Raw genomic sequence first — 140,378 nt, 5'->3', positions numbered from 1 at the left:
AGCAAAACTCAAACAAGGAATAGAAGTCCAAGACTAGTTAGGACAAAATTTGGCCACTCCTTGCTGGCGATATTTACCCTGAAATCCAGGTCCAAGCATCTAACGTCGTTAAATCATGCCCAGAGGATTGAAGGGTACTCTGTTGTCTAGTGTGTTGTGCCACAACCCCCGGATGAATTTATTTCCTTTTGAAGATTCTGTCAAGAGTGTCAAATCCATACATTTGTACCTTTTTTATTAAACAATGAGGGCCATTAAATGAGTTGATTAAAGCAAATGGCTGTACCTCTTCAGCATCATGGTTGATGACTACTTTTCTCCAAAAACCGAAAGCCATTCTGAAGGTAGGCAGTAAAATTAGGATCCTCTGAAACTTGAATAACTCCAGATTTATCACTTCCGTCATCCACCAATTGTATGGACAAACGGGTAGGGAAAGATGTCTACAAGTATGGAAAAAGTTTGCCATCCAGATTAATGGAATAATAAACAGATAGAAAAACCTGATTAGATAAGAGGAAACCTACACATTCAAACCGATATATGTTTTCCTTGTGCAGAAGAACATGAACATTTTCGTAATAAACTGAATCATCACACTTCTCTTGTTTCCTAGACTTTTCATATTCATACAAAAAAAGGAGCTTACAATCCACCTCTTCACTTAAAACTGTTTGTAGCTGCAGAAGAAACACACAACTCAGAAATCTAGTGAAACTGAAGCCAGCCGCAGGGAAGGAACAAAATTAGCAGGACAAATATACCTGTTTGACCAACTTATATATCAACTTATCCAAAGTAAAGAGAACATAAGACTGGTTCCCAATCAGCGATCGACAATCATCTTCAAATTTTGTGTTATCAGAAGATCCACCGAGTAAACTAAATAGAGCATCCATGAAACTACATCATATATGCTTAAGCTAGATCAGTAGGAAATTATATAACTGCAAAAATGTTAAGAAATTAATTACACCTCTAACAAACCTCGCATATGGGTCCAAATTCATGTCATTAGTAGTTCTCGAATTGGATTCACTGCTGAGAGAGTTAACCTTGGCTGAAAACATTCTCTCATATAATGTCTGCAAGCACAAAAAACATCAGTATCATTAAAATGAAGAAATTAAAAACCTATCCTTTGAACCTACCTACAATTTTACCTCATGAAAGTAGATATTGATACGTGGGAAGTTGATTTACGAAACAATCAGGAGCACAGCCAGATTAATGGAATATAAAAAACAAGAATAACTTTACCTGATGTAGCCTAAAAAGCACATAATAGGTGTCATTTCCATAAAAAACTCTTTGATCCTTTGTTTCATCACCTACAAAATGAGCAGCAATATGCTTTGAGAGGGGTTTAAGAGTCAGTAGAAAACGTTCTGACAGGGGCAGAGACGAGCCATCTCCTGCAATATCGTGAGCATCTATTGTATCCTCAGCCTCACCTTCACTAGAGGGTTTACCATCAAGGTTGTGTTTCTCTCCATCTTCCTCTTCCTTCTGCTCTTCCTGTGGACACTCAAGTGCTGCAGACTCACCCCTGAACACATTGTCAGCAGCCTCAAAAGAATTTTCATTGTCCTTGTCCTCAAGATCTGCATCATTCTTACCAGCAGCATCTGAAGAGAGATCATCATGACACCTTGTTTCAATGCTAAAATTATTCTTAGCTTGTGAACCGACATTCTGATAGGATCCAGAATTGTCTTCAAAATCGCCATTAGGCGACAGCTCACCTTCTTTCTCAATCTTACGATGATCAACAGAGTCCTCAGCTTGTCCACCAAATCTGGATCCTTCTGAAAACTTTCCATTGATAGATTGATTCGACCTCAATGTGCTTACGCCCTGCGCACACAAGGAAACATGAAGATTCTAATTTAGGCAAAAATAGACTAGATAAATTAACTGCTACAGAGAGTAACAGCCCCTCCACCAACCTTCTTGCCACACTACAGTCATACTGTCACTGAGAGAGAGCAATGAAAACATAAACGCATACCTCAGGGGAGAGTATATCTTTTGTCCTGGTCTTGGATCCACGGCTTTCTTTGATGGCATCATTGTTTTCTAGCAAAGAATTTACCCCATGCCCTTCAATTTCAAGAAAAAATTTCATAACTATGAAAAAGAAACAACGACAAATGTAAAGAAAAGTTTTCATTGAAAAAGTGCTATCATCAGTCATCCAGAGTAAATAACCTCAAAATGCATGCTAAACCTCACAGATCAACAACAGAACATCATCATAATTCTGGTACATACATACCATCATTAGGGCCCAGTTCTGTATTAAACAGTACAACAGTGTTTGGTAAGCTGCCATTGGAGGCCACAGTTAGTCCATCTTTAGCCACAACATCCGCATACGTGAACCCTTTCCATCTGTGATTCATCTGTTGGGTTGAAGCATTAGAATCACCAATAAAATAAGGTTTTGATTGCTTCAAGTTTGTAGAAGTGGCATTGGCGCTGGGGCTTTCTTCACTTTCTAACATGTTTGTCACTGTTCGATGATTAGAGGTACTATCATCTTCAACAGCCTCTGAACCATCGGGCCGAGAGGTGACACCCAGCATCGGCTCAAGGAAAGTTGTCCAGAAAGTCAAAACTCTGTTAAATTGCTCTTTTGTTGAGCAGACTTCTTTAGAAGAATACTTAATTATCTTATAGATGTCTTCGTGAATTTCAGTATCAGTATTTTCAAATTCAAGTTTTGGAAAGATCACGTGTTTGCTTTCAGCAGCAATACCAAAAGACATATCATCCTCTTTCTGCTTCTTATCCTTGATTTCCGACACTAACGCTGTGTGTGAAAAGATGACAAGATAAAGTGAGAACCAGATGATAACCATAATTCAACAATGATATCTCATATTCAGTTTCAATGGCGAATAGCGCTGACCAGCCATCTAAAACCTGATGCCAATAATTGGAATGCTATATTTTCAGAATAATGTAGATATATAATTAACATGTATACACATATCATGATAAACACGATCCAAAAGAAAGAAGCAGACAAACAATTACTTGGGTGACAAAGCTGGCAGAACCAACTGTCGATGAGGCAGTGGATGATTATCAGATGATGACAGACATCATGCTGCAGAAAATGGTAACTCCCTCGATACCGTTACTATAACAAACGGTAACTTCCAGGATACTACAAAGTTATTCAAAAACCAGCACATTCCAGACACATTCATAGTTAAATCTGTGATATAATGTGGTATTGGTGCTCAGCTTACATTTTGCGCTCAAGGTCTTGGAATCTATTTGCTTGAAATAGAAGCCTTGATGATCAAGAGACTTATATTGGTTCTTAGAACAAATTTCAGCCCAAACTTTGTTAAAATCCAATTGACACCAGGTCCATTCCTCCTGCTTCTGTTTAAGACGGGTCAGGATAACGGGCAATGCAAGAGTTGCATTTTTACGCAAAATATCCATCACGTCAAGGCCATGCTCACCATATAGCCGTTCAATGCATCTTAGATTCAAAACTGTATGAGATAAAAGAAAGAACTCACTTATCCATAAATATCTCTATATCAAATAAAAGAAGAGAAAAATAGCTTCCAACAAATTTATAAAAACAAAGCATCTGAAATGAAGAACCTGTGAGATGGTCCTCAACAATTATGCGACTATCTGAACCAATTGAATTATTGTTAATACTGTTCAGGAGTTCTTCCACTCGCTTGGCAGTTGAACTGACCGATTCCAGCAACATGTCAAGCTCAAATCTAAAATATTAATAAAAAACAGGTTTCCAATTAAGATCGATATAAGCACTTGGAAAAAGCCTGAGAAATTTAGGAATTGAGAAAGCAGCAAATCTAATTACGATAAATAAATAGCAGTTAAAAATATGATAGACACTATGACAAAATAGCTTGCTTTCATCACTCTCTTTATATTATCCAGAAACCTACATTAGTCATGTGACTTTCAATACCATTATGACAACACCAAGGTCTATCCTTTTTAAACACTAAACATGAATTGCCATGCAAACACACTTGAGTGGGAAGAGCAGAAATTGAGAAGGATAGGTACCTGTCATCTTCACATCTAAACAGGGTTTCTTCATACTGGTTCCTTCGCATGTGTTTAAATGAGTAATCCTCACTACCAGATGTCACAGACACCCATCGATTATTTAAAACTCGAGTATCAAGCTCTGATCTCTGACTAGCTGAAGGTAACAGACACTGGATAGAGAAATGAAAAAACATACATCATTCATGTTTGGTGACCACAAATTTTAAGAAAAAGCGCAAACATAAAGCATCTCATCAACTAAAAGTCATCAGATCAATACATAGATGTGACGGACAATATAAGGTTCTTACATCCTTAGGAAGAAGTCGATAGCTAGGAGTGCAACTTTTACAGTTAGATAGGTCAAGCTCCTGAATGGACTTTCTGAAGTATTTTAAATTTTCCCTGTCCTCTTTCCTTCCTTCCAATTCATGCTTTTGTCCATTGCTTTTCTCCTCTATTCTCAAGGCTTTCAAAGAATGTCCTTCAGTCCATAATGCTTCTGCTCTTAGTAAAAAGATCGGTCAAATTAAAATACCCAAAGAGCCGCGAACGAAACTTATGGTCATACAAACTGCAGGATTGAACTAAAATGAAGGGGAATAGCATACTTTTGCCCATCACACCAGCCAGAAATCCATCTGCAAAATATGGCAAACAGTAAGATTTAAGGATTGTAAACAGTTTCATAAAATACATAACTTTACCGAAGGAAGATTATAAACTACCTATTCGCTCACAGCGCTCCAAAAATTCACAGAAACCCTCCATAAGATCGGGATAATTCCCAATTAAATCGGCAACCTGCAAAATCTCGTATAAGAGCCAAATAAACGTACACATATTCATGTTCTTATCAAATTTTATACAAACTCAAACTGAACCATTTATCAGAATAATCTGATTATAAAGGCAAATGAAGAAGGCCAACTTAGAGATGGAACTTCTGTCAATCGATTACGAAACAACAAATCTCAACTTAAATGAAAGAAAATCAAATATGAAACAACCCAGAAATGCACAACAGTAGAGCAATGTGGTTCTCAAAGAAAATACCAATTTGAAAGTTGGGACGATGGTTTCAAAGAAATTGGTAAACAACACTAACATATAGCATGACGTTCATACCAAACCCTGAAGTTCCTTTCTTGTAATAATTTCAGTACTGTAAATGTGAAGGCATTTCAAAAATGCCTGGTAATCTTTTGCACTGTGTAACCTCTCTTTAACCTTTTCACAAAAGGTAAACTCGTGACAGTATATACCTGGCAACATCAAACATAAACAAATGTTAACAAACATGCTGCCTAGTGGAACATGCAAATAAGGAATATAGACAGGTCTACAAAGACAGTTAGAGATGTAGAGGGATCCGGCTCATTATATCTAATTTCTCCATTGGGTGCGGGTGATAAGTTTATATTTTGATCTAACATATAGAAGCCTGCAATTACTTGCTGTAAATTAAAAAAAAAACGTCCAACACCCAAGACTTAATATGAAATGATGGACATTCACATGAAAGTGAACATGACATAGTTTTCCTTATTACCACCAAAAAAGAGAAAGAAAAGAAAACCAACAGACTGTTTGCTCACTTTTCAAAGCATCCTTATCCTCATTGGCGGGTAAATTTGAGTTGCCCCCAGAGTCTTCCGCTTTCTGCGCACATTTACTCTCATCACAAAGCCGATGCATGCTAATGTCTCCATTGTTTTCATTGCCAGGATCTCTAGCATCTTGATCATGGCTTCTCTCGTCCCTGCTTTCACTTTCAGAATGCTGCTTATTCTCAGCGTGCAACTTCAAAACTGTTTTATCATCATCAACATCTGGACGATCAAAACTTGGATCGTGTTCTCCATGGGAACCATTAATCCTATTCTGACGTGGAAGTTGCTGAAAATTTGGAGAACAGACAACTTTCAGCGGGAAACGATTATTATGATAATGATGTATGGTAAACATAAACATGGAGAATTAAACCTTATCAATGCGAGATTGTGTCATTGTAGTATGTGTATGTGGAGCTGATGCTGAGGCAGAAGTATCTGGCAAAAATCTAGAAAACTCGTCGAGAAGATCTGGTTGGTCTTGAAAAAGTGCTGCAACCTGCACTTAAATATAATATAAAATAAATTATCAGAATGAACAAAAAAGTGAATGTCGATAATAATTCCAGGAAGCATCCATACCTCTTGGTGGACCTCAGCTATACCCTTATGTTCCTTCCTATACATATTCAAGATGGCTAGGAACGATTTATAGACATGATCGTCGTTTTGAAAACGTTTCTGCAGGTAACAGAACCCAAGACGTATTATAATAGTAAGTTTACTTGGAAAATAAATTACCTGCTAGTAGTAAAAAATTAACCAGAAACTCCACCTTAATCTTATTTACAAAACTGATGGCATCTTCAAATTCCACTATCCTTTTCGATGGAGCTTCTTTCTCATCAGTTAGAGTAATTTCATAGCCCTTAGGTAAGAATGCGTTAAATCCCAGTATTAGATTAGGATAACCTTTAAATAATTCTTTTACCCTTGTTATGACACCAGCAGTATCAATTCTGCCAAAAACAAACAGCAAAGAATTACAGTGAAATATTCATCCCATTTCCTGAAGGCAAAACCAATCGCACGAAACAGTTTACCTTTCAGCCTTGAAATCTTTCATGGCACCAAGAAACCGATCATACTTTTCTCTTTGATCTAAAAACATGTCCTTGACTATCTTCAAATAAGTCAATGCATCATTAGCTGTGAGTTTTTGTGTACTGGCAGCAGCAGCACTTGTACCAGTTCCACTACCTCCAGTACCACCGGCACTATTCTCTCCTCCGCCTCCAACTGCAACTGGTCCATGTGGTAGCCCATTCCTTTTTTTTTCCAAAGTGGAAATATGAATTCAAGTGATGAATAATGATCAAACTCATTTCAGAACAACTTAAGTTCAGTAAGACAACACAGTGTGCATCTTGCATGAAAAACATCAATAAGAGCTATATGATCTCCTCACATTCTTCAAGACTATTTTATGCAAATTTAACATTTAGACCCCTGCCAAAAAGTTAGTAATTGGCTGTTTATCCCTCTTCAAAATACCCAAAAAACACGAGGAAAGAGATGAAAGCAATTCAAAAGCACGCCGGCACAAAGATCCAAAAGTTCTAGCCATCGCAACCCTGAAGGCACGGGAAAACAAAACTCAAGAGACCCTATTCACATTAACCGTGTATCAATTCCTCTTTCTTCTCCAATTCACCTTTCCCAGATGCTTACAAGGAGGGGCCTATAAAACTATCCAATTCACCTTTATCGAATGAAACACGTCACTAGTAGAAATCAAGATTAGATTAAAAGAGTCCATTTCTCAACGCCAACGGCAACTTTTTTTCGCGAGAAATATAGAACCACGGCCTCAAGACAACAACGTTAATGTTGAAAATCCCAAAAATAAAACAAAATAAACAAAACACTCCTCGATGCGCAGGAACTGCAAAAAACTTACGATTCTCCGCGATCAGAAGAGCCACATGGCCGCTTAACTTGCGGGTTCACGCACACGTCATCCCGCAATCGCTTCATATCTTTCTACAAAACACCAGATTCCCATTAGCAACTAGCAAACTAATCAACGACTAATATATACAAACGCCATTTCAAAACCCAGAAAATCACCAACCAGCGAAGCCGCCTACCTTGGGAAAAAGGGGGAACTGGGAAGCCCTGAACAGATCTAATCTCAACCAACCAAGAAATCGAAAATCGGTGAATCACTTCAAGTATCTGGATTAAACTGAAACTCGAAATCTTCCCACTCTTCTGCCAACCTCGTATCTTCCAAACGTTAAGTAACAAGAAGCGTGAAGTTTGAGAAAACGAACGTAGATGTACCGGAGAAAGAAAGAGAGGAGCGAAAAGTTTCTGTTGCCAAGTTTTGAGAGATGTAATCTTGATTTCTTTTGTAAAGTGTGGGAAGGAGGCAGGCTAAGCCAAATAGCCGATAAATAGTTGGGCATATGGGCTAACCAAATCTGAATTACAATAGAAACCAAATCTGAATAATAATTCAATTATCTAGATATTGTATGCATTTTCAAATTCTAATAAAAAAAAAGTATGAACAAATCAAAAATCTTGGGCAATGTAGTTATTTCTAATTTTTAAATAATTTATTTTTGTTTTTAAAATTTTCATTGTACTAAACTAAATATTAAGTTTTAATAACGGATCTTTACTTCTGAGACGGGTCAACCCTACCGATATTCACAATAAAAAGTAATACTCTTAGCATTAAAAATAATATTTTTTCATTGATAACCCAAATAAGAGGTCCGTCTCACAAAATACGACCCGTGAGACCGTCTCACACAAATTTTTATCTTAACTATTTGGTCTTGAATAGAGTAATACATATACACTGAAGTTATACATATAGACATTTTGTGAAAATATATTTTGGTAGTTTTGTAATCTAAAAAGAAATGATAACTCGATATATATTAACCAGTAACAAAGATTGAATTTTTTTCTTAATGAACATTTACATAGGGCGGTAAACTAGTACAAATTAGTTTCAGATAGTAAAATATTGCAACTGGATTGAATAAACACACACAATTAGCTCCCTATCTGAGTACTATTGGAGGGTGTTCTCTGTAGATTAACAAGAGCATAATAAGCTCCATTTGGCCCTCTACTAAGCAAAGAAGAATGTGTCCCCTTTTCCACCACTTTCCCCTTGTCCAAAACAGCAATGCTGTTGCAATTCTGTATGGTGCTTAGCCTGTGTGCCACCACAACACTAGTCCTCCCCACCATGACTCTCTCTAGTGCATCTTGCACCACCTTCTCTGAATGTGTATCCAGCGCGCTAGTAGCCTCATCCAGCAGCAAGATCACTGGATTTTTCAAGATGGCGCGTGCTATGGCGATCCGTTGCTTCTGGCCTCCGGATAGTTGCAGCCCTCTGTCGCCGCAGCAGGTGTCGTACCCATCTTTCAGCCCCGAGATGAAGTCGTGGGCATTTGCGACCTTCGCTGCCTCGATGACCTCGACCTCGTCGATGTCTTCCGATGCTCCGTACGTGATGTTTTGTCGTATGGTGCCTGAGAATAGTGTTGGTTCTTGGCTGACCAGGGCAATGTGGTTTCTTAGTGATCTTAGGTGGTATGACTTGATGTCTCGTCCATCGATTTTCACGGTACCTTTTGAAGGGTCGTAGAATCTTTCGATCAGGCCTATGATGGTTGATTTTCCAGAGCCACTTTGCCCGACCAACGCTGTTGATTTCCCTGGCTCGATCTCGATCGAGAAACTTTTGAAAATGATCGTGTTAGGCCGGGCAGGGTAGGCGAAATCGACATCTTCTAGCTCAATATGCCCTGTTAGCTTGTCAGCCTTGTAACCATCCGGATCTTCAGGTTCAATCAATGAATATCGGTCCAACACAGCGAAAACTGATCCAACAGCATCTGCGCCTTTCGCGAGATCATTGGTCATCGTTCCAGCATCAGCTATAACACGGCCTGTGCTCACCAAGATCATGAAAGTCTGGAACAATGCTTCTGCTCCAAGGGATCCTTCTGCTATGAGTTTTCCGCCGTACCAAAAATCCAACGCCCAAGTGCAAGTCATGAGGCTTTGGGACATCCCGAGCCCAAGTCCAGCAAACCATGACTGACGTAGACTCTCCTTTTGTGGCCCTTCTTGTGCTTTCTCGAGCATTTGAAGAATCCGAGACTGGGAGGAGAAAGCTGTTACGGTTCGGAGATTGGAGACCGCTTCTGCTGCGAGCTTGCTACTTTCTTCCTGGGATTTCATGGCCTTTACAGACATGTTTCTGAGCAAGACTCTCTTTAAATAGAAGCAAATTATAATCAAGGGTTGCACGGCAATCATTACTAATGCAAGCTTCCATGCGATGGCAAGTCCCATTGTGCAAGCGATGATCACTGCTGAACAGGTTTGGATCAAAAGAGCCATTCTGTCACCCACTAGAGACCTCACCTACAGATCAATGCGAATACAAAATGTTTAAAATTCGGAATAAGTAAAATCAACATAAAAAATTACAGTTATTTATCAACTAACCACATTGGCATCTTTGGCTAGTCGAGAGCAAACAGCACCGGTAGCATTCTCGTCTTTATCGAACCACCCGATTTCGAATGTGAGCATCTTTGACAGCATTCTTTCTCTAATCCTCTTAGTCAGATTCTCCCCCATTGCTGCAAAATTGTAATGCTGGCAAATGTTGATCAAAAGAGAGAAAACAGCGAGCCCCATAAAACTCAAAGCGTATATCTTCGTCTTCTCCTTGATTACACTATGATCCGGTAGAAAATATACGGATATCATTGATCCCATTGCGAATGCATATAATGGCTGAATGGCACCAAACAAGATGGCCCCTGTGCACCCTAATGTCGCTTGCTTCCACTCTGGCAAATTCATGGCTAGCAATCTTCTAAATGAGGGCTTAGAGAAAACTTGTTCAGTGGTAACCAAGCCCAAGTCTTCCCCGTGGTTAAGTGCTCCAGAATTGGCTGAACTAGACCGGCTTACCATAGCCAGCCTTCGGCTACTCATGCTATAAACATCGGTGTTGGTGATCGATGCTGTCCCGACATGACTTTGGTTAGCTTTTGCAAAATCTTCGGCCTTATTGGTTTGTTGGAGACGAATGAGTGTAGTGTATAAGCCACTGGGATCCTGGATGAGCTCATTGTGTGAACCGATTTCCTGGACATGTCCATCCTGCACGACAGCGATGAGATCAACGTTTCGAATGGTGGAGAGGCGGTGCGCGATGATGATGGTGGTGCGGCCAACTGCGGCCTTGTCGAGTGCCTCTTGGACCGCCCTTTCGGATTCGGAATCTAGAGCGCTCGTGGCCTCGTCGAGGAGGAGGATTTTAGGTGCCTTGATGATGGCTCTGGCTATTGCAATTCTCTGTTTCTGCCCTCCGGACATTTGTACTCCTCTTTCGCCAACCTGCAATTCCATGTCACAAGTTTCAGCTCTATTTAAACAAGTAGTAGGTACCAGATTTTGCTACCAAAAAATACTACCAATTAGTACATTGTTTCGTCCTTTTTGATTCATAGACAATTTGTTTAAAATTATCGTCATCAAAATTCAAAATCAAAAGAAGTCAACTGTCTATAATCTAATTAAGGAACACAGATGTGATTTATGTAGAGATATAGGCATTCTAGATTTCCATAAAGAATCAAATTTGAGGCTGAACTTATGTAGAGAAGGTATCTAATTATGAATAATGGTCCTGCTAATTAATAAATCAGGGAGCATTATTAATGTAATAATGTGACATTATTTATTAAACATAATATTCAACCCAAACATTCAAGGAAATAGTCTCCATAATGTGATCCATATATTGTTATTTTTTTTTTAAAGAAACTGGAGGGCTCAATTCTTTGTATTCCTTTTAGGTTAACCAATTAACCATTATTGCTAAAGGGAAAAATGCACGAAAATCAAATACAAGTAGGTCTCAAAATTATTCCTAAAAGACCTACATGTCATTCGCATGAAAAACTTTCCAATAATGGGCGTGTGGGGTGCTTGAAAAAACAAGTAGCACATATAATTTCAATCCTCAATCAACGAATGACCCAAATAATTTTGGATCGTTAGATGCAGTATAAGAACAGTGTCTCTCGACGATTGTAACATCATAAAAAAAACACAAGGGCTACCATAAAAGTTTTGGCACATGACTCTTTAATTTATTTTAGGATAAAAACTACTAATTTTACTACAAAAATTATGATTTTTATATTTAAAAAAAAAGTCAGTCCAAACCTGGGTATCATAACCCTGAGGCAGCTGAGTAATGAAGTTATGAGCATTTGAAGCTTTGGCTGCCTCCACAACCTCCTCCGTCGATGCATTCTCCTTCCCAAAAAGTATGTTTTCTTTAATGGTTGTGGCGAAGAGTGCTGGCTCTTGACTAACCAACCCCATTTGCGACCTTAACCACTTGAGTTGCAACTTGTCGATGGCCACTCCATCGACTAGAATTTCGCCACTGAGTGGGTCGTAAAATCTTTGTAAAAGCGCGATCACCGTTGACTTCCCTGACCCGCTCCCTCCAACCAATGCCATCGCCTTCCCTGCCGGGAATTTCAAGTTGAAGTCTTCGAAAATTATACTATCCGGCCTCGAGGGGTAAGCGAACGAGACATGCTTGAATTCGACCTCTCCAAACACGTTTTGTAGCACTTGACCTTCCATACTGTCCGAGTCTATCTTGGGCACTCGCTTGATGACTGCCCTTACTCGCTCCCCTGCAGCACTTGCCTCAGAAAAATACTTGACGTTGGATAAACCTGAACCTAATGATCTGTCCATTGAAATGAAAGAAAATAGTTTCCGTTTACTTCAAAAATGAGTTGAAATACGAAGAACAAGAACATTCAACTAGTGAAGAGTGGTTCCGATTATATATATTTGCGATGATAATACTCACAGGCCACCGATAGCGATTGCTGCTCCGACTGCGAAAACGGTGCCACCTTCTGCACCATGGTACATAACCAATCTGCTGCCATAATAAGCCATGAAAGACCAAATAGCAAACACCACACCATTACTCCCGATAGCCAAACCTTTAGCCAACCCTTGCCTGAGTCCTAATCTCACAGTCCCTTGTAGAGCAGCCGAATACGCGGCGATTGTCTTGCTCTCCCCCACGAAGGAATAAACCGTTCGCACCGAAGAAACAGCCTGCTCCACTATCACGCCCGCTTTGTTGTACTCGTCCCTGATTTTCCTCGCAATGCTCATGAGAGCCCTTCCATACATCAAGCCTGGTATGACGAGCAATATGATGAACGGGAACCCGACGATTGCTAGCCTCCACAACAGCGCGAAAGCCACCACGTAGGAACCGAGGAATGTGGATAGGTTCATCAAGAAAACCGGAACCTGTTGGTGAAATCGATCAAAAGATCATTAAAATGCCTAAAACAACTACGACGAATCGAGCTTCTAGCGACAAAAACTAATTCCATATATGTGTATGAATCAACCTTTTCGCTAATAGCATCTTGAATTACTAAACTGTCACTGGAGACACTTTGGATAACCTCCGCCGTGCTGGTGACGTGCAAATCGAAGTATCCAACATCTTGCCTCATTACAGCCTTCAAATACCTCGTTCTCAATCTTGAAGCTTGTCTCTCCGCTGTTCTTGTCCAACAATACCCCTCTGAAAAAAAGGGAATTAATCATTCAACTCAGATAATTAATCGAGTTTAGTGGAAATCTTACACGCTGATTCAGATTTCTCCTGTTCTGAAATTGGAAACACGCTTACCGAGAAAACAAGCAACCCATTGCCCGCAAGCCATGTAGCAAAGAACCAATGAATTCTGAAATATACATAAAATCCAGGAAAGAGTCAAGAAATTGTCAGCTTAGCCACATACATACACACTAGTGAAACTAATGTCACTGTGAAGATAAATTATTTTGACGTATATCGGTATATATGTTCCATCTCTCGCTCCCAGCATACAGTAGAGAATCTGTATGAAAAACACATAGGCGACACAAAAATCTTCGTCCACCCCTGTCCCCTTGGTAAAACCTATACATGCACATAATATACACTAAAAACCGAACAAAAAACAGGAGGTAAAATCCACCTTCCCACCAAGATCAAGAACTCCAGCCAAGAACCCAAAACAAAAGGAGGAAATACTTTTCTCCGCAACAAACCGGCGGGGACAGCAGCACAAGCCAGTAAGGTTAATTATCAATTACGGAAGTTACAAAATTTTCGGGCAGCAAAATACTTTCTTATTATCACAGATTCACAGTACGAAAGATTTTTTCGACACTCGACGGGCCAGGGGGTGGCAACCAACCTTGTTGACGGAGTGAGTAAAATCGCCATTGGAGAGCGAATCCGCAGAGTTTCCGAAACTGTTCATAAGTTTACTGGTGACTAAAAGCATGACAGGCATGGAGACTCCATCGCCGAAAGAACCCAACAACCCGAAACTCATCAGAACCATATCCCAAGCATCGGCATGCATGAAAATCGAACGAAAAGAAATGTTATCGTTTCTCTTCTTCATGTTCTTCTGAGACATCGATTTATCGATATTAGACTCGCCCATTTCTCTCTTTTTTCCTTCTATTCACTACAAAAGAATTGCAGCAGAAATCTATATTGCGGCTGTTAGTTTTTTCTTTCTATTTTTGTCGTTTGGGGAACTACCGATTCATCTTCCTCTGGAATGGAGCTGATCAGTTTGTATTATATATAGGGAGAGTGTTCGAGAATGAGATTAAATACGACAACATACTTTAATAAAAAAAAATTAATTAGTAGTAAATAATATTAATAACTAATAATAAATCGAAATAGCGGACTCACCACTCACAGCTAAAATTTAATTTTTTTGTTGAAGGCGAAATTACTTTTTTCATTTGTTGTTAACTTATCACTCGATTAACAATTTTAGTTTAATAATATATATTTTTTTTACTTCTATTCATTTTTTATCACATCACATACATCATTAATGTTCGACGCCACGACATCAATGTACATATCATATCATCATTTTTCGATGTCACTAAATTATTTGTGATATAGCTTCAAAACTCAGATGATAAACAGACTAAATTGAAAAAAAAAAACAATTTAGTACACTAAAATAACAGCATGAATTATTAATTTTATCTTTCTCAATTTTAAGCAATGAGACAAAATTTTCATTTCCACCTAGTTTCTCTATATCATTTAATCACTATAACAAGACTGTGTCTCATGTGAGACCGTCTCACGGATCATAATCTGTGAGACAGGATCAATCCTACTACATATTCACAATAAAGAGTAATACTCTTAGCATAAAAAGTAATAATTTTTCATGGATGATCCAACTAAGAGATATGTCTCACAAATACGACATGTGAGACCGTCTCACACAAGTTTTTGCTCTATAACAAATTAAATTATTTTTTTCTCAAACGAGTACTTATTTTTATCTTAACTTTCAAAATCTTAAACAGATATTTATTTTAATTTTCAGACATAAGAAAATCTCATTTCTAATAAATTAAAGATAGATCTTTTCCTAAGCACTGGTTATTTCCTTTCCAAAATAGTTAATTTCTGAAAATAATAAGATGGTGACCGATCAATATTAGATAGTCAAATGATTATTATACAATATATATATGTATATAATATTATAATTGCTAAGTAATATATTTAAATTCAAAGATTATAAAGTTCAATGTATGTAATCAAGTGAGATGTACAATACCAAGGCTGAATTTACAATTTCTGTCGTCATTGATGACGTTTAGTGAATACCCAAACAGGTCATGGATGATTGGCATTGAATAAATACAACATTTTATCCCCAGTTAAAAGTCCACGTTTTCTCGTAATATTATATATAGTTTGGTTTCATAAGTCAATTATTTTTATTATTTTAGTAATTATATGGTTATATAAAATTGGAAATTCAATTATCGAAAGTCATAATAATCAAAATTGTTTTGACTTGCCAGCGCCATAAATTTTACATTTATATCGCAACGTACTCTTGCTTTTTGTCTCTTACCATATTTTTCTTAATCAAGTTTTAGAAGCCTAGGTACAAAATTACACAACAAAATATTTGTGTAACGAACATGATCGTAGACTGACTCAACTAGAGACTTAGCTCATGCTCATTCATCATTATTTGTCTTGAGTCGTAACTTGATCCAGTATGATACTTTAAGAATTTAGGTACTTAAGCCTGGAGCTCCTGAGTTCAAGTATTGGGAGAGGCGAGAGAATTAAATCACTTTCCAGATGTGAGATATTCTATGAGTGACGGTGCATGGACATGAGTTACGACTCATAATCAATAGTGGTACATGAGCATGAGCTGAATATGATATTTTAAAAACAATCAACTATCAAAATGCACGACACATGAGTTGGACTTTAAGCAGGTCATGAAGTCTCTAAATTACATAGAATCTGAGAGAGGAGATGCCCCTAAGGCAAGAGTTTTGGCCTAATTGCCAATGCTGATGTAATCTCTTGCGTCATGTTGTGAAAGTGGACTTCTGTAAACATATTTTATTACACATCCTAAAACGTTAAGAATAAACAAATTCTTAACCCAAAACATAGTCGGGTATCAAGCTTTTGTCACCATCGTTCGAACGTCATGCAGCCGCAATACCGTCGCGGTTCTTGCTATTTTGTGTGTCATTGTTTTACTTTTTTAATACGGAATCAACTATGAACTTCATATACTTAGCTCAATAATGGTCATTTTACATTCGTAGTAAGAATAATATCTTCACTAAAGCTTAATCACGAGGCCGAAAAATTATATTAATGATATATATTGTTTCGAGAAATTATCAATCCAATATACCTATTTTAGTGACGGGCGAATCGGTCCGATAAGCTTGCCAGTTTTTTGTCAGATTAATTCAAAGATGTGGATCGAAAAATTATCAACACGATCTACTTATTTTATATGAGAGACATGTCTAAAATATATTGTCCTTTTCGGTTGCAAGCACCACAATTTCTCGAGGTAATAAATATGTTAAACTTCATTTAAATCAAATCGTCGTTCAAATTTATAAATTTTCGTAAATATTCAATCGAAAATCTTTAAAAAAGTTGTGTTTGATCAATTAAGTTTTGGTGATTTAATAAACTGAACCGAACTGAACAGAATATAAGCTAAATTGAGAGTATTACAAGACAAAATTTGTTTAAAGCTTAACTAATATCTAAATCACTATGCCAAAAATCACTTTTTACTTCAGATAATATCTGAAGTAATAGGGTACTTAAGTGCCGAAGTATATGGACGTGAAGTAATAGATGTACCTTTTACTTCGCATAATACCCGAAGTTGTAGTATTGAAAATACCGAAGTCTTTTGGTCGGTTTTGGGAGAAAAACCGGTCCAGAATTGGACCCGTGTCGAAGTAATAAATGTGTTTTACTTCATCGATTATAGTGAATAATGAAGTAGTATATCATATAACTTCATCTTAATTATTATTTAGTGACGGAATTCATGTTCAAAACCGTCGCTATTTTGCGACGGAATTCATGTTCAAACCGTCGCTATTTTGCGACAGAAGTAAAGTTAAATACCGTCGCTCGTGTGCGACAGAATTTATAAAAAAACCGTCGCTACTTAGCGACGGGGTTCATATGAGTTCCGTCGCTAATATGTTAGGTAAATTAAAAAAAAATTAATAAATCTGTGTTATGAATTGGTGCGGTAAAATATAAAAAATTTAATAAATCTGTGTTATGAATTGGTGCAATCGTGTAAAAGATAAAAATTTTAAGTATGTTAAAATGGTAAAATTATGTAAGAAATAAAAATTTTAAGTGTTGTGAAATTGTAAAATCGTGTAAGTGATAAAAATTTTAAGTGTTGTGAAGTTGTAAAATTGTGTAAGTGAGAAAAAATTTTAATTGTTGTGAAATGAAGTGGAAGAAATTGGAGAGAATTTGTATGTATTTATAGAGAGTGGTGGAAGAAAATAGAGGGAAAAATAGGCGGGATTGAATTTTTTTGAAAATGGCGACGGTTTTAGTAAAAACCGTCGCAACATTTTAAATCGGCGACGGTTAAAAAGGAGAAAAATATATCCGGGGTGGAATTTTTTTGAAAATGACGACGGTGTTCTTTTAACCGTCGCCAAATTTATAATCGGCGACGGTTGACTTTAACCTGTCGCTACTTTTAGCGACGGTCAAATAACAACCGTCGCTAAATATAGCGACAGTTTTTAAAAAACAGTCGCTAGTTTTAAATATGCGACGGTTTTTATTTGACCGTCGCTAAAATTAGCGACGGTTTAAATTAAACCGTCGCCGATTTAAAATTTGGCGACGGTTTAAAAAATCCGTCGCATGTTTTAATCTTTTTACTTCACTAAGCCGTATTTTCATTATTTTTTACTTCATCAAAATTGATATGCCGAAGTAAAATATATAAAAAAAATACAGTGAAGCCCGTGTTTTTAAACATCCGAAGTAAAATATATTATTTTACTTCGCTTGTGTTATTAATGAAGTTATTGGTAATATATTACTTCGTAATTTATTTTTGCCGAAGTAACGCCTGGCGAAGTAAAATGTCATTTTTCACATAGTGAATCTATCGAACTATAACTGAAGACCAACTAGATTTAAATATAGTTGAGTAAACAAAAAAAATATTCTTCGAAAAATCAATTAGATTATACATTTTTATAAAGTTGAATTATTGGATAAAGTATTTCGTATCAATATTCTATGAATTATCATAAATCCGCGAGCATTACCTACAGTGTACGAATTATCATAAGGAACAACGACATGAAAAAGACGGGTGATTTTACTTGAAGTTATGCATTTATATCTTAGTCCACTAAATTACATTTTTTCTTTCAAATTTAATCATTCTTTTACTGAAATATTGATTTAACAACGAAAAATGATGACGTGTTATTGAATATTGTTGATATGACATCATATATTACTAAAGTATTCGATGTCATATCAACACTAAATTAAAAACAAAAACAAAAAAAATACAATCAATAAATTAACTAATAATAAAAACGTATAAATTAATTTTCCCTGTTACTTTATCCAATATTTTTGTAAAAAAAAAATCCAAAACCAAAATCATTCCTTCCTTCAAAAATGAATGGCAACCGATTTTATTGGAATTTGATATTCACTGAATTAAGAAGAATTAACAACAAATGTAGTCAGAAAAGGATAGAAAAATAAACATATTATACTTTAAATTTAATAGCTTCGTTTCCGAACTTCGGTTTGAATTTTTTTGCTACGAACTCATTCTAATTCAATCACATATTTTTTTTATTGAACCCTCAATTCTGCACGAAATATTCTTCCTCAAAGTTTCTAAACTTTCCAAATATCCCTCAAGTTCTTGCATATCCATCCCCTCAATTTGCTGATCCCACCAGAATTCACGCTCCTTGATTTCACGATTCATTGCAGTACCAATCACTTCTTTCTTCTTTTCTTCTAACATTCTAACAGCCTCCTCGTACTCAGTTCTAGCATCATCTATACGGCTGGTATAATCAGTAATAAAACCATCTCCCATATCGAATCTGTGGCGCATGGATTCCGCAGATGGGCAGTGGAATGCGTAAAACTTCTTTGCCGGAGATTGTACGATAATGGAGAGTTCCGAACCGCACAGAATGCATAATTCACTGGCCTTTTTGAATAGCCCTGTTCGTCTTTTGGTGAACGTGACTTGCAAGCTTGCTTTTTTCTGTATTTTTTTAATTTCAATCTTGCGACGACCCATTGTAAGTTTCTTCCTCCCATGCAGATTCTCCATATGCGACGACATTTAAAATTAGGAGAAGCGTTCACAAAGAGGCTTTATATTTATATGATATCCGAAATATATATATATATATATATATATAATGTAATTAATGCTTATTTAACCGACTTGTACGCAAACAGACTCTAACAAATCTATTTATTACTCAAGAATCTTTCGGTGGATGATTCGAACACATAATTAATAAATCTGATATAATATATTGAGTTCACATCTTACTAATTTATGATATTTTATTACTCTGCTAATTACCATATTAATTTACCAAATTATATATATAAGATCGTAGCGAAAGAAAAATAACCTTTGAGATTTTCGATATTTTTTTAGCTACGAAAATGGTGATTATTTGGTATCAGACTCGAAATCTTGTACAAGACGTGTGGCAGGTTATTTGGACTCAAGTTTAATAATATATAAATATCAAGATTTTCTATCCAAAAACATGCCGTTGTCTAAAACAATTATTTTTTCATATCAATAAAAAATAATGATGATATTTTCTTCCCTAAATACCAGTGCTCATTAATGTGGATATTTTCATTCATATACAAAATAATAATAAATTATATTTAATCGTTGCAGGCAGGTTTTGAGTACATATAATTAAATTTCTATGTAATTATATCAAAATTTTGCTTCATGTTTTAAGTTATAATATAATTAATTTTTAGTTGAAAAATAATTTTCAATACAATTAAATTATTTTTAGTCAAAATTATAAATTTTCAAGTATATCCATCGATAATAATACAATTATGAAACATATATTAGATTTCGATGAAATGAGACTAATTTTGGAATAAAATTTTGATGGATTGAGTTCTTAAGAGGAAAAATAATTATTTATATTTGGAGAGTACTTTTTTTTGTTGGGTCGTAAAAAAATATCCAACCAAAATCATTCCTTCTTTAAAAAATGAATGGCAACCGATTTTATTGGAATTTGATATTCACTGAATTAAGAAGAATTAACAATAAATGTAGTCAGAAAAGGATAGAAAATTACACATAGGGATCTGTTACAACTTCTCGTTGATCGTGAATTTTAAGCGGCTTTGGGAACCAGAATGTAAAATCAGCCCATGTTCCCTTCTTAAATAAAGAAAATATTTACTCTGAAAAAAAAATAAAGAAAATATTTGGTTTAATTATATAAATATCAGTCCTTCATAAATTTTATAGAACGTATTATTTCTTAAATTAAAAAAAAACATAAAATCAATGAGCGGCAGTTAAATTTCTTTGTATTATATTCACCAGTAAAATTTTATTATTGGTATAATTAAATCGAAGTAAACAAGGTGAAATTAGTTTTTTTTTAAAATTATTTATTTATTTAAAAAATAAAACAGAGATAAAAAAAGCTGTATTTTATATATATATATATATATATATATATATATATATATATATATATATATATATAACTCTGCTAATTACCATATTAATTTTCCAAATTATATATATATATATATATATATATATATATATATATATATATCGCCATTACATCATGAAATTCACTGCAATCTCATAAGATCGTAGCGAAAAAGAAATGAGTAGGTCTCATGTTAGACCGTCTAACGGATCATAATCTGTGAGACGGGTCAACCCTACCTATATTCATAATAAAAAGTAATACTCTTAGTATAAAAAGTAATACTTTTTCATGGATTATCCAAATAAAGATCCGTCTCACAAAATATGACCCGTGAGACCGTCTCACACAAGTTTTTGTCAAGAGAAATAACCTTTGAGATTTTTGATATTTTTTTAGCTACGAAAATGGAGATTATTTGGTCTCAGATTCGAAATCTTGTAAAACTCAAGTTTAATAATATATAAAAATCAAAATTTTCTATCCAAAAACATGCCGTTGTCTAAAACAATTATTTAATTATAATATTTTCTTCCCTAAATACCAGTGCTCATTAATGTGGCAATTTTCATTCCAATACAAAATAATAATAAATTATATTTAATCGTTGCAGGCAGGTTTTGAGTACATATAATTAAATTTTTACGTAATTATATTAAAATTTTGCTTCATGTTTTAAGTTATAATATAATTACTTTTTAGTTGAAAATAATTTTCAATAAAATAAAATTATTTTTAGTCAAAAGTAAAAATTTTAAAGTTTATCCATCGATAATAATTATGACAAAATCTATTAGATTTCGATGAAATGAGACTAATTTTGGAATAAAATTTTGATGGATTGAGTTCTTAATAGGAAACAAAATCTTTTAATTGGATTTTTAGAGACAAAGAAAATCTGAAAATTAATTGTAGATAACTTTTCCTTAAAAAAATTAAATATCTCAATATCAAAATAGAAACCCTTATAGTTTAAATTTAATAGCTTCGTTTCCGAACTTTGGTTTGAATTTTTTTATCTACGAACTCATTCTAATTCAATCATATATTTTTTTATTGATTAATCAATGATTAAATTCGATCATACATATGAGCTCAAAAAAAATAATCATATTTTTTTATTATAAGTAATTTAATTTGATGTCATTATGTACTTGATCAGTTGATTTAATCGATTTTTAGCATTGAAACTATACAAGGCATCCCTTCACGTATTGATTTGTCCCCCACCACATATATTTCCATTCACTTTACTCAAATCCCACTTTCAAATGTCATTTACATCACATCAAAAGGTACCTAAAGTCGCCTTTATATATCGTTAGGAGCATGCTCAAATTTGTTTACCAAACAATACCACATGAAAAAAAAAAAAAATAAGGGTTACAAATATGTGAATGAATGAAAAACTTAATTTATAACTTGGAAATTTAGTTGAACTCCTCCCATCTAAATTATCCAATTTTTGTAGAATATTGCTAATTAACCCTATATATATAAGAAAGTTGAAGAGTTGGGAGTGGTGAGGATACTGTTATTTGAGATTAGGGAACTATTCTTTACTCCCCACCACTCCTACCCTTTATATATATTTGATAAGTTGGGGAAATATGAAAGTTTTCAAGGGAAAAAAAATTGTTTCCCTTTGATTTCACCGAGTTTTCACATTGTTGTTGTTGGAAGCAATAGCGATCTCTTCAATCTTCATTATGAAATCGACTGAAATATGATGTTTGGCTTGTTGCATGATTTGAAAATGTCAATCTCACGATTGACGTTATAAACAATATCACGTATTTGATTCTCGTTATAGACAAGCTGTTATAGTTCTTAATATGTTATTATTAAGAGAAAATTAATATAACTTGAAATGATATAGTACTAGCTGTAAAAGAGTTGAGTTGTATTTATTCCACTAATTAATATGAACTTTTGGTAGATTAATGCAAGGGCTCGATTTTATACTTTCTAATCAATGAGTTTGTGACGAAATCATATGCAAGGACTGATTGAATGTTTGATATGTGCCCTTACTTCAAAGTGTTATTACACAATGAATAACATTAAGAAATGAAGAAAATTACAACCCATGCAATCAAATAAATAGGAAAAAGGTACTTTCTATGAATTAATTCCAACAGGCTAAGCCAGCCATTGATAGTTGTTTGTGCAAATGAATGCATGGGTCCATAAAAAGCACTTTAACTGAATCACAAAAGCCTGAGGACAGATTTCTCACCACCACTGGTACTTTACTTTGGTCACATATAGAGCCTCATTTATCCCAATCATAGCATATACACACATGTATGGAAGTGTGTGTGTGTGTGTTTTTTTTTTTTTTTTTAAAATCTTGTATGATTGTGACACTGCGATTTTGATCTTCTATATTATCAGACTTAAGTCTTAAACTGGAAACGAAAGAGAGGGAGATGAAAAAAATTATACATAAAATTTCAAAAATGTATCACACGACGAGAGAAGATCACATCTTACTAGTTTCGTCGTTGCATTATGTAATCGAATCTTTCCCTTGATGTTATTGTTCATATAGCCTTCTTCGATTAATGATCAACAGTAATGGAGATAGGATTGAGACGATTAATTAACAAATTTTTTGCCCATCGACTCAAGTTATTGCTAATTAAGTGCAGATATAGTTGATCGAAAAAGTAAATTAAGAGTGTGAAATCAAAAGGATTTAACACAAAAGTCATCTAAGAATACATAAATAGCAGTTAACCCATTCTAGTACTATCCTACCCTTTTCTCATGACAAATGGCGATATACTATTTTTGATGTAAAGTTTTTAAAAAAAATTGTATTAGGCCACGATAATATATTTTTGAGTCAGATTAAATTCATTAATTAAAATTTTCTTCTATTGTTTTTTTTATTAATTTACAGAACACGAATAGAAGAATTCATTTGAGAGGAATTAATATATATTATGCCACAACTCATATGGTCAAATTATTACTATTATACCCCACTAATTTATGTGAAAAACTTAGGCAATCTTTTTTTTTTGAATATGTAGAAAAAGTAAAAATTAAAAAGAATATAATTTATAATATTGGTAAAATAAATATTTTTTTAAAAAAATATCTAGAAATATATGCGGACAAGTGCCGGTATGGACGGGAATTGAATGTCACTGTCCCATGATTCCCATCTACGAAAACTTTGGTAACCTAGCTAATGTGGATTCGACACAGTAATAAAGTTTGTTTAGTGCCACTGTAGGGTTTTCATGGTAAAAATTGAATGGAATTTATAATCATAGACTCCATGGAATTGCAATAGCAAATAAATGCAAGCTTAAAAGAAGACGAATTTGAATTTTTTTTAGTAATGCGCGCGTGTTCAAATTCTAAATTTTAAAGATCGGTGTGACTCAAATCTTTTAATTTATCTAATATAACAAGTCAAACGTCGTGTATCAGCTCTTTTGGTATAAACAATTAATGTATATATGTTCAACTTTTAAATTTTAAAGATCGAATAGAAATCATGTAATAACTCAAATATTTTAAATCATATAACAACTCAAACGTCATGTGTCAGCTCTTCTAGATAGACAATTGTTGCACATCAGACATTGAAAATTAAAATAATATGAATTGTATATATAAGTTTGAAAAAAAAATCACGCACAAATTGTTTAAATCGTTCTCCCAACTAAATCATTAGCTGTGTTGATCGTAGTGACTATTTGGTGTATAAGGTCAATGATACAGTAGTGAGCCCCATAAAAGGTGAGACATAAGTTTCACAATAGTGTTTTAATTTTTATTGAGTGGATATTGAATATATTTAATTGGTCCCAAAAAATTGTATATACATATTTTAAAATGGTAATAAATAAAATTTATGTTGAGTGTAATAATTATCCCTGCTTGGTAGAGCGATCGAACCGTGGTGCTTGAGTTATTGTGCGGTTTAAGAGATTTGAGTTGTACCATTACCACCAGCTATAGCTTTTGGTAAAACAGCAAGCGCTCGGTCCTACAATTGGTATCAGAGCCAAGGTCACGGATTCGATTCTCATTGATTGCAAGGAGTGCAATTATTGGGAGAGAGATTGTTGGGTGTAATAATTATCCCTGCTTGGTAGAGCGCTCGAACCGTGGTGCTTAAACTGTTGTGCGGTTTATCAGATTTGAGTCGCACCATTACCACCAGCTATAGCTTTTGGTAAAGCGACAAACGTTCGGTCTTATAATTTTTATGTTTGATTTTCTATTAAAAATAAATATCTGCTCGCTTTTCACTGAATTTAGAAAAATAAAAATATTTTTTGTCTACTAGTTTTTATGTTTTGGGTTTTGATATATTATTTTTTCAAAGTTTAGTTTTGATACACTAAATTTGATTTTAATTTTTTTGGTTTCAGTCTTATTTTCCAGGAATACTGACGTGAGATCAAAAAATACTGATATGACATCGAAAATACTAACATGACAAAAATTGCTTACTTTTCTTATTTTACTTCAGCAATTGGACCAAATAACTGAAAATTAAAAGTTAGTATACAAAAATCAAACTTTAAAAAATTAATCTACCAAATCCCAAAATTAGATAAGTGTGTAAGAACGAAAACTTTTATTTTCCCTTTGCAAATTAATTATTATGACTCGAAAATGGGTAAAGATTTTGAGGAGACAAAAAGTGGAGGCGTGTGGCAAAAAATTAAATTCGAAATGTTATTGATTTCTTATGCAACCTAACATTATTAGCAGTCGTGTGTGCTATAATTTTTCAACGTTGAATTTAATGAATTTCTTTTTTCTAACTTTGTATAATGATTTAATGTTAATGTTGTTTAGTCAAAATAATTTCCAATGTTGGTTAGACACCGAATAATTTTCAGTTATTGCATATTTCACAATTTGTTCTTTAATTTCATACAAGCATTAATTGTGTTTATCTAATCACATATGCATTACCATGAAACTTCACCAAAATTTAAGTTATTTGAAAATAATTAATAATACAAAAAAAAGTAAATATGAAAAAGTCGATTCTCGATGGACAGGTTTGGGTTGATATATATTTCGATGTTGCGTCAGCATTTTCATGTGTTACGTAATTATTTTTCGGCGCACACTTAAGCATTCAGGTAAAAAGAACTAAAAATGAGGAAAAAAATACAAGTTAGTGGACTAAACTCGTGAATTGACCAATAATGTGATTGAGAATGAAAAATGTGCAAGTTATAAAACAAAAAAAAATATTTATTCTCCCTATATAAATTTTGCTTAATGATATAATTTGATATGTTTTATTATGCTAGAGTTAAGGATGATAACAAAAAAATTATTGATTGCCCCTCTAATTTATTAGTTATAATCTATGCATTAAAAATATTTCTTCATTGCAGAAGAATTTTTATAGCTGAAATGAGGGTTTGTCGCAATTAAGTCTCGAATACAAGAGTTCGATTAAAATATTTATAATTGATAAACTATCTTCTTTTTTTTTTTTTTTTTATATCCAAATACCCTGGACCATTCTCCTCCACATTTTAAATAAAATGTATTACAGTATCAGATATTATCAGATATCCCTACCAACAACGTAATAATTCTCGGCGTTCATCATTTTCCTTCAAAGTGCTCACTCTCCTTTGTGTTCTAAAGCCACTTACTTATTAATCGCACGTTTTGGAAGACTAGTAGAGTGATTGCGCTTCATTTTCTATGATCGATAATACATGAATACATACAATCACAAATATGCATATACATTTTAATTGTTCGTACTAAATCACCGCCGAGAATACTGATTTTTTTTTATTTTTCCTTACAATACACCATGAGAGTACATATTATGGCACAATTAGCTCTTATGAAAACAAAAATATTCATCTTCGTTTGATAAAAACGATTAACCCAAATTGTTATAGGAGTCCGTTATAACTTTTGGACTTTGTACTTTGGTTTATTGAACATTTTCATTGTTAACGAAAATTGGAAGTACCTCATGAATTTTTTTAGTAGAAGGTAAGTGTAGAACAAATAATGTCCTACGTTGGGGAAAAAAAAATCTTAACATGATTGATCTTATATTGAGTTTTATTTTATGAACATGTATAAATGATTGGTAAAGAGGCTCTTTTCACACGCGTCTGCGGAGAGGGTGCAAATCAAGAGCCCGATATACACTGAAAAAGGCTTGACTTGTGTGCAAGTGTACGAGAACGAACTGAGTGGGTCAAATGTTGGACCAATTGTAAGGCCCGAGAAATTTATCCGGTTAATCTGAGAAGATTTGACGATGATTATTATAATCAAATTGGTGATAATCAATATGATTATAGACGGAACAGATTGGACTGGAAAAGACGAAAGAAAATCAAAAGAGGTGGAAAAAAAAAAAAGTCCCCGCGCACATGCGCGACATGTATGGGCGCACATGCACGAGGAGGACAGAACCATGCGCGCACATGCGCGACAGGTATCGGCGCACATGCGCGGAAAGTACAGAAGCATCGGCGCACATGCGCGAGATAAGGCACGCATATGCGCGACCCGTCCAGAAACTTTGGCGCATATGCGTGAGATGAAGCGCGCATATGCGCGAGACGTGTTATGTGAAGGAATGCGCCACTTGCCTTCATGCATGTAACGTATATTGGGAAATTAGTCTGTAAAGCTTAGGATCGCGATTGAGCAAAATCCGGCCGTCTGATTTTGAATCCGACTTCGATACTGTGTCCCTATCGACGCAGGCTACAACTGGACGTAAGTTTTGTTACGTTTAGACATGATTTGAATATATGATATTGTCAGAATTGAATATGAATCAAATATGATAATTCTGCTACATTTGGTATTGTATAATTGAAGTCAGTTTAAAGAATAGACTGTTTATATAATTGTTATGATTTTCAGAGTTGAATTAATTGAGATTTGATATCAGAGTGTGTTACTACTGATTTTAAGTGTACCGATATTGAGATTATGAATTGTACTGATACTGATTATGAATTCTGATGGTATATCTGTGATGTTGAGATTGACGGGATTATCGACACTGTATCGTTATGCCGCCGAAACATCAGTAGAGTGATAATGATCGGATTCAATATTGATTGAGATTGTATTATTATGTCGTTGACAGTGATCAGATTTTGTATTGATCAGAACAGATTTTGAACTGAGATATATACTGATATTGTAATTGTGTGATTGTCTTTGCCAGACTGGGTATGAATAGATTGGAATACAAGACTTCGTCTTCGTCAGACCGGGAAGACAAAGGTATAAATAAATGTTGAGTCGGAATTGCACAACTCGAGTTAGGTTTGACTTGAGTTTCCCAAAATCACATACTTTATTTTATTGCATTGATATTTGCAAATTATCAGATTGATATGTTTAGCTTATTGAATTATAGCAGAGCAAGAGTTTGAGTCTAGGACAGATCAGCCTAGCTAGGGCAGAACCGCCGAGTCTTTGTCAGAACCGCTGAGACTCTAGACTTACGATGTATCAATGAGCTTAGATGTAGAATGACTTCTATTGTAGACATTCGATACAGCATGCCAAAGTATAAATTAGATCGGAATCCCTAGATTAGAATGAGAGATGAGTCGAGTCTTAGATATTGAGACTAGAATTTGATTTACAGATCCGTATTAATTTATGTTTCGTAGATTACGATTCATGTTTTATTTACAGACTGATAATGATACATGTTGTTTGATTAGGCTACATGTGATAAGATATAATTCATGCTTTTATGTTAATTCAGTTAACTGCATGTATACATTATTTATACTGGGATTTATTCTCACCGGAGTTATCCGGCTGTTGTCTTGTTTTGTAAGTGTGCATGACAACAGGTGGGACAAGATCGGGGTCAAGAGGATGATGAGAGATCGAGATTAGAGTGGTGATTCCGGACTTGGATGTAGACTTGGTTTAATACTGGAAAATTAGTTGTTGAACCTTAGACAAGTTTGAATAATTATTGTACATTATTGAACTCTTATACAGAGATGTATATTAGTTACATTCTATTACGTTCCGCACTTACATTTTAAAAAGAAAAATTTTTAGACCCTGTTTATCTTAATTGATAATTAAATCCCAAAGATGATTAAGATGATGATTAGCGTCCGAGTCCCCACACCAATCAAGACAAAATTTCCCACCAAGTTTCAACTGACATTTGCTATTTCCTGAATTTTTATTTTCGAAAAATTCACTAGAGATCTTTCTGGATGTGAGCTTCCACATGCCTAAATGTTGGTACTCCAGCTGAGCAAAATTTGCCTTTCGGATGGCCAGTCTGTGATTGTTTGCATGGATCCAAGTGCCCATATATAGAAGCAGCCTCGAGTCCTATAAACATATCTCACACTCTACTCCAACTCGTGATAAATTTAAGGTATTTGTTAGTTTGCAATCGCAATACTTTCGTGCTATGTTACTGCTAGTTGTTCTGTTTTCTCTGGAAAAGCTCGTCGAACTTGATCCTCGAAACACAGACCGGATGAGACAAATTTGTTTTAATGACAATCTACTTCGGACATACCTCTGTTTGCTTTACTGTTTTAATTTTACCTATTGTATTTTCTCACCACATTATTCATTGGTTTATATGTTGATATGACATGACATTGATGTGTCATGTGTCATGTGTCATGACACATCAACAATTTCAATGAAAAATAATTAAAATTCAAAAGATACATTATACAACTAAAAATATTTATGAACAAAAGTAGACGCAAAAACTCATTTGATTTATATATTTTTTGGTAAAAAACAAAGGAGAAGTTATTGAAAAATCCTCAATCAAAAAATTTCTTTGGCTTCACTCCCTACTCACAAAATTGTGGTACTATGTCATACAAAATGTGGTACACTTCATGTGGAAATGTGGTACTAAAAAAGTACCTAGGGACTGAACACAAAAAAAATGGCGGCTGGGGACTGAACCCAAATTTCCCGAAAAACAAATATCTTAATAACAATATGTTCGTAATTCAGAATTTTCACGTCTTTTTACAATTTTTTTTTTGTTTAAAAATTTACTCTCCTTTTATGATTCAAACACATCTATTTAATATATTGAAATTAAAGATTTTGGTCATGCATCTATCTTTTTCAGCAACGTTCGATTTTAATATAAAACCGATAATTGTTTATATGTATGTATTAACATTTGTCATTTATATGAATTGAATACTTCAATGAGTGGGTCTCATATGATACCGTCTCATGGATCCTAACATGTGAGACGGACCAACCCTACTCATATTCATAATAAAAAGTAATACTCTTAGCATAAAAGACAATACTTTTTCATGGATGACCCAAATAAGAGATACGTCTCACAAATACGACCCGTGAGACCGTCTCACACAAATTTTGGTCTACTTCAATTTGGTTATATGAAGTCTTGTTTCACAGCGCTTTGCGTAGAGTATTTGAGAGGGTTTAAAAATTAAATCTATTTTAATAATTTAATTCAATCATTTTGGCAAATTCTAGGATTTAAGTGATTTTCAATTTAATAAAAGTTATAATCGACAGTAATGATACAATTCAAATATTTTAATCGTACAACATATCATGTGTCATGATAATTATTACACACATCAACATCTTTTCAATAATTGAACTATTTGCATTTGTGTGTTTGGCTCAAACAACAATAGCAAGATCAACGGTTTTTCGTTAAACACTTAAACGTAAAACTATAATTAAATACGATTCAAATCTTTTATGTTACACATTAGTTCAAACGTCACATATGGTACACTCTCATAATTATTGCTAACCAATATTTATTCTTAAATACAAAATAATTGTCAATTAAAAGTTATTACATAATTTTGGTCGGTCGGCTGCGAGGATCGATGAAAGTCAAAATTTGAGGGATATCAAAATTATATATATATATATATATATGTATTTGTGTGTGTAAAATGAATCTAATGTTACTTGTATGTGTGTAAAGTGTGAGGTCCTCAAGACTGAGAAGTTACGAAGTCTATAGTATGAAAGTGAAGCCCATTCCATTGTATCCATTGGCCCATGGATCAATTTCACATTTTCCACTGTCCGGACCCGTTAACTCAGGCCCAATTTTGGCCTTCTATGTCTGTACTCGACTCATTAAAAATCTCTGTTGCCACATGAAATGAAATAATATGGTCGTCGTTTAAAAAACAAACAAAAAAGGTTAAAGTGAATTTTGGTACTGTATATTTTATTATCAGTGATTTTGATTCGTTAGTTATCAAATATCATCTGTAGTAATTTTTTTTTTACTTTTGGTAATTTTAATCAATTTTTTTTTATCGGAAGTACTGACCTGACATTATACACGTCAATGCTACGTCATTGACATCTATGTCACATCAGAAAATTTACTAAAAATATCCAAAAGTACAAAAATTCCGGATTAAAACTGAAATTAAATAACACAGCGACAGCGGACCAAAAATCACATAGATTCTTCCATCGATATGGTACAAGGAATCAAAATGAATTAACAACTATAATGGTAATGCATTATAAAAACAAAACGTCGATTCCGTCGTGTTCGCACGTTAACAAGCTCGTTACTTAGAGGTATGTGTAGAACACGAGCTGAGTTAATTCAATCGGTCTGATGTCGTTTTGGATGGACACATGAACTCTTAGAATCAGAAACCAAATGCTGCCTGAACATGGCGATAAAATTCTCAACTCTCTCGTTCAGTTCCTCCTTGGTCAACTCGAACTGGGCTTCTTCTTGCAATTTCCCATCTTCTTCACAATTGATCCTTGTCGCGTTTTCTACAAATTGAACGCGAGCAATTACATTAGTCGAAACCTGAGGCTGCCATAGTTGTGTTTTCTTCTTCTTATCAAGTTCCGGATCAGCATCCCCATCTTGTGAATCAGAACTGTGGTCAGGATATGAAGTCTGGGATTTGGAAGTGAAGAGAATGGCCAAGAGCAAGAGGTTCAACACGAGGAACGCCCACACTCGCCAATGTGTGAAAAGGGACACAAAGGTGGCACGTTCAATGCAGGCCATCAGCGCAGCTGTTCCGGCTGCGAACCAGACCGCTTTCATTTGGTCGTCTCGTTTAGCCTCCCCTGCCATTATAAAACGCCTACAAATCTTCTTAATTAGTTGGAAGATAAAAAAAATGGGCTTTCAATAAGTTCAGTTACCATGCTCGGAGTGTAGCAAAATTTTCGCCTTTTATAGTCGAGTTCTTCCGGTTTTGGGCTATTTTCTCGGCGCTTGATTTGTGGGGGGCAAAATGAAAACGGGTTTGCAGGCTTCGTAATGATAAGTTGACATGTCCTTGACGAGGGACAAAAAAACATTCTCGCCATGATGCAGTGCAGCAGAATCAGTGGAATAGGCTAATCATCAAATACTCCAGCTTAGAGTTCTCAAATCCAACAATTCTATTCTAACATAATACATTGGGAAAGGAACTCGGACGTCATTTCCTGATACATGCTCTGTTACAATTGATTGTCTTTGTTTGGGTTTTTACTGGTGTGACAATCTTTTAACTATGTTAGAATCTAAAAAACAGTTATAATTTGATATAAGTTGTTGGGTACAATAATTATCTTGCTTGGTAGAGCGGTCGAACCGTGGTGTTTGGGTTGCTGTACGGTTTAAAAGATTTGAGTTGCACCATTAACACCAACTATATCTTTTGGTAAAGCGACAAACGCTCTATCCTACATAAGTGGCAATTAATGATTAGTGTAACATATAATGTTGTATGAAGGATTTTATTCACGTCTCTATCTCATATATTAAAGATGATGACAAATTTATAGAGTGGGACAAGGCCAAAAAAGGGACCATCGAGTGGGGTTGGGTAGTATTATAGCGCATGCTTTTATTTGAGAAATTGAAATCTGACTCAACAGAAAAATGTTTGGGAGGTGATTTGAATTGGTCGACACCTGAATGCACGCCTATGCTATGCTAGTGTTTAATATTACATTCTGAGCCCACATGGAAGAAAGCATAACATTTGTATATCTTTGACAAGCATATTTTAAATTAAATATTCTTCTAAAAACAATACATTTTAGTTCTCCAAATTCTTACCTATGCGGCTGCATATTTCATGAGAGAGATTTCATTCAGTGGGAAAGAATACCCTTCCTCACATAAACAACAAATATCTCTCACTTAGCAACAACAAATTTTTAAAAGATATTAATATCAATAATTTAAATGGTTTGATTTATTTTGCTCAATATCTCCGGATATTAACCAATTTGGAACTTCTTTTTCTTTCTTTCTTTTTTTTCTTAAATCTCAGCACTTGATTGCTAATGCTTAGGTGGCATTGTCCATTTTTCTTTGTGTACCTTTCTCTTTGATCATGGGGTTAAAATGAAACGCATAGGAGAATAAAAACTGCCCAAATTTCTCTAAGTCGATGATTGCATCTTCACAGGATTTGGTCTCAAATTTTCTGATACTTTTAAGATTTAAGACAGATCGAAAATTTTAATCAAACATGGCAACTCAGCACATTTTGGAGGACGAGATTTACTCTGAAAAGAAGTTCTAAATATATATTTTATTTTGGCAAAATACCATCACCTTTTCTAACTAAGAACTTGAAAGTCACCACAAAAACAAAAAAAGGTGGTTTCATTGCTTGCTAGATACAACTTCAAAAGGTCTCATTGCCCTTTTTTCCACCACCAGCAATCTCAAACAAGTTTTAAGATTACAGTTTATGCTACCACAAATAAGAGCATATATTTTACAACAAAACAAAACATGAAACTTTAAGGCAAAATTGATAATGGCATAGTAATAATAATAAAAAAGTCGCCCAGAAAGATACAAGAATGACCAACTATGAGAAATCATGAATAGGAATATTGGGCACTTTCTTACAGTTCTTCAGGGAATATATAAAACATCAGGCTTCTTCTTCAAGTGGCTCAACCATTGCAAATCTCGACTGAGTAAGTTAATTGCTACCAACTTTTCCACACAAAGAAATAAGCTGTAGAGAAACAAGTTTACACGAGGTGTTGATTACCAAGTAAATGGGCTTTGTGTGCACCAAATTGTTGATCTTATGTCAATTTCCAACACAAACATAAATAGAGCATTCGTCTGCTCAGAAAACACTTGCGGTGCACCAAAGCAGCTACTAAGAGTGTTTTTGGTTGAGACTAAACATTTTTTGAACAAATAATTGTATATTAAATGCACGTGAATTCTAACAATATACACCACTTTTCTCATCATAAGGGCTCGAGATATAGTTTCAAAATACAACTCCCTCGTTATATATCATTAGTCACAGTGAAACGTTCCACCAAACAAGTAACGTGATTCAATACAGAGTAAAGGATTACAACCTGATGAGCAATTTGCGCCAGTCCTCTGCAGTCCACGGATGATTTAATCAACAGCGTTGAGCATTGAAAGTCTGAAATACCATTTTGTTTCACTCCGGAACTCTTTCTCAAAGGGCTATCTGCAGGAGAAGAATTGTTATCAGGGTAAATCATAGAGTCCTTCCATTTCCTACTGAATGTATATTTGAAGACCCTTTCGCGGTCATCACAGCTAAGATTAGATGCTTCAGTTGCAATGACACAATTCACATCACAATCAATCTCTGATGCATTATCCAACCGAAACATGGCATCATGCTCATCATGTTTTACCAGAACATCTATCAATTCTATGTCTGTATCTGGTGGATTTTCATTATGCCTGAGTTCATCATTTGGGTTTTCTTCTAACAATCGAGACTTTTTCCAATTTCAGTTTTGTCACCTGTGTTCAACTTATCACCAGATTCCACACGGTGTCTGACTTTCTTACTCTTGCAGCACGATAGAGATGAAACGGCCAGACGAGCTTTCTTGAACTGATGAGAGCAAGCACTTATAACTTCATCCCAATGCTTGAGTTTTCTTTTTCTTATGCTTCTACGGACAACAAAGACATCTTCACTTTTCCCATGTGGAACGATATTTCCAACAGACACAGAAGCACTCCCAACAATATGCATACATTCAACATTGGTTGAATCCTCAAAACGATCTAACTTCTCTCCAAGAGGTAAATCCTCACTGACTATGTTCATCTCAGTCATGCGAACTGCCAGAGTACATCCATTCCTTAACATATATGGCTCTTCTATGGGGGTCATATTCTGTTGGCTGTCGACTGAATAAACATAACATTCAGAATTCACCTCTTGGCTTCGCTTATCTAAACGAAAGTGCTTGCCATCACCAGTGAGAAGTTCTGGCCCAGACAATAGCGGTTCTTTTAACTGCTCATAACCACTTATATTATACTTGGCAGCCGTATAACTCACTTTCCCATTTTCACTTTTTCTCAAAGAAAAGCACAGGCCTGTGCTTTGCCTGATCGAGTTGCTCCCGAGCTTCGTTCAGTTCGGCCCTAAGCTCTAATATGATCCCTTCTGCTTCATCTAGCTGACATCCCAGCTCATCAACTTTTCTTTGTTGATTGATGAACGAAACCTCTTCTTCTTTTCTCTGTAATCAGTCATTTGATAATCATTTCAATACCAAATACTTGTTCATAATCTTCAACTAAACTATCAAAGCCAAACACGAAAGTTTCAGATCATACCCAACAATAACAATCCATTCTTGATCCTCATCATATTATCTCATATCAGAACTCAATGATAACATTGGACGCAAAGGAAAAACAAACAAGAAGAAAGAAAACCATTATTCAATCAAACTAATTCACGAAAATAAACAAGAAAAAGTTAATCTATGAAAACAATAAGCCATTGCTCATTCTCAACAAACAAATCCAGTTCAAGTAGCGAAAAGTCGATAACTAAAGCAATCGCGGGAAAAGTTTCATCTTTTCCAACAGACCTTTCTATCGATCATCTGTTTTAAACGAAGCAGCATTCGAGCAGCTTCCTCTTTCGTGGAAATCAAGTCCTGTTCCAATCTCCGAGCCTTCAGCTCCGACACCATTACGCGCGACGCCGCCTCTTTCGCTGTTTTCAGAATCATCTCCGCGTATGCCCTCTTCCATGCGTCCATTTTCTCCACCAAACCATAAAATATCAAAACTGATGATAACCTCAACACAGTGCATCAGCTCTGAAATCCATCGCCAAGAGATTACCTCCGCATCCGCCACCGCCATGCCTCGAAATCGGCGATTTCCGACGGGAAGAGGAGCTGGAATTTTTTGATACTGAAAGAAAGATTTCATTTGACGCCTGAATTGTGTCAAAATCAAATACGACGCCGCATTGGGGAATGCGGCGTCGCTGCAAGGTTGATTAAGCGCGAAGAATTTAGTTGGAACTTGGGAAAGCGCGTCCCACTGTAATTTAGGATTTAAGGGTGTATTCAATCTAAACTTTTAATGATTTTTAATGATTTTTTTTAAAAGGTGGACTTTTGTGAAGTTGGTGGATTTTGATTGATTTTTATAGAATCTCATGGAATTGTAAAACAAATTTCATAGACTTTTATAGAATTTTTTTTCAAGATTTTTGTAGACTTTTGTAAACTTTTATAAACTTTTATAATTATGATTTATTTTTTTATTAATTTCTTTTAAATAATTATTGGACATGTATAACCTATTAAATTTTAAATTTTTTTATTTATGAAAATGCAAATAAATTTTACTTATTTAAAGGTTAAATAAATTTAATTTGTGAAAAACGACAAATGAACTATCCAATTTATTGAAATCAAAATTTCAATTCTTTATGTCAATTCAACATATTAATGAACAATTATAAGTTCATAATAAAATTTTATTAAAATGAACAATTTATGAAATACAATAATCATAATGATACAAGAAAAAAACAACAATTTATCTATTTTTACACATAAATATTGGCAATATAATAAATTCAAGATTGACCAATCATACCTTTGAATAGAAGAAATTTTGAGAGAGAGAAGAACCCTAGAGATGGCTTGAGATAGAAGAGAGATAACGTATTTTTTTAAAAAAAAAAGTCCATCAAAATCTTTGGTATAGGTGGAAGAATATTTTAGATTTTCTGCAATTGTACATAAGGCTTCAAGGTTTGTACATGAATAATAAAATAAGAATCCTTGAAAATCTATGGATTTTTTGGATACCTCTTGACTTTTATAGAGTTTTAAAAAGTCAAGTTTGAATACCACATGACTTTTTAAAACTCTACCAAAATCCATATTGAATACCACTAAACATATATAGAGTCATTAAAAGTTTAGATTGAATACCTCTAGATTTTAAAATTCCATAAAAGTCATTAAAAGTTTAGATTGAATACACCCCCTTAGATTTTGAATTCTTTTTCGATTTGTAGCTGGGCTTCACTAGTCCTGGCCCATCTACCAAACAGGCCCAGGTTAGTTGCTGTATCATGTATACAGATTCATCATCTTGGCCCACGCAACCAAAAACTGTTGTTTGACTTTATATATTATGATTCGTCTCACCCCTATTTTTGGCATTTCGCTAATCAACACCACTGTTTCGTACGTTGTAGTATGAACAATAAAATATGGATAGATAATTATAATTTGTGTTATATGATTAATTATATCATATTCGATATATAATTTGAGCAGGAATTGAACAATAAATGATCATCAATGGTTTCTCCATGAGATAAGAGATATGTCATTGACTGAGTTCAAAACACAACCATCATCCGAACCGTCAGCTATCAAGTTTTTCATACATATCTAACATTGCGTTAAATTCACCCGAAACCATCTATTAACCTCGTATGTCTTATGATAGTAATTGAAGTTTTTCTCAAAGAAGTCGTCTCTCCTGAATGGAGGACTACAAGTTGATCCATACAAAATGCACGTCTCTCATATTGGTTTAACCACAAGTACTCATTGATGGGAAACTCTCGTGAACGACGAGTGGAGCAGGCAGAAATACCACTAAAGAGTGTTGAACTAAAGCATAAAAATATATTCAAATGAAAAATTGATTTATATTTGTTTTTGAACCAAACAAATAAATAAATAGAAAGTCTTAATATTAAATGCTCTAAATTAATAAATATCATCTCGTATCCTAAAATTTAATTGAGAGACGTGGTAAAATTATGTTTTTTACTTTGGGGCTGACGGAACTATTTTTATACACTAATTTACATCTATTTTTTTTTTTTTTACCTAAGCTGAATGATGATACTTGTCGGCCAACTGCTAAATAGGTAACCCACTCGTAAATGCATGCGATATTTCATGATTTTAATAATAATAAGAACAACAACAACATCGGATTATAGAATTATATTATTATATCATTTGACGTAAATTACATAAAAAAATTTATTAGTCATTGATAATTAATAGATAAAATCCGCTTAATCACAATACACCTCCCTCGGTTATTTGCTCCATTACCACTTCATCAAAGCATCACTTGCGATCGAAGTTCAGCACAAAAATCATAGCGAGCCCATTTCATTTGCCACATAGTATGGTGGTTTGTTTCTTGTCTTCAATCTTCAAATTAGAAAGATATTATTTTATTCCATACTTAAATTTCTTGGTCACATATTTTAAATTCTCATAAAATCAGCATAATAAATACAGAGAGTGAAATATATAATGTTGTTTAAATATATGTTATGATCAAAATTATCGAAGACTCTACATATTATCACAACAATGTCTCGTATCGAGAAAAAATATCGATTCGAAGATTGATTATGATAAACATCTCCAAATTTTTTTTTTAAAAAAAAACGTTTTCCCTTTGTTTTTTTTGAAAGGAACGTTTCCCATTTTTAAATACTATGTCATTTAGAATAAAATTTGAAGGTTAGTATTAATTTAGATTAAAATTTACCAAATTGACAAATATGAGAATATTCTCAAGCTTGAAAGTTGAAATAAATAGCTCCCCGAAGTTCATGCAGAGAGAAGAACTAAGAAGATTGTCTTGTCTCTTCGTTAACAGCACTTCCTTTTCTTGAATGATATTTATCTTCAATTTGATCACCAAGTATTCTGTTTCATCGCTATCAATCATGATTCCTTTCTATTTTTTCATTAGATTCATACCCATTTCTCTGCTGTTACTTTTCCTGCTCTGCTCGAGTTCGTTCTCCGCCTCTGTAGATGATGTGAGGTGCCTGCAGGGACTGAAAAACTCCCTCGACGACCCGGAAGGGAAGCTCGATTCATGGGTTTTCTCGAACAGTTCAGTCACGTTCGCATGCAATTTCGCGGGCGTTTCGTGCTGGAACGACCTTGAGAACCGTATTTTTGGATTACAGCTCCGCGATTTTGGTCTCGTAGGGAGAATTCCGGATTCTTTTCAGTTATGCCACGACATCCAAACGTTAGATCTCTCTTATAACTCTCTCTCAGGTACGATTCCTTCGCAAATATGCAGTTGGTTACCTTATTTGGTGACTCTTGATTTGTCGCGCAATTACTTGATCGGCCCCATACCGGAGGATCTTGCGAAATGCTTGTATCTGAACACTTTGATTCTGAATGATAATGAGCTTAACGGTACTATTCCTCACCAGTTATCGAATTTAGGGAGGTTGAAAAAGCTATCTGTTGCGAATAATGATTTATCTGGACGGGTTCCGTCCTTCAAGGGTGCATTTTTGGAGCTTGATTTTGGTGGGAACAGCGGCCTTTGCGGCACGCCGCTGAGGAAATGTGGTGGATTGACGAAGAAAGATTTTGCCATTATTATTGCTGCGGGAGTTTTCGGTGCCGCTGCTTCATTGTTGCTGGGATTTGGTCTGTGGTGGTGGTATTTTGTGAAGTTGGGCAAGCGGAGAAGGGGAAGATATGGAATTGGTGGAAGAGATGATGGCGACAGTAGTTGGGCTGAGAGGCTGAGCGCTCACAAGCTTAATCAAGTCAGGTTGTTTCAGAAGCCACTTGTAAAGATCAAGTTGGCGGATTTGTTGGCTGCCACGAAAAATTTTAGTGAGGAAAATGTGCTAACATCGGGTAGGACTGGGACAACTTATAGTGCTTATTTGCCGGACGGGTCTGTACTCGCCGTTAAGCGGCTTAGTCCCTGTAGGATGGAGGAGAAGCGGTTTGTGATGGAGGTGAATGGGTTAGGACAGTTGAGGCATCCGAATTTGGTGCCATTGTTGGGGTTCTGCCTGGTGGAGGAGGAGAAGCTCTTAGTTTATAAACACTTGTCGAATGGGACTTTGGGTTCGAAGTTGAGTGGCAACGCTAGTCATGTCTTGGATTGGCCGACTAGGTTTAGGATTGCGTTAGGGGCGGCTAGGGGGCTTGCTTGGCTACACCATGGGTGTCATCCTCCGATCATGCACCAGATAATTAGTTCGAGCGTCATTCTTCTTGACGAGGATTTTGATGCTCGAATAACGGACTTTGGTTTGGCAAGACTTTTGGCAACTTCAGGATCTAATGAGAGTAATTATGCGTGTGGAGTTTTAGGTGAAGTTGGATATATTGCTCCAGAGTACTCAAGCACGATGGTTGCTTCTCTTAAAGGGGATGCCTATGGTTTTGGGGTCATACTTCTTGAGTTGGCAACTGGACAAAAGCCACTTGAAGTTCTAGTGGGTGATGAAGTGTTTAATGGCAATCTTGTGGACTGGGTGAATCAGCTTTCGGGTTCTGGTCGAATCAGCGATGCTATTGATGATAGTTTATCTGGCAAAGGTAACGATGAAGACATTGCGCGTTTCTTGAAACTCGCATGTAATTGTGTGGCTTCTAGTCCTAGGGATAGGTGGTCTATGTACCAAGTTTACGAATCATTGAAGAGCATGGCTGAGGAACAGGGTGCATCTCAACGGTTCGATGAATTTCCTTTGGTGTCTGGAGAACAAGAGTCCACTAGTCCCGTTTGATATGAGCAAAAGTGTGAGAAGATGCATATGACTAAATGATGGAAGAAATTATTGCATATATATCCTGGATCGATGTGGTTAAGTAAATTGGTGTAAAATGCTTCTGGATTTGCCTTTCAAAATAAACTTATGGGAAGTTATTGTATTTATAATTGTTTTCTCCAGCTTTTACATCTGGTTCTTTTATGGAGTATGCCATTTTGTCACTGATAGGCAAAATCAAGATTCAAGTTAAACAAAGTCTATTATTCTTCCACACCTCATGTTGGTAAAGTGGCATAAGGAAGAGGTAATGGACAAATACACTCTTATCTTTCTATACAAGAATCTCTGGAGTTGTACTATTTAATGTATTTTTGTAAAATTGATTTTTTTTTTTTTTAAATTACAAAAGACAAGTTTCTTGTGTATTATGGCTGTATTCAAAGATTACCTAGATACTCGATTTGTGTTGTAAACCTATTTCTAGAAAGATTGATCAGAATGATGGCTTATCTTTTCTACTGTATGTTTAATGAGGAAATAAAACAAAACTAATGGCTATAACAAAAATGTGATTTGGGAATTCCAAGGTTTTATTTAGGAATGGAGGACGTTGGTTTTGTGCCTCCCATGCAACACAAAAGAGTTTGAATCTCAGTCACTTTAGACTTCTCGAAACTATCAAAATCAAACCTCAAAAAAAAGAAAAGAAAAAGGAAGCATAACAAAATGAAAGTAACCATAAAAAAGCGGACATGCACGCACTTGCTTTTTTTATTTTTTCACTTGGGTTTATATATTGATCAAAGACCGCTTCTTTCAATCTTTCCTCGGATTTTTTGTATTCATCTTTCTTATTTCTAGAACTTAACTGTTTTTATTATAGGAAGAAACAAAATTTTGTGAACAATTCTTCATTTTTTTGAGAAATTAATGTACATGAGAAAGAATAATTATGAAAGTAATATATATATTTCTCTTTTCATTATGATGAAAATTATCAACAATTTTGGAAAGAAGAGCCCCTTTAATCCGTGCAAGGTGCTTTATTAGGGGAAAGAGGGTACATTTTGAGAAAAGAGACTCAATCAACCGAACAAAAGGTGAAGGCAACATCCTTTAATCCATGGATATACTCTCAAATAAATGCTAAAAATAAGTGAAGAATCTGTTTTTTTTCCTCGGTCCTTGAAATGTGCACCTATTTTAAAGAGTGAATTCATGAAAGAATATCGTTATATTATTTTTAAGAAAAAGAAAGAACCTCAATTTAAAGTCAAAAAAGAAAATAAAAATGTACATAATAGAAATATTTATAAACAAAGACATTTTTTTTGTTGGAATGTACGTACATATATATTTTGTGTATTTTTGGATATCACAATGCTAATTTCTTTAAAAAAATATTTTAAAATTCAAATAAATAAAACCTATTTGCTTGGAAGAAGAAATTGCACATACATCAAAAGTATGATACATTAGATGGAAAATCCTCAAAAATTTTCTCAAGGAAAACAAGTATTTCCTGTAATATTTTTGTAAATAGACACAATGAAATCAATCACCTAAAACATGGCTTCCATGTTAACCATATTGCATACTCACAAGTTTACTGTAAACAATGACTCTTTAAGATTTCAAATTTGGACATAACAAATGAACAAAGGATGTTCATCAGCATGCAGTTTCAAGAAATCACCTATGTATAATAATCCCATCAAAATCCCTACACTCTCGTGGGTGGTAGTCTTGAATTCCCAGCTCTCCTGCAAAATTGCACAAACCATTTTCAACATAAAGCAAGAAAACAACCGCAAGACCATGACAAGCCACTCTACGTGACCAGTTTCCGCAACCGTGGCGGAGCCAGGGGTGACCAGAAGAGCAGTACTCACCCTTTTCTGACGTTCAATTTTTTTATAAAACGTCTAGTTACACAAACTTATGTCACTGCCACTGCCACCGATCACAACATTTGTTTCAACAACCGAAACCGAAAACTTCTTGTAGCAGGGCATTTACCTGTTGTGAATGGGATCTGGTCCATTGGGCACTCTTCTCCTGCTGACACAGTTGAGCTTAAAATTCTGATGCAGTGAACTCCACTTGGTTCTCGCTAGTTTCACAAGGCTGGAACCTCTTGTTGAATATGGGATACTAATAATAGTAGAATCCCTTGTATTTTTGCGGTATGATAAAGTCAGCAGAAGCAAAAACCAAAGAAAACTAATGGATAGAGCAGCAACCAGAACTCTTCTGTCACTACCCATTATCTTACTAATTCTGCCAAATGAAAATTTTCAAATGCCTCCAGGAGTGAAGAACATAAGAGACAAAAGAATAATTGAGAGTAATGAAGTTTATATATATGGCTTGCCCTTAGCCACTGTCAAAGAAAAGTATGCTCTTCCTTTAAAAAAAAACCAATAAATACTAGTAACATGCACACGCAACATGTAAGCCTTTCTTTCTGTAAATATTTTGATGCAGATTTTTTTTACTAATTCTCGAGTACTTATTAGAATACAAGACAAATTGGTTAACACCTGAGTAACAACATATAGGCATAGTTTGGTACATATGACCCGTGAGACGGTCTCACATGAGACTAACTCTTTTTATTTAATGATAAAATACACTACAAATGACCTAATTACCCTCAATTTATAAATGATTTTTTTATAAATCTATGCTAGTAGGTAGAAATTAAAATCAAATAAATATTTTATTTATTTTATATATTATATAATATGATAATTATATAAATGAATTCGAGGTAATTATATAAATAATTTTTATAAATCTCCATAAAATTATTAGTATCACTCGATTAACCTTAAAAATTGATATTTGACTTGAATCAAAAAATCAAGAGCTCAATTATCATATTATATAGTATATAAAATTAGGTAAAAATAAATAAATCATGCAAGTACTATCAGCAAATGAACAAATAAAAAATATGAACTCAAGCAATAACTTTGAAATTATAAAATTTATTATGATAAGGTTAATTTTGTCATTACAATCTAATATATAAATTTAATCACTCTTATTAAAATCATACCAAACATTAAATATAATATCCTACATCTAATTTATCCTTAACTTATCATTATATTATATATCACATGTTTATCCTATCATGTGTACTAAACTATGCCATATTGTTCGTAGATCAAAATTCTCTATGGATGCATAGTTGAGATAATAATACTCTATGGATAACTCGAAACTTCCCTATTCACAGGTTAAAGATATACTGTGTTGCCAAATGCAAGTGGAAATTAAAAAAACAACATTATATTGTCCCCGAGTGATCTATTTTACTTTTTAAATGCAAAAAAAAAAGAAAAGAGAATTTTGAACTCAAAAGTGAATATACCCGCAAAAAAATTCCAAAGCAGCCAGGACTAGAAATCCCAGCCAGATAATTAATCGGTGATGCTTTGTACTTAACATAGTTCTATTATATGGTAGAGAATATAGATCATATAATATATATGGCCCAAAAAAAATTAATAATCTCACAGGTAATATATTCGAAGAAAACTCAATTTTTGCCTTCTGAATTTTGTTGTGTCACCTATATATATATATATATATATATATATATATATATATATATATATATATATATATACACACACACACTGTATAGATTCCGAATTTCTTTATCATGTCAACTATTTTGTCTTAATTATTAATAAAGATTAAAGTGGAGAGGAGTCTGCAACGATACTCAAAGAATCGAGCACGATTCCAAAAACAAGAAGATTTCCAAAAGAATTGTCCAATATATATATATATATATATCAATATATATATATATATATATATATATATATATATATATATATATATATATATATAACCGTGGGCGACAGCTGAGATGGCGCCCACATGTGCATTTTCTTTTTTTAAAAAAATTTTAAAACAACGTTTAGCGACGGTTTTTAAAAATCCGTCGCCACTAGCGACGGATTCAAAAACACCGTCGCTAAATGTCTAATTTTTAAAAAAACAACCGGACAGAGGGGGACAGAGGGGCGTTCACAAAATCGATTCTCCCGTCCAACCTACCGCCCCACAACACAGAAAAGTTTGAGAGAAACTCGATTTCACCCAAATTCTGGAGATTTCGTGCGCCTCAAATCCGAAGGTAACTCGATGTTGTTAGAAAATTTCTCACTTTCGGTAGAATTTGTGCGTGAATGCTCCTAAAATCGATTCCTTTATGGCCTCTTCTCAGCGAAGATACTCCACGCCCACCTAATTAAATCTCCGAATCACGAGTTGGTAACGTAATATTATAGCAAACTAATTCGATAGAAGTTGCTGAGTTCAAGCATAGTTTGCGCATTTCTCCGATTTGAGAAAAAATTATATACTGTTTGTTAGTAACTTGCTGTATGTTTGTTAACTTGGGAAAGACGTCCACATGAAACTCAAGAATAGTTAACTGGAAAAACTGCGTCATCTTTGTGAAAGTTTGGGAGTATGTAGTTCTAAATGTGAAAATTTGGTGATGGAGTACCTTCGTTGAGAAGAGGCCATAAAGGAATCGATTTTAGGAGCATTCACGCACAAATTCTACCGAAAATGAGAAATTTTCCAACAACATCGAGTTACCTTCGGATTTGAGGCGCACGAGATCTCCAGAATTTGGGTGAAATCAAGTTTCTCTCAAAGCCTCATTTGTGTTAATAATCCAAATACACCGAGATCGTTATCGAGTTGTTCTTCGATTGTCACAAAAAACTATATTGATAAAGTGCTTAAAAGATTTGGCATGCAAGGTTGCAAGCCAAGTAACACTCCATTCGCTAAAATAGATAGATTTAGTTAGGGGTGATCACGGTGCGGTTTTGCGGTTTTTTTACAAAAATTCAAACCGAATTGCCATATGCGGTCGGTTAGTATTTTGAAAAATTAATCGCGGTTTTACGTAAAAAATCGGCCTTGCGGTTTTGAGCGGTTTCAAGCGGTCGCGGTCGGTTTTACGGTTTTTTTAATGAAAAATATTAGAACATATATTCTAATTTATTTGAAAACAAAAACAATATATTGTTTTCAAATATAAAATATAGTTCAAAGCATATAAAGATCAAAATAGATTAAACAATAATCAAGATTCAAACTAAGTTAATAATTTAACAACACAAAATATTCACAACAAAAATGAAATTTACACTATTTTATCATTTTTTTACATTCAGACTACAAACAAAATATTGTAGCAAAAAAAATACTTTAATAAAATATTAATACGAAGAATAATTAAAGAAAAGATAAGTTTTATTTGTAAGAATAATAATTTTAAAAATAGTTAGGATATAATGAATGATGATTTCTTTATTTGAATATGTTGTTTACAAATTTTTATAATTTTAGGCCAAATATTATGGCAAACGGTTTAGGCGGTGCGGTTTGGTGCGGTTCTTGGCAAAAAAAAATAACCGAACCGCGTATGCGGTGCGGTTTATGATTAATATTTTTAATTGCGGTTTTTATAAAATATTATGAAAAACGGTGCGGTGCAATTCGGTTCGGACGGTTCGGGCGGTTAGTAAAAAAATGTGATCACCCCTAGATTTATTTAGTCTTAAACAAGTCCTAAAAGAAGTCGAGTAAGTCTCATGTGAGACCGTCTCACGGATCATAATCTGTGAACCCTACTCATATTCACAATAAAAAGTAATACTCTTAGCATAAAAAGTGATACTTTTTATGGGTGATCCAAATAGAAGATCCGTCTCACAAATACGACACGTGAGACCGTCTCACACAAGTTTTTCCCAAAGAAGTCTCAGAGATTCAAGAAATGCAAAAGACTTACTGTGCTTCGGCTGTAGGAAGTCTTATGTATACTCAAGTTTGTACGTGTCTGGATATTACGTGTGAATAAATTTGACAATTTATAAATAATTTGAAGGAGTCCACAACATGGATTTTGTATAGTACTACTGCTTGAATTCAATTATTATACTATTTATTTTCATGACTATCGTCTAATAAATTTTGTTATGTCGGTTCACATGTCGCCTTCAAGTTTGAAAAACAAGGTAATTAAGATTGACACCCAAATTTAAGATATATATTAGTCGGATCAGATATTTGTCAAATATAATTGATTTGTGGGATAGTCTCACAATATTTTTTTTGGAAAAAATATATAATAATTGTTTTTATTTTTTGAGTTAATGAAAAATTTGCTAAAATTTAAGTCTGACCCCGAAACTTCGACTTAAACTTTTGATACATTATTAATAAATTTTGGGTGGCACACGCATGAATATCATATCTACACGTGCACCAACAAATCCACATACTGGACGGGCATTACCTGACAAAAACGACGTCGGGGAGGCCACTCATCCTCGAAACGACGCCGTACACCGCCCGCCTTCCGCCGCCTCGGTCTCACCACGCGTTTTAACTCCTGTATGTGGCTAAGCTCAGCTCCCCGGTGACCCTATCCCCGCTTGACACGTGGCGATCACCTTCCCACCAGAAAAGATCGTCAGCAAGGTGCGCAATTCAAACGACGTTTTCGTTGACCAATCCGAAGTTCTTTAATCGCGATTCACTTTTTTTTTAATACAGATAAACAATAATTAAGTCGATGGAGTTCTTGAATTCAATGAATTTAAGCCGCTGCACCTTTTCTTGGGCACCTGATTTTTTATATTGATATTTGAACTGATAATCCTTACCCCCTTCACCTAAATACGTGTATGTGAATATAAATGCGCAAAGACACTATTTTTTGCTTGATCAAGACTTCTGCAAAAATCTTCATCCTAATCTGCTTGTAAAGCAGGAAGAATGGGGATATGTGGATCGAAGCCCAAAGGGTGTGTGGGAGTGAAAAGCAGACTGGATTTGCAGAGGAAGCGGAGGATGCAAAGAGCAAGAAGGAAGAAAACGACCCACTGTCCTTCTAACAAGCAGATTAATCGGGTCGAGCCGTCTAATCAAACGGATCTTTCTTACAGTAATCCTGTATTCCAAGGTTCTACTCTGACTCCCTTTTGCTGTTTTGGGTTTTTTGAGGCTGAGATTTTGTCATTTTTGTGGGTTAATGATTGATTGGTTGGAGCTGAAAAGATGTAGTTTAGTGGCATTTATGTGAAGCGTTGGAATTCTTTTCCGCGGTTCAAGTCATTCTGGTTGAGCAGAAAATGTTCTCTTCTGCTGAAAGAAGAATTCCTAAATGTCATCTATTTTGTTCCCACGAGTGAATTAATGTGGGTTCAAAGTAATCTTAGCTTATATTTTGGGATATGATTGGATTGCTGGGTTAATCTCCTTTTACTGTTTACACCTGCTATAATGTTTAAGAAATGGTTTGTCAATGCACTAAAAGTTTTGTTTGATGGTCTTAAAAAGGAAATGCAGATTCATGGTATGATCCTGATTCAGCGATTGATTCCGATTGCGAAGACGAATTTTACAGTATTCAAGATGGTTAGTCTCTTGACTTTCCATTAATTCAGAGTCAAAATTTCCATATATTTATGAAGCCATGACTTGCAAATCATATCTACCATAAAACTTGATTAATCTTGTGCAGATGTATCTCAAGCCGGATCTATCTCTACTGGTGTTACTCCAAGATTCTCAAACTATGTGACGCAAAATTCTGGTTCTGATTCTCAGCTGAATTACGACGATTCTCAAAATGAGGCGAAGGATCCATCTGGTTTGGAGAAATCGCCTGTCCCATGCGATGACAAAACTGCTGACGCTGATCAGAACTCACCTTTACATAGCTGTGGATTTCTGTCAAACACATTACTTCCTTGTATTGCTTGTGATGAGTCGTTTGATGGAAAGAGGAAATTGCCTAATCCGGGAGGTCCAAGTACCAGGAAAAAACTGTCCCTTATTCCGTCTTTCAAACGGAAAGAAGGACAAGAGAATACTCTATTATGTAAGTGTTTTGGCTTTTCGTTTCGTATGCAATGTCATGAATCACGATGACTAGATGTCTCCTCAGTTAGGAAAGTATTGAAAGAAAATAACAATGAATCGGGAGATCTGATTTGTTGCCGTGTTTCTTCTTGAGATGGTATATTTCACCATTTGAATTTTTTCCCCTCAAATTTGTTGATTCCGTCTGTTTTCTATCTCAGCATCCACAAAGGCCATCACACAAAGACCGATTGCTGGTTCACAAATAATGTGTTCCTCTTTAGAGAAGAAAATGCCAGGGTCTTGGTCGCAGATTGATACGAATACCTTTAAAGTCCGGGGAAGGAACTATAATAAGTAAGAGCATACTGTGTTTTAGTTCCTTTTTTTAATGAATTTCTCAATGACAACTACAAGGTTTTGAGTTTAACTAAAAGCTGTGACCAGTGATAAAACTACAGCTTAAATCTTTTGAACTAAGCAGTATCCCCGAACATTACATCTTGGTTGCTGTAGTACAAAGACAAGCCAAACTAGATAGCAATGGCAATTACTGTCGTCCAATACCAGCGTACACATTTTCTGACATACATTCTAGTATGATGAAATTAATTCCGCCGAATGGCTTTTGACAGGGATAAAAGGAAAGAGATCGCTTCGAGTTTTGATGCATATGTTCCTTTTGGAGCAGACTTATTCTTATCTCCTCGCAAAATTAATCACGTGGCACAATTTGTGGAGCTTCCTGCCATTGATTCACGTGGAGAAGTCCCTCCTATTCTTGTTGTAAATCTTCAGGTATGCTTTGTATACATTAGACTTATTGTGAAAAAGAGAATAGGTTGAAAATGGACATAGCTGTATGACAGAATCTATCTGCTCAAGAACTGAACAACAAGACATATTTTATTACTGCTAATATTTTTCCCTTCTCGTCGTGTCAGATTCCACTTTACCCTGCTACAATCTTCCAAAATGAGAACGATGGGCCAGGGATGAATGTTGTTTTTTACTTCAAGCTTTCAGAAAATTATTCCAAATGCCTTCCTGTTCCATTTCAAGAAAATTTCAGGGTAAGAAGGTGCCCTTCTCTATATTCTATATGCATTTCATTCTATTCTACTCATCGATTTTCTTAGACTCCTCTCAAGTATTCATTGCACTTTTTTTTTGTAAATCAGAGGATAATCGATAATGAAACAGAGAAGATAAAAGGTTTTCCTATGGATACAATTGCCCCCGTGAGGGAAAGATTAAAAATCTTGGCCGGGGTTGCGAATATCGAGGATCTTGAGTTGAATGGAGCTGAGAGGAAGCTTATGCATGCTTACAACGAGAAGCCTATTCTTTCACGTCCACAGCATGAATTTTTCTCGGTAAAGTTTCTCGGATTGTATTTAGAATACATCTGTAGGAACTCATATCTTAATGTAACTTTTTGATAAAACCTCATCTGCAGGGAGAAAACTACTTTGAGATCGATTTAGATATCCACCGATTCAATTACATTGCTCGAAAAGGTTTCGAAACATTTCGAGACAGAATCAAACATTGTATCTTTGATTTTGGTCTCACAATACAGGTAGATGTTCATTAGATCTGTCCTAATCAGGGAAACATAAAGAAAAGAAAAATATTCCGGTTTTTAATGTATTCCCGGTGTAATTTTGTGCAGGGAAACAAGGCTGAAGATTTACCAGAGTGTATATTATGCTGTATAAGGTTAAAAGAAATCGATTACTCTAACTACAGCCAACTTAGCTTATGAATCAAGAAAGCAGAAAAATGTTGTTGAATTTTAAGAATGCTGAGTATTCATTCTTATGTATCAGATTATTTAACTCGTTGAATTGTACGGTGTTGAAATCCGAGTGTACAGATGTACTGAAATCTCGATAAAGTTCCACTTTTTGCTGAACTATTTCCTTTTATAAATTCCCAATATCGGGAGCGTTCCCCGTACAATCATAGTCCGGTAGTAAGTAGGAGTGTATCCGTTCTATATTTTTAATGATTTTTATGGAATTTAAAATTTTAGAAGTAGTCATTATATATTTTTATATTTTTTACGAAAGTTTATTGGTAATCCAATGTAAATTTTTGTAAAATTTTAAAAAGTTATTGGGTCTCAGACTTGACTTTAAAAACTCTAAGAAAGCATATAATTGTTCAAAACGTGGATAGATTTTTAACAATTCCATGAAATTCTATCAGTATAAAAATGAAGGTTAAGATACTACTATAAAATATCAAAAATAGTTTTTATTTAATCTAAAAATTTGGATACACATTTAATTTAGAAATTTCTTAATTCGTTTAGTCACTTTCATTTTTATTAAAATAATATTAATACAAACTCTAAATTTGCATTATTTTCTTTTCTATATAATTTTCCTTTTATTATGATTTTAAAATAATTTAAAATCAAAATTATTAAAATTGTTTATTTTAGATTTTGAGATCCAATCACAAAACTTCATAAAATTTAAAATTATATTTATTAATTTTTTAATAAAATTGTATTATATACGTAACAAAAAAATATTATTTTATTGACATAAAAAGTGAAAAAAATAATTATTTTTAAAAAGTAAAACTTAATTTTTTATGAATTATTATATAATATTTTATGCTTAATTATTTTCTATAATTTTAATTAATTTATATGTCAATTTTGATCACAACTCAAAATTCTTACACATTATTGTTATGTATTTTTTAAAATATTAATTAATTAAATATATTAATTGACTTGAATAATTGAAATTTAATTGGAATAAATTTAGTGTTAGTTAATAAATTTAGTGTTAGTTATTTATTTGTTTCATAAATTAAATAAAAAAGTAAAAAATTTTATATTGAGAGAGAAAAATATTTGAAATAAATAAAAGTTATTCTCGTTTAACTGTTGTAAAAAAATTTAAAAAATCAAATCATAAATTACAAAATTCATGGGTTTTTAATAAAAAGTTTACAAAATCAAAAAGTCATTCAAAATAAATATACAAAATCATGTAAAAATCTATGAGATTCTGTCCAACTCTACAAAAATATGTTATCTAAAAAAATCAATAAATCTCTATAACGAATACATCCCCTGAAACTCCAACTCCATGTGTAGTACAATACGATAATTATAGATGACCCAAAGCTCGGTTTAATCAAATTAATTCGTGCGAACCGAGTTAGTCACTCGAGTTTTCCACTTCGTATATTTTGGTTCATATCAAATTTGGTGAGACTTATACTTTATTTATGTTATCCCGATTAAGTTAGTTCGGATTCAAGAAGTTGGACTTTTTTTTTCTCAGGCAACGACAAATCATTTCGGTTAATCAGATTTTAGTGAAATGGATTCCATTAATTAAAAAATAATAATTTTTGGTAATTAGACCTTCGAAAAAGCGATTTAATAGATGATCAAATGCACTCTTAACGGTTATCTGTCTTTCCGAAATCAAAGTCAAAGTAAAGACAGCAACGGCAATTTGCTTGAATACACTTCTTCCCCTTTATATATGTTCGATTTTGGTATTATGACAACATCATTCGATTATACAGTATGATCACAGGTAACTTTTGCTCTCAACTTAAATGAAAAGGACCAGGATAAGTTACTTGGATGAACACGCTTTGCAGCTCTTCCTGCAATAACCCGCACCCTCTGTAGAGCCTATCATATAGTTAGGATTTTTTTCGCATTCTCCTTCAAGAGCCCACGACGTGCAATTTGGATTCTCATCAACACAATCACCACTTGTTGAACGGGCTGGGGAATCGAAAGACCTCACATGAATCCACTTCGTGGCCGACCACTTCTCACCTTCGATGACAGGACAGCTACCGTGCAAGCTAGAAGGATCTGTATTTGCATCAGGGTGAAGGCTGAAAAATAACAGGGCATCACCCTTTCTTGGTTTCACTATTAAAAGAACAACAGGAAAACGGTATAAGAAAGTCATTTTAAAGAAACTTAAAAAATAAAAACCACACTCACATCTCCACAAGTACACTAGAGAGGAATCAAAGTTATCAAAGTCCATTCCACTTTGGTCTTTATTTTATTCGACCCAATGATATTGCGTAGTGAGGCAGCATTCCACCAATAATGTAAAATCGCCAATCAAACTTTTGTCTTCTTAATCTAATATCCTTGTCACAGCAATTCATTTGAAATTTTTAATAAAGGCCACAAGATTATAGATAGGTCCTTTAATACATTGGAATTTTTATTTCGGTCGAAAAGAGCATGAATATGAAGTAGTTGCTCACAGAGCCCACTATGTGGAGTCGTGTTTGCATGGACATGTTGACCTAGGGTTGTGGCACTTATACGATCAATTTTGCATAGTAAATTGTGAAGTTTTGCATACCTGCATAGCCTTCTTTAGCACAGTCAGACCAATCACCACCCTTAATTTGCCTATCTTTTGCCTGCACAATCAATAATGTTATCAAAGAATTGATATGTTAGCGTCTATAGATACATGCAAGTATCCACGACATTACTTACCTCTGAATTAGGAAAAACCGTTTCCCCACCCTTCTCAACATTCGACAAATACATAAGTACAGTTGCCACTCGATGACCGCCCAATTCTTGATTGGCCTTGTCATGAAAATAATCAAAATGTGGCTCATATTTTTGTCCGTGCTCATAATGCAATATCTGGATAGCCTCCCCATTTTCTACATCACATGTAAATACAAATAGTAAGAAGAATAGACTGAAATAATAACACAACCGGTCCTCGACGTGGTTGTTTCGGAGTACCTGGAGGGAGAAAAGTCCATGCGGCAAGTTTTGCCTCAATGCCAGCAACTATGTCATCCTTCAAAGTAGAAAATTGAATAAATGATAATGTTTCCATGTAAGATGATAAATATTTTTATTTAGCACAAATCATAATGTCAACATTTCAGTATGCTTATTTGTTACAGAAAATCAAGACCACATATGCCGAAACTATGTTGCTAGCAGTATCTAACCCTAATCAAAAGACAAACTAAACACTATTGATGGTCTAAAGATTCAAATTTCGAAACAACGCTAATAAAATTGCTTGAATCAGGCTAAGAGAATCAAGATTTCACTACCTGTTTTTTGCTGATAAACATGCCAGAACTCGTCCGGACTTCACTCTCTATACTCTTGCCAGAATCGTTGTCAGCTACCATAGACTTCTCTAGCTTATCTTTAGCCTGTTCACAGAAATTTTATAAACACACATTTATTACACAATCATGAATTTTCTCATTTTTCATAAAATGAGTGCACAATACTAACTTCTTACAAGTCCCATCAATTTTCAAAATCTAGGTTCAAACACCATTTCACAATAAATTCCAAAAAATACGCCATCACACTATTCTTAAAATTCTCGGATTGAAAGCATTTAAAAGCCAGGGCAACCACCATCTTCGTCTATCTTCTACTCCTCCAAGAATCACAGACATAAATATATAGAAAATGATCGACTCCACAATATAATAGATGGAGAACACGCAAGGAAAAACAACATCAGTACAGTTAAAGATGACAAATTAAAATCAAACTCCCTCATGTGCACATTGGGCTGCTGAACAATAAAAGATCAGCAGCCCAATGTGCACATGAGGGAGTTTGATTTTAATTTGTCATCTTTAACTGTACTGATGTTGTTTTTCCTTGCGTAAAAGATCAGCAGCCCAATGTGCACATGAGGGAGTTTGATCTTTTATTGTTATCTTTAACTAGTACGAGCACTAGCCACGTTCTTCAATACACGTTCATCATCATCATCTCACAAATGCTTACAATTTCCATGGATTTCATCAAACCACGTACCCATTACACAAGCATAAAAGGTTCGAGAACGAAGTTATAGGCTAACCAGGTGAATGAGATGATCACACTCTTTATCAGTCAAAAATCCTCGGTATACGAAAGCCCTGTAGAAAACCAAAACAACCATCATCATAGATCACATAAAGTGGTTGATTATACACACACAAAAAAAATCTATAAAAACACGTCTTTAAGAGAAAAACCTGGGACTCCAAGAGATTTGGGTGACCCGGGTCGGATCCAACGGAGATGATGAAGCACCAGTAACCAATTTCAGCACCGACTCTTTGCTGCTGCAATCCAATCAAAAACAGTTCTAAGTATACCAAAAAAAAGCACAGCCACGATCTACATTCTACAATGACAAAGAGACCCATGAGACAAAAATTCTCTTTTGGAATCAAAACATACTTTTTTTTCCCAATAAAAGGGGTCATACCCATGAGACGAATTAACCAAAAAACACAGAGAAAATAATAGAAACATCCGCACGCCCATGACCATCTATCAAAATCTGTCCTTTTTCTCCGCAGAGGGCAACGAAATCTTGATGGGATTTTCTGTCGAATAACTGAATTCAACGCAATGGACTGCTTCTGCTGTTCTTAATGAATCGTTTGCTGAAAGGTAAGAGGGGGTTCACTGGGAAATTATGTGCTAAAGCAAATTAGGATGGAAATTGGGCTTAATCGATTCCGACAAAGACAAAGGCCCATTCTATTTTGGCCCAATTGTTAGATCGAATTATATTATTAATTTTTTAATTATTAAAAAAGTCGCGTTTTTAAATTATCATGATTAAATTACACCCACTATCTGTTCTTCAATAAATAATAGCATTGTTGTGAAAAAGTAAAAATTTATGGTAAAAAGTAAAAATCTCAAACTCTCAAAATTTACTAAACTACACACTTTATAATATTTTTCTCTCTACTCAATTGTGTTTTTCTTCACAAATGAGAGATCTATTTATAGAGTTTCATTACACATAATCCAAAAATAAAATACATCATTACCTACATCATCACACACAAATTTCTAACTTTACAACTCTTATTTTCAACATTCAAATATTCAACTATTACTTTTCCATATTAAAATATATTATTTCAACACTCCCCCTTGTGATGATGATCATGATACGATGATGTCTTCATTACGTGTTTTGTACTGCCTCGTTAAAAACCTTACTAGGAAAAACCCATTGGGATAAAAACCATAGTAAGGGAAAAAGAGTGCAGTCACGTGAACTCCCCCTCATGTTGACACGAACAACTCTTCACAAATTTCGTAGATTGCGCATCCCAATATTATATATGTGCTTTCTGAATATTGACGTAGGTAGTGCCTTTGTGAAGAGATATGATGAGTTTTCACTTGATTGAATGTGACGAACATCAATACATTTATTCTTCTCAAGCTCCTTGGTGAATGCGAAGAACTTAGGAGGAATATGTTTAGTTATGTCGCTTTTTATGTATCCTTCTTTCATTTGAGCAACACATGCATCATTATCTTCATATAGTATCACAGGCTTCTCATCAAATGATAATCCGCATGAAATTTGGATATGTTGGGTCATTGATTTTAACCACACACATTCACGACTTGCTTCATGTAGTGCAATAATCTCGGCATGATTTGATGAAGTTGTTACGAGCGTTTGTTTCTGTGAACGCCAAGATATTGCAGTGCCTCCACGAGTAAATACATATCCAGTTTGGGAACGTGCCTTGTGTGGATCAGATAAGTATCCAGCATCGGCATAACCAATTATACTTGGATTAGCATCTTTTGAATACAAAAGTCCCAAGTCTGTCGTTCCTCGTAGATAACGGAATATATGTTTAATTCCGTTCCAGTGTCTCTTTGTTGGATATGAGCTAAATCTTGCCAACAGATTCACGGCAAAAGATATATCAGGCCTTGTACAATTTGTAAGGTACATAAGGGCACCAATGGCACTTAGATATGGTACTTCTGGACCAAGAATATCTTCATCATCTTCACATGGACGGAATGGATCCTTTTCTATGTTTAATGATCTAACAACCATTGGAGTACTTAAAGGATTTGCTTTATCCATATTAAAACGTTTAAGGATCTTTTCTGTATAATTTGTCTGGTGAACAAACATTCCACATTCTTTTTGTTCAATTTGTAAACCCAGACAATACTTGGTTTTTCCAAGATCCTTCATTTCAAATTCTTCCTTCAAGTATGACACAACTTCTTGAATTTCCTTATTCGTTCCAATGATGTTTAAATCATCAACATATACAGCAATAATTACGCATCCGGATGTTGTTTTCTTAATGAAAACACAAGGGCATATTGAATTATTTACATATCCCTTTTTCATCAAGTGATCACTTAGTCGATTATACCACATTCGACCTGATTGCTTTAACCCATATAATGATCTTTGTAATTTCACAGAATAACATTCCCTGGGTTTTGAATGGCTTCTTTCCATTTTATCCAGTCCTGCCGATTTTTACATTCACCAAAAGATTTTGGTTCATGATCTTCATTATCATTTATGATGTCGATTGCCACATTATAAGAAAATATATCATCAATTTCATCTATATCTTTTCGGTTCCATATTTTTCCAGTATTAATGTAATTGATAGAGATTTCATGATTCTCGTCAGTTTGTGGTTCTGACAGAACATTTTCATCATCATGTGTTTCTTCAGGAACAACATTCTCTATTTTGTGATCATCATGTTTCTCTATGAATTTTCTTTTTCGAGGATTTTTATCCTTGGAACCGACTGGCTTTCCACGCTTCAGACGTTTAATGACATCATGAGTATCTTCCATTTGTTTCTTTGGAATTTCAATTCGAGCAGGGGCATTTGCAGCATGTATATATGATTTAGTTACCCCTTTTGTGTCTGCAAATGCATCTGGTATTTGATTTGCTATTCTTTGCAAGTGTACAATTTGTTGTACATCTTTTTCACATTGTTTTGTTCTTGGATCCAGATGTAACAATGATGATACATACCATGTAATTTCTTTTTCGGTATGTTTTTGTTCTCCCCCTAACATTGGGAAGATTTCCTCATTAAAATGACAATCAGCAAAACGTGCTGTGAACACATCTCGTGTCTGAGGTTCAAGATATCGAATGATTGATGGACTATCATAACCGATATAAATTCCAACCTTTCTTTGAGGTCCCATTTTCTTTCGTTGTGGTGGTGCAATAGGCACATACACCATACATCCAAAAATTCTCAGATGAGAAATATCTGGTTCTTTACCAAATGCAAGCTGCAATGGGGAGTATTTATGATATGCACTTGGTCTGATGCGAATTAATGAAGCAGCGTGTAAAATTGCATGTCCCCATATAGAAATAGGGAGCTTTGTTTTCATAATCATTGGTCTAGCAATCATTTGCAGACGTTTAATCAATGATTCAGCCAATCCATTCTGTGTATGTACATGAGCAACAGGATGCTCAACAATGATTCCCATAGACATGCAATAATCATTGAAAGTCTGGGAAGTAAATTCACCAGCATTATCAAGTCTAATTTTCTTGATTGTATAATCGGGAAATTGATTCCTCAATTTTATTATTTGAGCAAGTAATCTTGCAAATGCAACATTTCGAGTTGACAATAAACATACATGTGACCATCTGCTAGAGGCATCAATCAATACCATAAAGTATATGAATGGTCCACATGGTGGATGGATTGGTCCACAAATATCACCCTGAATACGTTCAAGAAACATTGGTAATTCAGTTTGGATTTTGACTGGTGATGGTCTTATAATAAGTTTTCCAAGAGAACATGCTTTACATTGAAACTTATTGTTCTGAAAGATCTTCTGGTCTTTCAGTGGATGACCATGTGTATTTTCCATAATTCTTCGCATCATTGTTGAACCAGGATGTCCCAATCGATCATGCCAATTTGTTAATATCGAGGAATTATCAACTACCATGTTTGATTCAATGGGACTTATATGTGTATAATGCAATCCAGTAGGGAGCATTGATAGTTTTTCAATCACATATTTCTTTCCTGATTTATATGTGATAAGACACATATATTTCTCATTCCCTTCATTCATTGTTTGAGTATCATACCCATGGGAATATATATCATTAAAACTCAACAAATTTCTTTTCGATTGTGGTGAATATAAAGCATCATTGATAAAAAATTTTGTACAATTAGGTAACAAAAATTGTGCTTTACCACATCCTTTAATCAAGTCTACAGGACCTGATATTGTGTTCACCGTTGTTTTTGTTGGTTTTAGTTCCAAGAAATATCTTTTATCTCGGAGGATAGTGTGCGTTGTACCACTATCGGGTATGCAAACTTCAGCTTTGCTCATAGCATTTTCCATATTTGAACTTCAAAAAAATATGCAATGAAATAAAATTACTGACAATACATATATAAATATAACACATATCATAATTGTACAATAAAACATTATTATATGAATAAATGAAAAACAAATTATTGTACATTTATATTCTACCACTATATTGTTCATTTTCAGAAAAATCATTGAGAAAATCTGCAGCATCAAAATTGTTCATTTCTATCCCACCAACATGTTGATCATTTCCAGAGAAATCATTCATAAAATCACCAGCATCAAGATGAGTTGAATCACTCAAACGGTCACTGCGTTCAGTGAAGTTGGTCTCCTTTTCTTTCCCCTTTAATGATTCTTTATAAAGTTTACAAAGGTGCTCAGGGGCTCGACAAACTTTGGACCAATGTTCTGGAGTACCACATCTGTAACAAGAAATTTCACATCTTTTTGAGTGATTCTCATTAACATTTGTATTCTCATGATGTCTTTTCTGTGGATGGTTTGGGACGCTCTTTTGAGATGAGTTATAACTATCTCTATTATTTTCAAAACCACGGCCGCGTCCACGACCACGACCAATTCCACGTCCACGTCCACGTCCACGACCTCGACCTCGACCTCGACCAAAACCTTGTCTTTGAAATTGATTTTGGTTTCCAGGTATAAATTCATTTTTACTTACAGCATATACTTCTGGAAATGCTGTTGATCCAGTGGGTCGGGATTGATGATTTCTCATTAATAGCTCGTTGTTCTTTTCCGCCACAATAAGACAGGCGATGAGCTCAGAATATCTCGCAAATCCACGTACTCTATATTGTTGCTGTAGAGTAATATTTGATGCATGAAATGTGGAAAATGTTTTTTCAAGCATCTCAGATTCTGTGACCTCATGTCCACAAAATTTTAATTGCGAGATTATTCTATACATCGCCGAATTGTAATCACTGACTTTTTTAAAATCTTGGAATCTCAGTGTGTTCTATTTATCCCGGGCGGTCGGAAGTATAACTTCCCTTATATGTTCAAATCTTTCTTTTAATCCCTTCCACAAAGTCATGGGATTTTTTCAGTCAGATATTCACATTTCAATCCATCGTCGAGATGTCGACGCAAAAATATCATGGCTCTTGCCTTTTCTTGTGACGTGCATATGCCATTTTCTTTAATTGTCTTGCTTAGACCCAATGACTCAAGATGCATTTCTACATCTAGAGTCCATGGCATATAATTCTTTCCCGTGATGTCGAGCGCAATAAATTCGAGCTTTGTTAAATTTGACATGGTGGTACTAAAAAAAATTACGATGCATTTTATTAGTTAATAAATATTGCAATACAAAGTAACGGATAAACAACAAGTACAAGTATTTGTAAAAATAAAGAAAACGCACGAGGAGGATATTCTCCGATAAATACAAGACTCGTGAGTATGATAACCAAAATAATTAAAAATATCCTTGAGAAAGCCATCTTCTTTTTCTTCGAAAAATTTGATGATGAATAATTTTTAGAGAAGAAGAGAAAGTTGGAGTGATTGAATGTGTTTGTGAGATGATATTTATAGGGCAAAAACTAGCCGTTTGTTACCGTTTATGACCGTTGGTGTACAAAAAATAAATGTATGTATTTGTATAATTTTATGGTAATAATATGATGTATATAATATTAGACATGTTTAAATAATTATGTATATCATATCATAATATTATAATGAGTGTCATAATTTATTTTGTTTAAAAACCTTATAGGCTTTTATACTTGTCGTATCCCTTACCGGGAGTGTGGGATGTCGTCTTAACATCCTCCCAGGATTTATAACAAGTTTATGAAAAATTTATTTTTATTATTTCTAATAATAACATTATATTGTATATTAAATAAATACACAATAAATAAATAACAGTAAAATAAATATTATTACTTTTTGTTTAAAAACCGTATAGGCTTTTATACTTGTCGTATCCCTTACCGGGAGTGTGGGATGTCGTCTTAACATCCTCCCAGGATTTATAACAAGTTTTATGAAAAAATTATTTTTATTATTTCTAATAATAACATTATATTGTATATTAAATAAATACACAATAAATAAATAACAGTAAAATAAATATTATTACTTTTGTTACCTTTTTCTTCTGTTTGGAGTTTGGAATAGTATGTAGGACTTTTAGAGCTTCGTGCTGATAACGTGTTGTGAAAAAGTAAAAATTTATATATGGTAAAAAGTAAAAATCTCAAACTCTCAAAATTTACTAAACTACACACTTTATAATATTTTTCTCTCTACTCAATTGTGTTTTTCTTCACAAATGAGAGATCTATTTATAGAGTTTCATTACACATAATCCAAAAATAAAATACATCATTACCTACATCATCACACACAAATTTCTAACTTTACAACTCTTATTTTCAACATTCAAATATTCAACTATTACTTTTCCATATTAAAATATATTATTTCAACAAGCATGACCTTCTTTTGTTAAAAAAAAAAATTAATGTAAGGTGATGTTATTTAGTTATCATTAAATTAATTGTATACTAGTGAGTTAATAAATTTAAAACATATTAATTTGTTACGTTGTAATGGTTATCTTACTTTTATTTAGTGACAAATTTAAATAATATACGATAGAAAATTAGTTATTTAAAAACAATTAAGATATGTGTTTCACAGAAAACTGGTTTTTACTAATTACACATAATATGTAACGATATTATAGATGATACAGAATGAATAATCCAAAGAATATCGGATCTGAATAAGATACGTATCTAGAGAAAAGAGATTCTCATACACATGAACAAGTTAATGATATTTTTTCCTAACAACGGGTGAGTCGCACAAAGCTTGTTCAGTATAGTTTCCTTGACTAAAACTATTACTTTAATCAGAGATTTCCCCATTGCTCGACGAATTGAATGACAGCAAGTTGAGAAAGGTGAAAGATACTTCTAAAAATACACATCAATATTAGATTGAGAATAGAGTTTTGATGAGTCAATCTTCCAAATCTAATCGATGCATATACACATTAATTGTGATTAAAGATTTTTGTAGGCTCTAAGTTTGAATTTAAGAGATCGTGGCGTTAAGTTTCTGGGTGTTAGTCATAATTGCTTCAAATGAAATATGACTTTGGCCCCTGAAAATTAGAAAAAAAAAAAAGTAGGTTTTTTATTAGCCCATCATGTTGGCCTGTTGTGCAATTTTATTTTATTTTATATTTTACAATTTTATTTCTTTTCCGTGGAATGCTGGTATTGTGCTTTGTGTGAGAATTTTCTCAAAAAATCATATTTCTGCATGTATATAAATGTGATAAACAAATATACGGAAGCTATATCGAGTGTTACCTCCAGCCATTGAATCAACTTTAAGTATTCTGATTTTCCTCCGATTGAAGCTTTCTAAACACTCCAATCTCTCTATAGATAGTGTATTATTCTGTATGAGATTGTATGTTTAGGAATCTCAATCGCTGCTATTTATAGGCATCTCATACCATCAACGAGTTAATTGTGGGAGCTTGATTGTCAAAGGAAGAGGTGCGTGCACGTCTCAACTTTCTAAAATTTGAGGCCGCATGTGCTGTTCGTCAAAAATGGTAGGCTTCTTGGCCGTCGCCAGTTCCTACACGATACGCCTCTTTTAACATGTGTCATATTTTCTTACACTTTGATGATGTCAAAAATTTTACGTACCTCGGGTTCGGTTTGTTGAGCCAAATATTCCCACATTCTGACAGTTTATTATTATTTGAGCAGAGATGCAAAGATGTTTATATCATGAGATGATCGAGCTTATTATAGCCAAGATGTATCCTGTGTGAATGAACATGTATTCAACATCAATCAGCAACACGACAAATTTGTGAATCAATCACACAAAATCTTCACACGAAATCTCTTGACCTAATTATTGAACAGCGAACAACCAATTCAGATATTCACGATCAAGAAATGCTTGATTCTCTTTCGGATTGGCCCTGAAAGGAGAATGAAGGATGGAATGCTACAAACATGGAAACATGAGTTTATTAGAAATAAGACTCTATTCAAATATAAGATGTTATATCTTAGAGATAAATACCAAAAACAAATTATAGTGGATAAATATCAAGATTAATAGATTAGGTCAATCAAGTATATGAATAAATCTTATTATTATATCAAGTCAAATTAGTTTAGAATGTAAAACTCTTATTTTTTAATTTAAATAAAAGACAGAGATTCAACACACAAAAAAGAAACAATAGCTTCACAAACATGACTTCCACGAAATCAACAACCTAGTAGGGCCGTTCATACTCAACAACCATTCAACTCTAGACCTCAGAAACGTTTTATGTACACAAACAAAATCGTAAAAACCAATAAAAATGTCTGTCAACAGAAAGAACTTGCTTTAAAACTCACAGAAAATAAAACAACGAAGAGTGAACAGTTATCATGCACCCTCCGCACCACAAAAGATAAACTACAAACGCACTAAAAAAAATAGGAAAATGATATCGATCGATCAATATTTCGAAATCCAAATATAGCTAAAACAACATGCACATAAATACATTACTGCAATAACTATTTCCCAATAAAATAGAATCACGAGACCCGTAAAAACGAATCCAAATCCGTTAAATAACACTACAAATGTTCACAAATTAAAATACTTACAACTCCAGTAGGAGAATAGGAGCTGATCGTGTACTTCTGGTCGCTCGAGTAATCCTTGTTCAGAAAATCTAATTCCACACACAAAAAAAAAAAAAAATCAAAGCTAATTCACACTACAAAAATAACAAGAAACACTTAACAATAATCGAAACAAAGAACCTCGAGCTCTTTTGCCGATATCAGAGTACATCCCCGGTTCCTTGCCCACGGTTCTTCGACCTAATATGTACATTTGGTGTTTATTTTTCCGTGGGCAAGTCTTTCTGGCCGTTGATGTGCAGCGGTTGTCGTTGGTTTTAGAGGGCTTAAGGACACGTGGCGCTCGTGGGTGTGTGCTACATGTAATATATTCGGCAATAAGATAATGCAAGTGAGGTGTATGTTCCTCAAGAAATGTCATTTTTAGTGATCACAAATAATTCATTCGCTATAATTAATGATATATTATTTCCCTCAAATAAAAAAAAAAGAAAAAGAAAAAAGAGAATCTCCCCTTTACTCGTTACACATCACTATAAATATTAGTCATATTTATTATAATAATTACTACAAATATATTATTATTAATAATATTATCACTAATATAATTTTGAAATTAATTTGCATATAATATATTATACAGGCTTTTAAAGTTACTAAAAAAAAGACTTTTTAAATAAGTTGGAGAGTACCCAAACGTTTTTTAAAACAGTTTCCAAGCGGCCAAACATGTTATGTTGACTACTTATAAGATCTTTTCAACACATCTATCATCTTAAATAAATTTTAAAGCCGTTAGTGAATATTTTTATTATAAATATGACTTCATAGGCTAAAGTGTAAATAAGAATTAATATTTATTCTTGGATGAAACAAAATTTGAACGAAAATGATCATAGTTTTCAGCTAGGACACATTATATATCATCTAATATTAGTTGAGTTAATATTGTTGACTAGTAGAATATTATTTTACCACAAAAAAGGCCATAAAATTGGATATAGTTGGCGATACGACGTGAGAACCAACGGAACCAATTGGTTCCCCTAAATATTCGCCGAGGTGGCTTCCATTGCCATTGAATACTGTATTTAAACAAATATGTAAACCATATTTAAAATATATATTCATTTCTTGACACAATTTTTAATCGTTCTGGTCGACTAAAATAAAGGGTATGAACCCGAAGAGCTAGAGGGTTCGATCCTAGACCATTACCATTTCAAAAAATTCAAGAAAAAATAAAGAAAGTAGGCATACCAAGATGCATGGAACTAAATGCAACCCTTTGATCGTCTTGTTTATTGCTTTTGCTTCGATTCTTCCGAGCCTCGGAGCTCATTATGCAGAATTTGACGAAGTGTGGAGGAGACGAGCTGATGAGGCATGGAACCGGACCCTCGAGTCCTACGAGGAACGACCCGAGAAAATTGTTAATCACTTGAACATGCATGTCCACAGGTAATAAATAACAAGGATTTTTTTTTTCTTTCTTCGCAGTTCAAATCTTCTTGATTATTATGTGTGAAATATTTGTGATATATATATATATATATATATATATATATATATATATATATATATATATATATATATATATATATATATATATATATATATATATATATATATATATATATATATATATATATATATTGTTTACCAGGACCTTAAAGGAAATAGGGGATGACCATTTGAGCTTGAATAGCACAAGAAGGCAGCTAAGAGGAAGGAGGCGGTACAATGGTCCATGCAAGGCCACCAATCCTATTGACAGGTGCTGGAGATGCCAGCCCAACTGGGCCAGCAACCGGTTCAGGCTAGCGGATTGTGCGCTGGGCTTCGGCTACAAGGCCAAGGGTGGAAAGAATGGCAAAATCTATGTGGTGACCGACCCCTCAGACAACAACATTTTGGACCCGAAAAAAGGAACCCTGCGCCACGCAGTGATCCAAAAGGAACCATTATGGATCATATTCGAGCGCGACATGGTCATTAGGCTGACACAAGAGTTGATCATGCAGAGTGACAAGACCATTGATGCACGTGGCGCGAGGGTCCATGTTGCCAATGGCGCGGGGATCACAATTCAGTATGTGAAAAATGTGATCATACATGGGCTGAGGATCTCAAACATTGTGCGTGGGACTGGTGGCCTGATCAGGGACTCTGTCGACCATTTTGGATTGAGAACTATGAGCGATGGGGACGGTATTTCGATATTCGGATCGCAGGATATCTGGATAGATCATGTATCCATGACAAACTGTTATGACGGACTCATCGATGCCATCCAGGGCTCGACCGGTGTCACCATCTCCAACAGCCACTTCACTGACCACAACGAGGTACAGATCAACAAATATTGGATTAAAACTTTGGTTATTTATATCAAGTCATATCAATTTATAGCACAAATGTGTTAAAAATATAGAACTACGCGTACAGGCAATGCTTTTTGGGGCGAGCGATAGCTATTCTCAAGACCAGAAAATGCAAATAACTGTTGCTTTCAACCATTTCGGGAAGAGAATGGTGCAAAGAATGCCTCGGTGCCGATGGGGTTACATCCACGTTGTGAACAACGACTACACTCATTGGAATATGTATGCCATCGGTGGCAGCCAACACCCCACCATCATTAGCCAGGGAAACCGATACATCGCGCCCCCGGAAAACCCTTTCGCCAAGGAGGTATGTAACAGAACCTATTTTTTCGTTAATTGGTCATGTAAATTCAACTCATTGTTATTTACGCCATCTGTTTAGTTACAGTTCCGTTTGAGCTCAATAACTTTGATGTTTTTGTGATTTTAGTCCGTTTTTCATTGATATGAAGTCTAATTGCGAAACGAGCAAAGCTAATATACTAAAAGTTAAACGGGAATAATTATAAGACTAAAATGACAATGATGCCAACTTAAACGATCAATTTTGGGGAAAAAATGCAGGTGACGAAGAGGGAGTACTCACCAGAATCAGTATGGAAACAGTGGACATGGAGATCTGAAGGCGACATGTTCTTGCGAGGTGCATTCTTTGTTCAGTCTGGAGATCCAATCTGGACGAGCAAGCACCCGGAGGTATACGATAAGATATCAGCTGCTCCGGCAACTCACGTGGCTGAGATGACGAGATTTGCCGGTTGGATGAACTGCAAGCTTGGGATACCTTGTTAAAATTGTAAGAATATGGCAGGCGAGGCCGAGACAAGAACGAAAGAAGAATATATAAATCATGTACATGCATTTGGTTTAATGTTCATATTTTTGGGACTGGGTGGATTTAATAACATTTATAAAAGGAATAAATATTGAAAAAACAATTCCATTAAATTAAAATTATCATAATATGAAAAATGATCGGTCTAAAAATTGTCAACCCTTGAAATGGCAATGGCAAAAAATGAAAGATCAGTTTCCAGGGGAAGCACAAATTACAGTACTGGATCATTCCAATGGCGGCGAGAGTACTCTTGAAGCAACGCCTGGAAAGCGGAGAAAAAGAGAAACACAGACGCAGCAGCTCGATTCAGTTTCCGCGCCAAGTACGAAGAGAAGTTCAAGATTTCGAGGGGTCAGCAGGCACAGATGGACAGGAAGATACGAAGTGGGATAAGCTCTCCTGGAACGTCACGCAAAAGAAGGGAAACAAGGTGATTAAACCCGGCTCTTTTGCTATCAATTTCTCTCTTATTTTCTTGCAAAAATCCCGAGTTTTTGTCAATATATTTGAATTTTGTGGTTTTGTTTCATGGTCTGGTGGCTGAATTTCGCAATGGATGGAGTGTTTATCTAGGTGAGTGATCTTGCTTTTTTTTTTCTCAGTGAATTCTTCTTACTATCAAGGAAATATGTAAATGCTCAAATTACCACCGTTTCGTGGTGTGAAGAATGAGACTTAGTTGATTCAATCTACATATCTATACTATTTATTAAGACTGAGCATCTTATAAAAACTGTCATCTTTTTTTTCCAATATTACCCTTACAGTTATAGTAATATTACACTTTTATTTTTTTGTTTTTTTTTTATTTCAACACACTTTTATTTTTATTTCAATCATTCAAATATCAATTTAGTCCCTCCATAATTTGTCAATTTTCACTTTAGTCTATCGATAATGATAAAAAAGATTGTACACACGCAACGCGTGTGCAGAATAACTAGTACCAAAGAAGAAGCAGCTCGTGGCCGACGCAGTCACGAATTTCGACGACTTGAGGACGTACATCCGATGGTTGAAGCCCGGATCGGGTACTTCTTCAACTCTCACTCAAGAAACAAGACCAAAAGCAGAATCACATGAGGTTTTGATGTCTTCTCTTCTCCTCAGTCAGGGAAAGGTTACCTGAGTCGGTGCAAAACATATGGAGCAAAAGCTCCTTTTAAGTACTCTTGCAAATAATAAACAAATATTAATACAAAATGTGGGGAGCAAAACTTTGGTTAATCGGAAATATTTGACTGAAGCGACTAAATTAAAAAAATTTAATTTGGTAAATTTAGAAATTCGCTTTTTGCTTTTAAAAAAGACTGCAAAATCGGTTTATTTGATTTAGTTTCGTTTGTTTATATATAAAAATCGGCTAAACTGAATAAATCCTTCCTTTAATAAGCTTCAATTTTTTTTATTTATTCGGTTTTATTAGATTATTAAATAAAAATCTGAATTTTTAAATTTTTTCCTCGAAAGTTTGGTTAATTTGGATATAGACCAAAATAATCGAATTGAACTCAATTCAGTTTATATGATTTTAACATTTGGACTGATTCCGGCTTTATTTTTGTTCATCATTAATTTTGATAATTATAATTATTATCTTACTTTTAACATTTTAAACATTATTACTATTAGTATTATTAATTTATTTCGCATTATTATCACATATTAGTAGGTGTTTTAATTTAAATAGTAAAAATTAATTATATTTTTGCATTTCCTAATTTATTTTAATTTTAATATAAAAAAAAAGCACCAGCTTCCGTCAGCTGAGATGGGACACTGAAATGGCTGCGCTGTTGAATTCAGCTGCTCTCCTCCAAATCCCTGTCAAAGGTTAAATCTTTTTTCACCCTTCTTTGTTCGAAATTGCAATTCTTCGGAGAATTCAATGTTGGAGTAAACGAAATTCTTTTTCTGTTTATTATAATTGCATAACATCCGTAGGCAAATGGGTGGGAGGTTGCAGATTGATCGATGATTCACTTCACCGCAAGAGAAATAAGACCCGATTGCTGAATCACTTTGTCTCTGCCAAAGCAATGAGTACTGGTTATTCGGGAAAGAAGCAAGTATGGATATGGACGGAGAAGAAAGAAGTCATGACCGCCGCCGTAGAGAGGGGTTGGAATACTTTCATCTTTCATTCTCACCGCCGGGAACTCGCCGCTGAGTGGTCCTGTGAGCATAAGCTGTCCTTGTTTTAAGTTTTGTTGAAATGAATTAGTCGAATGTGTAAATATTATGATATTCTTGACAATATCGCCGCTGAGTGGTCCTGTGAGCATACGCTAAGTTTTATTGAAATGAATTAGTCGAATTTGTAAATATTATGATATTCTTGTCAATTATAAAAAGTGTTGAACATTGAAGGTAATTATTATGATAAATCCATTTATAACATTGTTGCAGCTATTGCAGTAATTTGTCCTCTTTTCGTTGAAGATGGTATTCTCTTTGATGGTGAGCGCAAGAAAGTTGCTAATTATTTTGAGATCTCTTCGGCCCGTGAACTGGAGAAGCTGCAATCATGGAATGAAGAATCCGAAAATGTCGTTATTAGTCTCCTGAATTGGCAAGTAAGCTAGTCAATCTCAGCCAGCCGAAGTAGATAGCTATTTTTGTCCCTGACGGGCCGCGGCTATCTTAATTCTACTTGTTGTATCTCCAGTATTTACATGCAAATTAAAACATCGTTCCCTCAGTATGGTAGTGTTGGCAAACTATGAAGATTGATAATATTTTCTTGCTTGTTAAATGTGGTAATATCTAATATATTCTATGTATATTTCGTTGTTATGCATCTTTTCACCAGCTTTCCTTGTAATTTTTAAGCGTAGCAGTAATCTCATCTTGGTCTACACGACCAGCCTCTGCTGTAATTGTAGGGCTGTCCAAAACTGTACCACAGGCTCAGAATGGGCAATGTTTGTTAAACTGCGGTGCTGAGTTTAGTTTTTCTTTGTTTTTCTTTGCTCTTTTGGTCTCACTTACATATGTCTACTAGGTGATACCTGCAGAAAATATTGTTGCCATGATTCAAGGCACTAGAAAAACGGTCTTTGCCATCTCAAACTCATATTCTGAAGCTCAAATTTTCTTTGAGGTAGCATCGTATTCTGAACCATTGTGTTACTTAGTCCCGACTCTACAAATTTTTCGATTAATATATCTATACTAGTAGGCACTGGAGCATGGTTTGTGTGGTGTAGTTTTGAAAACCGAGGATGTTGAATCCATCTTTCAGCTGAAGGTAATAAACTTATACATGATATTACTAATGCTCACTGTATAAAGCTGTTGACCTTATGATGTGCATATTATCAGGACTATCTTGATAGAAGAGACGAGGAAGGTAGCCTTTTGGGATTAACCAAAGCCAGGGTAACTAAGGTTCAAATGGCTGGGATGGGCGACCGTGTCTGCGTAGATCTCTGCAGTATTATGAAACCTGGTGAAGGCCTTCTGGTTTCACTTACACTTACTTCTGTGCCTTGATTTCAAATTCCTATTTTAGATATTTCTCGTGAATCACAAACGTTAATCATTTTTATTCTGTGCTTAAGGTCGGATCATTTGCGAGAGGGCTTTTCCTTGTTCATTCAGAATGCTTAGAGTCAAATTACATTTCCAGCAGACCTTTCCGAGTCAATGCCGTGAGTAGTAGTGAATTCAGAAATTTTTTTGACTTACATAATCCACACTTGGCTAGTGCACTCTATGCTTTCTATCAAAGAACAATCAACTATATTCAAATTTTGAATGGTACAGGGTCCGGTACATGCATATGTTGCTGTCCCAGGGGGGAAGACTAGCTACCTGTCCGAGTTAAAATCGGGAAAAGAGGTTATTATTGTTGACCAATCGGGGATGCAGCGAACAGCAATTGTTGGCCGTGTAAAGATTGAAACTAGACAATTAATCCTTATCGAGGCCAAGGTCTGTATATGCCACGTTGATCTTGAGTTGTAGGGACATTGTCTCTAATCTAGTTCATTGGGGGTTATTACCGCCTTTAGTGTCCCATGTTATTTTCAACGTGACAAAATGAATAATACATGGTTTTGGAATTTTATATAGTTTAAAATATCTTAGTTGCTCTTTTACCTTAAGCCATAGTTTTTTGCTAGAAGCAAACACCTGGATTTACATTAGTACAAGAGCCAAATTTGCATGTCCTACTCTCATAAATTGTGATTATGCAAATTGGAGCAATAATTGCCTGCACTATTCTGCGTGATCACTGATTTTACATAACCATTGGAACTTAATGTTTGTTCCCGTCTATGTTATAAGAAAATCGAGTTTTTTTTTACACAAAAACATTTAGTTTTAAGTATCCCACAGGTTATAACTTTTGGTTTAGAAACACATGTTGGGTCATACGTGAATTTGAAAAGGTTTTCTATTGAGTATTGGCTAACAGACATCTTGGGGTGGTATATGCAGGGAGATCAGGATAACCAGACTTACAGCATTCTTCTACAAAACGCCGAAACGGTTGCTTTAGTCGCCTCCCCTGAAGGTAAATCTCATTTCAACACTACATTCTTCAATGCAATTTGTATTCAATTGCATGATCATTGTTGTTGCGGCAGAGGGGCATCAGTGTACTTCATTCCCTGTGACCTCACTCGAAGTAGGCGACGAAATTTTGGTGAGAGTACAGGGAGGTGCTCGGCATACTGGGATCGAAATAGAAGAGTTTATCATCGAGAAATGAATTGTGGAGGAAAATATGATTTTTATCACATTTTCTCCCACACTTGTGGGTCTAGGCTAGGCTTCTATCTTGCTTAATGTGATGATATGTGAATGCTCTTGTGTTCCTAAGCCTGACTGGTTGTACTATTTAAACAATTGTTTCACTATGTTTGATCATTTAACCTAAAATATGTTTATGATTCCTCTAGTTATAACTTGATTTAAAAAAAAAATTATGAAAGAAGTGATGCGATTGGACAATTGGGTAGTACAAGAATGCAAGGAAGAGAACATGTTTTTCTATGGCCCATGCCAGAGTAGACCGCCAGAAATCAACGGCGGACGCATTTGTCTATTAGCAAGTAACATGGATCCTTACTAAGAAACGAATAATTAATGATCATCATATGATACCACAATCATTTTTGTAATCTTATATTGCAAATTAAGTATTCCAAAAACATATATACCAAATCTCTTTTTTTTAAAAAAAAAAAACCCATATATATCGAGAAATAGAAATTAAAACCGTATAATCAGTTATTGATTGCTTCTGTATAAAAAAAAACAAAAAAGCTGCATATATAACATTTTGGTGTATAGTCCATGAACAGGCAACTTTCCGATTCTGAGTTCGATTAATGTGGTAAATTTTGTTGTTCAGGCCAATGCCAAAATTCCGGGTTTTCGTCAATGCTACCAAAAACATTGCAAAAACCTTCGTTCGGAGTTGCGGCCGGTCCGGGATATGATGAGGATGATGATCTTGCCTTGATATGCTATGGAGTAGTACTTGTGCCAAGCTGCCAGAAGGAGGTACAACATTCGATGAAGCCAAAACGACAGCATTTCGGTTGCCTGTACAAGGATATAATGTGCTGTCATTTGGTGTCATATTGAGGTTAACATGATCAAAACTGTTCTCACTTCCATGGCCCCAAGATTTTTCGTTGTCTTTGTTGAGGTTCCCCAGACCCGACCCCATCGAGTCTCCATTTTTGAGAGCCAACAACTGCAAATATATAGTCCAACCATTATGCATTAATCAATAAAAAATGTAACCCCAACAGCAGCAAAATTAAAAAATTTAGACAAAAACACACACATAATTCTAATATTTTTCATGCTTTCGAAAAACTTAGAACATATGATCATGTAAAGGCCAAACATGATGTAATGCATTTGCAATATGAACCAAACCTGAGCCTGAAGTTTCTTGTTCTGGGATTTAAGGTCATTATTCTCTGCTTTAATGGACTCAAACTGTTTCTTCAAGACATTGTAATCCTTCTCCAGTTGCTTAGTTTTCAATCGGGCCCTCCTGTTTTGAAACCATATTGCGATCTGCCTGGGCTTCAGCCCCAGCGCCCGAGCGAGCTGCATTTTCCTTTCGGGCTCCAGTTTGTTTCTCGACTCGAAGCTCTTCTCCAGGGCCTTCACCTGGTCCAGGCTCAGCCTCCTCTTCTTCATTTCTCCAAGCGACAGCGATTCGTCGTCCGACATGTCATCCTCCGGCTGCAATTCCTCGGCCCGATCCGTCCCAGGATATGAGATGGATGTCCTCATCATGTACTGTGCAACACCTACAAAATTTTTTGACAAGATTTAGCAATGGAATTTGGGTTTCAGTTCACCAAAAAATCGCCACAAAGCAAGTACCATGATAGTGATCTTGAGGAGCAAAAGATGACGATGAGGCCAAAAGGCTATCTTCATGGTTCCCAAACATGGATCAAAACCAAGAAAATCACACCTTTTGTGCGTGTTCGTGTGTGAAAGTTGAATATATAATTTGAGAATCAAAACTTTCTTAGTTTATAAGGAGAGATTTTGAAGTGGGAACATGGGTAGCCAGCGATAATATCTGTTGATACAAAGGGGGAGAGAGAGAAACGTGAACTGTTAATAATATAATTCTCAAAATATGTTTACTTGCATAATGAAATTATAATTATCATAATAATAATATTTTAATTGTTTTCATTATTATAATTAAAACGTCATTATCAAAGATACTGTTGCATGTGATTTCGGATTATGCCCTTATTTTAACACTAAATAGTACATATAATGTGAAATCATGGTTGCAAATTTATAAGGGAGTGCCTGGTCTCTTTTATTCTTGGTGTATGAGTTTTTGTAAGTTTACTTTTCCTTTTCTTTCTCGTTTTTTTATCCGATCATGTTGCATTTGGATCGATGTATTTAAATATATATATATATATATATATATATATATATATATATATATATATATATATATATATATATATTTATATATGGATTTTGGATTCTCAATTAAAAACATGTTGTGTGTGTGTGTTTGGGTAAATAATTTTGGGTAAAAACTTACGTGAGACGATCTCACGGATCGTATTTTGTAAAAGAGATATCTTATTTGGGTCATTTATTAAAAAGTATTACTTTTTATGCTAAGAGTATTACTTTTTATTGTGAATATCGGTAGGGTTGACCCGTTTCACAGATAAAGATTCGTGAAACTATCTCACAAAAGACCTACTCATAATTTTATTAGACATTTTAAGCTCCATATTTTACTCTATTATATTTCTGTATGTATTATGTTAGATTATTTTTCTGATCTTCTTTGTATCAATTGGAAGAAACGTAATTTATATGTTTTGCATTTTTAACAATATTATCGGTCAATTTACGGTCCTAGTCTACTAATTTGTATTTTTTTTCGATTATAGTCATTTTTCTTAAGAGTGCTAATTAAATTTGTTGATGTGTCCATTATCACTTCGAAGCTCTGACTAAAATTGAAAAAAAAAGTGTTTTGTGGATTAAATCAGTGAATTGACCGATAATAGATCAAAAATAATAAAAAAAAAATGTATAAGTTGCGGAACCAAAAAATATAATTTTCGCTTGCGCGTTAATAATTTGTTAGAACAAAAAACCTTGTAGCCGAAGGCATTGTTCGGCAAAAGACAGAAAATTGTAAAATCCAAGTTTTAGGACAGATTCAACGACACAGAAATATCATTCCTCAAGAAAGAAAACCCTAAGAAAATTGGGTGAGGCCTAACGGAGCTAAACTGGGAATAAAGGAATGTAGACTGACTTAATGTTAACCATCCATGTCTCTATCACATGAATTATTATTATTATGTTAATGTTTCTCAAACTTTGGTTTAAATCGATTTATCCTATTTTTTGTTACATTTTCATTTAGAAAAGTTGGCTTCATTCAAAGAATCTAATCAGTATTGTCTAAGGATTAAATTTCTCACTCGTAGAATTGGAACAGATTTGCGTTTGTCAACATATATACTCTTTTCGAGTATTATTTTGACCATAGTTTTTATATACACCATTCTATATGGTATTTTCACTTTCTATACACAAATGAAGAAATGTGAATTAAAATGTATGGAAAGATTAGGGAGAAAAAAATGTAGTTTTGATTTTGTATGTTTACATTTTCGATATTTTGATCATTTATTTTAAAATTCCAGTTTTAGCTGATATTTTTTTTCTATTATGACTTTGATCTTTTTCTCATGTGGATTCAATATTAACCACAACATCAACTTTCCTAATAAAAAAGACAAAACTTTGTATGAGACGGTCTCACATGTTGTATTTTGTTAAACGTATCTCTTATTTGGTTCATCCATGAAAAAGTATTACTTTTTATGATAAGAGTATTACTTTTTATTGTGAATATCGATAGAATTGACCAGTCTCACACATAAAGATTAATGATGCCGTCTCACAAGAGACCTACTCAATAAAAAATGATAAAAATTACCAAAAAGCGAAAAATATATTACTAAAAAACCTTTTTTTGACAACAAACAGAGATGTTGAAAGTTATAATTTTGACTAAAGAAAAATATGTAACTTCGAAAAGGGAAATAATATTAAAAAACAAAAAAAACAAAGTGCGATAATAGTTGAAACTAGCATTTTATTTGGAAAGTGTAATGCAATTAAAGATTAAAAGATAAAATCAATTATATTTTTTATTTGAATTGAATGCTATTGAATTTGGAAGTCCAAATGATCACACCTAATTACTTTTTAAATATCAAACTGTATCGCCCTTAATCTTTTTCTATGAGAACCAAGCAAATTAGGACAGTTGAGGAATCCCGATTTCAAATCGAGTGAGACAAAACTCAGCTAAATCTTAACGTTTTTTTTTATGAGTTTCTTCGTCCCGGAGATCGAAATCGAATTTTTGATGCAAACCTCAATTTTGGTGGCCGATCGCACAGATCATGAACAGCCTTCCAGGGCTCGAGCCTAGATAATACTGAAATCCGATCATCTGTGAAGATAAATGTCTTTCAGCACTTTGGCTCGTGGAATAATATGACGGATGATAAATCAATATTAACATAATGTTTACTGTTATATTTGTAGAACGTGAGTCAAACATTAAATGAAACAAATTTGTTTAATCTAAATAATGTCTAATTCTTTTGTACAAAAGATGCCTTCATATCATTAATTTGAAAGACATCGTTTCATGCGAACATTTGCGAACTCGAATGCCATTATTTTGAGTAGGTGTGTGTGTGTGTTTCAGTGTTTCCACAACCATTTCGAATTCTAGTTCATGTTCTTTATTGATTAAATACTTGTTATGCCAACTTAGAATAGCATCAAATTTGGTTAAAAATGAGCTAAAATAGAATATGATCCTCTAATTCATGTAAGTGGTGGCATGCATTTTGTGTAAACGAAAACAGTCAGTTTATGCTATACCTGGAATGACGCTCCCCATATGTTGTAGTATAACATGTTCAAAATAAAAATATACATAGGTTACTGTTGGGTGCAATAATTATCCCTACTTGGTAGAGCGATCGAACTGTGGTGCTTGAGCTGCGTGCGGTTTAAAAGATTTGAGTTGCATCATTACCACCATCTACAGCTTTTGGTAAAGTGGTAAACGCTTGGTATCATAGCCAAGGTCACGGGTTCGATTCACATCGATTGCAAGGAGTGCAATTATTGGGAGGGAGATTGTTGGGTGCAATAATTGTCCATGCTTGGTAGAGCGATCGAACCGTTGTGCTTGAGCTGTTGTGCGGTTTAAAATATTTGAGTTTCACAATTACCACTAGCTATAGTTTTTGGTAAAACGACAAGCGCTTGGTCCTACACTCACCAAATGATCAGTTAAACATATTCCATTAAAACATATGAGATTTTTATTTCAGACATAGCATAAACTCAAGTTCCTAGAATGTGGATTAAGCATACACTTTGTCAAGAAGTATAATCATCTGGTGTAACTCCAACTATTGTAAATTGTAATTGATTGGGGCAGGATTATCATATTAAGATCAATAAACTGGGCCCTGGATTATCAAATAGGACTAGTTTGTTCCCACTAGAAATGGCCCAATGGGTCCTGTTCAATAAATGCAATTGAATGCATAATTGTTTTTTTATTACCAAGTTTGTTTGGTGGGCCTCAAGGCTAAATCGGTATACATAAGATGATATTCAATCAAAATAAAAAAGAAGAACCACGTTATGTTTGGTCAGATGCACAGATCTTGAAATAGTTTATGTTGGAAAGAAATGATTATCATGTTAGAAATGATCGAGTCACATTGTGATTGGATCTTGCTTATGTTACAAAGTTTTGAATTTTAACGATTGTTATTGAGAACGATTAAAATGTGACTCTATCTTGCTTATGTTACAAAGTTTTGAATTTTAACGATTGTTGCTGAGAACGATTAAAATATGGTACTTAGATTGTTATCTTTTGTTAATTTTAAAAATCGTAAAGACTAATTTATTGTTATCATTTTGATATGAAAATACTTATTCTTTATTTAAATACCACCCATTCAGCACGTATTTATGCTTTATTTTTGTTTTTTTAGGGAAAGATGTTAACAAACTCAAGTTTGATTCGAAGTTGAAAGATTTAAACTCAAAAAATTCGAACATTTTTTTCCTCTATTCGAACAATTGGTCAAAAATAAAAACTAAAAATATATGAAATATATGATATCAATAAAATATTAAAATTTACGAACTCTTAACAAAAATTCCAACATTTTTCAGTTTGGCTCGAAATTCCGTAATTTCATATACTAAATAATATTTTCCAAGCCAACTCACACTCGATTCGTTATGACCATCGTATCGGGACAAAGTTGTGTGCGTCAAAATTTAATAAATAAAACTAAGATTAGTAAGAACCATGGGCGACTTTGAGATTTCTAGAACGAGTTTGAAATAAAACCACAAAATTTAATACTCTCTCCGCGCTGACGCTCGCAATCGCCGGCTCCTTGGTGCCACTCTCCTTTTCTTCTCTGATTCACACCTACAGAAATCAATAATAAATTATTATTCACCACCCCGACAGCTTTCTTTCTAATCCAATTTGTGCGGCACCCCAATCATGGCACTCATCGCTGTATGGGGTCTTTTGGGTTAATCCCATTTCTTTACATTCCCATTCCCTATTCTTCTACAGCGATGAAAAAGTGAAACAGAAGGAAAGTGAAAAAAGGAACAAGTTTGCTGGATAAAGAGTCTCTTCTTCATCAGCTACTTGTTTTGATTACTGCCTATTTTGTTTTGCTGCTCGATTCAAGATTCAAAATATATATTTGATTAGCGTTGTTATAATTTATCGTCAATCTAAGATCCTCAGTCTTCTTGTTCATTATGCTGTAAAGTTTCTATTTTTGGAGTTCTTTCTTTGATTGAAAGTTGTTTTTTTTTCTTTGGTCTGACTGAGTTTTTGTTTTCCCATGATGATTACGTCATTCAATACCGTGTTTTTGCAGTGAATTGCCAACCCATTTTCTTTTCCCTCAATGGGTCTAAGGTGTTGAGTATTTTATTAGTGTTTCCTTCTTAATTTATCTTTCGATTCCAGGCGCGTAAATCTCTGTTCCCCGGATTTTTTTATAAATCCTTAAAAGGCTTGTTGGAATATTTAACAAATATATTACGTACAGCCAGGTTGTTCTTATGGGAATGTTTCTTCATCCTCTAATCTTTTTGCTTGCAACTTTGGATAAAGCTGTCGATTTTTAAAGTTTTTTTTTTTTTTTTGCATTGCTTTGATCTTTTGTTAATTTTCCTTTTTCTGATAATGGGTTGTGGATCTTCGAAAGAAAAGGTCTGCAAGAATTGCCAGGCGCCTTATATTCCGGTGAGGAGGACATATTCAATGCACGTTCACCATCCACCCAATGGAACAGGAGATAGCTATCATCTGGTGGCTCTCAAGTCATCCACGTTGGGTTCTTTGAAGCTCGATCCTTCGATTCAGAATCGTGTTGTAAATGTTGAAAACAATGATCAGGCTTGTTTGATACAGAATCATAGTGTTTTACCGGATAATGCCTTGATTAGCTATGGACCAAATGGGGAAAAAACTGGCTCAGAAAGGGCAGCTGAAGATGAATTTGCGATGAGTATGATTGAGGCCAAGACTTGGTCTAAAATGATCAATGAAAAAATCCCGAAATTCATTCCTAAAACACCGGTTAGAACGCCTCCGGGAGAGCCAGAGATGATCAATGCTTGGGAGATGATGGAGGGTCTTGAAGACGATAGTCCTCCTCGGCCGGTTCATCATTTTCGCAGCTTTTCGTTCAACTTCCCTCGAAATCATGGTTTGTCTAGTTCTATGGATGATCAACCCACTCCTAGAGTGCAAGAAAATGGCACTGAATCACCCAAGCCCTCGTGGTTGGACTTGGCTGATAATGATTCTAATTCTAATTCTAATTCCAATGACACGTCTATAGTATCTGAATTCGATCCTGAGGTGATTGCTGAATTCAGAAAATCTCTGGAGGATCTCCCTCCGGCCAATCCATTTTATCTCAAGTCATTGGATAGTAGAAAGGAACAGACCTTGGCCGGTCAGGATCGTGCTTCGGATGTAACAGATGACAAAAAGAATGAGAAGGCAGTTGTAAAGAACAACAGCGTGCCCGGTGGAAAACGCAAGCTGGTTGTGTATTTCACAAGCCTTAGAGGGGTGAGGAAGACGCATGAGGATTGTTGTCATGTTCGAATGATTTTTAAGGGATTAGGAGTTAGAGTTGATGAAAGGGATGTGTCAATGCATTCAAGATTCAAGGACGAGTTAAAGGAATTGTTAAGAGGGGAGTTTGGTCATGGTGTTGGCTTGCCTAGAGTCTTTTTGGGGGAGAGTTACATCGGCGGGGCCGATGAAATTCGACGTTTAAACGAGGAAGGAAAGCTTGAAAAGTTAATGGAAAATTGCGAGTTTGTAGATTATGGCAAAGGAGGTGGTGGGAATGGTTATGTTTGTGAAGCATGTGGAGATATTAGATTTGTTCCCTGTGAGACGTGTTCCGGGAGTTGTAAAATCTATTATGTAGGAGAGTATGACGACGACGATGAAGAAGAAACCGAAGAAAACGAGCACGAATATGGTTTTCGTAGATGTCAAGATTGTAATGAAAATGGACTTGTACTATGTCCGGTTTGTTGTGATTGAGTTCTTGTTCAAGGATTTTGGTTCCCCTTTTGTGAGTTTGTTTGTCGTACAGAGCGGAGTTTTGATTAATTTGGGGAGGAGATGAAGATTTTCTGTTATAAAAATATATAGTTTCTTTGAGTTCTTGGCTGTTGTATAAGCCTTACTTCTGATGATTTCTCTATGTCAATAAAAATTCGGTAGGTTTGATCTATAATCATTTGATTAGTGTTTCCTAAAATGATCTATTAAATTCATCGAATTGATCAAAACAGACTGTTATTAATGGAATTTCTTAACGGCTATCTGTGAAATATTCGTTTGGCCGAAAGCTTCCGCTTTCAAAGATGTTAATTAAGGACAAGAAGAGGCTAGGCACATCACAAAAAAGTCTTATCTAGACCAAATGACGTAGTAATTCTTCGAGCCATCATATTTAGGCTTCGGCTAAGTTCCACTTTCAGCTATATCTTTCCTTTCAAAAGTGGTTTTTTAACTTCATGTTTTCCAGTTTGCGAAGCATGTTTTTCTTTTTTTCTTTTTTCTTTTTTATTTATGATCCGAGCCAAGCAGACAGATTCGCAAGAAAAAAATTCAAATTTTAAGCCTATATATTTCTAATTTATAAAATGATTCTATAGATTATTTGTTTTTTTATATCTCTTATATATTTTTAGTAACAATTAATTTGAAATAATACACTCTCAAGTTTCTATATTCCTATATACTACCAATAGTTATAAATTTTCAAATTTATTTTACGGAAAATAATTTTTTTGTCCACTACTTGTTCATTTTTGGTTTTATTTCATTAAATTATTAAAAATTAATTTTGTATATTAAATTTTAATTTTCGATTATTTTTCTTCAAATGACACGAGACAACAAGTCATCAATTCCAACATCAAATCATTTTCGATATCGTGTAAGCATTTTTCAACATCTCGTTAATACTATAACGAAATTGAGCTGAAATCAAGTCATGAACCAATACTTAAATTTAAAATTTAATGAACTCGTTAAAACCAAAAATAAGAAAAAGTAATGGATAAAAAAAGTTATTTCCCCTATATTTTATGGTGGGTGGAAATATTTATCCGTGTAATAATGGTATTTATTATCCCTTTCTTAGAGGCAAAAACTTGTGTGAGACGGTCTCACGGGTTATATTTGTGAGACGGATCTCTTATTTGGATCATCCATAAAAAAGTATTATTTTTTATGCTAAGAGTATTACTTTTTATTGTGAATATGGGTAGGGTTGACCCGTCTCACAGATTAAGATCCGTGAGACGGTCTCACATGAGACCCACTCCTTCTTAGATAATTCAATGCACAATTTTATACTTCAATGAATTTATTCAACCTTCAAAATCCGCATACACATAACACATATACGGTATTTTTCATTATATGATGTGATCAAATGTTCGTTTTTTTATCACCAATATATATCTCAATTTTCATAAAAATACGATGACTCACGTGATATAATAATATTGAAAAAAAAAAAAGAAACACCTCTGATATAACATAGAGTAACTTCTCACACACATGACGACAGGTAAAAAGTTAATGGTGAGCAGATGAGCATTATTGCAAACTACGTCACCTATGTTAAATAGAAATTTCTCACCAAACCCTGAATCTCAGTTGAAGTAAATGAGAATTTAAAGTGGTTGAAACAGCAATTTTTTAGACTTTTTTAGATAGATTAGTTAACTATGCTTTGATAAATTATGATTTTACTTGAACCTTGATCACAATACATTGATTCTGTGACAAAATTATATTTCTAGTTAACTTGCATATTTGCATATTTATTAGTTTTAGGTAATGAGTGGATCTCATATGAAACCATCTCACGGATCTTAATCTGTGAGACGGGTCAACCCTATCCATATTCATAATAAAAAGTAATACTCTTAGCATTAAAGTAATACTTTTCCATGGATGACCCAAATAAGAGATCCGCCTCACGAATACGACCCGCGATAGCGTCTCACACAAATTTTTGCCTTAGGGGTCATTTATTGTCCGAAATACTAACTGACTAACATCACAACCAAAAATGAAAAATATACAATTTACCAAAAAAGAAATTTTCTACTGATTTTTTTTGTTTTTGGATTATTCGATAAAAAATGTGACATTTGTCTGAAAAATATTATCTTCGTGTGAAATATATTTAAAAATTTGATATATAGATTCAATTAGTTAAATAATGCCAACATTTCTTGTGGATTTGGAATACGTGAGATTCACTTCAACTTGTTAATCAATAAGAATTTATACAATGACATAACTTAGAAAAATAGAACCTATTATGGGACACCAAATGAGGCAAATTAACATCAAATGGTTTTAATAAGGAACTATATATTTTTCATTAATTTATCGAAATGTATCGTTATATTGAACAACGATTTCGTGTCGATTTTTTGAACTTTTAACAAATTTTTAAATGTCATAAAGTATCAAAATGCATAATTATGCGGATACATTCGAGCTTATCAACTAATACAAATGTGGTTTTGTAGCCAAATATTTTGTATTGTAAATTTGTATTCGATGTCTGTGGATTTTTAGGTTTTACGTTGGGCCTTGTTATTTTTTTTTATTTTTTTAATTGAATATTTTGGGTTTTATTATATGAGAGTAATCGGGGATTGTTTAGCATGGACGATCTCAGTATCTCATGAATTTTTATTCGTGAGACGAGTCAATCATATCTATATTTACAATAAAAAATAATATTTTTTTGTATAAACATTAATATTTTTTCATGAACGACTTAAATAGAAGATTCTCTCATGTAATTGTCTCATGAGACAGTTTTACAAGAGTTTTTGCGTCTCTTTTTATGTTTGAAATATTAAGTGTACTGATACCCCCGGACCGGAGATGGGTCCGGCCTGCACTTAAAAAGTCCCGGAAGGTCATCTTCATAACTAAACCCGTCGTGAGGTCACCTCATTCATTCGAAGCTGGTGGGAGGTCATTCAGGCCGACCTCCCAAGCGGTCGTAATCTCGCGTTAGAAAGAGGTGACCGACCTCCCTAGCCGAACTCCCATCAAGAACCGAGCCGACCTCCCAAATTATGGTGACGAGTCGATTGGGAATGTCTCTGCCGAGCTCCACAGGGTCCAGATTATAAAGCCCAAAAAGATAAAGCCCGCGAAGATTTAATCTAATCCCTCCATGATTCTTAGAATCTAGACCTACCAAATCAAGAATTTATCATTCTCATATGTATATCAGGTTTCATTCATTGTTTATACATTCACATACCTCACTCATGCTACACACACATTATTCTCTCTGTTTTCTATTTTCCGGCTTGAGCGTCGGAGAGGCAACGCCGGAATAACCTTCTGACCCCCTTTTAACGTTCTTGTTTGTGTTTCCTGATCTCGAAGGTCTTATCCGAATTCCACAAGTGAAGATCCGACCTCCCAGCTACCATCTCAAATTTCAGCAACATCATGAATCATTTCAAAATTTCTCAAATATAGGATTAAAACCCTGTGAACTTTGTAGCTATGTGTGATTTAAGTATACCTAGTTATGTTTATTTCTTCTTTTAAAGTAGAGATTTTTTTAAAAAAAATAATTTTCTCAAGCATATTTTATTACGAGCCGATGACTTATAAGTCAATTTGGCACTAAGATATAAAATTTGGGACGAAGTTTCGAATTTGATATCCAATTATGAAAAACTCATTCCTTAACTCAAATAAAAAGAAAAATACTTGGGAAGGTTATTTTCCAAAAAACAAAAAATAATTTGACCAGCTGCGCCTTAGTTATAACTTCAAATGTATAGTATTTTACACGGACTTATCATCGTGGCCGAATGCAATTAACCACGAACTATTATTTAGATTCCTTCAATTATATATATAATGAATTATTAGTCGGGCAAATTTGGGGGAGCATGTTTTATCGATTTACGTGAAAAGACTTGCTAATCGTCATTATAGTAATATAACAGTTGATTATAAGTCGTCGGTAGCTAAAAATATTATTATTTTAGCTTATATTTATAGATATATTTTCAAATTTAAGATTTATATTAAATTTTCGAGCATGTGTGCCGAGCTTGCCACAGACAAACCCTAGATATGCGATTGTTTGTGGTTAACTAGCATGTGTATGGGTAAAATTTCTCTAATGGGAAATTTTATATATATATATATATATATATATATATATATATATATATATATATATATATATATATATATATATATAAAAGCTCTCGGATATATATTTTATGACAAAAACTTGTGTGAGACGGTCTCACGGGTATTATTTGTGAGACGGGTCTCTTATTTGGGTCACCCATTAAAAAATATCACTTTTTATGCTAAGAGTATTACTTTTTATTGTGAATATGGGTAGTGTTGACCCGTCTCACAGATTATGATTCGTGAGACGGTCTCACATGAGACTCACTCATATTTTATATAATTCGATACGATTCGGTTACAATTTAACATTCAATTGAACATTAAAATATGATACATATATTAATACAGGTAATCTTAAGCATCGAAATACGACTATCGGTTCCTTTATAATTATTGCAACAATAGATACGCGTGATTACTAAATACATTGCACCTATAATTCTCTTACTTATTTCTAAGATAATATAATATCTTATTAATTAAATGAAATATCGATCATAATCTTTGTAACATTTTTTGAGTAATAATATGTGTATCATCGGTAAAGATTTATCACGTGTATCGATTATGAAAGTTAAAAGTAGTTTGGACCCATAAAATTCGATACAATTATGCACGGGTGGAGCAATGTGTTGCTCAATTTTTATACATGAAATTTCGTTCAATTATCATGTAGCTCGAAGACTCCATTTGTCAGCACTAGCTCAACCTTGACTTAGTAAATTCTAGTTTGGATAGAAATGAAAACTTGACTCCGTTGCTGTATTTATTTATACATGTATGTGTTAAATGTGGAAATATTTGTGTCTTTTCCCAAATATTTTTATTTCTTTTCCCCGTTTGTTGCCGTGCATAACACGTATAAAACGAAAAAGGGTTTTAAACGTTCTTTTGTTGAAAAATTTTTGTGTACGTTTAAACAACTTTTCCATTAGGGGATGAGCAATAGTGACTTCTCGTAATGAAAAATATTAATGAATCAATTTATTGACCTCCAAAGTCCAACATGATTTAGCTAAGAGTAGGTCTCTTGTGAACGGTCTCACGGATATTTATCTGTAAGACGGGTCAACCCTACCTATATTCATAATAAAAAGTAATAGTTGTAGCATAAAATGTAATATTTTTTTATGAATGATCCAAATAGATTCACAAAATACAACTCGTGAGACCTTCTCACACAAGTTTTTATCTTTAGCTAATTAAACATTCTAGAAAAGAACTAGTGAGATACTTACAGTGTGTTTGGCCACCAATATTTGAGAGGATTTCATGAGATTTGAAATTAGATTTGGAAATTCATGTATTTGAAATTCCATTTTGTGTTTGGTTTAAAATTTAAAAATGGTATTTACAAATCCATTTTTTGTTTGGAGAAAAAATGATTCGAATTTGGAATTTTAAAATTTTACTAAACTAACCTTAGAAACTTTTGATGAAGAATGATGTGTTGGATAAAAAAGTAATTTTATGTTTTAAAAATCCAAATCCCACCAAATCTTATCAAATTTGATGGGATTTAGATATACTTGTTGAAATCCCATTAAATCCCATGAAATTCTAAGCAAATCCGAAATTTTTTTTTAAGATTTTGCCAAACAGTAAAAATAGGATTTTGAAATCCAAATCCCATGAAATCCTCCCAAATCCTGGTTGCCAAACACACTGTTAGTTTAACCCATGATGTTTTTTTTTCATGGAAGTGAAACTAGATTGATTATCTTTTGTTTGACAAAAGTACCTATTCTACGATCACTACCATTTATGGAGATTCATTGTGCCTAAGCTAATTTTCGGGAAAAAAGATATAAAATCAAAAATATTTTCGAGCATAGCATTCTTTGAAAATACAGCCCTAGCCCAATAATGTATTGGGCCAATTTTAGTTGGGCCTCTCAATTAACTGGGTTGGGTCAGATAATGTAGATTGAGTAACTTTTTAAAGGCCACTGTTGCCTATACTATGAAACATCAGACTATCCAGTAATCAGTTGTTAGCTCTAATATTTGGCCCGTAGATTGAAACATAATCTGTGTCTCCATACTTACTATATCAAGGTTCATATCATTTTGATCTGAAAATAAGATATTATACAAGCACACAACTCGTATAATGAAAACACTAGTATATATCGATCTAAATTTGTCGCTTCGCTTTGTAACTAAGAAATTTATTTTAATTGTTCTTAAACTTTACACTGTATTCTATAACTCGAATCTCCAAATGAACTAATATATTTGAAGTATTTGGTGAATTGATTAGATGTGTTGTATTCAGTAGGCCTAAATTGTATCTGCTTGACGAGTTGATAAGGTTTGAAGTGACGTGAGTTGATACTCTCCGACTTTGTAATATATGTGGAGCATATTTTTCACCGAAATATTGTGAGAGTGTATTATGAAGATTGATATTTATTGTTTTCTTTTTTCGGATACGTACTTACTCGTACACGTCCCTCGATTTAACTTCATGTACGTATGAGAGTAGTTCGGGACAGTTGTCCTCACTTGCAAACAAAAGCGATGGAAGCGAGTCAAAATTAGTGGCTCCAACCCCACAAGAATAACTGAAGGACGAGTCTGAGGTCCTTGAATATTTAACGAGTCCTTGGAAATAACAAAAGGGTCCACCCTGAATAGCTACACATGATGGCCAATTTTGGGTGGGGGCTGTTCCCACCATCAAATCTGCATGTGAACTATTATGTCCCCACGAAAATTCTACCCACACTCAATTTCACACACAAAATAAAAAGAAAATACTCCCAAAAGATAACTGAGTCGGTTGAGTGTGTGAATTTAAGGTCAATCTCCGAGTTCGTCTTTTCTGCTTCGGTTGGTATGGAGTGTAGGACCGAGTGCTTATCGCTTTACCAAAAGTTATAGCTAGTGGTAATGGTGCAACTCAAATCTTTTAAACCGCACAACAACTCAAGCACCACGGGTCGATCGCTTTACCAAGCAGGGACAATTATTACACCAACAATCTCTCTCCCAATAATTGCACTCCTTGCAATCAATGGGAATATGGGAATCGAAGGACCAATGGATTCCGGATATCTCCATACTGGTATGATATTGTCCACTTTGGGTTTTAACCCTCATGGTTTTGCTTTTGGAATCACCCAAAAGACTTCATACCAATGGAGATATACTTCCATCTTTATAAACCCATGAGCTTTCTCTAGATCTTCCAATGTGGGACTTTGGTTGTATCCCAACATGGAGTCTCCTGCAGTTTTATCTATCAGATATGATTTACATGTTATATCCAGGATTTACCTAAAAAAAAAAAGAGAAAACATTGATTGCTATTGAATATTTCATTGTACGTCGAAGCTGAATTATTTTCACATGTATTTTAAACAATACGAAGAGACTTCAACAGGAGACACTGTCGCAAAGCTTTCGATAGGATCATCACTCGACCCCATGGACCGCCCAAGTTTAATATTTTCACCAATAATTCATATAAAGATAATCGGAAGTGTGAAAATTTGGGTGCATTTGTGAAAGTAATTAAAAGGATGTGGATATTTCCATCTCTCTTTCACGTGAAAAAGGCAGTGCAGTACGATATAATTATTGCAGGCTTTACAGATGTAAAAATCAGCGCTTGATGTTTGGCGAGCGAATTCTGTGGACCATCCGGGGCCCATATTTTCTTACAAAGTTTTTGGACCAAAATTTAAAAGACATAATTTTGATATGGACCAAAATGAGTCCATCTGCAATACAACTCAATATATTAGCCTCCACCATGGAAAAGGACATTTGAGCCATTCCCCCCACCCCCCCCCCCCCCCAAATGAAATAATTTTATGTAGGCGAAAGTGGCTGTTGAAAAGGAACTTGGACATCAAACCCCACACTTACAAGAAAGTAACCACAAACAAGGAAAAAGGTCTCTCAAAGCTGGAAAGATACAGGCATGCTCACATGCCTTTCAAGTGTAAAAAAGAGATATCAATCAATCCCCCAACAACACAAAGTTCATGCATCAAAATTATACATAATCCTCCGATTATAATGGAGTTGTCGTGTTGCAACGCGCTCTTCAGAGCCACTTATCTACAACTGTCATAATCGTACAAAAGAAGGAAGAAACAAAAACAATGGTTAATCGATCCCATACTTGTTTTTTTTTTTTTTCCAACTTTTCATTTTTTCCTTTTTCATATTCGATGGTTCTGTAGTTGCAGGAGTCTCGAATAGGCACCATCTGGTCGACTGATCAGGTCGCTGTGGCTGCCTTGCTCTACAATTCGGCCGTCTTGAATGACACCAATGCTGTCCACCCCACGTATTGTAGACAACCGATGGGCGACCAGAACGGTGGTTCGCCCTCTCATAAGCCTCTCGAGCGCTTCTTGTAGCACGCACTCTGACTCGGCGTCGAGGGCACTCGTGGCCTCGTCGAGCAGAAGTATAGACGGGTTTTTAAGAACGGCCCGTGCTATGGCAATGCGTTGTTTCTGTCCTCCAGAGAGCTGTACACCTCGTTCACCGACTGGAGTTTTGTAACCTTCGGGTAATCCACTGACGAATGTGTGCACGTTTGCTGCTCGTGCTGCTTCGATTACTTCTGCTTCGGTTGCTCCTTCTCTCCCGTAAGCTATGTTCTCGAGAATGCTTGATGCGAAAAGTGCCGGTTCTTGCTGCACCAGACCAATTTTGAGACGGAGGGACTTCAAGTTTAATCTCCTAATATCTTTTCCATCGACCATAACTTTCCCAGATATGGGGTCATAAAATCGCTCTATCAATGCAATTACAGAACTCTTCCCAGATCCGCTAGAACCAACAAGAGCTTGGCTCTGCCCTGCTCGAATTCTTAGGCTAAAGTCCTTAAAAATGATCACATCCGGCCGAGATGGATAAGCAAAGTCAACATGACGCAGCTCAATCTCACCACGAATGGACTCAACCATCTCTGCTTCAGAATCATCAGGATCTATCCTTGTGGGGCGATCAAGAATCGAAAATACGGAACCAACGGCCTCTCCACCTCTTATTATTTCAGGAGCAAGGCTCACGGTTTCAGCAACAGAATTGGCAGTGATGACCAAGACCACGAACACCTTAATGACCTTAGAAAACGTAGAGACTCCTTTGCTTACGAGGTGTGCGCCATACCATAAGATTAAAGCTTCGGATGCATAAAGGGCGAGCTGAGAGAGACCGAATAGAAAACCCGAGCACTGGCTGCGACGTAGGCTTTGACGTTGAGGGACATGTAATTGATGGCAAAACAAAGATAAGATTTTCTCTTGGGCGTTGAATGCCGCGACCGTCCTAATGTTGCTTACTCCTTCACCGGCGATCATACTAGTTTTCGCATGCGCCTTAGCAGTGTCTCCAGCAAACCCTTTGAGTGACAGTTGCTGCAATATCCAATAGTAGCAGAATCCACACAAGATCGTTAAAAAAAGAATCAAGAGATTATTTAATCCATTTGATATCGACTGATAGTGACAATATCGTAAACACTTAATTGCAGATGAGTTTCGAGTTCTTCTTTGAAGAAAATGATAATAAGATTTTAACTATCAACCTACCCTTGGTAGACCATTTTTATCCCCTTCCCCCAATCCTCAAACTCTATATTTGGTCCCATAAATATAAATGTTCGTTCTTCGTGGAACGATTAGACCAGTACAAACAAAATTTGGAATCCAAGATGAGTTGAGCTGGACTGTGAGCCATTCTATTCAAGCTCAAACTTTTACTGCTAAAGATCTGGCTTACAAGCTTTTTATTATAAATGTTATTTATCATATCTTAAATCTATATCTATTTGCACTCAGATTTCAAGTTAGATAAACTACAAAACTAGCTCCACTTGAAACAACATGAGTCTAGACATAAGTCCGAAAATTTTAAAAACTCGATTGGAGCTCGACTCGTTTACACATCTTGATAAAGTACCAATAGAAAATTAAAACACATGCAACATTAAAGATTTGAGATCCATAATTTTGAATCAAGAAAGTCCACTGACTGCTCCAGGTATCACTCTAATAAAAAAAACCCAGCACATTTCTCAGTGTCATCGAAGTTGATGATCAATAATAGAATGTGACATACTTTTCCTCAGGCCTTACTGTACTACATCAATGCTTTTGTTTATTTAATGTTTGGGTTCACACTGTGAGAGTTTCAAGGGTTCATATGGACGAGGTGAAGGAGCACATGCGGAGCACTATGTTGTAATTACACCTCTTGTCTTCTAGTGCCAAGAAAACAGTGAAATTGGATTCCAAGATTCCAAAATATTCAGTGATAAATTTATCTTCTCAATACAGTGGTCCCTTGTAAATTTAATTGACGTGAAGATATTATTTTTTCCATCTGTACCTGAATTAATTCTTTAAATCGGGCTTACTTAGCATCTTTTGCGGAAATATCTGAGACCCGAACTGGACGGGGTTTGTTACATTTGACTCTCAAATCCGAGACCCAGAGAGGCTACAGGCTATAAGCCATCTGGCCCCTAAAGACTATAAAATGACTGCAGAACTTGTGTTTTTGAAAAAAATCTCAATTGGGTTGTCCCCTACATGAATGCAAATGCCTAAAACGACATCGTCCCCCACAAACTTTATGAGCGTTCTATAACAAAACAAGTGTAGTTTGTGGATGGATTGAAAGGTTTACCTGAGCAAAATTTGCTAGGACTAGAAGAGGAAATGTGGCCAGTATTAGCAGTGAGACCCTCCATTCAACTATGAAGGCAACAATGAAAGATGTGAGAAGAGAAGTCATGTTCTGTAATATCACTGATATCCTCTCGGCGATGGCTGATTTTACGTCCGCTGCATCCGTGGCTAAACGGGCTGCAAGAAGGCTCGAATTGTTCTCCTCCTCGTCGAACCAGCCAACTTCATTCCTCAAGATAGCTGAAATAAATAAAGAAAATTAATATTCCTAATTTGATGAAATTTTAGTCAAGGAAAAATGCCATATTACGATCCCTTTTACCCGCAAGCATCATCCGCCTCACTCGGGTGGTAAGGTTCTCTCCCATGATACTGAAGAAGTAGTGCTGAATTAGATATGCAACAACGGCATAAAGGCCCGCCCCGATATAGATGAAAACATACTCCTTCGTCTTTCGTTCCATGGCGGCTGGATTTCTATAGTAGAACACCTCAATCATATTACTCATCACTATGGCAAATGTAGGACCAATGAACCCAGAAAGAACCGATCCTACTGCGCCCATGATTGAGTAAGGCCACTCGGGAGCATTTAGCTTAAGCAGTCGGCAGAAATACCCAGCTGGTGCCGGACTTTTCCTTTCGGTTTCAGCGTTGGAAATCATCTCTATACGACCATCAGCACCTGTGCTGTAGGAGTAGCTCAAATTTCTTAAACTCCCTGAACGGAGGCTGAGAGATTTAGTTGACAACGAATGGCTCAGCCGAGATGAGCGTGTTCGACGAGTTGATGGGTTTGAAAAATCTCTATTTCCTACCATTTCTTGGAATCGAATCAAGGAAGCATAGGCCCCAGCTTTGGCAATGAGTTCTTCATGTGTTCCAGTTTCGACAACTTGCCCTTGCTGTATAACTGCAATAGAGTCAACATTTCTTATTGTTGAGAGCCGATGGGCGATGACTACAGTAGTTCTCCCCACCATCAGACGATCCAAAGCCTCCTGAACTATGCTTTCCGAGCCCGCATCTAGCGCACTAGTCGCTTCGTCAAGCAGAAGAATCTTTGGGTCCTTCAGCATAGCTCTTGCAATAGCTATTCTTTGTTTCTGGCCACCAGAGAGCTGAACACCGCGTTCTCCAACCTAAATTTATATGGAACAAGTTTATTTATCTAAGCATATGGTGCAACTCAAATATTGAACTGCACAGCAGCCTCAAGTAGCACGTCACAGTTACATGCACGTAAACAGCTAAACAGGACAATAGGAATTCAGAGAAAATCGCTTATGAAATCAACCTGAGTGTTGTATCCGTTTGGAAGCAAGGTGATAAAGCTGTGAGCATTAGCAGCCGAGGCAGCGGCTTCCACTTCTACCATGGTAGCATCGGGTTTTCCATAGAGAATGTTTTCAAGAATTGTGGTGGCAAAGAGCGCTGGTTCTTGGTTCACCAAACCAATTTGATTCCGCAGCCACCTCAGCTGCAGTGTCTTGATGTCCTCGCCATCTAGCAGAATTGCTCCTACATACCAGTTTCATTATGAAAAGGTACAATTAGTTCAATACTTCTCCACTATTCAGTCTCGAAAAGGTAAGAAAGTTAATTAGTTACCCTGATTCGGATCATAGAATCTTTCTATCAAGGAAACTACAGTGCTTTTCCCGGAACCACTACCGCCAACTACTGCCATGGTTTTTCCAGCGGGAAAGAAAATGGAGAAATCTTTGAAGATCAGAACATCGGGTCTAGACGGATAGCTAAAAGTTACATTATTAAACTCAATGTTTCCATTAATATCAGTCAAAGACTTTGCATCCGCTGCGTCTGGAACTATGCTCGGCTTTTGCCTCATTATCTCCATCAACTTGTATCCAGCGGCTTTACCTTTACTAAACGCCCCCAGATTAGAAAAAGATTGCCCCAAACTCCTGTTCAGATAAATGCATAAGAACCCTCAATTCGCCTCATGATATGTTCAAGAATCAAGAATGGGAAAAATTAGCACTATCAAATCTTACATGCCACCAACAATGGCGGAGAAAATAGCAGTGAATGCCTTGCCACCATCCGTCTGCCCGTCGCGAATAAAAACACCAGCATACCAGAAAACAAGAGCCCACGACATGCACGCTATACCGTATGTACATCCTAATCCCAGCCCTTTCGCCATTCCAGCCTTGTAACCCAACTTCAGCGTATTTTGTATTAAATCCGAATACGAACTCAAGGCCTTCGCCTCACCAACATAAGAATAAACTGTCCTAACTTGTGCAATCGACTGCATTCACCGAACATGCGTTAGTTAGCAGATGTGAGAATCGAAAAGCATTTCACCCCGTTTTAAAGCTCAACTCACTGAAGCTTTTACCTGCTCGGCGATTATACCAGCACTTGCGTAGGATTCGCGACTCTTGGAGGTGAGTCCCGTGAGCGTATATGCATATAAACCTCCAGCAAAGGCGATCCCAGGAATTACAGCCACACTGAGTAGAGCCAGCCTCCATGAACACACAAAACCAACCACCAATCCCGCCAAAAATGTTGAAAGATAATGAACGAAATTACCAACCTGATATCCCACGCACAAAACCAACACATTCAGCAACACGTATATATACATGCATGAAACAGAAAATCGATGTCCTAAGCTAGCAGAGCAGGAAGATGGCGGCACAGGTTAACAAAAAGCTGCTAACGTGCGCGGGTAATTAAGAAAGTGAGAATTTTGGAAACAAGGGCCCGCAATAATGGCACCAACCAACTGCCCCGTCCAATGAATGATCCATTTTTCCTTCTTTAGTGCAACATTTGTCTAATACTAGATTACACCGTTATCTTCAGAAAACACACTCCTTGTTATTACACAGTGTTCTCTCACTTTCTTGGATTGAGAGAAAAAATTGAAAAAAATAAACTCCTTTTTTTAATACAAAAAAAACCATAAATTTTATTAACATTTGTTTTAGTGTGAGGTCGTGAAACAAGACCTTCTCGCTAATGGCATCTTGGACAAGGAGTGTATCTGTGGAGACACTGAATACAATGTCCCCTGTTCTTGCATCTGTGTCGAAGAACCCCACGTCTTGTTTAAGCACCGCCTCCAAGTATTTCTTCCTCAATGCACCCACTTGTCTTTCCCCGGTGTACATCCAACAAGCAATTTCTGTAGTTTTAACATGCGCCGCAAACAAGACGTTAAAATTTTGACTCCCAGAAAAAAAAAAGATAAACAAAGGGCTGAGATTTAATTTCAAAGAAAGTGATAGGGATGTGTGATTAGATAATAAGAAATAGGGAAACATTTAAGAAATCGACAGGGGAAGAGGAAAACGACAGAGAGACGGTCCACGGACCACGTGCGACTGATTCTAAGTGAACTGTTTAAAACACTGTGATTACAGGGGCGGAGTCAGAATTATTATTCAGTGTAGGCAATAATATACTACAATTAATAAAGCAAAAAAAAAAAGCCGGTTAAACAAAAACCATAAAAAATGTGTTCTAAGATTAGAACACAAGCTACACAAAGCCAGAAACATCTGTTAGTTGATAGAAAACATCAGAAAAATGACAAAAAATATTGCGTACAAAACCAACAATCAAAACAAAATTTGATAGAAAATATAAATTTTACAAACGAAAAATATGCATAAATTCATTCTCGATTGCAAAAAAATAAAATAGTTGAATGATCGAATAATATTAAATGAAAAAAACGATCTTAAATTTCATAAAATTCTGGATTTTGTTGGGAATATAAAAAATGTGACATTAGTTAATATGAATTGGAATGATTATTAATCAAATCATATGAAGTATGGGGCTTATGTGGAAAAAATTGTATAGAATATTACATATTGTCAATCAGAATAGTACTATCAAGTAAAAAATCTAAAATTTGAGTCTATAAATTATTAAAGAAATATTTTTGTTGTTTTTTAAGTTAATTTGGGGAATTACACAATATTAGAATATCAAAACTTAAAATTTTTGATTTACAACTTATAATATATATATATATATATACTTAATTTTTTTCCTAAAAATTATAATATATATACATAGTTAGCTAAGGCTCAGTGTAGGCAAGTGCCCACACTGGGCCTTAGCTGGCTCCGCCCATGACTGTGAACCAAAAAAAAATATCAAAAATTAATTTCCATGATCTACCAAAGATCAACACCCAAAAAAAATCCAAGAATCGGAGTGAAATAAGCTGAAAAACAACCGCAGATCACAAATCTCACCTCCATAGGATGAAATGCACACAATCAATCCAAGGTACACAAAGTACAGCGCATACTGCATTAAATCACGAAAATCAACAGTCAGATCTGGATTAACAACACTAGACAAATTCAAAACATTTAAACCAAGAGGTGACTGAAATTATTCGAAAGACCAAACCTTGGAAACTTCGTGAGTCAGCTTGTGCAAATCCATTTGGTTCTTGCCAAAACCATTGACCATCTCCCCAAAAAGTAGAAAGAAAACAGGAATCGAAGACCCGTGAATAATGGCCCCGAGGCTGCCAGAGATCATCAGAATGTAATCATACTTATCAGCAAACGAAAACAGCTGGTAAAATGGTAGGCTCTGCTCCTTCTTCTTCTCGGACTCCGGCATCGCTTTCCCCTCCGCTGCCTCCGCCATTTTCAAGAAAACACAGAGCACTCAAATTTGAAAACAAGAAAAGCAGTAAGTCACCCTCGAAGAATCAACCTTAAAAAAAGGTAGAAAATTTGCTTCTTGGCTATGAGTAACATGTGAACGGGGGATCCTAAAGCACAGTACTCGGCCCTCAAGTACTTGCAGCTCTGCCTGTGTTCATGTTTTCTTGTAAGCAATGGGTAGTGAGTTTGACGATTCAATGGCCTTATTAATAAAGCCCAGCTTGAGAGAGTGTGAGTGAGAGAGAGAGAGAGAGAAACCAGTCAGTGTGTGTGTGTGTGTGAGTTTGACGGGAATGGTACTTACAGAACCAAGGGGGTCTAAAAGCATACACGAGGTGAGATAACTAATTCTGGTGATAGCCTTTGGGAATTATTTTTTTCCAAATTAAAAAAAAAATTATTTTATAAATATAAATTCAGAATTACATTTTAATTTATTATTTTTATGATTTTGGTGCTATTTCTCAACTATACTCTTATTCTTTACAATTTTTAATCGAAAATATTATCGTGACCAATGACTTAAAAAGCCCGTTTAGGTCCTGTTTAAGTGTATTTAAGCTTGAAACTAGACAAAAATGTCTTGCTTCGGAGAAAAACAGAAAAAAAACGGTTAAATTTTAGTTTGATCGAATTAAGCGTAATTAAGAATGTCTTTTTATTTTAAATTTTTTATTTTGAAATAATGTCTTTTTATTTTAAAATAATAAATTATGTTTATAATTTAGATGTTTATTTTTAAATTTTAATTCTGATTAAGCATGTCTGATAATGATTTAACAAATATTTAACATTTGTTAATGTGGTCTAGTTCTAAAAACAAATCAAGATTGTAATTTTTGAGATTTTTATGCTTTTATAAATATGAGAATTATTGAATCATACTTAAATTTATCATATTTATATATGTTTCAGATAATTACATTAAAGATAAAAAAAAAAACAATTTTCACGCTTAAGCATGTACTAATCTCGCTTAGGCAACACCTTGTGTGAGACGGTCTCATGGGTCGTATCCGTGAGACGGATCTCTTATTTGGTTTATCCATGAAAAAATATTATTTTTTATGCTAAGAGTATGACTTTTTATTGTGGGTATGAGTAGGGTTGACCAGTCTCACAGATTAAAATCCGTGAGATGGTCTCACATGAGATTCACTCTCTCGCTTAAGCTTGAAAAGCTTTGAGCTCGACGTCCACTAGGGGTGTCAAAATGCGACACGACCCGTCAACCCGACACGACCCAACACGAAAAAATCAGGTTCGGGTTGCGATTTTTCAGGTTCGGGTTGGGTTTGGGTTGGGTGGATTCGGGTTAGTGTCATGTTAGGCGGGTTTCGGGTTGGGTGGGTTGGGTCGCGGGTTGACCCACGAACTTTTTTTTTTAAAATATTACCTATATTTTTATATATTGTATGTTTGAACAAAATTTATTGTATATTTATGTGCTAAATTTTCATCATTTGATATTTATTTTGCATATTTTTATTTTTTTAACAATTTTTTATTTCATTTAGTAAATATACTTTTAATTTCTACGATTAAATTTTCAAATTTAAATCGAAATTTGTTATTATGTGTTTAAATTAAAATATTATTATTATTATTTTTATTTTATTTTTTTTGAATTTTTTTCATTAATTTTTTTAAAAAAATTTAAAAAAAATTAATAAAATTCGGGTTATGCGGGTTAGACGGGTTGAATTGGGTTATACGGGTTCGTGTTCGGGTTGGGGGTTTTCGGGTTGCTTCAGGTTCGGGTTGAAAAAAAAAAGAAAAAAATTCGTGGGTTGACCCGAAACCCGACCCAACCCACCCGATTGACACCCCTAACGTCCACGCTTTGAGACGTTTCACGTTTTTTAGAACCTTGCTCGTGACAATTCACACGTCAACATGTCAATACTATATTAAAATTGCATCGCGTCATTTATGAAAAAGAATAAAATTATACACACACACAAAAGTAAGCAGACAAAAACAGCATACTAAAATTAAAATTCGAACAAATAAATGACCAAAATCGGGAAAAAAATATTTTATGAATCAGAAAATGAAATTTTCCTTATTCATAACTATATAACTTAATTCCTCAAAAAAATTATAACTTAATATGCTTGTTCAATTAAGTTTTATATTTTATTTGTTAATATAATCAATTAAATATGTACAAGTCTACGAACATATTGAAAATATTAGAAACGATTATGCTTTCATCGAGATAATGGAGAAAGGAAATGGAAAAAGTTATATAAATTAGTATTTTTTTTATCGCACAAAAAACTAAGATACAAAATTCTAGACATATTCGACAATAAATTAATTTAAAATTTTAGCTCATGTATTTTTTTATCGGGTGTATGAAAAATATAAAAAATATAATTATATTAAATTATCCAAAATTATTTATTTTACCATTCTACTATATTACTATTTACTATTTATAAGCCAACAGACTTTTAATGATCTCTTGGTGAAGCTTTTTTGGTTTTTTTTCTTTTCTTTTTTTTTATATAAAAATAGAATCACTATTTTTAAAACTTTTAATCATATTGTAAAGAAAAAATATGAGTAAGTAATATTTTTTGAAAAAATACTGGTCGAAACACAAAATTAACATATTTTATTACAAGATATAGTAACTTAATTTACCCAACAATTATTTTTTTATAATTATTTTGTAAATTAATTTAGGTATAATAGCCAAAGCGATATTCTAAATTTACCTAAGTTTTAGTAGCAAATATTTAAATTTGATCAATTACTAACTCTAATTTGAGATTTTAAAAATTGAGTGGAATAATTTAATATGCTCGTGCTGGGTAATTTTTAATGCAAATTGTCCTTCCATTGTTTATTTTTTAAGTGGGAGAATTTGGTTTTATTTTATTTTTCCAATAATTATTTCTTTTTTATATCAGAAAATTCCTTTTATTTCCCAACGTACTGTGAATCGCATGTGCCGCAGGTAATTTTTAAATCAAGCGGATAAAGAATTGGTAAAGCTGGTAATTACACATATTTTTTAACACATCCGAACGTAATATTTCAAATTTTCACTATATTGACCTATGAATACAAAATAATATTAAATATCAATAAAAAATTTATTTATTGGGATATTAAATTTTTATGAAAAATAAATATTTAATTAATTGATACTTTAATATATTTTGTGACCAAATCAAGATTGCAATATTGTACTAAATAGAAAAAATGCTAATATTTTAATATTAAAAATCCAATCGTGCACAACAGTCACGTCACCAACAAGTGATCTGAGTTATATCGGGTCTTGTTCTCAAGAGATGCGATGTTCGTGTCTTGATTTTACTAATGCTACATTATTGCATGTTAGGAGATCGGCCAATGAGATGGCTCATTTTTTTAATCTAAATTTGCAATTTCTTCCCAAGCACCATTCGAATGGGTGCGTGGGAATTCTCCCCTATGGGTGGACCAACTTGTAATGCGGGATCATCATCAATAAAGATTACAAGTTTTTTTGTCAAAAAAAAAAAAAAATCCAATCTTGCACTCAATGGAAGAAAATACTAAAATTGTTAGTATTTGAAATCAAATCTTATTATTAATAGAAAGTAATCACCAAATAAATCATGAGGATCCCATCGAAGTATGACTCATCCTCAAATGAAAATGAAAAAAATTTGTATCCTTCAATTATAAACAGAGGCAAAGGATCAAGAAAGAAGACTCATAATACACGAGATAAAGAAGTATAGGAGAATTCAAGGAATAAATTCTCTCAACTTAAGCAATTCAAATTCAAGAATGAAAGTTCCGTTTTCACAGTGTGAGCGTGATGAGGGTGAGAGTTGTATGTATCAGAATGTAGGTGTTGTGCGTAGGTGTTGTAACACCCACGACAACATGCAGCGGAAAATATACTTTTAACACACCAACACGTAACTGGAATAATAACAACACGAGAGACGAGTTAGTTGATTATGCATAAGTATAAAATACTTGTGCGGTGTCTCAAGGCAAAATAATTCACTAGGAAAACTTGTAAGTTTACAAAGACCAATGCTAGTGAGAGAATAAAACAACTCCCTTATAAAGGCGAGTAACAAATTGCATCCTAAACCTCTAACAAACCGTATAACAAAACTATATAGGATGCATCAACTGAGAAGTGACAAATCTTCGAAACTCAACACAACAGTGATTAGGTGTTGTCTACGGATGTGGTCAGCACTTCACATCAACACTTTTATTAATGACGCGAGATTTCTTTACTCAGAAAAAGTCTCTTCGTATGAATTCGCCTCACCAGCAACCCGCCACTTCGCTCCGTCTCTGTATGCGTTTATTTTAACTCGTCTTCGCAGCACTAAACAATATGGAAAAACAGAATTTTATAAGGAAACAAACTCTTTTTAATCAAAGATAGCATATCTGAAAGATTATATCATATCTTAGAGATATTATCATATCATATCAAATATAGTCTTGCATCACATGTTGATGTCATAGAAAGGCAAAATATCAAAAATAAAAACGGAAAATATATCAAGGAATAGAATTCCTTTCAAAGAAGATCAGCAAAGTTCAAGACGTAATTCAAGGTATTCATCGTGTTTTTCTTCAAATTATTCAAATTCAAAAAGATCGTGTTCTTCATCAAATTCAAGAAAATTGAGTTCTTCATCAAATTCAAGAAGATCAAAGAAGTTCGGAGCGTGATTCAAGGCATTTATCTTGTTATTTTTCAAATTATTAAAATTCAAGAAGATGGTGTTCTTCATCAAATTCAAGAAGATCGAGTTTTTCATCAACTTTAAGAAGTTCAACGAAATCGTTCACTGAGATCTTCTTCAAATTATTCAAGTTCAAGAATATCATGTTCTTCAACAAATTCAAAAAATTTATGTTCATAACTAAATTAAGTAAGATCAACAAAATTATTAATAGTATTCCTCTTCAAATTCAAATCATCACATTACCAACAAATTTCAAGGCGCGATTCAAATCGTTCATAGTGTTCTTCTCAAATTTTGAAGGTTAATTTGATATCAAGGCGTTGACCCATAAAATTAATGATATCAAAATATCAAATCGTCATCCACGAAGATCAAATACTCTAAGAAATTCAAATTCCACAATAAATTGTAATTGAAAAGATAATTAATGGATCATTTAGATATTGAATGCACAAAACTTTATTTAATTGCAAAAATTCAATTGTATCCATACTTCTTTTACGAAATAAAAAATTTTTGTGTTACACACATATTTACAAAACATTCTTTCGTTTTTCTTACTCAAAAAATCAAATAATAGGCACATATAAAGTAAATCTCGAGAATAATTTACATCAGTGATGTGATCCGGGTGAGTTGGGTCGGACAATCTACCAAATCCAATTATGTGATCCAGCTGAATAGGGTGAGCTGGGTCGGGCAATCCACCGAATCCTGATGTGAAGATGATGAAAGAAAAATGAACTATATGATGTCCTGAACACGAGAAAATGCACGCATGAATGGGTGCCGGAGAGGTATCTGACGTGGTCACTCCGATGTTTAAGTTAGCAAGTTGAAGATGAAGAAAATCATTGTCGAGAAATAAATCCTACTGGTATATATATATTATATGTGTGTGTGTGTGAATATATGTCAAGATATGTTCCTATCTTAAATGCAAAACAAACCTGCTATTTATAGTAAGTAAGATGATGATTTTTTCTTGTTTTCAGTACATACTTACCACTTGTAGCCGCCGCTTAATTACTGTCCTGCCGTCTTGACTTTTTCCTTACGTTAAATCAGCAAATTTTTGTCAGATACACTTATCGAGAGAAGATATTACCTGTTTTCGCACTCAAGTGCATTGCTTTAACCGAGACATCCCTGGTAGAGAGTCGTCATCTCGGAATTTGCTCGAGAGCTTGGGCCTCTGATTGCATGGCAAATGATGTCCCGTGCACTCTCCTACCCTGTTATTCATGAGCCCTTTCTGTAGGCTTACCCTAATCCGAATAATCTGTTTACTATCCCGGATTATCCATGACCCTGGCTCTTCCGGGTATCAATCAGTTTGATTTTAAGTTCCACAAATACAAATAACAAAAATGGGGGTATCAATCTTCATAAATAATAATAATAATAATAATAATAATAATAATAACAATAACAATTCGCTTAGCGTACCACTTTTAAGTCAGTAGAATCTACAACCCTTTGTATTATCACAAGTAACCCGACATCAAATGTATATCAAATATCTTCTTTTCGATCGCAATTGCTTTCTTTCTAACAAATACATCAACAAATATTGTCGTTATTTCGTATGTAAACAATTTTTCCCATATTATTTACATTATTTTTGTACATAATTCCACCTAATAAAACGACGAAAATTCTTCAAAAAAATTCCTATATTGTCGAGATGTCGCATGCATTGTCACACTAGAAAACAGACATATGGAACGATATAATAAAAACTAAAAATGCGATGTATCATACTCCATCATTCATCTTGGCTTTCATTTTCACAATAATTTCGATCCCCTAAAAGTTCTTCTGATTACAAGAATGCCAGTAGGCCTATCTTGTTCTTTAGTTGATTGAGTACGAAAAGGATAATACCTAATATTTTATATTTAATGAAAATTTCAGTAACGCAAAAGCAAAGATTTGATGCGGGCTATCGAATCTATCACGAAATAAATTAATTTTTTTCCTCCTAAAATTTATTAATTTTGATATTGTGTGCAATTTTGTAAATATAAGCTTATATTCATGGAAAAATGATTTCTTTGGTCAATCATCTTGTCCAATTTTGTGTATTGGGCAAAAACTTGTGTGCTCACGGGTCGTATTTTGTAAGACGAATCTTTTATTTGGGTCCTCCATGCATTAAAAAATATTACTTTTTGTTGTAAATATCGGTAGAGTTCACCCGTCTCACTGATAAAGATTCGTAAGACCCTCTCACAAGAGACCTACTCTTTGTATCATATTTCATTAGCTAGGTTTCCAAAGTTTGTTTTGATACATAACTTTTGACTATTTTTGTCCAATTACTGATATATCATCGACGGATCAACAATTTTTCGATTTCCAACACTTTTCAATTATTTAAATATTTATAGTTCAAGCAATGCTTTGGACGCTTCTTCTTCTTCTTTTCCCTTTAAATACATGTAAGTTGAATCAGTGCATGCATGTGCTTAAAGGATGATTTTTGCTTAGGTTTGGTCACATCACCGGTGGAATTGCTCAAATTTAATTTCTTCCCAATTATGAATTATGATAAATTCTTCTATTTTTTCAATATTTTACAATATTATAAAGTATATATATCTAATTCTTGGAAATATTCGGTTTCCTCTTTACCCTTTTGCCTGGATCCGACCCGTAACTTATAATATTCTGTATATTCAAAGGTTTTTAGTCAATCAATCTTGTGTGCATGATACAATCAATTATAAAAGAAAATACATAGACAAGAACGAATATCTGCAAGATTTTACAACTAAAAAGATAACCTTTTAATGATGTAGATTCGTGCTAGTATAAAGTACGTATTTAGCATAGATTGAAGGAGAATATACGTAGTGTGGTCCCGAAAATAGGCAGAATGGTCCAAAGAGATAACCTACGGAATAGGCTAGCATCTTCTTTTAATTGGGATGCATGCATGTAATTAACTCGTTTAATTTTATAACCTCAGATTTTGGTACCGTATACATAAATTAATGTATTCTGTTCGATGAATTGATGCTTGTGGGAATATTATCTTCATCATGCATGCAATTAATGTATTCACGTATGAATCCAAACACAACTGTTTTTTTTTTTTTGATAAAGTGATCTTACCACATTTAAATGCTACAGTCAGGGACGTAGACAGAAAAATATTAGAGCCTGTGCGAAAATATGGAGGGGTGGTACAATATACAATAATTTATTTTGTATTTTTATGAGGAAAACTATTTGTTTTCTTGTATCACTAAAACGCTGAAATTTATCAGCACAATGTTGTAATGATTTTAATGTTCGAAAGGTGGTTTGAGTTAACAGAGTAAATAAAGGGTGCAAAAATTATAATTTATGGATGAATTTTTTAGATATAAAATCAATAATATATATTTGATCAAATATACATTATAAGTTGAATATTGATGTTCTATAAATACTAAATATTATATTTTTCAGAAAATCGACAAAAAAAAAAATTTGATTGTAAAAACGAGTCAGATTGATTAATCAACAAAATAATAAAATCCAATTGTAGTGACGAAGACATACTGAATGCAACTTCTCATTTTCTTTTGCTTGAACAAATCTGAGCAAAGCTCGTAAAAAAATATATTCTATTTCGAAGTCACTTTAAAAAAAAAATTGTACCAACAATTTCAAGAAATTGAAATAAAATATTTTCTTAGAAGTACCGACAATTTCAAGAAATTGAAATAAAATATTTTCTTAGAAACTGACATAGATCAAAACAAGTTCTTAAGTAAAGTTTGTTGTTGCTTCCTATAAATCTACAACATATATATATGGTTAGATGGATGTATTCATCATAGAGAAACCTTATTGTCAATATATATTGATTAAAAGGGGAAAAATATTTTAGTTATTTATATACACGTAAATCTATATTTTTTTAAAAAAAATTGGTCGTGCAATTTTGTTTTTTAGCTCGATAAATTCTTGAAACATCGAAAACAAGTACATAGATATTTCAAATTAGAAAATCGGAATGTGTGTCAACTAGAGGTCTCCGACGGGAATCTCTTATTTTCTTCAACAATGGATATACCAACATGATATGCTAATTAGTCACAACTCATAATGTTACTTATATTGAGTCCCTAAATTATATGTCTTCATCATTCAGCCAACTTTTATACCGAACACATGCATCGCGTGTGTCATGATCTGCTAGTTTTATATAATGTATAGGCAAAAACTTGTGTGAGACGGTCTCACGGGTCGTATTTGTGAGACAAATCTTTTATTTGGGCCATCAATGAAAAAGTATTACTTTTTATGCTAAGAGTATTACTTGTTATTGTGAATATCGGTAGGGTTGACCCGTCTCACAAATTAAGATCTGTGAGACGATCTCATATGAGACCAACTCTAATGTATAATGTGTCGCGTGTTCTATGATATGTTAGTTTTATATAATATACACATATACAACTATACCGGAAATTAATAAAATGTAGATGCTTTCGTTTCGTTGTAGCTGCTTTTGGGGACAGTGGATCCATTGCGGTGAAATAATGAAGGCTTAGCATATTCTTTCATTATATAATTCCATCTTTTGCTAGGTTAACTATCTGCAGGCATGTGCGTAGCTTCAATTTAAATTACACCCAATATTCCTTACTAACATTAATTATTTAACAATATTAACCTAAAGATTCAACGAATACAGTCATTTAAAACATCCCACAACCAATTTTTTTAAATTTTAAAAAAACCCTTAATTAGTCGTCAACGAGTGGTTCGGAACCGTAATTAATCTTCTTAAAATGAGGAAAAATAAAGGTATTTAGTATAATTTTTTTTTTGAAATATTATTTTTTTCGCCTTAAACATAAAATATGTGTATATAGATATAATGCAATGCTTCTGTACGCGCGCGCGTGTATATATATATATATACTTTTTTGTCATATTTTAGAACATTATGTACAATATTAAAATTTTTTTATTCTAATTAGCTTTTATATATATATATTTTTGTCATATTTTAGAACATTATGTACAATATTAAAAAAAATTTATTCTAATTAGCTTTCCAAAATCAATCGATGACGCTTGGTATGCGAAATGATTCATTGGCGTGAGCCCTTCTTCGATACAATACTCATAATACATGATCATGTAACTTAGGTCATCGATTACCTAAAAAGTGAAAATAATATATTTCCTTTTAGCCAAATTAATATGTACTATCAATTTTTGGCAAGAATATTAAAATTTAAAATTAATTATAATTTTTTATGTGAAATAATTACTTTTTTTGTAAAATATAGTAACATTGATTTATTTTTTTCTTTATCTAAATTTTTATTATTAAAATTAAGTATAAATAGCATTAGTAGAAATTGGATTAGAATTGTAATTTCACTTTTGTCCATACCAAATTACCGATACAATTATTATGATGGTCTCTTACTTAATAAAGTAGCAATATTATACATAGATAAAGTAACGAAACCACAAAATTAAAGGTAATGTTTAAATAAAAAATGGGTCACACGTAAAAAAAATTTAATGGAGGAACAATATTCTATAATTTATTTTCCAAGAGCTTTTGTGTCCAAACCGAAAGTTTTGGTGAGATTAAAATAGTAAACTAATATTACAGGAATGATCAGACTCAAACCAGATTTCGGATATTTGATTCATTCATAACCCAAGTAAGTGGCTCATGATGGATCTCATTTACGATCTTAAAATATCAGGTTCCAGAGCTTGATTTATTTATTTGCTATATTAACATTCAGCAGCATCTTTAGTTGTTCTCTCATTTTCATCATCAGTACTTAACTTGAGCGTCGGAAAGGCTACGCCGCGACACTCTCCCGACCTCTTTTAATAGTCTCCTTTGTGATTTCAAGTCTAGAATAGGTCATATGTATGAATTCATGCTAGTTTAATCTACTTGAGTCGAACCCTATATTTCTAGTGAGTTTCATAAGCTAATTTGAAAGTCTAATATTAATAATGGAGAATTATAAATTACAAAAAAGACATCAGAGCGGAAACAAATTTTGCTATTCTAAAGTGCATGCTTCCATGGAATCCTGCTGGTGGATAATCAAATCAATTTATATATTTCAAAGTAACAATTATCTAAAATTTACCTAATGTGACGTTTTGCCTGTCATTTTGCATGTTGATAATATCGCGCCTTCGATACCTTGTCGCTCACATTATTTTCTTTAAGATGATTATAATAATTTTCTCGACATGTCATATATGATTGTCCCTAAAAGGACGTAGACTTTAATTTAGATAATTAAAAAAAAATGGATGAATCAAAGTGGTAAGTCTTGTAATTTCAGGATTCATCATTAAATTTAAATAAAAAGTATAACCAATTTCAACTTTCTATAAGATCAAACTTCTAAAACAACATATAGTTAACATGGTATCAAAGTCAATGTATATAAATAATAAAGTATTTCATCACTGATATTCATAGATCTTTAAATTATCTCAAACGTACATGTTATCGACATGTTTTATATTTCTATTTTCCTTTTGTTCATGCATATACATATACATATACGATAAATGGTTTCATTTTAGAGTATGTCTCTTCTGAGACGGTTTCACGAATCTTTATCTGTGAAATGGGTCAATCCTATCGATATTCACAATAAAAAGTAATACTCTTAACATAAAAAGTAATATTTTTTTCATGAATAACCCAAATAAAATATCTGTCTCACAAAATACGACCTGTGAGACTGTCTCACACAGGGACAGAGCCACCCCAAAGGCCGGGGTGGGCTCCAGCCCAGTCTACGTTTTTGGGTCTAATTAAAAATATGGATTGAGTTTTATTTTTTTTTTTATATTTTAGCCTTGTATTTTAAATTTTCAGCCCAATATTTAGCCCATTTCTTGAGTGTTTTCTTTCACATCGTTCCCCCAAAATGGAAACAAGAGGATGAGAGCTGCTAGTCTCCTATTGGTTGGAAATTTCACGTCAAGGAATTTTTAAATATTTGATTTATATTATTTAATGTTGTTTATCGATTCATTCAGCTCAGGATGAAAATATTTTCTGGCTACGTTACTGGTCTCACACAAGTTTTTGTCTTCATTTTATGTATACCCAAACAAATAAAGATCATTTCAACTGGTGCGAGAGATACATGTAATAACTATTGAATGGACTTCTTCTTTTTTGACACTCCACCAAACACTTATTAATTACATCTATTTTGCCCTTTAATTTTGTGTGCACATGCAATTTTGAAAAGTAGAAGACATAAGTTGGAAAAACTTTTACAAAAGTTAGCATTATTGTAATAAAAAAGATATGAATGTGCCTTAGCCAATTCAAGAAACTCTAATAAAATACATTTATAATGGATAATGCAATTTTGGCCCATATTTTTTTGCTTTGAGGCTTCACATTAGTACCCACCTCAATTATTTGACTAGGTTTGGGTCCATTTCATGTGAGGAGCTTCTTCCTTTTTTTTTCTTTTTTATCTATGCCATAAAAAGTGATAGAGTTTGGATTTTTAGATAAGGAAGCTTTCATAGAAGAACATAAATAAACTTAATTAGAAAATATAAAATTCAGGGGATTGGATTTTTTTGGGCATTTGAATGAGAAAAAGAAATAAAACTATGACATAAAAACAATTATATAAAGCTGCATTTCGATTGATGAATGTGGAGTTTATGATTTCAAATCCATAGTAGTAAATATATTAATTTTGTTTGGATAAATTCATTTTCTTTTAATGTGCATTATGATTAGTGCATTTGAAATATCTCAGATAACTTAAGACTGAAATGATCTTATTTTTTTTTAAAAAATAAAATAAAATTGAAATGATTGATTTAAAATCGATGGTTTGAAAATTATCCAAACAATCTGAATTGATTTTTGGGAATGATTTGAAGCTCAAAACCATGAATCTTTCCATCCAAATAGTATTTATCGAATAATTACAGTGTATTTCAACTACACATTATATGGAGTAACTCGAGGTTTGGACACAGTATACACCCAACATGTTTCGATTTGGGCCCATGGATTAAGCCATGGTTGCCAGTCTATTTCCACAAATGCGCACCCATATCTTGGGCCTGTCCAGAATGTTAGCGGCCCATATCCACATCGAATCAGACAACGGTAAAATCCATCAAGGTTTTCAAATTTGAAAAATCCCGTGAAAAGAGGCAGCAACGGTCACCAGCCAGCTGTAGAGATTCTCAGAATTCAAAAAATTCCTCAACCCAAGAAATTATCTTCTTCTCTCTATCCACCAACCATCTTTACTATAAATTCCTCGTCCGCTGTTTTTAACCCTTCGCAATCTCTCTTCAGGGCAACTCCAACGCTGCGCCAAAATGGTGGAAAACACCATTTTGGCGCAGCTTTTGGAGCTCCAACGGGGCTGCGCTATTTTGGTGAAATAGCGCAGCCCCTCTATCCCTGCGCCAAATTTGGCGCAAGGAGAGACCCCTGCGCCAAATTGGCGCAGGGGTCTTTTTTTTTTTAATTTTTTTAATGTGTATTTATTCTTAATTTTGTGTTTTAAAAATTGTAAATGTTATATTAAAAATTGTAAATATTATAAAATAAAAGTATAATATTTATTTTAATAATTAGATATTTAACCTTAAAAAAATTAAAAAATATAATTGTTGATTTTTAAAATATTTATTTATTTATATTAATTATTAATATTTAAAAACTAATTTGATTTAATGATTTTTAATTAAAATAATTTAATACAAATACAAAAAATTAATATAACAATACAATTCATAACTAAAATGAAAAAGATAATTGAAATACAAATGCAATTTCAAATACAAATTCGAAGATAATACATAATTGAAAATTACAAAGATAACAATGCGAATAAAAATATAAAAATGACAAACAAGATAAAAAAATATTATAATTATAATACTAATATTAACATTAATTATAATTATATTGTTAAATTTATAATTAAATAGTAAACAAAAAAAATATTCTAGGAATATACTTTTTAGTGTAAGATTTGAAGTAAATGAGTTGGAGATGAATGTTATATTTGGTGCAGAAACTGCACTATTTTGGTGCAGAAACTGCACCAAAATAGATTTATGGGTTGGAGATGGCCTCATTTTCCTCCGGAGACGTCTTCGTATACGCCTCTGTATTTTGTGTTCTCCATTTCTTCATTGAAATCCTGTGAAAATGAGGGAATGCATCTCGATCCACATTGGCCAGGCTGGTATTCAAGTCGGAAATGCTTGCTGGGAGCTCTACTGCCTTGAACATGGAATTAAGGTTCGTTATGTTCCACATTTTCTGTTTAATTTGTTAGATCGAATGAGAAATGTGCTAGATCTTAGATTTTTTTCCCTCAGATCTCGGAACTCTCTGCGTTTTTTTATATAAATTCCTCTTGATTTGTGTTTAAGTTCGATCTAGGTTTTTTGGGATAATTAATTGTTTACGTGAAGATGATACGAGAATTCACGTAGATCTTAGGAAAATACCTGAGATTTTGGATTTTAGCAAATTTTTTCACCGACTTGCATTCTCGTTGTGTGAATACTAGATCCGATCTAATCAATATTTATCGATAGATGTTCTGAGATTGATTTGTTAGTATGTTTCAACTGAAAATCTTCGCAGCCTGACGGACAAATGCCTGGTGATAAAACTGTTGGGGGCGGGGATGATGCCTTCAACACGTTCTTCAGCGAAACAGGTGCAGGAAAGCATGTACCTCGTGCGGTGTTTCTAGATCTCGAGCCAACTGTTATTGATGAGGTGCGCACTGGTGCATATCGCCAGCTCTTCCACCCTGAACAGCTGATTAGCGGAAAGGAAGATGCGGCCAACAACTTTGCAAGAGGACATTACACCATTGGCAAAGAAATCGTCGATCTATGCCTGGATAGGATCCGCAAGCTTGCAGATAACTGCACTGGTTTGCAAGGATTCCTTGTTTTCCATGCTGTGGGTGGTGGTACGGGATCTGGGCTTGGATCTCTGTTGCTCGAGAGGTTGTCTGTTGACTATGGCAAGAAATCAAAATTGGGTTTTACGATTTACCCATCTCCCCAGGTTTCGACAGCTGTTGTAGAGCCATACAACTCTGTTCTTTCTACACATTCACTTCTGGAACACACTGATGTTGCTGTGCTGCTTGATAACGAGGCTATATATGATATTTGCCGGAAATCGCTTGACATTGAGAGGCCTACTTATACAAATCTGAACAGGCTAATTTCTCAGGTAAACATATGAGATCCATTATTTAATTTCATGACATTTTATTTGTAAGAAAATGATATGGTCCTAAAACCATGTGTTCGTATCTCCAGGTAATCTCTTCTTTGACTGCGTCGTTGCGTTTTGATGGGGCACTGAACGTGGACGTGAATGAGTTCCAAACCAACTTGGTCCCATACCCAAGAATTCACTTCATGCTTTCATCCTACGCCCCTGTGATCTCAGCTGAGAAAGCATACCATGAGCAACTCTCTGTTGCCGAAATCACAAACACAGCATTTGAACCATCGTCCATGATGGTCAAGTGTGATCCACGCCATGGGAAGTATATGGCCTGCTGCCTGATGTACAGAGGCGATGTTGTCCCCAAGGATGTTAATGCTGCTGTCGCAACAATCAAAACAAAAAGGACTATCCAATTTGTGGACTGGTGTCCAACTGGTTTCAAATGTGGTATCAACTACCAGCCTCCAACCGTTGTGCCAGGTGGCGACTTGGCTAAGGTGCAGAGGGCCGTCTGCATGATTTCCAACTCGACCAGTGTTGCTGAGGTGTTCTCGAGGATCGATATTAAGTTCGATCTGATGTATTCTAAGCGTGCGTTTGTGCATTGGTATGTTGGTGAAGGAATGGAAGAAGGTGAGTTTTCTGAGGCTAGGGAGGATTTGGCTGCACTTGAGAAGGATTATGAAGAAGTTGGGGCTGAGTCTGGGGAGGGAGAAGATGAAGACAATGATGATTACTAAGCTGTGTTGTGTGGCTATTTTGACTGAAGATTGTGAAACCAATGGTCTCATTGGGTTGTTAACTTTTTCACTCGTGTTGATTTTTGCTGCTTGTATGAATGGCATTTTTCTGTGTGGTCAAGAATAAACATGCTGTTGTATCCTAAAAAATTGGTCTTAATGTTTGGAATTCGTGGTGCTCAAACTTTTATTTGATGAAATTCATGCTTTGGGCGAGGCCTATGCATTTTTTAAGAAAAATCCTTCGACCATGGTTAAAAAGTAAGTCCCGTATCCGAGATAGGAGGAGATGATTTTCTACTAAAAATGACGCATTGCGATAAAAAAACATACAAGAACCTTTCATCTTTTTTTATCTGATCTGCAATGTAAACAATATGATTGGATTCACTGTTCTCACTACAATGAACGTTTCCAAAATCTTTCGGAAATTTGAAGCTGAAAGAATCCAGACGAAATTACTACATGCGGGAGAAGGTTTTACTTCTTCAAGCTAGGTAACGATACATCTTCCTATCTGTTTTGTCCCTCTCCAAAAACTCACGCTCAATCAGCGATTCAATTCGTTTCTTTATAACAACTGGGTTGGGGAGGAATCGTGGTTGTAGTTGTTCAGTTACCTCGGATACTATGTTATTGTAATTCAGCACCCGCCTGGACTTCATGATCCTCACAATGGCTGCCTCGATCTGAGGTTTTCTGTCCTCTTCCACTCTTTGTCGCATCTCCAGCTTCTCAGATTCAGACTCCTTTTGTGCAACAACAGTACCTATCTTCACCCTGTACAGTTTGGATGTGAATCTATCATTAAAGAAAAAGGCATCATCCTCACCAATATCTTTGCTCATTGGTTCTTTTCTGATGATAATTTTCCCCTTGACACAAGCTAATGACTGCAAGCACCTCTTCAAATCCGAGGGCGGAATCTCAGTAGCTTGCTCTATTTCTTTGTAACTTAGGCAATCGGCGTTATTGAATAGCATAAGGATGCACATTTGATAAGTGGACACACTAAGCTCCTTTTGGACATTTCCAAATGTTGCACCCAAAACAGCACTGCCCATGTTTGTTTGCCACGTTAACCTGCGCCCCGAATGAGTTCCAAGATAGTATGTCCTGAATTTATCGCAAACTCCTAGGATTTCTGAAGGAAGATTGCAAGTCGAGATGGATTGAGTTGGCCACAATCCAGTAGTGAGGACCTGGACTGAAAGTGTTGGTCCATCAGTTATCTCAGCACCCATGGCAGCATGAAACCCCTGCATTGTATCTTGAGAAGTCTTCATATCAGTAAACATTCCTTCGAGCTTTGAGGTGAACTGATAGCCACATTCGGTTTTGAGCTTTACAATCAAGCTTCTCTCTGCATCATCAGAAGCAGTTTTCCCTGAAAGAAGCCTCTTAGCCAGATGCTGCTTGTAGTACTTCTCGAAAATATCCTTCTCTTGGAGGTAGCGAAAAAGAATCATCACTTTATCCAACACAGTCTCTATATCATCTTCTTTTTCCTTTTTTAATCCATTTCGAAGCTTGTCGTCCACAAACAAAGAAATGAATTCAGGGGAGCGTGGATTAAGATTTATGAAATACTCGAAGGAAGAATTCAGAGCATTCTGGAAGATTTTGTCATTATTGAAAGCTAAGCTAATGATCTTGTCAAATCTGTCCTTTCTATTCAAAAGCTCTTGAACAAAATTAAAAGGATCCTTCAACCTTTCTGGATCAGAAATGAGATCCTTTCCAGTTTCTCGAATATGTGAAGTCATGACATCTTTGATTAATGTGAGTCCATTTTGCACTCTTTGTAACAAACTGTACATTCTCCCCAAATCCTCGAGCTTTTCATCAAGTATCAGACAGACCAAACCAGAGTTCTCCATGTGAACTAATCTATGCATATGGCTTTCAATCATCTCTTTTTCTACTACATTGGTTATTTTGGATTCACTTCTTGCATCTAAGTAATGTGATACTCTGTCTATCTCTTCATTAAGTCGTTTTTCAGCTTTCTTCAGATAATCCCCACAATCACAGTTCTCAATAAGCTGTTGAGATTCCACACCATAAAAATTGGCTGACACGTGAAGGAACGGCTTTTCAAAGTTTTCTTGGTATACCGAAGGGCCCAAATCAATTAGCATTTTGGTTATATTCCTCATTAGACCTCTATTAATAACATCACCATTCCTCTCATGCCACACAAGTTCAAGAAGAGTGTCTTGAAGCCGTGTTTGGATCTTGCTAGAGTGGAGAACGTTTTCTTTCCATAAATTCAACCCAAGCTCGTGCACAGGAGTCTTACGCATACTTGGTATGTAACTTCTGTCCATATACATTAATATGTCCCTGACCATTTGCAATGCCTTGTTATGCTCGGCCCATTTCCGATTGAGCTCCTCGAGAAATGTATCACCTTGAGCAGCCTCTATAGACTCGGCTAATTTTATTAAATGTTCAGTCATAGTAGAGCTAAGGCCGGAATAGAGCTTCTCTCCATGTTTGTGCAAGACCATATTATATGCATTCCTGATAACAACAAACAAGCATAATAAAAAAATAACAATAATTTCATAAAAAAACACATATCGAGGAAAGTTTGAGAACCTAGAATTTTGTTTTGCATTACGGTAGGTACAGTCCATATGCTTTTGATGGATGACAACAAAGTTTTTCCATGGAAATTTCAATGAGGTTGAAAAGCGAGAGGTACTTTTTTCTCCTTTTCTGTTACTGTAACGATGAAATGGAAGGGACATCTTACACGTTTCTCCACTTCCAAACCAAAAATCACAGACCCAAATAAAATCTGAAGAGGAAATGGTTGCAGTCAAAAACTGCCCATAGGAATTCATAGGTGCTGCAATGTGCTTTTGATGGAAAGAAGAAAATGGCAACAACAAATTGCAACGGAAGGCACTATTGAAGTCAAAATGTACATATTCAATTAGTGGCAGTTTTTGAAACCATTGCTTTCTGTTCAGTCAAATGTTTTTGACAAGTTGTTTTCTTAAACACCGTAAAAGAAATCACTAAAAGCTTCAAGAAATTAAAATATAATATCAATCTATATAGCAAATAAAATATATATTTGTCGGCGTCTCACATCTTAAAAAGAATCTAGCACATGTACGCTGTAGCATCTATAGGTATCCTCCTGCTTTGTCATTCAGTTATCTGGTAATTAAGTTAAACTAGGTTTATAAGTATTTTGGATCAAATGCTGTGATCAAGACTAAAAGCGTTCAATACTGTCCATATCTCAAACTAAATTAACTTTTCCTCGAGAAAAGTCATCGTCCTGGGATTCACCAAGCACATCATGAAGGGCCCAATCGAAATTCAATAGCTACTTTTAATTTGCCACCAAATCTATCCTCACACTGATTCGCACAATTTTGCAATTCCAATGTCATAAACTACATATCATGGTCAGCAAACCTTCAGCCGATGCCTCTATAGCTGTTGGGAAAAATGTGTTTTTTACCAGCCATTGATTTAAGAAACTTATTTGAACGGATTCCATGCGTTGACTCCCAAAATAAATTGGAGGAACGGAATCCATATTGTATTAGATGTTCATGGCATATTTATTTTCTTTAAACCAATAACAGGAAAATGAAATTTCAAGTTCAAAATTCTTGGTTTGAAATTATTGAATTTGAACTGTGGAGTGAGTGAAGCCATGGCGAAAAACATGGTATTGTCATGGTTCCATTTTTTGGCCTCGCAGTGCCTGGCCTACAGCCCTGAAAATTAAAGCATTGCGCCGGTATTTTACAGATGCACCCTTTGTGAAAAGATGTCTTTTCAGTACAAAAATTTCGAAAAAATGTAAATACACTGAGTGCCAGTATTTTATAGATGCACCCCTTTGTGAAAAGACATGTCTTTTCAGTACAAAATTTTTAAAAAAATGTAAATACACCCCCAGGTTTCTAAAATTAGTTACCACTTAGTTTGCATTCTTTCCTCTCCCTATTCTCGAATTTCATTCTTATTTCCAATTCTTAAGTTTTTACATTGAATTTGCAAGATGTAAAATTTTGAATTTAAATTTTCTACGAATCCTAAGCTTAAATTGGAGATTCGAGTTACATTCAAGAGTTTCTTCTGGCTTTTAATTTTTTTCCAACAATAATGTTTAAATATAACAGTAAGTCTTTATCGCATTGAGTTGGGTTGTCTACGGTTGTCTACATGTATCCTCTTATATCATTATGCATTTACACTCTATTTCATATGATAGTTCATCTATATTTTAATAAATTTTATTTGGTTTATCGATGTGAACCAAGTCTTCCTTGGTCCCTCTTTCTTGAGCTCAACCATGACTAGAGTAAAAAGCTAGGGACTTCAATCCAATTTTGCAAGGCGTAAAATATCTTGAATTTGAATCTTTAAGATTCCCAACTCTTAGAGTTTGAGACTTGGGATTTACTGCACAAAGTTATATAACTTTCTGAGTCTCTGACCATTTTGACGTTCTTATGACTTTAAAATTTGTAGTGATTCAATCTTAAAGCGATATAGATTGTATCTTAGGAAATATGTTGCCAACAGATGGGGTGGCTGAAAACAAAAGGTCAAATTCTTGCCTCCACAGTCCACAGCTCCACTATATCTTTCATCGAATTTCTAGGCATGTTGGTTTCTCGACCAAGAGATACAAATCTAGCCCTAGAAAACTTACATTAACAATAGAAACAAAGCTTTTTGCTGTTACTCGATTAATTCTTAACTTTAAACTCAAAACAAGAACACGATCACTAATAAAACAAAAAGGAAATTCATTAAAACTCGATTTAATCACTCTAAAGACTTCAAAGATTAATCATAAAACATCAAACCAGAAGCAAACGAAATGTCAGAAACAATTCAACCACACGATTAACGGGAAGGAAACCTGTACAACTCCTCGAAGCTGAGACCACTAGCATTGTGATTGTAAATCTCGTGAATCGCGTGCTCCAGAATAGCCCAACTCTTATCCGCGTATTTCGGGTCCACCACCGCCCGATGCTTGAACGCCTCTATCTGAAAATTCCTCTTCTTCGGTCCGCTCATCTTAATTCCCCAAAATTTTTCAATCAGAACTGCGAGTCCAATCCAACAAACCAACAGATTACTTGACAGAGAATTCAGGTTCAAGCAAGAAAATCAAGCACCTCGGATTCACGCTCGATTTCTTATTCTCGCTCCGCTCGCATAATTGTTCTAACCTACGCCCTTCTCTTTCTTCCCCAGTCCGCCGGTGAAATGTTTCATGTTTCATATTTTTCCTCTTATATAAATCAATTTTATATATATATTTTTTAACACAATACATGCACATACAAAAATCTGAATAAAAAAATAATGAGAAATGGGAAATAATTTGTTCATCTAAAGAATTGATTAAATCATGTCATATTTGAATCAAATGAATAAATATGAAATTTAAAATTTCATAATCATGCCAATTAAAATGGAATTTCATAACAATTAGGAATCATTTAATTTCTAAGCATAATTTGTATTTAAAAAAAAATTACAATTTTTGTCATATATGTTTTTCTGTTTACGATTTTAGTTTATATATTATCAAATTTCATTTTTAATATATTATTTTTACAACTCTAATTCATTTTCCACGTCGAGTGCACTGATGTATTATGGTAATTCAGTCATGTGATGTTGACATATATAATGTTGTGTCGGAATTTTTATGAAAAAGTGACCAAAAATGACATACACAAAATTAAAATTTAAAAATATAAAAGTCCAAAATAAAAAAGACCGAAACAACAAATTTTCATTTGTATTTAAAAATACTTATGGACTGGGCTATAACCCCCAAGTCTACTCATGCTTTTTATAATATTGTAAAGATAATCCTCACAAATTATTTTTATATAAATTTTTAATCAATTAAAGTTAATTTAATTTTAATGACAAAAAATTATAATATATGAAGCCTTAAATAATTTGTATTACTTATTATTTGGTTGGTTGATTATAAAAATAAGAGAGAAAAGAGGTTGAAGACAGAAGTGTGTAGTAGAAAAAAAATAATGGGAGTTCACTCGTATACCAAATATCTAATATAAGATATTTAAATTTAACGATAAAAAATAATATTCTTTGCATAAAAAATAATATTTTTTATGGATGATCCAAACAAGATATTCGTGTAACAAAATACGACCCGTGAATACGTCTCACATAAGTTTTTGTCATTTTTTTTATATAGTTTTTAAAAAATATCATAATTAATAAACCAAGCATTCGAATATAAAGACATTAGAAATGGTTCTGAAAATGCCTCTAAAATTCATAGGTTTATCTTATTTTATCCGGAAGAAAAATAATCGAGTCTCGAGTTCTGGAAATTTTTATTCTTCAATTAAATATATAAATTTATTCTTATTTTAAGCAATAATTTAATTAAGGCGTAAAAATTTATTGTAAAAAATAAATAAAAATTCAACGCATACATCACAAGTTTGGCCGAGTCCCAGAAGTTGACTGTACACGTGCCACGAGGTTCCCGGGCTCATCCGAAGCAAGCACAAGACGATGTCGTTTCTTCAGACATTTGCAGACAGACGAATTTGCCCTCAGTCATTATCTCAATTCTCGGAGGACATAGAGATGAACAGAAGTGTAAATACTGCTCGTCGCCAAGGACATTGAGTAATTTCACTTATCCTGGCCTTGTGGCGGGCTCATGCCATCCCCATTGGGGGCAAACGCCGGCCACACGCCCACTCATGCAATATAGCATTCGCCCACATTCCTTCGTGTAAGTTATCAATGACCGAATTCGATTCCCTGTTTGAGTAATTTCTGAGGAATTTTGAGGTATGTTCTTGATTATCTGTTTCAAAACTTCTAAATTTTTGCCTTTGTTGATTGTTGAAGATTTGTTTGTTTCCTTTTTGGTCGATGATTAAGGTGGATTGGGAATAAAGATTCACAGAATGGCTTCTGAAGCTGGTGATTCAGTCATTAATCAAGTCAATGCAACAACAAGGTTCGTTTGCTTATTGTTTTTATGTGCATTAGGTGACCGGAGCTCTGTTGTAGATGAATTTTGAGTTCATGCATTAGTTTTAGGGGATTTTTTCCATCAAAATCGATTCAGAGATTAAGAATTACTGGTTGGGAACAGTTATGAAAAGTGAAGAAAATTTATGGCTGAAGTCGTTCGTTTGTGTCTTCTTCTTTGGCTGATGAGGAGCTTTCCGTGGAGAAAAGGACATGTGCATCTAACATTTTGTCAAATGCAATAATTTAAACTTAAAGCTTCATCGTTGCTATGCTATATTAATCCAGTTCGAAGATTTGTGTGGGTGGGTATATAGGAAATGTTGTGTGTATACTATGCTGGTTCGGCGCTTTCGATGTTTGCTTTGCGTGATTATGTTTTCCAATTTTCGGTAGAGGAATTTGTAATGTTGTGATAAACTTACCTTGTTCTTACAAACGAACTGATTCTTGATGCTGCAGGTTGTGCCCCAGAAAAAAGAACCTGATTAAAATTCCAAGAAAAATTCACAAAGCTGAAAGGGAAAAGCTAAAGCGAGACCACATAAATGAATTATTCGTGGATCTAAACAAAGCTCTTGGTAATTCCCCTGCAATCCTGAGTTCAGATTTTGCTATCCGTTTATAGTTAAAACTTTTTTCGCATTTATGTTGTGAGCTTCTTTTAGTCACCCTTCGTAACTGTTTTTCCTTGTTGGATACATGTTTATAATGCATAGAAATTATATGTGCAGATCTGAATCATCCAAGTAACGGGAAGGCCTCCATGCTGAGAGATACGGTCCGGCTTCTAGGAGAATTGCTGGCGCAGGTTGACCACCTGAAAAACGAAAATGCTGCGCTCTTGTCCGAATCTAAATATGTAAGTTCTAATGTGCAGCTTTTCATATTGGATATTGCGTGTGTTTGTTTTTGTACGTTACAGAATTATATAAATGGAATTTACCACTGTCCTATTGAAAGATGAGGGATTCATGATTTTCAATTCTATGGATAGGTTACAATCGAGAAGGATGAACTCATAGAGGAGAATTCTGCTCTAGATGCTCAGATCAAGAAACTGCAGAGTGAAATAGACGAGAGGGAGAATAGCTCAAACTCTGATTATTCAAGGCCTCAGAGCAATGGTATGACTCCAGCATCAGAAGAACACGTTGCAATGCCTGTACTTCATAATGCATCAGATTCGACCTCGATTTTAGGTCCCATATATGTCATGCCACTTCATCCCGACTCCCAAGTATATCCCAGCCCCTACTCTGAGACTAATACAAGCATGGTTCCGAGTGTGAGCAGGCCACAACCCCGTTACGCATCATCTTCCGACTCATGGCCGTTGCATATTCTTACCAAACAGGCAAACGTGGCCGAGGATGTTTGACAGTTGCTTTGGCCAGCTTTAGGAACCAAAATGGTGGAGTGAATTGAGTCTGGCTCGGATCTCTCTTGATTTAGAACATGAGCTCACTTGATAACGGTGATTCACATACCGAATCCATTCTTGTTGAGTTTATACCAAAGTAAATATAGAAGTTTCCAAAGTGTTTGGAGTGTTGGAGATTCCAACTGATGAGTTCGCTGTCTCGTGAACACTTTGTTACACATTTATGTATTATTAATCTTTCGGAAAATTACACGTTAAATTTGTTAGATTCGACTTTCTTGAGGGTATAGTACTAGGTTACTCGGTGGCTTTCTCTTGCAAGTTAATTGGAGTTGATAAAGTTTGATATGTAAATCTGATTTCCTTTTTTTAATAATAAAGTTAGAATGATGACATATGGGTATGATAAAGTTTGAAAATGATAAGATAATAAATTAAATTAAATAAGCATATTTTTATTCCACATGTACAAAAGCCGAGGGCACAGCATATATGTGACCAAACTTCCTATAACAAGCCATAATACAAGCATCCAAGATACATTACAATGGGGAGAAATTTGATAACAAACCCTCCTCTCGTTTTATTTATTCCTATGATATCATGCTCAATATCCATCTCAAGAAATCCTGCGCAAAATTCAAAAACATCAAAATATAAAAGACAAGGATTAGTAAAAAATGCAAAATTAATCGTGCGGTTAATTAAATAAAGGTGTGTCATGTCTTTGCGTGACATGCATGCAAGAGGCTGTCGAAATTGAATGCTCACGTGCTGCAGTCTACGTATGGAGAAATAGAATATCCAACGGAAACACCACATCTTCCGGGGAGGTTGGCAGCTGCATCATGCTGGACGGGGATGCTGGAGGCGGCGGACTTCATGCAGTAGCACGCTGTCTGCCTATCCTGCTGTGACTGAAGACTGCTGCTCAATCCCGACACGCCGCTACAGCACTGAGACGAGGGGTCCCCGCCGGAAGTCAGGTACTGCAAGCATGGAGAAAGGTATCCCTGCACGTCACCGCATGAAATGGCCTCCCCCGGCCGCACCGCCATTGAGACCACCGCAAGAACCACAAGCAACATCATCGCAAATCCCTTCATGTTTAATATGATCTCGAATGAATTGCATGGGGTCGTGGGATTTATAGTTGCATATGACAATGTGGTCAAAATTATGACATGAGAAGTGGTTGAATATTTTGGATTATTTGATTTAATGTAATTGTCATTTAGTTACTGTATTTAGGAAAGTTCTATAATTGCCGATAGGTGTGGGGGTGGGGAGGATTTAGTTAGCAGATTGATGATATATGTTGGTTGCATTTAAGCCTGGTTATATATCCTTTTTAACAAATTTACTTTGTCAAAAACTCCACATAAAAATTTATTGTTTTCAACGGCAAACATATCTTTCAGTAGGTAAATAAAAAAAATAGCTAGGTAATAATTTTTATTTACATATGAGATTTTGCTATCGGGAGATTGGAAGGGTAGGCGTGTGACATTTGCAGTTCTTTTTTTAATAACCGTGTTTTTTACATGCCAATATGATAAGCACGAATTATATAGCGTTTTAGGGTCTTTATTTTGTCGTATTCGAGCTTATCTGGCGTTTTTATTCCGGGTTTTGTGCTTAATTCGTCTCATTATGGCTATTTGCAGGTTTGACCAAAAGATGATAAAAGCCAAAGAAAAGAAAGAAAAGTCAAACTTCGCAAGGCCACGTCAGAAATACCCGGAGAAATAGGAAAAACAAGAGAAAGGGCCAAAGTCCAGACACATACACGGACCCCGTGCAAGGGTCCGTGTCAAAAGAAGCCAAGAGAATAATTTATTCGAGCCACTCCGGACCCAAAGACGGACCCCGTGCAGGGGTCCGTGTCAAGAAACAACCGAGAAAAGAAAATTGCGCGATCATCCGGACCTTCACCCGGACCCCTACACGGGGTCCGTGTCCAGCATCTCCCAGACATATAATTAAATCGCGACTACACGGACCCGAAGCCGGAGGTAGACACGGGGTCCGTGTACCCTAGTTTGAGATCAGATTTCGCGAAAATTTGGAAGAATAAAGGAAAGAAATTTAGAGATTGAGGGGGATTTTTTGGGACGCAGAACCTTTAGCAGCCGACTTTTGGGAGAAAAGGCGAAAAATTTCCTGACTCTTGAAGACGGTGACGGCTTGGGAGAAAATCGGGAGAGATGAGAGGAAATCGCGCGCTTCACACGCAAGACCCGCACATCATCACTGAGATTTTCTCTTCTCTTTTATTTTCGTAATTTCAGACATGAATTCAAACATTAGATTTGATTTTAGTTTTGAATTTATGGAGTAGTTTCTCTGTTGATCGGGACCACGATTGGGACAAACGATTGATTTGTTTATTCATTGGATCGTTTGATTAATAAAATTGTTTCTTGTTATTGATTAATATTTGCATAATTTTCATGCTTTTAATTTGGCCAATTAATTGCATGTTTGTTGTTTGATCTTGACTCGAAAGAAAATAGATTGAATTTAGCTTCAAAAATATTAATCAACACACGGTTAAATCGACTAGAAATAGTATTCGATTTCAGTGTGCGATTTTAGGCGACAGCTGCGATTCTATCATTGTTAAATGCGTTTTTGTTTAATTAAATTCAATTAGAAATAATTGGACTGTTAAATGAAAATAGGATTATAAATTCTAGAAATAGATTTATAATTAAATTAGAGAATTGCATCGTGACAGCGAATAACCTGTGGTTAAATTATTCCAGTGCGTGATAAAATCTGAGTTTGTTACCGTTGTGTGTCCCGGTCACTTTATTTAAATTCGAAAACCCCCGAGTTCCAAGCGTTTCTGTTAATCCGATTCTAGTCATCTACTTATCATAAATTAGTTCAATTTAATTAATTTAAATAATCATCAAATCACATTTTATCGTTGCCTAGATTAAATCAAATAATAAATTCTTGGTACTTAAATAATAGTCTCTGTGGGATCGATACTTGGACTGTTCGTCCATTTACTATAACTTGACCTAGTCCGCTTGTTAGGATTATTCCCAACCGAAATCGTCGGTCACAATACAAGTTAACTTGGCATTCAAAGATAATAGTTATTCACACACAACGTCAAATATGATTTGGGTTTAAAAAGAATAATAATTCTTCAATTTGTTTTTAAATTTCATTTGGATCTACTTCTTTTTGGGTTTATAGGTGATAGTTCTTTTAAATTCCATATCTAGATGTGAGTATTTCTTTCTTATCGTGAACAAAACTTAAGAAATATTTAAGTTTTAATGAAAAAGTATAAAAATATTTGTTGCTCATTTTATTCGGAAAAGAAAAAAGATCGAAGGTTCAATTGGAGCCAACCCATCCACCCATATGGTCCAAAGATGCACCGACCCGTTATCCTTCCACTGCAAGGAGCGGGAGGTTGTCGCTGCTCTGTGAAGCCAGCCTAACGCATTGCCCTCCTCTGAAGTAAGATCGAGGCACATTCTTTCGAGTGAGCCCCAACGTTCAACTCATTGCTTGGAGCGGGCGGGCCAGATTATGCATCATTTTGACCGGGTAGTTGGACAAGCCCAACGTTCCTTCAACCTAATGCCCCCACTTGGGTTACAAGCTCACGTTATCGAGCTCGGCGACCGTAAATGCCACACCACCTATCATTAAGTGTCGTAAACAATGAGATTAATTCGATGTGGGATGGTATTTCGATTATTTCTCCATACCCACGAAAAAGAGAAGGAAAAAGATTGCTCCTCTTTCTATTGGGCCATCTGAACTCTGCGGATTCTTCGATTTATTGAATCTTTTTATTTTGGACCCGATTAAACTTTGGTGATTTACTTGTGCAATCCTGGTCTATGAAAACAGGTCCAAGAGACTATCATCTCAAAAATGAGTGACTCTCATCTCAAAAATGAGTCATGCGAGACCGTCTCACGGATCTTAATTTGTGAGATATGTCAACCCTACTCATATTCACAATAGAAAGTAACACTTAGAATAAAGACAAAAACCTGTGTGAGACGGTCTCACGGGTCGAATTTGTGAGACATATCTCTTATTTGGGTTATACATGAAAAGTATAATTTTTTATGCTAAGAGTATTACTTTTTATTGTGAATATGGTAAGGTTGACCCGTCTTACAGATTGGTATCCGTGAGACGGTCTCACATGAGACCCACTTTAGAATAAAAAGTAATATTTTTTATGGATGACCCAAATAAGATATCCGTCTCACAAATACAACCCGTGAGACCGTCACACACAAATTTTTGCCCTAAAAAATATTCAAAATTTTGTTTGAACTTAGCACGTATCTTCAACTTCTCTATTTCCTTGTTCCATCTTCGAAAATATGATATACACTTCAATAACAACCAATCTTCCTATTTTTCTCCAATTTTAATTTATAATACTGCCTAGTGAACCCATCAGAATTTCTCTTGGGCATTTCCATTATATATGAGAACCCACTACTTCTTAGAATATATTGAACTTTGATTTGAAACTCAACAATGTCAGGTCGATTTTTTTATTCATTATAATTTATTTTTATTAACTATTAATTACAATGATTTTTCATTTTAATGATTCACAAATAAACGCATTTATAAATTAAAATTCATGTTAGTTATTTATCATTTCCCATATTCATTCAAAAAAAATGTATCCATTAAACGTTTTTGAACTTATAAACTAGTTTCGATTAGCAAAATATTGTAACATATACTTTTATACATAAAAATGTCCTAAAATAACTATTTTTATTATTTTAATAGTAATCATTCCTTTTAAGTGGTCATGATAATAAAAGATCATAATACCAAACAACATCGGTTAAATTGATACAATTATCTCTTCTTCTTTTTTCCTTCTAAATGTACGATACTTTGTATAATTTTGTATGTGATGTCGCTAAAATCAGCGATGGTAGCTGGGAGGTCGGAACTTCGTTTTGGGAGCTCGGATCGGACCTTTGAAATGTATCTGGGAGGTCGGATCTCCGCTTGGGGAGCTCGAATCGGTCCTTCGAAATCTGAAAGCACAAACAAGAGTGTTAGAAGGTAGGGATGACAATGGGTAGGATATGGGTCGGATTTCATACATTCATCCTCATACCCATTTATTAAATTCATCCCTATACCCATGTCCATACCCATCGGGTATTGAATTTCATCATCATCCTCATATCCATCGGATTATCGGATACTCATACCATATCCAAATACCCTATTATCATATACAATTGAATTTTTTCAAATTTAAATTGTTTCAATGAAGTTATGAATATTTAAAAAATTATTTAAATGAACAATATGAAAAATTATTATTAATGATAAAAATTTGCAAAATAAACTTTATAGAAAAAATAACAAAATATTAAAAATAGTTTATATTAGTTGAATAAAAGTACGCAATTCAACAAAAATAAAATATTTTTCAATTTTTGAAGTTAAACATAGAATAAACTTACCAATGTAGAAGATGAAAAATTGAATGAAAATAAAAGAGCGGTAAAACCTTGAAACGTAAAAGTGAAAGCGAAAGGGAAGAGAAAAGAAAAAATATCGATTTACTTGAATTTGAGAAGATGAATCTTTAATATAAATAAATGTAATTACTATATATGTATGATTTACTTGGATTTGAGAAGATGAATCTTTAATATAAATAAATATAATTACTATATATATATATATATATATATATATATATATTTATATATTAATTTAAACGGGTATTCGGGTCGGGTGTGGGTCGGATTATATCAAACCCGCCTCCATACCCAAACCTGAAAATCCCCATACCCGATTACCCAATTATTTAATCGGGTCTAAAAATCCCTCCATACCCTCTTCTATTCGGGTCGGGTATCGGATCCTCCAACGGGTTCGGAGGAAATTGCCATCTCTATTAGAAGGGGGCCGAAAGGTTGTTCCGGCGTATTCTCTCCAACGCTCAAGTCAGAGAATAGAAAACTGAGAGAATAATGTGTGTGCTGAGATAATGTGAATATCTGAATCAATAAACAGTGAACGGAACCTGGTATTTATAGGGGAGTGATAGAGTCCTGATTTGTTAGGTTTAGATCCTCAAAATCTTAAAATATTTGGGTATATCTTGTGACAGATTTGGTTAGATCTTTAATGGGAATTACTTTTCTGAGCTTCAATTTCTGTGGGCTACGCGCTAATGTCTGAGTAAGAGCTCTCGCAGGTACGAGCCTGCCTGAAATCTAGACCCCATGGGAGCTCGGCGTGGGAGCTCGGCCAAGACGTTTTCAACCACACCGATACCATAATCTTGGAGGTCGCCCGGCTTCATGTTGGGAGGTCGGCATGGCTGGACCCCATGGGAGCTCGGCGTGGGAGCTCGACCGAGACGTTTTCAATCACACCAATACCATAATCTCGGAGGTCGGCTCGGCTTCATGTTGGGAGGTCGGCTGACCTCTCTGATCGACGGAACTGCTGATATGGGACGTCGGCTGAGATGACCTCCCGTGCTTCTCTGAATGCTGGGTCCTCAACTAGGTGGGATACCGAGAGCGGGCCGAGCCCATCCTCAATCCGAGGGTATCAGTATGAATAATATATACATTAAATTATTCAATGAAAGCAATTGAATGCGTGAAAGCGAAAATTCAGATTCCAGGCAAGAATGGTGAGGCCTGGATGAATTCATGAATGGTCACTCTATATTATTAGTTCATTACGGGACCCTTTCTTTATAAAACTAAGCCCGTAAAGGGGGAGTTGTCTCATTCCTTTTTCTAACTCACGGACCTAATCTATAAAATACCTAGATCAAGTATTTAATCGGGGTTTAGTTTTTTTTTTTTTTAAATGACAATGGAACTCACAGTTGTGTTTTTTTAGCGTACACTGAATAAACTCTCGAACTAACACACTAGTATGTAAACCACATTATTTGACAGACTCGTCCGAAAAAATATTGGTAGAAAAATCAAACTCAATCAAATGTGGTAATCATAACTAATATAAAAGAGATCACACCGATGATTTTAACAGTCTTGAATAAACCTTATATATGTTTATTGCAATAAAGAATGCATTCAAACATGCTAGAAAAAAAAATTTCTAGCACAGAGTTTATATATAAAAATTACTTATAACAGAGCCCAAGTCCTAACATGGGAAGAGCAAAAAGCCAGGTTCGACACACATCTTCCTATTCACAAAACTAATCCTGTTAATCTTGTCATGACACCAAATCAACTGGTCTCTTGTTATTTTAGACATCCTCAAAGCTCTAGAAACTAATCTCATATCTACTTGAGAGAAAAACGTAAGAACTTGATCCCACTCATCTTCGCCATCGTCCCTACACCGTCGAAATCTCCTCAAAATGCAATTCTCACTCCTCAACATGTCTTTCAGCTTTCTCTCCTTCTGCATTCCAAAAGAAAACCCACAAACTTGCATTAGCAAACAGAATAAAGCTCAAGATTTAAAACTTCCAACAATTGAGTTGCAAGTTAGGGACCTTTTGAAGAATTTTTCGGACCGCTAGTAATAGGCTGAGGTCTTCCGGATCCTGAAGCTGTGGAACAATTTTGTTGTGGGTATTAGATGGTGGAGTACTGGTGCAGTCCTTATCAGCTTTAACAAATCGCCAAAATATTCGAATCGACTCCTCCACGATTTCAACTAACGTTTCGACAGTAATAACGTATTCATCTCTGTCTTTAGTCCAAGCCCTCCACTTTTTGTCCTTCATATTATCCACTGCCAACAAGCTCTATACCTTTAGCTTCAATAAAATGATGTGAAAACGTCTTTTGCCCCATTCTACGATCATATCATTTTATGAGAATCCAACTCTGCATATTTTTTTTAAATTTTTTTTATTTATTTTTTTCCTCAATTTTAGACAATTTCTCTACTATAATATTTGAATGCACAACATGTCTTTCATATTTTAGCACACCTTAAACATGATTTAATTAATAAACGCACACAATTATTTTGTCATAACTTTATGCACCCGAACTAAAGCAAAATGGGATGACACCAAGAAGAAGGTACCAAGTCGATCAAATTCTTACCTCGAATAACTGGAACTTGAAGAAGATTGCGAAGAACACACCGATTTTTCGCATAATTTTGAACTCTTGGCCCTTGAAATGGCTCGTCTTCTATGAACCTTTGCATCAGCACTTGAAACTGTTGAAACTCCCCTGCAACTTCATTGTATCTATTGATCCCACGGGAGTCTGAATCCCATAAATCCATGGCTTTCTCGTACTGCCAATACAACATCTCCCACGAAGCACACATCTGTCCCACGTATACCACTTCAACATCACCTTCCAATTCATCTATAAACTTCTTCATGGAATTGCTTCCGTGGATTTTATGTTTCGACAGCCAAAGATTTCGCGAAACCATGGATTTTAGAGATGGCGCCGCGGGTTTTTTGTTTGCCGTAGAATGAAGGGGAACCTTTAGCTGCAACAGACCTGCCATGCATGAATGCACACAAATGATGCATGAGGTTGTCCCAAGATTTAGTTTACATTTAATAGTTTATTTTATATTATTAAAGATAAAATTATCTTTTTTATTTAATTTTTGAGTCAAGCCAAACTCCACTCGATGGTGTGTTGTTTTAAATATATTTTTTTACATAACACAATAATTTATGAAACTGAATGACATCCAGTACAGAAAATCCACTAGGACAAATTAAAAGGTAAGAAATTTTTGGCAGAGTCAAGTCAAGTAATAAATTCAGTCGGCCATAATGCTTAAACCTCATAAATTACAACGACCACAAATGCATTCGTTTTTCAAACAATTTGCTTTTGAATTCCTAATAAATTCTATTAAATCATACCGCTCTTGCACCAAAAGTATTTATGGGAAGCATAATATTCGAGAAAATTGGAAATGATCGGATTTTTTTTTAAAAAAAACAAATTACGTGGAGAAATGTTCGATTTCACATAGAAAAATCCTTAGTTTTCGACACAAATACATTCTCATAGGAAAGATTATTTAAATGCATTTTCTGGGTTTTGAAGAGGACAGACGAATTAAAACAAAAGTATCGTGACTTTAAATGCCCAATTAATTAATTACGAATTAAATGCACAACTAAAATGTTGTAACATCATCGGTCATCCACTCATCCTTATCGTTCCTTGTACCAGACCAAGTCCCATGATATTTCCGTTTTCGGACAATCCAACGGACAAGATCTTATCGGTCCTCTAAAATCAACTCACAAATTATTAATTTCGTACCAATAGTAATAAATAATAAACAAAACCTATATATATATATATATATATATATATATGTATATATATATATATATATTTAAAAAAAACTTGTACAATTAATAAAAATTTGATTAAAGGGTCATTTTGGTAAAAAAATATGATTAAAGGGTCATCTTGGCACACCAACTAAATGTTCCAATGAAAAAAGTTATAATATAAAATACTATTTTTTCAGTAATCAAGTTCAATTAAAATTAATTAACTAAAAGAATAAACCAGAAAAGAGTTGGCCAATATAAAATTTATTGGCAGTGTGGATCGATCCAAGTAGTTATTAGAATAGTGGGGGCTTATAAATAAATACTGGTGATAGTTCATCAATTAACTCGTTGGAAAATTTAGGTTTTAACATTAAATTATTGTAACGAATCGAATCAAGATGAATATAGATGCTTTTTCTAGTTCGAGCTTATCGACTTCGTCTCGAATTAGTTACCTCGGTTAATTTTAATATATTTGCCAATGGCAACGAATGAATGAGATGAAGAATGGAAAAGTGGACTAACCCATGGCGTACATTTTCTGGTGATTCAAGATATCCAATTTGCGCATTCTTTCTCTGTAGCTCTTGTAGAACTTGTGAAGCTCCCCCATTCCGTCTCCACGCCGGAACTTTTCATCAATCTTCCATGGCTTCAAATCCTCCATTATCTTAGGAGACTCAAATTCTTCTAAAATGGTGGGCAAACCTGTGTCCCTCACCTTCTTAAGCTCCATTTTCAACTGGTCTATCAAATCTTGGTGTTCCGACAATGACTCCAATTCGTTTGTGGAATCGGACATCGCTAAATCCTTGGACTCTGTTTTGGTAAGAAAACCAGCGCCTGTAAAGTCTTCCTCCGATAAGAAATCCTCGTTAAATTCATCAGGATTTAGCATATCACCATGTTCTGTTGATTTATCGGTCTCTTCCTCCGTAGTATCCATTTCGTCGCCACTGTGGAGATCTTTTGATGATCCCACGTTTTCGTCTAAGCCCGAAGATGATTCTGGCATTGATTCTAGTTCAAAATCTTCATCAGACAAGAAACCATCACTGCGTGAATCCACGGAACTGGTGATTACCCAAGGAACATGATCGACATCAATCGAATCCGAACCCCAGCAATCAAACATGGAATTTTTCTCAATGAAACTCTGCGGTTCATCAAGAAAATCCTGGTTTCCCTCGAATTTTTCATCTTCTTGAACTGAATGATCCTTTTCTTCCGACTTCTTCACTGATTCCTCTGCCTCGGCATTATCGTTTCCTTCTCCATTGCGTACCGAAATTTCATTACAATCTTTTCCCGACTCTCCCGATTCGCATTTTTTGTTTTCATTAATTTCTTCCACAGGAAAGTCTCCAGTTCAGCTATAAAAGCGCTGGAAGATTTTTTACCAGATGTGGAATCATATTTACTATTACTTTGAAAACAGAACACCTCAGAATTTGATAAATTATCTGTTTTTTCATGAATCCTACAAAATTCTTCAAAATTCGGGAACTTGAATTTCAGAAATACCTCTCCCTTTTCTTCCTCGCCATCGCCATCAAATCTTATAAACTCGGTAATATCTTTCTCATTGATACACTCAGACGATAACTCTGTCTCTGCTTCAAGAAGGTCAATTTCTTCCCCATTATTCTCCCCGGAACTCTCATCTCTATGCAGCCTGGATTTTGATGAAAAATAAATATTGCGAAACTAACAAATTATTACAGAAAGGATCCAAACAAATAGAAAAAGGCGTTGAAAGTGATTCCCACCTGAAAATAAACGCAGAGATGAAGTTGAAGATCGGGAGCAGATACATGGAAACAGAGAACAAGAAGGCATATGCCAAAGGAACTAATCTTTGGCTTACGAACTTAAACACAGAAGCCATGTTCGGAATACAGAGTTCTTTTTTTTTTCCCTTTTCATGAGGAACCCATAAAATTGAAGGGGCCGTAAATTCGGTCGGAAGAAAAGAAAACAGGGGAAATGCAGGTGTTTTCGAATCTAACGCGCTGTTTGAATAATTCAAACCAGAATGGAGTTTGAACCAGTAAAAAGAAAACTCCTCGCGAAGATCAAAACCCAATAGTCGGCACGTAAATCCGACCTAAATGGAGAAATCTAGATAGAAATGAGATTTGCGAGCAAGAACTAAAGGGACAGGAATGTGTTCTCTCTTTTTGTTGATTCAGAGGCAGTGGGAACCCTGGACAGGTCGGTATGTGCCGTTTGGGAGGCAGGACAGGGTGTAATTGGAAATAAACGTTTTTTGGAGGACTAATTGATAAATTTGATCACGCGTGGGCGGAGTAATTGGATGGTGCAGTACCGGAGGTTGTATTCCACATTTCCACTCCACGAAATTGAGGCTCTATGGAATGTTCTTCAAATATTATTCCACGCCCATTTAAGTGCATTAATTCAGAGATGTGACGATTTATATTTATAAAAATTGAACTGATCAATAAATTTTTGGGATTTTAGTTTCACATGTAAGAAACTAGTCTTTTTGAGTTTTATGTGTTAAATAAAGTTCGAGACGATCAGGATAAGTGTTTAGATGATATTCTCGTAGTCTTATTTTGTATTTATCTAATTTTTAAAAGACCTCTATCGTATAAAAAAAATAGATATCTTCAATACATGCTGGCTATTTCTAAAAAATAATTGCACATGGTGGTTCGATTTGTTGTTAGAATTGTACAACAAAGTTTATAAATGAAAACAGAGGTTTCCTATTGGGTTATTACATGGTAATAAGAGAATTAAAGTTCATTATGGACACACTTGACCTCAACTTCTCCAATGGACAATGTGATGACGGCCGATTTTATTCAAAAAAGAAAAAAATGAAGTTAGCAATAATTTATTAGCTCTTCCACATAATTACATAAAAGTCTTAAGTTTGCACTGCACTTACCTTGGAAAATTTCAGAAAACTACAAAGAAGATCACGAATAATTGTGAGTGGCCGCCGGTTTGCATGACCGATTAAATTCAACACAATGGAAACATGGTTTTCTTCTTCGATAAGATGGCACTTGGTTCATGAAAATGACTACGATAATCTATATATTCATTCAAAAATCCCTAAAAATTATTCCAAATAAAGGGTTCAAAATGACACGAAAGAAGAGTGGGTTTTCAGCATTTTTTTACGAAGATGAAATCTGCTGTCGCAATTTTTTTTATATATTTCACATAAAAAAATCTGGGCTAACGAAAGATAACAAACCGCGCACACTTATCTTATATGCAATTTAATCAATGAAACAAAATATAATAATATTATTAAATCCAATTAAACAGTTTGACATTATGCTTGACAAAATTTAACTTTTCAATTTGAAAAAACTATGAACTTTATAAATTCTTCTGGTGAAAGAGAGGCAAGTTATCTAGAAATTTCCGCAAACTTACTTTTCGAAAACTCGGTTTTTGTTTATTTTATTTTCTTAAATTATTTAATATATCTCAAAAAAAAAGGAGAAGAAAACCCACACACAATTTGAACTAACTTTTCTTAGCCGCGTGGCTTTATCTCCACGCGCTTTTAAAGTCTAAGTACTCTCGAGTCAATCTTTTTCGGCCGTGCGGTATCTGTTTTTGTGGCTGTCCTTTTTAACTCTTTCAGCGTACGGACACAATCAGGACCATTTTTGCAAAATATAATATATAACATATAGATGATAAATCGAAAAATAAAAATAATGATAATAACTTTTTATTTTAATTTATTATAAAATTTGAGTAAAATAAGAGATTAGATAAAATTTAATGGTTTTATTTTTCGCATCAAACAACGCCATCTGCATAAATTTACTTCATTGATCATTAGTAAATAAAAGAAAATTTTCATATGGTCCACTTCTTCACATCAATGAACCGACAAATTTGATAATTAGAATGCTAAATTCTTTAAATCTTTGATTTCTTGCGAGTAGCTTTCATTGACTAAATATACTTTTATAATAAATATAATTTATAATTGATAATGAATGCCTCATACTTTAAAAGCTTTGATGCTAAACAATTTCAACTTTCCTTTATAATATTGAACCTTGTGTCAAAGTTAAGTTCACAATCCTTGGCCTGGATTTTTTTTTGGGAGAGTAGGTTTTTTATGAGACGGTCTCATGGATTTTTATCTGTGAGACGAGTCAACAATATTGATACGCACAATAAAATATAATATTTTTAGTATAAAAAGTAATATTTTTTCATAGATGATCCAAATAAAAGATCTGTCTCACAAAATACAACATGTAAGACCGTCTCATACAAATTTTTGACTTTTTTGGGATAATAAAGTAGGGATTTTTAAGTTCTCTTCTTCTAGGGGGAATAAAATAAAGCATCTTATATTGTGATAGAGTAGTTTAAAAATCTTTTGATTAAATTTCCTTGTTTTTATTCAAAAAATATGTTGGACAAATAAAATTGTTTTTAGCAGCAACGCCACTTTTTTGAAAAAATAAATCTATTGTCCAAATCCATTAGGCAACTACCCATCAAAAAATGGGCTGGGTGGCTTGCTTTGGAGTTAGAACTTGATTGGGCAAAATGGTTCATTTGGGCTTGAAGATTAGGAAGCCCATTGATAAGAAATAGGCTTCAGAAGCTTAATAATGTGGACCGGTTATACAATTTCTCGGGCCTGCAAAAATCTTTGTCGGCTGAATGAATTGAATGGATCCATCTAGACCCCACCACGGGAAAATGGGAATCGGAACCACAGATTAATTATACATTTTTTAAGTATATAAAAACACCTTAAATTATGTAATTAAATTATTTGATCGGTACTCTTATTTATTCAACTTTAAAACGGGGTCGTATTTTGTGAGATGAATATCTTATTTGGGTCATCCATGAAAAAATATTACTTTTTATGCTAAGAGTATTACTTTTTATTATGAATATCAGTATGGTTGACTAGTCTCATAGATAAAGATTCGTGATACCAGTCTCACAAGAGACATATTCTAAAAGTAAATGTTTTTATTATTTTATAATATGATTGTCGAATACTTATTTTCACGGTCTCATATATAATATCATCAATTTTTTTTTTTTTGCCTTAATTTATAGGAATGAGTTTTATTTCAAATCCATTAAAACAAGAACCGTATCCAAGCGGTTCAATTCCGGTTTCACCTTTTATTGGAACCAGAACAATTGTTTTTAGAACCGTGGTCTAATGTAACATTTTACTATTGAGCCAACTGCTGATTGTCTACCCGTCCCCCTTCGTTTGGTTGACTTGGTCACCAGTTGATTTTTTCGACATATTTTTGTTGCTCAAATCTTAACTCATCATATGGAATATTATATTTTATAATTCTTAATTGTGAATCTGAATTATTAATTTGGGTTTGCATCCTGAGTTAATGCGGATAGAATGCTGCCGACTAGCCATGTTTCATGCAACAAATTCAACTCGTGGGGACGAAATTTGTTATTTTTATGACAAGTGAAAAGTTGGATAAACGTGAGTTTAGAGGAACTAATCTTTGGCTTACGAACTTAAACACAGTGAGCCACGTATATATTTTCATTTGTACCAATATAAAAATATATATATTTAGCTCTATGTGAGCGTATATTGTGCATCTTATATCTTTCTTGGTCGCATTGATGTTTTTTATGACATGAAAACCCACAACTGTTATCTTTGAATGAGCACTGGATAAACTCCGAACTAACATAGAAACCTTTACACAACGCACGTTAATGTTTAATCACAATACTGTGTCGACATGCTGGCCGGAAATGGTCACACACAGCTGTTTAATTTTAAAAACTAGCATTATGCAGACAAAAATAATGAAATGAAAATACAGTACTGTTACACTTCCCTGATACAATTAAATTTCTCAGCATTATTTATTATTATAAAAATAAATAATGAGGCAACATTAAAAGTTAGATCACTCGGCACGTCAGAATGCATGATTTGCTGCGTCTATGGTTTAAATCAAGCATGCATGGACCACAAAATTAATGCTTGACTTTTAATTTCAACTTAATATATTTTAATTTTTTAAAAAGTTATTGCTGTTTCGGTCACATTCAACACTAAAAAATATAGTTTTTTTAATCAAAATATAATATTATAATTAAATGCTACCAAGAGATATATTCATGATGCATGATGCAAAGACTCCTTCGACCCAAAAATCTACGCCATGGAAGTTTCTTGATCTCTTTATTCATAATGCATGGTCAATCTACGCCATGGAAGTTTCATAGCCGAATGACTTGTCTGCTACAAACTCCTTCCTCAATGGGTAGGCCCAACCACCACACTACACTCTTAGGATAGTTAACGAGACATCGAGCCAATATCGATATAAAAAAGATGTCATGTTCACATACTCTCTTTCACGCATAGGCACAAATAGTCATGAAAAAGAATTCTAGAAAGAAGCGGTCCTTGCCAATTGTGTATAGTGGACACGAGCAAAGTTGTGAGCAGCATTTTCCTAGCTAGCGGCTGAAATAAAAAGAAGGTTGATCGAAAGATCTACATGAAGCTTAAAATACAACTAGCTTAAGCAAAAAAACGATATATCCCCAGACAATGACCAAAACAAGACCATGGTAAATGACATAGAGCTTGGCTCAGAACCTGGATGTCGAGTACCCCGAGCCAACACAGCCCCCAGATACCTAGAATAAGCCCAAATCACTGTGCTCACACTAAAACGAGCATTCACCTCGTCAAGCCCCATCAGCATCTAGCCTAAAATGAACAGGCGGGGGGACTTGGACCATTTCTTCTCTGGAATAGGCTGAGTACTTTTGTGAGTGATGCAAACCTGTTTCGCTGGAGGGCCCGATTAAACTCAATAAGACTCCAAAATCCAAGGCCTCAAAATTGTTTCAGTTTACACATATTATCCCACCTAGCCCAACACAACCCTTCTCCTTCGATTCATGACACAACGAAACCACAAAATTGTATCGGTTTACACATATTCATGATCCCTAAAAACAGAAAAATGGATGCACTGACTTCTATATTTACGGAAAATTGTAATTTATGCTCTATATATTTGCCTCTTTATAATGTCGATCCTCCACATTATCAAAATTGAGATTTAATCGTCATATATTTTTCGATTTTTGAAAATTTTAGTCGATTTTTATCAGAAGTGCTGGTATGACTTATAATGAACATATGAGTATCACGTCTACGTCAAGTCAGCATCATATATATATATATATATATATATATATATTCTAAAAAGTACAGCTGTTATTGAAATTTGTGGGACGTGGTAATTTTGAATTATTACTATAATTGATATAATAAATGTAAATATGAGAGTATTTCTTCAAGACTTGGTCTATAAAATAAATGAAGAATATCAGTATGTATTAAAGGGTAGATCTTATAAATTGAAAGGGTATAGATCCAGCAATTAATTATTGCAAGTAATAATGGTATAATTATCTTTATCACAACAACCCCATGCGGCCATGATTTATTGCACCGCTTCTCTCCCTTAAATAAGTAACCTTTTTTGAGATTGAATATCTGGCCAACTTTTTTAGGGTTTGCAATAATCCCATAATTAATATTTTCTTAATTATTACCCTGCTCTAATTAATTCCTTACTCGAAGAAATTAAGGAGGTTCCCCACCTCCATAATTTCTCATTTATTATACCACGTGCTACATTTATGGGGAAGGAAAACTCAATAGCATGATCAAACTCATGAGATAGCTGCCACTTTCTACCCTTAACAAAATGAATTAAAATTTCAAGTATAATTTTTTTTTTAAAGCAGATAAATGTAATATTTGTGGGAAAAGAGTAGTTTTTGTTCCGTAAGGTTGAATGATGTCGATTTTTGTTTTCTCATTATTGGAAAGAATTAGGTTTTACTACTTTAATATTAACTTGGTTTCTTTCATACTTCTGATTCGTTTTTCGGTGAGAGTGGTGACATAATGCGAGATATGTCAGCAATCATAGAACTACGACAGGAAAAAAAATAAATTAAAAGAGACCAAATTACTGCAAATTTTACCATTTTTTTCTATTTAATCTCTGTGATTTTTTAAATTTTTTTATATTTTCAGAAAAACCATGCCTTCATTCGATATATGAGAAGAATAAATCATAATATATATGATTGAGACGTGAGAACTAATACTCACGATTTGTTTATTTCCTCTCTTACTCCAAAAAAATATAATATTTTGTAAATATTTTCCTCAATTAAACCAAGATCTCTCTAGAAGCTAGCTATTCCCATTTCATGTGAAAATTTGGGGTCTTCGACAATCAATCGAACGTAACGCCCAGTTATTTTTTCTTATCTTCTTCAATCTTCATCTTCTTTTGATATCTTTGTTTTCTAAATTTTATGACGTTAAAATATTCAATATAATTATTAATAGTATATCACAATCAGTCTCATCCAACCTCATCTTCAAGAATCTGCACAAGTCACAACGTTTACAATATTTGGAAGAAAAGAATATTTCTTGAAAACAATTCCCCTTTGAAAATAGAAAGGAAATGCAGTAAATGACTAATTAATTTTAACTGAGTCATTTGTTATTACCATAGCAAGCCATGTAAAATAGACAGAATACCTGGGCCACGAGTAAAAATTACTTTGGCTACATATATAATTTATTACCTCATCAATCCCAATTAGTGGAAGTTACATTTTTGCTCATCTAAATTATACCTCTTTCATTTTTCGATTATTTTATCATTCAATTTACAATCTTCGAGTAATAACTTTCGATTTTAGTCTATTTTATTCTGAGTGCTAAAGTAACATCAGATACTTCATCAATTTTTTTGTGATACAATATGATGTAAATTGACCGATGACATGAAAAAATAGAAAACATGAGAGTTACATGACAAAAAACATGATTTTCTCACCCCAAATATAAATACTGGGCGCATTTTCTTTTCTATTCGTTCTAAATATATCATCAAACATTTGTATTTAATATTATTTTCTCTATTTTTTTACCAAGATATCTACCATACTCTTTAAATACATTAGCTACTTCCAACAATATTATTTTAAAATACTCGTTAAATAAGTGAAAAATGAAAATTTTATTTATGAAATTTTTATTTCCAATAATTTTATTAATTTGTATGAAAATACAAGTAGACATATATAAATTTGTATTATGTGAAATATTCTAGTTATTAGCAATACATTTCATGAAGTTATATATGTTTGATATTAAAGTGAGAGTTTTATATTATTTGTTAGATAAAATGAATGATTTTGAGTAATTTATATCTTTAGCTTTTTGTCATAATGCTATTTACGTCCACACACACATTATTAAAAATTATACATAATATAGTCTAAATAATTCCATAATATTAATGCAAAAAAGAGGCTAGCCCTAATCAATTAGGGTTTTGGATTCCCAATTATCTGCGGATGGTGGTGCAAATTAATTAAGCAAACATTAAATAGGACGCGGTTTTGGTAATACATCAGAATACAGGAGAAAGAGCAAATGATATACAGCTGACTTTAGAGAGTCCGATGCTGCATTGAGTAAATGCGTTTGCTGTCGACTTTTGACTCTTTACTACTTCTCTGTCTTTTTTTAAGGTCAGCGTCAAGAAATTAGGGAAGAAGAAAGAAAAAATTATATTATAACTTTAAAATGTTTCAATTTCCTATATATGCAGATGAAACAACAACCTTAGTCCATTAGGCCATTGTCTGGTGAGCTGTTTCGAAGAAGAAATTTGAGGAGGAGAGAAGAAAGGAAAAGAGAGAGGGGGATTTTTAGAAAGAAGATAAAAAAGAAACCCACATTTTTTTCTGAGCATTACGAGTCGAATCAAATCAAGACAAGAAAAGGGCCATAAAGGGATATGGGCAGGCCACCATGCTGCGATAAAATTGGTATGAAGAAAGGGCCGTGGACTCCTGACGAAGATATACTTTTGGTGTCTTATGTTCAAGAACATGGCCCCGGGAATTGGAAGGCTGTTCCCTCACATACAGGTTCAAAGTTTTCTGTTTTTGATTTGATTCTGTGCCGTTTTTGTAGTTTTTGTTCAGATTTTCTTCCACGGAAAATCAAGTTAAAAAAAGTGGGGTTTTTTTGTAGTTTACTGGAGTTTTTCTTGATTCTTCGTGGGTTCGATTTTGCAGGGCTAACGAGATGCAGCAAGAGTTGCAGGCTGCGATGGACTAATTATCTTCGGCCTGGGATTAAGAGGGGAAGTTTCACGGATCAAGAAGAGAAGATGATTGTTCAGCTTCAAGCTCTTCTTGGAAACAAGTAATAATTTGTTTGTTTATGAATCTGGTCGCTGCACTGGTAGAAAGTACGTAGTGATAAAATTCTGAATCTGGGATTTGCAATTTATGAATGCAGATGGGCAGCCATAGCTTCCTATCTTCCAGAAAGAACAGACAATGACATAAAAAACTACTGGAACACCCATCTGAAAAAGAAGCTAAAAAAGCTTCAAATCGGTTCTAATGGCTCGAATGAGTCTGGCACAGATGTTTTCTCCACAAATTCAAACTCCATTTCCAGAGGCCAGTGGGAGAGAAGGTTGCAGACGGATATTAACACAGCAAAGCAAGCCCTCAAAGATGCATTAACGTTTGAAAACAAGAGCCTGTTCTCCGAACAGTTGATGCTCAACAATGATCTGATTACAAGCACAAAACCTAGCCAGGCTTTCTCTTACGCATCTAGCACCGAGAACATCGCGAGATTGCTGAAAGACTGGGACAAAAAGAAGCCGAAATCCGAAGAATCCAAGTGTTCGAGTATTCAAGATTCATCCAACAATCTTAGTGAAGGGACTCATCCTACTCCGAGTAACGAGAACAAAAGTGGAATCGATTTGTCTGAATCATTTGAATCTCTGTTTGGTTTCGAGTCCTTCGAATCTTCGACTTCTGAGTTCTCGAGATCTACTTCTCCGGAGGCTAGTTACGTTCACGGAGAAAGAAAACCCGACCCCAATGAAATGGCCCCGCTGTCTGTGCTGGAAAACTTGCTGCTGCTTGAGCATGATCAAGGGAAGGATTTTTTGAACAACTTCTCATTTGATGAAAATCCCGATATGTTCTAGGAAGATATGTTACTGATTATTATTAATTAGGGGGTATTGTATTAGTCGGAAATCTTGAGGTTTCATATTTCTACTTAATTTTCCAGCAACTGACGTTGATTCAGCACTTATTTCTTCAGTTTTTTGTCCATGTATGGGCTGGGAGGATTTCATGTTAAATGTTGATGCCGTCCTAATTTAGTTCACCACCAAGTATGTACAGTTTAATTATGTTATTTACATTCCACTCCCGACCATTTTTGTCCTTTTTAACGTCATAATATTTGTTGCGATATATACATTTTAGTTTTTATTATTTATTTTTTACCAGCTTAATTTATTGGTTATTTAAACTTTTTATGAAATTACAATTTCGTGTGATATATCTAATTTGTTTAAGAAAATATATTAAGATTATATAACACTATCATTGACAATTTAACACAATCATTTACAAGTATAAACAAAAAATAGATTAAATTGGTAGC

General features: G+C 34.5%; 19 protein-coding genes and 1 pseudogene across 35 annotated transcripts in view; 8 read left to right on the top strand and 12 right to left on the bottom strand.

Annotated features, from left to right (window-relative positions):
- LOC140806295 (paired amphipathic helix protein Sin3-like 2) overlaps window positions 1–8,058 on the bottom strand; it is a 9,833-nt gene extending 1,775 nt beyond the window's left edge. For 3 of the 9 annotated variants that reach the window (XM_073162866.1, XM_073162865.1, XM_073162867.1), the window contains exons 1-23: window positions 7,760–8,057; window positions 7,570–7,652; window positions 6,713–6,937; window positions 6,445–6,628; window positions 6,252–6,350; window positions 6,043–6,168; window positions 5,655–5,955; window positions 5,185–5,321; window positions 4,785–4,860; window positions 4,668–4,697; window positions 4,368–4,558; window positions 4,072–4,226; window positions 3,631–3,758; window positions 3,261–3,515; window positions 2,279–2,815; window positions 2,012–2,103; window positions 1,455–1,857; window positions 1,261–1,331; window positions 988–1,085; window positions 765–903; window positions 528–680; window positions 287–443; window positions 1–197 (exon numbers count right to left, since the gene is read on the bottom strand). The exon at window positions 1–197 is cut by the window's left edge. In XM_073162866.1, the coding sequence (XP_073018967.1) occupies window positions 297–443; window positions 528–680; window positions 765–903; window positions 988–1,085; window positions 1,261–1,331; window positions 1,455–1,857; window positions 2,012–2,103; window positions 2,279–2,815; window positions 3,261–3,515; window positions 3,631–3,758; window positions 4,072–4,226; window positions 4,368–4,558; window positions 4,668–4,697; window positions 4,785–4,860; window positions 5,185–5,321; window positions 5,655–5,955; window positions 6,043–6,168; window positions 6,252–6,350; window positions 6,445–6,628; window positions 6,713–6,937; window positions 7,570–7,646 (3,624 nt within the window). In that variant the 5' untranslated portion in view covers window positions 7,647–7,652; window positions 7,760–8,057 and the 3' untranslated portion in view covers window positions 1–197; window positions 287–296. Of the gene's footprint in view, window positions 198–286; window positions 444–527; window positions 681–764; window positions 904–987; window positions 1,086–1,260; window positions 1,332–1,454; window positions 1,858–2,011; window positions 2,104–2,278; window positions 2,816–3,260; window positions 3,516–3,630; window positions 3,759–4,071; window positions 4,227–4,367; window positions 4,559–4,667; window positions 4,698–4,784; window positions 4,861–5,184; window positions 5,322–5,654; window positions 5,956–6,042; window positions 6,169–6,251; window positions 6,351–6,444; window positions 6,629–6,712; window positions 6,938–7,569; window positions 7,653–7,759 lie in introns of all 9 variants that reach the window. The other 6 variants (XM_073162868.1, XM_073162870.1, XM_073162869.1 and 3 more) reach the window with 4 other exon arrangements.
- Window positions 8,059–8,561: 503 nt separating this feature from the next.
- Window positions 8,562–14,346, bottom strand: LOC140806294 (ABC transporter B family member 15-like). The gene is made up of 7 exons (XM_073162864.1): window positions 13,961–14,346; window positions 13,408–13,462; window positions 13,121–13,299; window positions 12,559–13,016; window positions 11,892–12,432; window positions 10,155–11,057; window positions 8,562–10,070 (listed from the first exon to the last, which is right to left on the bottom strand). Exons 1-7 carry the CDS (start codon window positions 14,213–14,215, stop codon window positions 8,682–8,684), a joined length of 3,780 nt encoding a protein of 1,259 aa, XP_073018965.1. The 5' UTR covers window positions 14,216–14,346; the 3' UTR covers window positions 8,562–8,681.
- A 4,597-nt stretch (window positions 14,347–18,943) lies between these two features.
- On the bottom strand, window positions 18,944–19,456 carry LOC140805656 (agamous-like MADS-box protein AGL61). The gene has a single exon (XM_073161912.1). The coding sequence runs from the start codon at window positions 19,454–19,456 to the stop codon at window positions 18,944–18,946; it is 513 nt and encodes a 170-aa protein (XP_073018013.1).
- A 12,011-nt stretch (window positions 19,457–31,467) lies between these two features.
- On the bottom strand, window positions 31,468–31,959 carry LOC140805655 (uncharacterized). Its single transcript, XM_073161911.1, has one exon. It carries the CDS (start codon window positions 31,957–31,959, stop codon window positions 31,468–31,470), a length of 492 nt encoding a protein of 163 aa, XP_073018012.1.
- Window positions 31,960–33,424: 1,465 nt separating this feature from the next.
- Window positions 33,425–36,146, bottom strand: LOC140806293 (uncharacterized). Its single transcript, XM_073162863.1, has 3 exons — window positions 35,992–36,146; window positions 35,733–35,909; window positions 33,425–35,375 (listed from the first exon to the last, which is right to left on the bottom strand). Exons 1-3 carry the CDS (start codon window positions 36,079–36,081, stop codon window positions 35,202–35,204), a joined length of 441 nt encoding a protein of 146 aa, XP_073018964.1. The 5' UTR covers window positions 36,082–36,146; the 3' UTR covers window positions 33,425–35,201.
- Window positions 36,147–38,718: 2,572 nt separating this feature from the next.
- On the top strand, window positions 38,719–40,853 carry LOC140804674 (probable inactive receptor kinase At1g27190). The gene has a single exon (XM_073160764.1). It carries the CDS (start codon window positions 38,825–38,827, stop codon window positions 40,706–40,708), a length of 1,884 nt encoding a protein of 627 aa, XP_073016865.1. The 5' UTR covers window positions 38,719–38,824; the 3' UTR covers window positions 40,709–40,853.
- A 6,151-nt stretch (window positions 40,854–47,004) lies between these two features.
- Window positions 47,005–50,528, top strand: LOC140806291 (uncharacterized). Of its 3 annotated transcripts, XM_073162861.1 has the most exons (10): window positions 47,005–47,221; window positions 47,514–47,705; window positions 48,083–48,160; window positions 48,267–48,626; window positions 48,829–48,964; window positions 49,243–49,405; window positions 49,552–49,680; window positions 49,789–49,983; window positions 50,067–50,189; window positions 50,283–50,528. In XM_073162861.1, the coding sequence occupies exons 2-10, from the start codon at window positions 47,519–47,521 to the stop codon at window positions 50,373–50,375; spliced, it is 1,464 nt and encodes a 487-aa protein (XP_073018962.1). In that variant the 5' UTR covers window positions 47,005–47,221; window positions 47,514–47,518; the 3' UTR covers window positions 50,376–50,528. The 3 variants fall into 3 exon arrangements, with proteins under 3 accessions (XP_073018962.1, XP_073018963.1, XP_073018961.1); XM_073162862.1 differs by lacking the exon at window positions 47,005–47,221 and having other exon boundaries at window positions 47,265–47,705; window positions 48,092–48,160; XM_073162860.1 differs by lacking the exon at window positions 47,005–47,221 and having other exon boundaries at window positions 47,268–47,705.
- Window positions 50,529–52,076: 1,548 nt separating this feature from the next.
- On the bottom strand, window positions 52,077–55,054 carry LOC140806290 (probable prolyl 4-hydroxylase 7). Of its 2 annotated transcripts, none has more exons than XM_073162858.1 (8): window positions 54,874–55,054; window positions 54,638–54,727; window positions 54,481–54,538; window positions 53,705–53,809; window positions 53,382–53,439; window positions 53,121–53,296; window positions 52,981–53,041; window positions 52,077–52,529 (listed from the first exon to the last, which is right to left on the bottom strand). In XM_073162858.1, the coding sequence occupies exons 1-8, from the start codon at window positions 54,936–54,938 to the stop codon at window positions 52,222–52,224; spliced, it is 921 nt and encodes a 306-aa protein (XP_073018959.1). In that variant the 5' UTR covers window positions 54,939–55,054; the 3' UTR covers window positions 52,077–52,221. The 2 variants fall into 2 exon arrangements, with proteins under 2 accessions (XP_073018959.1, XP_073018960.1); XM_073162859.1 differs by having other exon boundaries at window positions 54,638–54,724.
- Window positions 55,055–64,593: 9,539 nt separating this feature from the next.
- Window positions 64,594–66,788, top strand: LOC140806289 (probable pectate lyase P59). The gene is made up of 4 exons (XM_073162857.1): window positions 64,594–64,915; window positions 65,121–65,802; window positions 65,903–66,148; window positions 66,406–66,788. Exons 1-4 carry the CDS (start codon window positions 64,719–64,721, stop codon window positions 66,631–66,633), a joined length of 1,353 nt encoding a protein of 450 aa, XP_073018958.1. The 5' UTR covers window positions 64,594–64,718; the 3' UTR covers window positions 66,634–66,788.
- A 1,610-nt stretch (window positions 66,789–68,398) lies between these two features.
- Window positions 68,399–71,582, top strand: LOC140806287 (uncharacterized). 5 transcript variants are annotated; one of them, XM_073162852.1, is made up of 10 exons: window positions 68,399–68,512; window positions 68,624–68,857; window positions 69,098–69,255; window positions 69,684–69,782; window positions 69,861–69,929; window positions 70,004–70,144; window positions 70,243–70,332; window positions 70,448–70,615; window positions 71,126–71,201; window positions 71,275–71,582. In XM_073162852.1, exons 1-10 carry the CDS (start codon window positions 68,464–68,466, stop codon window positions 71,397–71,399), a joined length of 1,209 nt encoding a protein of 402 aa, XP_073018953.1. In that variant the 5' UTR covers window positions 68,399–68,463; the 3' UTR covers window positions 71,400–71,582. The 5 variants fall into 5 exon arrangements, with proteins under 5 accessions (XP_073018953.1, XP_073018952.1, XP_073018954.1 ...); XM_073162851.1 differs by having other exon boundaries at window positions 69,089–69,255; XM_073162853.1 differs by having other exon boundaries at window positions 68,431–68,512; window positions 68,646–68,857; window positions 69,089–69,255.
- A 293-nt stretch (window positions 71,583–71,875) lies between these two features.
- Window positions 71,876–73,265, bottom strand: LOC140806288 (homeobox-leucine zipper protein HAT7-like; annotated as a pseudogene).
- Window positions 73,266–77,589: 4,324 nt separating this feature from the next.
- Window positions 77,590–79,988, top strand: LOC140806286 (uncharacterized protein At3g28850). The gene has a single exon (XM_073162850.1). It carries the CDS (start codon window positions 78,486–78,488, stop codon window positions 79,866–79,868), a length of 1,383 nt encoding a protein of 460 aa, XP_073018951.1. The 5' UTR covers window positions 77,590–78,485; the 3' UTR covers window positions 79,869–79,988.
- Window positions 79,989–88,175: 8,187 nt separating this feature from the next.
- Window positions 88,176–95,664, bottom strand: LOC140806284 (ABC transporter B family member 19). Its single transcript, XM_073162849.1, has 10 exons — window positions 95,108–95,664; window positions 94,948–95,002; window positions 93,688–93,863; window positions 93,069–93,269; window positions 92,719–92,978; window positions 92,312–92,628; window positions 91,998–92,221; window positions 91,023–91,842; window positions 90,699–90,940; window positions 88,176–89,425 (listed from the first exon to the last, which is right to left on the bottom strand). The coding sequence occupies exons 1-10, from the start codon at window positions 95,351–95,353 to the stop codon at window positions 88,217–88,219; spliced, it is 3,750 nt and encodes a 1,249-aa protein (XP_073018950.1). The 5' UTR covers window positions 95,354–95,664; the 3' UTR covers window positions 88,176–88,216.
- A 13,536-nt stretch (window positions 95,665–109,200) lies between these two features.
- Window positions 109,201–111,266, top strand: LOC140806283 (tubulin alpha chain). Its single transcript, XM_073162848.1, has 3 exons — window positions 109,201–109,395; window positions 109,747–110,352; window positions 110,442–111,266. The coding sequence occupies exons 1-3, from the start codon at window positions 109,303–109,305 to the stop codon at window positions 111,093–111,095; spliced, it is 1,353 nt and encodes a 450-aa protein (XP_073018949.1). The 5' UTR covers window positions 109,201–109,302; the 3' UTR covers window positions 111,096–111,266.
- Window positions 111,267–111,513: 247 nt separating this feature from the next.
- Window positions 111,514–116,372, bottom strand: LOC140806282 (cullin-3A-like). 2 transcript variants are annotated; one of them, XM_073162847.1, is made up of 2 exons: window positions 115,999–116,372; window positions 111,514–113,621 (listed from the first exon to the last, which is right to left on the bottom strand). In XM_073162847.1, the coding sequence occupies exons 1-2, from the start codon at window positions 116,157–116,159 to the stop codon at window positions 111,584–111,586; spliced, it is 2,199 nt and encodes a 732-aa protein (XP_073018948.1). In that variant the 5' UTR covers window positions 116,160–116,372; the 3' UTR covers window positions 111,514–111,583. The 2 variants fall into 2 exon arrangements, with proteins under 2 accessions (XP_073018948.1, XP_073018947.1); XM_073162846.1 differs by lacking the exon at window positions 115,999–116,372 and adding an exon at window positions 113,700–115,985.
- A 1,395-nt stretch (window positions 116,373–117,767) lies between these two features.
- On the top strand, window positions 117,768–119,771 carry LOC140806281 (transcription factor bHLH47-like). The gene is made up of 5 exons (XM_073162845.1): window positions 117,768–117,935; window positions 118,029–118,107; window positions 118,584–118,702; window positions 118,856–118,983; window positions 119,119–119,771. Exons 2-5 carry the CDS (start codon window positions 118,055–118,057, stop codon window positions 119,500–119,502), a joined length of 684 nt encoding a protein of 227 aa, XP_073018946.1. The 5' UTR covers window positions 117,768–117,935; window positions 118,029–118,054; the 3' UTR covers window positions 119,503–119,771.
- A 353-nt stretch (window positions 119,772–120,124) lies between these two features.
- Window positions 120,125–120,611, bottom strand: LOC140805654 (non-specific lipid-transfer protein 1-like). The gene is made up of 2 exons (XM_073161910.1): window positions 120,277–120,611; window positions 120,125–120,134 (listed from the first exon to the last, which is right to left on the bottom strand). The coding sequence occupies exons 1-2, from the start codon at window positions 120,609–120,611 to the stop codon at window positions 120,125–120,127; spliced, it is 345 nt and encodes a 114-aa protein (XP_073018011.1).
- Window positions 120,612–126,573: 5,962 nt separating this feature from the next.
- On the bottom strand, window positions 126,574–130,172 carry LOC140806279 (uncharacterized). Its single transcript, XM_073162843.1, has 4 exons — window positions 129,335–130,172; window positions 127,590–128,003; window positions 127,028–127,269; window positions 126,574–126,933 (listed from the first exon to the last, which is right to left on the bottom strand). The coding sequence occupies exons 1-4, from the start codon at window positions 129,942–129,944 to the stop codon at window positions 126,670–126,672; spliced, it is 1,530 nt and encodes a 509-aa protein (XP_073018944.1). The 5' UTR covers window positions 129,945–130,172; the 3' UTR covers window positions 126,574–126,669.
- LOC140806280 (uncharacterized) lies at window positions 130,046–131,173 on the bottom strand. Its single transcript, XM_073162844.1, has 2 exons — window positions 130,579–131,173; window positions 130,046–130,484 (listed from the first exon to the last, which is right to left on the bottom strand). The coding sequence occupies exons 1-2, from the start codon at window positions 130,695–130,697 to the stop codon at window positions 130,046–130,048; spliced, it is 558 nt and encodes a 185-aa protein (XP_073018945.1). The 5' UTR covers window positions 130,698–131,173.
- A 7,204-nt stretch (window positions 131,174–138,377) lies between these two features.
- LOC140806278 (myb-related protein 306-like) lies at window positions 138,378–140,139 on the top strand. Its single transcript, XM_073162842.1, has 3 exons — window positions 138,378–138,823; window positions 138,974–139,103; window positions 139,200–140,139. Exons 1-3 carry the CDS (start codon window positions 138,691–138,693, stop codon window positions 139,909–139,911), a joined length of 975 nt encoding a protein of 324 aa, XP_073018943.1. The 5' UTR covers window positions 138,378–138,690; the 3' UTR covers window positions 139,912–140,139.
- The last annotated feature ends 239 nt before the right edge of the window (window positions 140,140–140,378 follow it).

Source organism: Primulina eburnea, chromosome 11 (assembly GCF_022965805.1).
Source record: "Primulina eburnea isolate SZY01 chromosome 11, ASM2296580v1, whole genome shotgun sequence".
Classification (NCBI taxonomy): domain Eukaryota; kingdom Viridiplantae; phylum Streptophyta; class Magnoliopsida; order Lamiales; family Gesneriaceae; genus Primulina; species Primulina eburnea.
Note: the sequence above shows the minus strand (reverse complement) of the source record. Positions and strands in the feature narration are given on the sequence as shown.

What these genes read in the sequence shown, in the direction of transcription:
- LOC140806294 (XM_073162864.1), bottom strand. Translation starts at nt 14,215, where the DNA reads ATGGGCGAGTCTAATATCGATAAATCGATGTCTCAGAAGAACATGAAG. An exon ending in CTCAGGGTTATGATACCCAG is followed by an intron (nt 11,058 to 11,891) that starts GTTTGGACTGAC and finishes ATGGAATTGCAG; the next exon opens with GTTGGCGAAAGAGGAGTACA. An exon ending in TAGCCAAAGATGCCAATGTG is followed by an intron (nt 10,071 to 10,154) that starts GTTAGTTGATAA and finishes ATTGATCTGTAG; the next exon opens with GTGAGGTCTCTAGTGGGTGA.
- LOC140805656 (XM_073161912.1), bottom strand. Translation starts at nt 19,456, where the DNA reads ATGGAGAATCTGCATGGGAGGAAGAAACTTACAATGGGTCGTCGCAAG.
- LOC140805655 (XM_073161911.1), bottom strand. Translation starts at nt 31,959, where the DNA reads ATGGCAGGGGAGGCTAAACGAGACGACCAAATGAAAGCGGTCTGGTTC.
- LOC140806293 (XM_073162863.1), bottom strand. Translation starts at nt 36,081, where the DNA reads ATGAAATCTTTCTTTCAGTATCAAAAAATTCCAGCTCCTCTTCCCGTC. An exon ending in TGGCGGTGGCGGATGCGGAG is followed by an intron (nt 35,910 to 35,991) that starts GTAATCTCTTGG and finishes GGTTTGGTGGAG; the next exon opens with AAAATGGACGCATGGAAGAG. An exon ending in AACAGATGATCGATAGAAAG is followed by an intron (nt 35,376 to 35,732) that starts GTCTGTTGGAAA and finishes GACTGATTACAG; the next exon opens with AGAAAAGAAGAAGAGGTTTC.
- LOC140804674 (XM_073160764.1), top strand. Translation starts at nt 38,825, where the DNA reads ATGATATTTATCTTCAATTTGATCACCAAGTATTCTGTTTCATCGCTA.
- LOC140806291 (XM_073162861.1), top strand. Translation starts at nt 47,519, where the DNA reads ATGGGGATATGTGGATCGAAGCCCAAAGGGTGTGTGGGAGTGAAAAGC. An exon ending in TTCTTGTTGTAAATCTTCAG is followed by an intron (nt 49,406 to 49,551) that starts GTATGCTTTGTA and finishes TCGTCGTGTCAG; the next exon opens with ATTCCACTTTACCCTGCTAC. An exon ending in CACAGCATGAATTTTTCTCG is followed by an intron (nt 49,984 to 50,066) that starts GTAAAGTTTCTC and finishes CCTCATCTGCAG; the next exon opens with GGAGAAAACTACTTTGAGAT.
- LOC140806290 (XM_073162858.1), bottom strand. Translation starts at nt 54,938, where the DNA reads ATGGTCATGGGCGTGCGGATGTTTCTATTATTTTCTCTGTGTTTTTTG. An exon ending in CAAATCTCTTGGAGTCCCAG is followed by an intron (nt 54,539 to 54,637) that starts GTTTTTCTCTTA and finishes GGTTTTCTACAG; the next exon opens with GGCTTTCGTATACCGAGGAT. An exon ending in ATGGACTTTTCTCCCTCCAG is followed by an intron (nt 53,297 to 53,381) that starts GTACTCCGAAAC and finishes CATGTGATGTAG; the next exon opens with AAAATGGGGAGGCTATCCAG.
- LOC140806289 (XM_073162857.1), top strand. Translation starts at nt 64,719, where the DNA reads ATGCATGGAACTAAATGCAACCCTTTGATCGTCTTGTTTATTGCTTTT. An exon ending in TTGAACATGCATGTCCACAG is followed by an intron (nt 64,916 to 65,120) that starts GTAATAAATAAC and finishes ATTGTTTACCAG; the next exon opens with GACCTTAAAGGAAATAGGGG. An exon ending in AAAACCCTTTCGCCAAGGAG is followed by an intron (nt 66,149 to 66,405) that starts GTATGTAACAGA and finishes GAAAAAATGCAG; the next exon opens with GTGACGAAGAGGGAGTACTC.
- LOC140806287 (XM_073162851.1), top strand. Translation starts at nt 68,464, where the DNA reads ATGGCTGCGCTGTTGAATTCAGCTGCTCTCCTCCAAATCCCTGTCAAA. An exon ending in TTAGTCTCCTGAATTGGCAA is followed by an intron (nt 69,256 to 69,683) that starts GTAAGCTAGTCA and finishes TATGTCTACTAG; the next exon opens with GTGATACCTGCAGAAAATAT. An exon ending in AACCTGGTGAAGGCCTTCTG is followed by an intron (nt 70,145 to 70,242) that starts GTTTCACTTACA and finishes TCTGTGCTTAAG; the next exon opens with GTCGGATCATTTGCGAGAGG.
- LOC140806286 (XM_073162850.1), top strand. Translation starts at nt 78,486, where the DNA reads ATGGGTTGTGGATCTTCGAAAGAAAAGGTCTGCAAGAATTGCCAGGCG.
- LOC140806284 (XM_073162849.1), bottom strand. Translation starts at nt 95,353, where the DNA reads ATGGCGGAGGCAGCGGAGGGGAAAGCGATGCCGGAGTCCGAGAAGAAG. An exon ending in AAGATGCCATTAGCGAGAAG is followed by an intron (nt 93,270 to 93,687) that starts GTCTTGTTTCAC and finishes GTGGGATATCAG; the next exon opens with GTTGGTAATTTCGTTCATTA. An exon ending in TCCTAGCAAATTTTGCTCAG is followed by an intron (nt 89,426 to 90,698) that starts GTAAACCTTTCA and finishes TGGATATTGCAG; the next exon opens with CAACTGTCACTCAAAGGGTT.
- LOC140806283 (XM_073162848.1), top strand. Translation starts at nt 109,303, where the DNA reads ATGAGGGAATGCATCTCGATCCACATTGGCCAGGCTGGTATTCAAGTC. An exon ending in GCCTTGAACATGGAATTAAG is followed by an intron (nt 109,396 to 109,746) that starts GTTCGTTATGTT and finishes AAATCTTCGCAG; the next exon opens with CCTGACGGACAAATGCCTGG. An exon ending in TGAACAGGCTAATTTCTCAG is followed by an intron (nt 110,353 to 110,441) that starts GTAAACATATGA and finishes TCGTATCTCCAG; the next exon opens with GTAATCTCTTCTTTGACTGC.
- LOC140806282 (XM_073162846.1), bottom strand. Translation starts at nt 113,947, where the DNA reads ATGAATTCCTATGGGCAGTTTTTGACTGCAACCATTTCCTCTTCAGAT. An exon ending in AATGCAAAACAAAATTCTAG is followed by an intron (nt 113,622 to 113,699) that starts GTTCTCAAACTT and finishes TGTTGTTATCAG; the next exon opens with GAATGCATATAATATGGTCT.
- LOC140806281 (XM_073162845.1), top strand. Translation starts at nt 118,055, where the DNA reads ATGGCTTCTGAAGCTGGTGATTCAGTCATTAATCAAGTCAATGCAACA. An exon ending in CAAGTCAATGCAACAACAAG is followed by an intron (nt 118,108 to 118,583) that starts GTTCGTTTGCTT and finishes TTGATGCTGCAG; the next exon opens with GTTGTGCCCCAGAAAAAAGA. An exon ending in GGATCTAAACAAAGCTCTTG is followed by an intron (nt 118,703 to 118,855) that starts GTAATTCCCCTG and finishes TTATATGTGCAG; the next exon opens with ATCTGAATCATCCAAGTAAC.
- LOC140805654 (XM_073161910.1), bottom strand. Translation starts at nt 120,611, where the DNA reads ATGAAGGGATTTGCGATGATGTTGCTTGTGGTTCTTGCGGTGGTCTCA.
- LOC140806279 (XM_073162843.1), bottom strand. Translation starts at nt 129,944, where the DNA reads ATGTTTGATTGCTGGGGTTCGGATTCGATTGATGTCGATCATGTTCCT. An exon ending in CCAGAAAATGTACGCCATGG is followed by an intron (nt 128,004 to 129,334) that starts GTTAGTCCACTT and finishes CATGCATGGCAG; the next exon opens with GTCTGTTGCAGCTAAAGGTT. An exon ending in TCAAGTTCCAGTTATTCGAG is followed by an intron (nt 127,270 to 127,589) that starts GTAAGAATTTGA and finishes GCTTGTTGGCAG; the next exon opens with TGGATAATATGAAGGACAAA.
- LOC140806280 (XM_073162844.1), bottom strand. Translation starts at nt 130,697, where the DNA reads ATGGCTTCTGTGTTTAAGTTCGTAAGCCAAAGATTAGTTCCTTTGGCA. An exon ending in ATCTCTGCGTTTATTTTCAG is followed by an intron (nt 130,485 to 130,578) that starts GTGGGAATCACT and finishes ATCAAAATCCAG; the next exon opens with GCTGCATAGAGATGAGAGTT.
- LOC140806278 (XM_073162842.1), top strand. Translation starts at nt 138,691, where the DNA reads ATGGGCAGGCCACCATGCTGCGATAAAATTGGTATGAAGAAAGGGCCG. An exon ending in GGCTGTTCCCTCACATACAG is followed by an intron (nt 138,824 to 138,973) that starts GTTCAAAGTTTT and finishes TCGATTTTGCAG; the next exon opens with GGCTAACGAGATGCAGCAAG. An exon ending in CAAGCTCTTCTTGGAAACAA is followed by an intron (nt 139,104 to 139,199) that starts GTAATAATTTGT and finishes TTATGAATGCAG; the next exon opens with ATGGGCAGCCATAGCTTCCT.